The 144,179-nt window shown below is 42.2% G+C and overlaps 5 protein-coding genes across 5 annotated transcripts; 3 read left to right on the forward strand and 2 right to left on the reverse strand.

Moving 5' to 3' along the window:
- Window positions 1–27,722: 27,722 nt before the first annotated feature.
- Window positions 27,723–45,370, reverse strand: LOC120054721 (AP-1 complex subunit mu-1). Its single transcript, XM_039002274.1, has 12 exons — window positions 45,183–45,370; window positions 44,372–44,528; window positions 43,971–44,038; window positions 43,709–43,839; window positions 43,315–43,462; window positions 42,988–43,114; window positions 42,503–42,645; window positions 41,819–41,890; window positions 41,518–41,676; window positions 41,210–41,335; window positions 33,177–33,252; window positions 27,723–28,521 (listed from the first exon to the last, which is right to left on the reverse strand). The coding sequence occupies exons 1-12, from the start codon at window positions 45,222–45,224 to the stop codon at window positions 28,499–28,501; spliced, it is 1,272 nt and encodes a 423-aa protein (XP_038858202.1). The 5' UTR covers window positions 45,225–45,370; the 3' UTR covers window positions 27,723–28,498.
- Window positions 45,371–46,058: 688 nt separating this feature from the next.
- Window positions 46,059–49,664, reverse strand: LOC120054723 (protein FAM32A-like). The gene is made up of 4 exons (XM_039002276.1): window positions 49,546–49,664; window positions 46,658–46,802; window positions 46,464–46,517; window positions 46,059–46,338 (listed from the first exon to the last, which is right to left on the reverse strand). The coding sequence occupies exons 1-4, from the start codon at window positions 49,620–49,622 to the stop codon at window positions 46,270–46,272; spliced, it is 345 nt and encodes a 114-aa protein (XP_038858204.1). The 5' UTR covers window positions 49,623–49,664; the 3' UTR covers window positions 46,059–46,269.
- Window positions 49,665–49,688: 24 nt separating this feature from the next.
- LOC120054722 (39S ribosomal protein L54, mitochondrial-like) lies at window positions 49,689–65,266 on the forward strand. The gene is made up of 3 exons (XM_039002275.1): window positions 49,689–49,961; window positions 63,334–63,490; window positions 63,730–65,266. The coding sequence occupies exons 1-3, from the start codon at window positions 49,829–49,831 to the stop codon at window positions 63,797–63,799; spliced, it is 360 nt and encodes a 119-aa protein (XP_038858203.1). The 5' UTR covers window positions 49,689–49,828; the 3' UTR covers window positions 63,800–65,266.
- Window positions 65,267–68,534: 3,268 nt separating this feature from the next.
- Window positions 68,535–77,519, forward strand: LOC120054440 (mucosa-associated lymphoid tissue lymphoma translocation protein 1 homolog). Its single transcript, XM_039001859.1, has 17 exons — window positions 68,535–68,851; window positions 69,979–70,126; window positions 70,387–70,553; window positions 70,691–70,821; window positions 71,346–71,496; window positions 71,679–71,866; window positions 72,055–72,151; window positions 72,359–72,403; window positions 72,520–72,561; window positions 72,731–72,934; window positions 73,052–73,229; window positions 73,340–73,414; window positions 73,503–73,630; window positions 73,759–73,908; window positions 74,117–74,274; window positions 75,772–75,906; window positions 76,155–77,519. The coding sequence occupies exons 2-17, from the start codon at window positions 69,990–69,992 to the stop codon at window positions 76,611–76,613; spliced, it is 2,445 nt and encodes an 814-aa protein (XP_038857787.1). The 5' UTR covers window positions 68,535–68,851; window positions 69,979–69,989; the 3' UTR covers window positions 76,614–77,519.
- Window positions 77,520–78,837: 1,318 nt separating this feature from the next.
- LOC120054725 (scaffold attachment factor B2-like) lies at window positions 78,838–93,506 on the forward strand. The gene is made up of 18 exons (XM_039002277.1): window positions 78,838–79,123; window positions 79,737–79,827; window positions 79,978–80,042; window positions 80,138–80,365; window positions 80,612–80,657; window positions 81,443–81,848; window positions 82,201–82,247; window positions 82,390–82,499; window positions 82,655–82,804; window positions 87,252–87,337; window positions 87,440–87,572; window positions 87,681–87,823; window positions 87,984–88,304; window positions 88,522–88,659; window positions 90,764–90,806; window positions 92,401–92,483; window positions 92,586–92,678; window positions 92,825–93,506. The coding sequence occupies exons 1-18, from the start codon at window positions 78,959–78,961 to the stop codon at window positions 92,931–92,933; spliced, it is 2,457 nt and encodes an 818-aa protein (XP_038858205.1). The 5' UTR covers window positions 78,838–78,958; the 3' UTR covers window positions 92,934–93,506.
- Window positions 93,507–144,179: the final 50,673 nt, after the last annotated feature.

A 144,179-nucleotide genomic window follows, 5' to 3' on the forward strand; every position in this document is an offset into this window, starting at 1 on the left:
AGAAAAAGTAGCCAGCCAGTCCTCTGGTACATTCTAATTCCTTGGTTCCATCCGAAATGCACAGCGAAATTAGTGAGTTTAGCTCCCAGATTGGTCAAATTAGTTGTGGTATTGTGTGGAAAGACATGACTTTACAATTTAAACTACTGAAAATGTATGAATTCAGTGTATTGTTAGTTCTTTATGATATCGCCTAGGCCTATATGATCAGGACTACTTTCTAAGTGGAGAACATTAGGTTTAACATTAAACCTGCCTTTTCTTGAGATTAAAGTTTTATTTAGTTTTACTGCAAGATATGAAATGCCACAATGATGTTTGTTCTTCAAATTATGTATGTATTGTATGAAATGTATGTATTGTATCAAATTATGTATGAAAAATGTATTAAAGGTTAAATAAGTAAAAATGTAAGGGTTATATCAGTTTTAAGTATTATTACAAATGAACGGCTCACTCACCGATGTGATTCGGTAGGCTACACTGACTAGTCTCTCACTTTAGCGCCACTGTTTGTGAAGTCCCGACATGGGCTTCATATCATAGGAAAATACAAACGAGATCGTTGGTTTACTTGTCACAGTGTTATAGCATGGACATATAACTACGTTGAATGATTTTTGAATGGCAAAGGGGTATATAATAGACCTACTTTTCAGTCAGTTCGACACCTTTTATAAACTAGTCAATACTTGCTGTTCAGTTGTCAATCAAATCACAGTAAATAGTCTATGCGCCACGACTCCTTGGCTGGCTATAGGAAACATACGGAAGAAAATAATGAATGTGCCCGAAAACAATAATTAGACTCATCGTTACCACTTACATGTACATCAAATACATTTTATTTGTCACATGCGCCGAATATGTCACGTTGGTATGAAGGATCGGGAGACAGGCGCAGGAATGCGTTTTTTTTATTTTTATTAAGACCAAATTACGGCGTGCCGTGTAAAGGCACGGGGACGAAGACCAAACAGACACGTAACAAAACACAGGGTAGAAACCTAAAACAAAATAGCGAGGAGTACCTCAAATAAATAACACACGCGCACAATGATTAACACATGGGACGAGACCCGTAATCGTCTGCGCAATCCACAATGGCACGAAAGCCAAAACACACAGCACAGGTACTCACACACACCAACAGACATTGTAACAATAATGGACCGCCCAATGGAAACCAAAGGGCACACTTATACAAGTACTAATCAGTGGGAATAGGGGACAGGTGTGCGTAATGAAAGTTCCGGAGGGATCCGTGACAGTACCCCCACCTCGACTTGCTGCACTAGCAGTGCAACAACACTGGCCTCGAGGACGATCACAGGAACGCAGTGGGGGTTGATCAGGACCTGATGCAGCTGCCGAAGTTGTGGCGGCATCGGACGGACCAGTAGCAGTGGCGTCGGACGGAGCGGTTGTGGTGGCGTCGGACAGGCCAGTTGTAGTGACTTTGGACGACCCAGTTGCAGCATTGTCAGACGGGCCATTCCCGCTGTCTCCCTTAATGATCCATTATTCTGTTATGAAGAGATTCAGGAGACTTACTTACAAGCCCTTAACCAAAAATGCAGTTGTAAGAAAATAGAGTTCAGAAAATATTTACTAAATAAACTGAAGTAAAAAAATAAAAAAATAACACAATCAAATAATATAAGAATAATGAGGCTATATACAGTGGGTACCGGTACATGTAGGTAGGGGTAAAGTGACTATGCATAGATAATAAACAGCGAGTAGCAGCAGTGTCGGACGGTCGGATGCCGAGCAGTTGCCATACAAGGTGAAGATGCAACCGGTCAGGATGCTCTCGATGGCGCAGCTGTAGAACTTTTTGAGGATCTGGGGATCCCATGCCAAGTCTTTTAAGTCTCCTGAGTGGAAAAAGGTGTTGCCGTGCCCTCTTCACAACTTTCTTGGTGTGTTTGGACCATGATAGTTTGTTGGTGACGTGGACAACAAGGAACATGAAACTCTCGATCCGCTCCTCTACAGCCCCGTCGTCATGGAATGTGCAAATGAACTTACGGAGATGATCATGGTCTCTTCCTCCTCAGTGTAAAGAAATTTGACTGCAACCAACCACAGCGCACACAAATCATACAGGTACAGGGAGGCGGGACAGACAGCTGACTGTCAAACCAGCAGTATTTCCCTATCATTGCTCACTTTTTGACTGATAGGCGCCTGTCTTATCAATAGATCGCTACAGGATGCATATTGTTCATTCTAGCGGGAGAGGGCTCGATTGACTTTTCTGACTAGCGAATTTAAACTTTTAAATGAAAAGTTCATTTTTTAAGTGGAAAAAGTAGCTGGCTGAAAAAGAGTATGTTACTGGCTATTTAGCCAACGCCGGCGCTTAGGGAAACCACTGCATTCATACTCACTCAGTCAATTAGATTTTGGGGGCATTGAGTTGGGGCATGGATATGTACTGTACTGTATACAATTTTTTTGCAAAAACATTGAAATGTAACAGATCTCATGAGACTGGGTTTTGTCCTTAGGTGTAGAGGACTTATAAATTATAACAGTGGGATAGGGTTAGGTTAACAGTGGGATAGGGTTAACTTAAAGAAGCATTGGGGCCTTCCCTCTCGTCTTGTCTCCAGGCTTAAAAATCCTTCTTTAACCTGTGTCCTCTTTCATCTACAATGATTGAAGTGGATTTAACAAGTGACATCAATAAGGGATCATAGCTTTCACCTGGATTCACCTGGTCAGTTTATGTCATGGAAAGAGCAGGTGTTCCTAATGTTTTGTACACCCAGTGTATTCCCACAAGGTGCAAATGTTTTTCTTTTATTGATCAGGTCACACTAGACCAGAGTGACAGTGGTGTTCTACACACTGACAATGCTATGTTAAGAGCGCTACAGGCTTTTCTTTAGTCTGCATATCTGTTCTTAATGTTTTGTATACTCAGTGTATATGGAACTAGTGTTGCTGTTCCCACATTCAACTCAATTGTCTGCCTCCTTTGTGTCACTCCTGCTCTGCGTCCAGTTGTCTCTCCGGACTGAACCCAGATCAGAGCATAACTCGGTGTTCATGCCAAACACTTCACCTGGCACAAGTCCCAGCGCAGAGCTGAATAACGACCTGGGAGCTAGTGCTCTGCGGTGCAAGTGAGAGCTGGTTAAGCAAGGAAGGATTTCTGTCTCACAGCCCAGAGGTGCCCTCAGCTTGTTGGCAGGAACACGAAAATGACTGTCAAGCCATTCAAACCTAGTGAGAACAGAATGTCTCAGAATGCAGGTCGACCTGCTGCCAAGGGTACATTATAAACCCTACAGTACCTACTGTACTTGTGAAAAAATACATCTGCGGTCCAAAATCATGTCTCTCTCTCTCACTCGCTCACTCTGTTAGATCTGTACTTTAAGTACTCTGATTTTGGAATGTTGTTAAGCAACAATGAAATTTATGTATATAGTCTCACGCCATGTTTTGTCAGTTCTTCAGACAGTGTCAAAGAGGGATGTCAAACGACGATTTTGTTTCATAAAACAAAGTTTCACAAACAATAATTGATAAATGAAGGCTACTTGGCCATTAAAAAGTAAATGCTGTCAGGAGCATTTTCAGCCACCTGGTCTAAACAATAGTGCTCCTTCATTCCCCTGCAGGTGGAAGTCATAGATTAACCAATCCACCTTTTGTGAGCCACGTTGTAATGTTGACCCAAGGAAACACCGTACTTCTGGATTATGTATTACTGACTGGTTGTCAAAGCAAAACTTGACTGTGGGATCAAGTGTTTATAGTCAGAACAGGAACTGAATTGAGCATTCTACAATCAATCCTAAATACAAGTATTTCTACCCTTCTATTCTTTGTCCCCTTGCTTCCTCAGTGAAGTAGGCTAGTTGTAAGATGTTTGTTTGTCTCCCCTCATACAAGCATAAACACACCTCCTGCAAGGGACCTTACTAACAGTTATTGATTTAGCGTTTACCGCCACTCTTTGCATAGTGACTCACGTTAAGTCAGTGATTAATTAAACAAGGGTTACAAACCAACACCGTGTCACTTCGCAGCTCAGCATTCAACTCAAATAGGAGATCAAATGTCCCGAGGCCATTTAAACCAAATCCATCCCTAATCCTGGATGTTATCTATTGTTTGATTACCTGTTAAATTCTCATCTAGCACCAAAGGGGTTGTCAAGGATACAGGGGCCCCCTGCAGTGGTGGAAAAAGTACTCAAATATACTTAAGTATCAAAAGTAAAAGTATAAATCATTTCAAATTCCTTATTATAAGCAAACCAGATGGCATGATTTCTTGTTTTTTTATTTTTCAGATAGTCAGGGGCACACTCCAACATCTTTACCAACCAGATCAGAGGAGGACCAGGGATAATCTATTGATAAGTGTGTGAATTTGACCATTTCACTGTCCTGCTAAGCATTCAAAATGTAACAAGTTCTTTTGGGCGTCACAGAAAATGTGGAGTAAAAAGTACATTTGTTTCTTTAGGAATGTAGTGGAGTAAAAGTTGTCAAAAATATGAATAGTAAAGTAAAGTACAGATACCCCAAAAAACTACTTAAGTAGTACTTTACACCACTGCCCCCCTGTTCACCCTGTGTATAATGTGTTTGTGATAGCGAGATCAACCACGAGGGGTATGGCAGTCTACGTGGTATCACACTGATGCCCCAATTGTGTTTATTTGTGCGTGTGTGTATGTGTCACTGCCTGTGCGTGTGTGTGTCAGAGAGAGAGACAGCGAGTGAGAGAGAGAGAGACTTCTACAGTATCAAAAAATGTGTCATAGGAGAAAGTTCAGTACATGGCTACTGAAACAGCCTCCCTCTGTCTGTGCCCTTACAGTGAACGTTCTTGGTCTTTCGTCATGGTCATTTCCCATTTAAGAGCTCTGGCAGCTCAGTGAAAGTCATGGACCTTATTCATATCCGTTTATAATAATTCTCTATATAGAAGCACTTAGAAATGTTTTTTCCAAGTAGAGCAAATCGGAGTGCATTTAGTCATTCTATATCATTCCATTTCCCATCTGTCAGATAGCCCAGTTGCTGGAAGGTGCACTGTTTCGCCCATAGAACTAGTCCAAACTTACAACAGTGTTATTTGTATTTGTATTTATTAGGAATCTCCGTTAGTTCCTGCCAAGGCAGCAGCTACTCTTCCTGGGGTCCAAACACACCAAAGCACCCACATTACATATAAAACAACAGATAAAACAGTGAACTATGTTTGTACTGAATGAACTAAAGATAAAACAGTACATCATATAACATCTCTACACCACCACATATCCACAACACAAAATGTTCAATACCACCATACAACAATATCACAATGTGTGCGTATGCATGTGTCTGTACCTTTGTGTGTGTCTCTTCACAGTCCCCGTTGTTCCATAAGCTGTATTTTTACCTGCTTTTTAAATCTGATTCTACTTCTTGCATCAGTTGCCTGATGTGGAGTAGAGTTCCATGTAGTCATGGCTCTATGTTGTACTGTGCGCCTCCCATAGTCTGTTCTGGACTTGGGGACTGTGAAGAGACCTCTGGTGGCAAGTCTTGTGGGGTATGCATGGGTGTCCATGCACATTCAGCTTGTCAACACCTCTTACAAAAACAAGTAATGATGAAGTCAATCTCTCTTCCACTTTGAGCCATGAGAGATTGACATGCATGTCATTAATGTTAGCTCTACGTGTACTTTTAAGTGATGTTATAGTGATGGGCCGTCCTCTACCTCTGACTACACTGAGGTCACAAGGCCATGACCCCACCAGGATGACCCCACCAGGAAGTAAGTGTGAGAGAGTGACTGCCGAGAATCACTTTTGGTCATAAGGCCTGACCACTGACTTTTTAGCCTGACTGTGTGTCATGGTCAAGCTCAGCCAAAGGGAGAGGAGGTGACCTGTAGTTCAATGGTCACGTAAGAGGGATTTTTATTTATGATGATGTTTTGCATCATCGCTCATTTAAGCTAACTTCCTTCCATATGTGAACAGCCCACTTGTATTACTCATTACATAGAGTAGTCCACAGAGCACATGGCCTGGCCACAGATTCCACAACGCATGAAGCACACCCATATGGATCATTATTTTACATCAGCAATTAAATAAGAATGTATGGTGTCCAACAAAAGGTGGGTCAACATAAAGATCTTTATAATGAACTGTAATAGGTGTGTGTGGGATCTGTGTAGCATCACTGACACACCTATACACAGAGGTAGTGTATGAGAGTGGGAGGGCCAAGCCTTCATGGGTACGTGGCCTGTGGCCCGTCATGCTTTCCTCTGTCGCAATGTGTGACAAAAGCTCATATAGGAGGAGGAGTGTTCATGTTGTGAAATGGAACGACAACTCTGTTTTTATGACTTGTAATTATTCTGAACTGTTCCACCTTTCATTGTATAGACACATAGATTACATTGCACATTAGTATGACTAAGACAAAAAAAATGATGAGATGCAATTGCCATGAACATACACTGAGCAAAAATAAAAATGCAACATGTAAAGTGTTGGTCCAATGTTTCATGAGCTGAAATAAAAGTTTGAAGAAATGTTCCATAAGTACAAAAAGCTTATTTCGCTCAAATTTTGTGCATAAATTTGTTCACATCCCTGTTGGTGAGCATTTCTCCTTTGCCAAGATAATCCATCCAACAGTATGATCATTACACAGGTGCACCTTGTGCTGGGGACAATAAAAGGCCACTCTAAAATGTGCAGTTTTGTCACACAACACAATTCCACAGACGTATCAAGTTTTGAGGGAGAGTGCAATGGGCATGCTGACTGCAGGAATGTTCACCAGAGCTGTTGCCGGAGAATTTAATGTTAATTTCTCTACCATAAGCCACCTCCAAAGTCATTTTAGAGAATTTGACAGTGCGTCCAACCAGCTTCACAACAGCAGACCACGTGAAACCACGCCAGCCAAGGACCTCCACATCCGGATTCTTCACATGCGGGATCGTCTGAGACCAGCCACCTGGACAGCTGATGAAACTGTGGGTTTGTACAACCAAAATTGTCTTAGGGATGCGCATCTGCGTGCTCGTTGTCCTCACCAGGGTCTTGACCTGAATGCTCACATTCAATGGCCACTGGCACGCTAGAGAAGTGTGCTCTTCACAGATTAATCCTGTGTCGACACCCGGTTTCAACTGTACCGGGCAGATGGCAGACAGCGGGTATAGCGTCTTGTGGGCGAGCGGTTTGCTGATGTCAATGTTGTGAACAGAGTGCCCCATGGTGGCGGAGGGGTTATGGTATGGAAAGGCATAAACTATGGACAACGAACACATTTGCATTTTATCGATGGCAATTTGAATGCACAGAGATACTGTGACAGGATCCTGATGCCCATTGTCGTGCCATTCATCCACCGCCATCAGCTCATGTTTCAGCATGATAATGTACGCCCCCATGTCGCAAGGATCTGTACACAATTCCTGGAAGCTGAAAATGTCCCAGTTGTTCCATGGCCTGCTTACTCACCAGACATGTCACCCATTGAGCATGCTTGGGATGCTCTGGATCGACGTGTACGTCAGCGTGTTCCAGTTCCCGCCAATATCCAGCAACTTCGCACAGCCATTGAAGAGGAGTGGGTACAACCTTCCACAGGCCACAATCAACATCCTGATCAACTCTATGTGAAGGAGATGTCGCACTGCATGAGGCAAATGGTGGTCATACCAGATATTGACTGGTGTTCTGATCCACACCCATACGTTTTTTTTTTAAAGCTATCTGTGACCAACAGATACATATCTGTATTCACAGTTATGTGAAATCCATAGATTAGGGCCTAATTTATTTATTTCAATGAACTGATTTACTTATATGAACTGTAACTCTGTAAAATCTTTGAAATTGTTGCATGTTGTATTTATATTTTTGTTCAGTGTATTTGTTCAGTGTATTGTATAGAACTGTTCTGTAATGAATAAAGCATGAATAGATTACTTTGCACATTTTCTTCTGGCTAAACATCAAAATACGACTTTGTGCTTTTTGTCAGTTTAGAGACACAAGCAGAAGAGCAGCGTCGGGATGTCACGATATTCAACATCTGGTGCCCCGCCTTATCTCATCTTCTTCTTGGTTTTCTTCATGAAGAACAATCTTTTTGTGTGTGCTATTTGTACATGTCATTATGTGGGATGTGTCGTCTATTTTTACTCCCCCTATTTGACCAGAAAAACTGATTTTTCCTCCTCTTGGTGCTTATGAACTTTTATCTCTTGCACAAGCCTACCCTCTTATTTGAAGGAAATAATCTGTAAATTGCCTACTGGTTTGTGCCTAATCATAACAACTCAAAGTAAATAGGTCACAATGAGTGAGTGCCCATCTTCTACCCCCCCCCCCGAGCCAAATGAGAAGCACACGTGTCTATGGGTTATTTTTACTTCCCTTAAAGCAGTTACGGCACTAAACCACTTCATGGCTGTTATGGAAAGTAGTCTTTGGTGGAGAGGGGACCAAATTATGGAGGCAGGCAGTGCACATGTCACACCGGTGGTTAGCCTGCAGCCTCAGAGGGAACTCTAGAGAAGCAGATGGAGAGAAGGGAGGACTGATTAGGAAGGACACACAGATGTTGATGGGTAGTGTAGTGTACATGTAGCGTGAGCACCAGAATTGAGTGATAGGGGGAAAACAATAAATACTTAACAGCATTGTGAGTAGCCAAAGGTACTTTTGGTCTTAGATTTGCATATACTGTATTTGAGTGTGTGTCAGCACAAAATCGCTGATCAAAGGTGTTAAAGCAAATGGCTGTGTTTAAGGCTGACACTTATGCTTAGTTGCCGTGTCTCAACGTTTTACCTCAAGTCTAGATAAAATTCCCCTCAGAGCCATAGCTGACATTAGCGATACCAGGTCAAACTGCATTAGACTTCTCTCTGGAAGAAAAGGTTAATTAAACAGGAAATTCAAGGTAACTATTGACTGAAGCCCCCTTTGAACGCTGTCAGGACAACTCCAGACTTGAGTGTGTCTGGGGGGAGACAATGAGAGGGCAAAGCCCCCTGTCAAAGGGGGACTCTGATCTCAAACACATGTCTTGCCTCTCTAACACACCTAAGCCTAACAAAAATCAACATGCTTTTTTAGGGGATTGCTGCTGGCTCGCATGATCCTTCCAAGCACTGATGTTATTTGTTTATTTGGATCCCCATGAAGCTTCCTGGGATCAACAAGAAACACAAAACATGACAAGTAACAAAACACTGATCCACTGATAGACAAGGACAGTCACAGAAGTGTAAAATACAATGATATACAAACAATACAACTACAAAATTATTTAAAAAAATACAACTATAAAACAACGTGTGCATGTTCTGTCAAAGTTAAACTCTGGTCTGTTTGCTGGGGTCAAAGGTAAATAGTTGAGTCACTACAAATGCGCTCTAGCTTCAGACACGATCAGTGGTTGTTGACATGTAATTGCTAATGCAGCAACTGTTTATGTTTGTGTTGAATTTCCATTTCATAGCTGAATTAGTCACATAAGCGTGATGCTTATTTAACAATAAATGATTCATTGTCATGGGCAACTGTCACATTGTGGTATTGGTTTTGTCTCCCAGTAGAAATGTATGATCATCATGTGCCTGCTTTTGATAAGAATTCCTTATGATTGCCACTAACAAACAATGACAGAGATAGTACAGTATGTCCTTTTACTGTCATTCTTTATTCTGAAGTACAACTTTGAGTTGTTAAATGCTTCAGTGCTCTTTGTCAAATACTGTACATACGGAACTTTAACTCACTTTTAGACACTGTGCGAAACGGTGAGAATGTTTGACATAATGACGCCTACAGTATATGGAGAGGCACATAGCTTGCATGTCAACCTCAAGCAGGAAGTCGTGCCATCAGAAGCTATAGCACCACTAGAACTTGGACGCCGCTCATTGTGGATCTCGGCCAAACCTACTGTGTGTGTGTGTGTGTGTGCGTGTGCGTGTGCGTGTGCGTGTGCGTGTGCGTGTGCGTGTGTGTGTGTGTGTGTGTGTGTGTGTGTGTGTGTGTGGGCGTTCGTGTGCGTGTGTGTGTGTATGCAGCACACCCTTGATCAGGCCCAAGTGAGAACTTCTAGAACTCTGTGTGGATGACTCATTCTTTATTATTCCCCATTACCATGGCAGCGTGCAAACCGGTGTGTGTACCTTTTGCATTGTGCAATCACCTGAGCGTCAGTGTACCTCCGAGATACATATTACTCAAGCGCCAGATTTTCCAAAATAGTGCGACCGCAGCACAAAACACAAACCGCCGATATGCCAAAGCATTGTCTGTCTGCCCGGGGCCATCACATTACAGACACAGCACTAGGGAAATCCGGAACTATACACTGTATCCATTTCAAAGGATCCAAGCCAACTTTGTATCTGCTTTACATTAGATAAAGTTCAGAGAGATACCTGAGTTGACTGTACTCTGTTGAGTCCAATGGAATGCTTAGAGAATACTACACATCTCCCCAAAGAGATGTGTAGTATCTATCAGTGTACATGTTTGCTCTCTCATGCACAAACATGACGAAATCATAAACCAGGGGGCCTAAAAATATTTTTTATACTCCAGATGCATATCTACACTACACGGTAATCAAAGAAACAATATGAGTGAAGCTATTTCACTCAGGTACATTTGAGCTCTCCCCCTCCTTTCTCAGTACTGCCCTCCCCAGTCTGTCAGGTAGCATGCCTGTGTGTGTGGGAGTCTGATCACAACCTGTGATTCTCTGTCAGTCAGTCAGATACAGCCAGTGTGGCGGCGATACCATAGACATTGGTGCCTTTAACTTCCCCCCTCCCCCTTCCGTTTACCCTTGGCCTACTACCCCCTCCATGTGGGGAAATACTGTCTGCTGACGTCACGCACTGAGCTCACTCATTCACACGCAAGGGCTTCCCTGCAAGAATGAGGGTTGCTAGGCGACGAGGCGCCAGACCGTAACAAACACAGAGCTTCGGTGGGGTGCAGCGTACCTGTCACTGTGGGGGCGCAGGTCGAATCCCACGTAATCCGATAGCGGTTTACCTAGCTGCTCCTAATTGGCTCATATCAAAGCCATGCACTTTGGAATGCCAACAGACTTTTATATGACTCAAGTGCACTCATCTTAGACCCATTATAATGTCATCTCTTTTATGATATGTGTGGTTGGTAGGTTGAAGTGAGTTTAAACAGCAAGGTAAATATCGCTGTATTCCTTGAAGAAGGTAAAGAAGTGTTTGAACAGAACAATTTAGCAAGTTCCATAATAGTAACTTCCGTCTTTGAATCCTGTGTGCACAATTGTGAAGGGATTTTTAAAAAGATTACAATCATACTGTAATCAAAAGCGTTGAGAAATCGTAGTGAAAGTTAAACAAATGTATTCAATTTGAGACTTTATACAAACTTGATTTTCTCTCAACTGGACACAATTCAGAGGAATGTCACTGATATAAGCCACCTGTTCTTGGAAATGGTTGGAAGTGTGTAGGAGGGATTCAGCCTGTGTGTGTGTGTGTGTGACTGTACGTGTGTTGTGCTTGTGGCCTCTGTCTGTTTTATGTCTCTCTGTTGTACTCTCAGGGGCTGATAGCGTATGTGTGTGTATTTCGGTGTCAGAAAACCAATACGATCATCATCTAACCGTTGCTTTATCTCCTGAGCCTGTCCACTAAGTAGATGTGTCTTTTCAGAAACAGTCATATTTTTCATTACACTAACAACAGGCGGTAGGGCATAAACCCCATTATCCAACAGGCGTTTGCATTGATTGGACTAAAGCTGCATTAATTTCCTCATTAGCACCTGAGCTAGGTAGCAGGGCTTAGTGCCAGTTTGCTCTGCAGTGATTGATTTGGTACTAAATGAAATTCCCTCCTGAGTCTATTGGACAGCTGAGGAGGGATTGATTGTTAATGGCTCAACAAGGAGAAAGGACCATTGTCAGGTTTCACAGGCCATTGACAGAAGAAGTATGATGGAATCGCATGAAAACACAGGTAAACATACCATTAGCCAAGGCCTAGTGGGCGTCTGGTTAGCCTGTGTGTGGGCATTAATGCTGTGTTGCAATCAAGAGCTCTTTCTTAAAAGTCTCTCTATCTCTCATAATACACTTTCTGTGGAAACGGGAAAAAAACGGAATTGTTTTCAAAGGGTATTAACTAGAAAGGGGCTGATATGGACATAAATTCCATATTGCGATAAATTGCCTGAATTGATGCGATAACGATAAATCCGGTGTGTGACAATAAATAATAATAATAATTTAATGATACATTGATACGCACAATTTGTATTAGTATTATTCTTTAAACTACTACTACTAGCTTGATGTTTGTAGACATCAATTGTCCCATTAACAATCACCCATATTGGCAAACTTATTTCATTTCAAACTTCTATTTTCATTTCACATTTCTCTAGTAAAGGCTACTTATCGCAATGAATGATGTTAGCAAAATGCCTGTGATGAGTGACCGGTATTGTCGGTGTCGATAATAATCGTCCCAGCTCTAGTATTAACTTAAGTCTTCAGAGGGCCAGGTGGATGTGCTGTTTTTAACCACATCACACGTTGTAACCAGCTGACGCAACAAGTCATGTGTAGTTTATGCAGTGTCTATAAAGTGTTGTTCAGTGCAAAATCAGGACAGGATGAGGTCACAACCTGTGATCGACCTCTCACTGAAACTGTAGAGCTCATTTTAGGAATGCTCCCTGTTTCAAGTGGTTGTCCTCAATTTTACCGCAAAACCTCAAACATTCAGTTTGTAATTGAGTGCATTTTGTGTATTCCAACAAAGAGCCGTGTACAGTTCAGGACTCATTCATATCAATCCATTAAGAATTGTAAATGACTCAACTAGCTAAATAGTTTTTTATGTGAATGTTTTGTTGTTACGTTGCTTTGTTACAGGAGATCCGAGAAAGGGAGAGAGAGGTGTGATGGAGTGAGTGGATGACAGCGCCGCCAGTCTCTCCTTCAGCAGTACTGCAGTTGTACTAAGCTAAAGATTCTATCCTAGTGTGACCAGAAAAGCCAGACACATGAACAGTGTCCAGTCAGACTTCAGTACCTTCATCTATCTGTCTAAACTGGCCTCAAATCTCTCTCCGACAGATTTTTTTATCTCCGACGATTTCATTATTCTGAATACAACGAATTCCACAAAAGCATCTGAAAATGTTTTTTAGGCTCAGGAACAGCTATTTCAAATTTCCCGTAAACATGTTTACGTTTATAGAGGGACGTTTTTCCTTTCTATGGCTAACAATAAAGTTAAATTGAAAGACGGACATCATACAATCGTATCACTGTCTAGATAGATCTCAATCTGCTGTCTCTTACCAAGCATAGTAATAATGTGATAATTCATGTGCTATGTATTTTGCATTCTCTAGTTCCTAGATCCAGAGGAGTGGTGTCAGTCTTCGCCGTTAGTACCCTTCCCTCTCATCTCTAGCCTCAGCATGGGTACCCACATCCTGATTTCACACATTTGATGTGTTCTATAGTTCCCCTTGTGTGTATAGATGAGCAACGCCCGAATATCACTCAAAATGATACTAACGGTGCAGTTTCAGTCCCCTGCTCCTTCCATATCTTATAACCATCAACGTCACTACAGCATTCTCAGATTAGTGTTCAGGCTGCACCGGTTGTCTGTTTGAACCATTGCTGTGACATGAGTAGTTCAGAAGTTATGTCAGTGGTTGCGTGCCAGGAAGTTATTCTGCATAGATAAGGACATAAAGGCATGATTGAAGCCAGAGGTGAGTGTAGCCAGAGGTCCAGTAAGTGAGTCACAGTGACTGGCTGTATTTGGTAAATTGGTGTGGCCACATCTCTCTTTCTCAATGGACCTGTCTGGCTTTCACAGTCTGATCTGGTACATTAAGCCAGATCCCAGCTACTATTAGGATCCCTGGCAGTTGCACAAGAGCAGCTAGAATGTAAACAGAACCATAGTAAATGGTCAACTATTAAGCTTTTTAAATGGACTATGGCTGATCCCAGTTCAGCTGCTGCACTCTGCTAACTGTGACCCAAGTCAAAGCCACCCACACAGAGCGGAGGCTCAACACCAAGGTTAGGGCCACAGGCTAAGAATACAAAGACGCTTACTCCCGGGGGGTTTTACCTTCAGATAAGACTGTTCAAAACTGTGATGTATTTTGAATGGGACCCAAAACAATCTGCGACATTTGTTTCTAAACCCGATAACCACCTGGAGCTATTTGGAGACATAATGACAAGGTCAAATCCATAAATACATTGAAGGGCATTTTAATAAATCATTATATGAGTCAAAGGGGATGGCTGGCATATTGAAGAAGAAAAAAAATGGCCAGGAAGACCAGGGCACACGTCCCAAAATGGCCACAAAGAGGTATAATGCAACATGGTGCGATTCATTTACGCTCGAGTGTTTTTTTTAAAGAGCCCAGCAAGTGAGAACTTGTGCCTGTGCATTCTCCTCCTTGCTCATATATAATTCCACATTTACATGGCACATACAGTGGAATGGAAACCGGATGGATGTCTGAATGTCTTTTATTGACCTTTGTATCGCTCCTTTTTTCATTATATTACAGTTTCTGTAAAGCTCTCTCCCCTAACGTATCAAGGCCTAGTCTTTCATTCCTAGTAAATGGAGCATTTGCCTTGCCTGTTGATCTGAGCATAAACACACTCTTCCATCCCTCCGTCTGAAAGACACGTTAATTGGATTAATGTCTTTCTCTCTCTCTCTCTTTCTCTCTCTCTTTCTCTCTCTGTCATTATTTCCGTGTGTACAGTATATCTCCCCCTTTCTCGCTCTCTTTCTGTTCTGTTGCAGCGTAATGTATTTGGATCTACATGGGTTCCAAGCAGTTTACTTACTATCACATCATTCAACAAAGTCTCATGAGGAGCCAACTGTACTGAGCACCCTGGTGAAGGCTTTAACGCAGCACCATGTGCATTACCGTTTAACGATAAAGAAACGCCGTCCATTGAACCTCTGTTTTCAAGTTTCCTTTGCAGATCCAGTTGGCCTACATACCACAGGTACCTGGCGTACTGGAGGGTGTTGGAGAGCTGCTGAGATGAGATGATAGCACAGCTGCCTGGCGATGTGTCCGTCTGAGCTACACAGGTGATCCGTCTTCCTTTCTCTCTGTCTGACTGACAGGTTAAAGGCTAGATTCAATCCGTATCGCCGAAGTATAGTGGAAGATCTGTGTTACAGTGCATTTCCACATACAACGATGGGGGCGATGAAACAACGGAGCCCCTTTCAATTTGAATGAAATGGGCGGAGGGACCGTTGGGCGATGAGCATATGGCAAGGGAGCAGACTAAAGTTGGGGAAAGCTGAACTTTATGCAAATACTCACCGGGATCGCAATGCTATTGAACGATCGGAGCTCACCATAGCTTCCAGACCCTACTGGATTGGCTGTTGATACCTAGCACTACCTAGTCTGCTTGCTAGCACTCACATGAGGGCAAAGCTAGCATGGCTATCCAAATGATTGTGGAAATCCCTCATATAGTTTGATTGAAATTTAAAGGCAAAGTTCCCGTGTTCATAGAGACTGCATTCATGGGAAACGCTGCATATGTTGGCTCAATTGGAAATTACCTTTATATTTTAACGCTGATCTTCCGCGATACTTCCGCAATATGGATGGAAAACAGTCTAAACATTTTGAAGGGTTGAGCATTATCTAGCCTGAAACATAGCCTGATACTTTGATAAAAGTCAAAGTAACTTTGTTCTGATACTTAAATGTGTGTTAACGAGTAGCATGTAAAAAGGAGTAGCAATTTCAGCTAATAAAAACATGTTTTACAATTTATGTGTTGTATGTCAAACATATTGTACAATGCAACCATATGGTACTCAATGAGTTGTATTTGTTGATTCAAAATAGTCATAAACCCATAACAAGAACCTATTGTTTGAAATTATACTGACAATGAGCACTAACCTACAGTACCAGTCAAAAGTTTGAACACACCTACTCATTCCAGGGTTTTTCTTTATTTGTACTATTTTCTACATTGTAGAAAAAAGGGAAGCTCAGCAACGAGCTGCCCAGTGACACGAGCCTACCAGACGAGCTAAATTACTTATTTGCTCTCTTCGAGGCAAGTAACACTGAAACAAACATGCATGAGAGCATCAGCTGTTCCGGACGACTGTGTGATCATGCTCTCCGTAGCCGATGTAAGACCTTTAAACAGATCAACATTCACAAGGCCGCAGGGCCTGACGGATTACCAGGATGTGTATTCCGAGCATGTGCTGATCAACTGGCAAGTGTCTTCACTGACATTTTCAACCTGTCCCTGACTGAGTCTGTAATACCAACATGTTTCAAGCAGACCACCATGTGCCCAAGAACACTAAGGTAACCTGCCTAAATGACTACCGACGCGTAGCACTCACATCTGTAGTCATTAAGCACTTTGAAAGGCTGGTCATGGCTCACATCAACACCATTATCCCAGAAACCCTAGACCCACTCCAATTTGCATACCGCCCCAACAGCTCCACAGATGATGCAATCTCTATTGCACTCCACACTGCCCTTTCCCACCTGGACAAAAGGAACACCTATGTGAGAATGTTGTTCATTGACTACAGCTCAGCGTTCAACACCATAGTGCCCTCAAAGCTCATCACTAAGCTAAGGACCCTGGGACTAAACACCTCCCTCTGCAACTGGATCCTGGACTTCCTGACGGGCCGCCCCCAGGTGGTAAGGGTAGGTAACAACATATCCGCCACGCTGATCCTCATCACCTCAGGGATGCGTGCTCAGTCCCCTCCTGTACTCCTTATTCATTCATGACTGCATCGCCAGGCACAACTCCAACACCATCATCAAGTTTGATGATGACACAACAGTGGTAGGCCTGATCACCAACAACGATGAGACAGCCTATAGGGAGGAGGTCAGAGACCTGGCTGTGTGGTGCCAGGACAACAACCTTTCCCTCAACGTGATCAAGACAAAGGAGATGATTGTGGACTACAGGAAAAGGAGGACTGAGCACGCCCCAACTCTCATTGACGGGGCTGTAGTGGAGCAGGTTGAGAGCTTCAAGTTCCTTGGTGTCCACATCACCAACAAACTATCATGGTCCAAACACACAAAGACAGTCGTGAAGAGGGCACAACAAAGCCTATTCCCCCTCAAGAGACTGAAAATATTTGTCATTCGTCCTCAGATCCTCAAAAGGTTCTACAGCTGCACCATCAAGAGCTTCCTGACTGGTTGCATCACTGCCTGGTATGGCAACTGCTCAGCCTCCGACCGCAAGGAACTACAGAGGGTAGTGCGTACGCCCCAGTACATCAAGCTTCCTGCAATCCAGGACATGTATACCAGGCGGTGTCAGAGGAAGACCCTAAAAATTGTCAAAGACTCCAGCCACCCTAGTCATAAACTGTTCTCTCTGCTACCACACGGCAAGCGGTACCGGAGCGCCATGTCAAGGTCCAAAAGGCTTCTTAACAGCTTCTACCCTCAAGCCATAAGACTCCTGAACAGCTAATCAAAGGGCTACCCAGAAAATGTGCATTGCCCCAACCCCCCTCTTTTACACTGCTGCTACTCTCTCTGTGTATTATCTATGCATAGTCATTTTAACTCTACCTACAGTTGAAGTCGGAAGTTTACATACACTTAAGTTGGAGTCATAAAAACTCGTTTTTCAACCACTTCACAAATGTATTGTTAACTTCTCTAGGGTAGGGGGCAGCATTCGGAATTTTGTATGAAAAGCATGCCCAAATTCAACTGCCAGCTACTCATCCCCAGAAGATAAGATTATTATATTATTAGATTTGGATAGAAAACACTCTGAAGTTTCTAAAACTGTTTGAATCATGTCTGTGAGTATAACAGAACTTATTTAGCAGGCGAAACCCAGAGGACAAACCATTCAGAATTTTATTTTTGACGTCACTCTCTTTTCAATGGAGTTTCATTGGGAATCCAGATTTCTAAGGGACCTTCTTGCAGTTCCTACCGCTTCCAATGGATGTCAACAGTCTTTAGAAATTGGTTGAGGTTATTCCTTTGGGTAATGAAGAAGTACGGCCATCTTGAACGAGGGTCACTCGAAGTGTCCTGTTTGTTAGAGGCGCGTGACCAGAAAGCTAGCTACAGTTTGTTTTAATCCTGTATTGAACACAGATCATCCCGTCTTCAATTCTATCGATTATTTACGTAAAAAAATACCTAAAGTTGTATTACAAAAGTAGTTTGAAATGTTTTGGCAAAGTTTACAGGTAACCTTTGAGATATTTTGTAGTCACGTTTCACAAGTTGGAACCGGTGTTTTTCTGGATCAAAAGCGCCAAATAAATGGACATTTTGGATATATATCGACGGAATTAATCGAACAAAAGGACCATTTGTGATGTTTATGGGACATATTGGAGTGCCAATAACAGAAGCTCGTCAAAGGTAAGGCATTAATTATATTTTTATTTCTGCGTTTTGTGTCGCGCCTGCAGGGTTGAAATATGCTTCTCTCTCTTTGTTTACTATGGTGTTATCCTCAGATAATAGCATTGTTTGCTTTCGCCGAAAAGCCTATTTGAATTCTGACATGTTGGCTGGATTCACAACCAGTGTAGCTTTAATTTGGTATCTTTCATGTGTGATTTAATGAAAGTTTGATTTTTATAGTAATTTATTTGAATTTGGCGCTCTGCATTTTCTCTGGCTTTTGGCCAAGTGAGACAGTAGCGTCCCGCCTAAACTCAGATTTTTGGATATAAATATGAACTTTACCGAACAAAACATACATGTATTGTGTAACATGAAGTCCAATGAGTGTCATCTGATGAAGATCATCAAAGGTTAGTGATTCATTTTATCTCTATTTCTGCTTTTTGTTACTCCTCTCTTTGGCTGGAAAAATGGCTGTCTTTTTCTGTGACTTGGCTCTGACCTAACATAATCGTTTGGTGTGCTTTCGTCGTAAAACCTTTTTGAAATCGGACACTGTGGCTGGATTTACAACAAGTGTATCTTTAAAATCGTGTAAAATACTTGTATGTTTGAGGAATTTAAATTATGGGATTTCTGTTGTTTTGAATTTGGGGCCCTGCAGTTTCACTGGCTGTTGACGCTAGCGTCCCACATACCCTAGAGAAGTTAACAAACTATAGTATTGGCAAGTCGGTTAGGACATCTACTTTGTGCATGATGACACAAGTAATTTTTCCAACAATTGTTTACATACAAATTATTTCACTTATAATTCACTGCATCACAATTCCAGTGGGTCAGAAGTTTACATACACTAAGTTGACTGTGCCTTTAAACAGCTTGGAAAATTCCAGAAAATGGTGTCATGGCTTTAGAAGCTTCTGATAGGCTAACTGACATCATTTGAGTCAATTGGAGGTGTACTTGTGGATGTATTTCAAGGCCCACCTTCAAATTCAGTGCCTATTTGCTTGACATCATGGGAAAATCTTAGGAAATGAGCCAAGACCTCAGAAAAACAATTGTAGACCTCCACAAGTCTGGTTCATCCTTGGGAGCAATTACCAAACGCCTGAAGGTACCACATTCATCTGTACAAACAATAGTACACAAGTATAAACACCATGGGACCACGCAGCCGTCATACCGCTCAGGAAAGAGACGTGTTCTGTCTCCTAGAGATGAACGTACTTTGGTGCGAAAAGTGCAAATCAATCCCAGAACAACAACAAAGGACCTTGTGAAGATTCTGGAGGAAACAGGTACAAAAGTATCTATATCCACAGTAAAACGAGTCCTATATCGACATAACCTGAAAGGCCGCTCAGCAAGGAAGAAGCCACTGCTCCAAAACCGCCATAAAATAGCCAGACTACGGTTTGCAACTGCACATGGGGGCAAAGATCGTACTTTTTGGAGAAATGTCCTCTGGTCTGATGAATCAAAAATAGAACTGTTTTGCTATAATGACCATTGTTATGTTTGGAGGAAAAAAGGGGAGGCTTGCAAGCCGAAGAACACCATCCCAACCGTGAAGCACGGGGGTGGCAGCATCATGTTGTAGGGGTGCTTTGCTGCCGGAGGGACTGGTGCACTTCACAAAATAGATGGAATCATGAGGAGGGACAATTATGTGGATATATTGAAGGAACATCTCAAGACATCAGTCAGGAAGTTAAAGCTTGGTCGCAAATGGGTCATCCAATGGACAATGACCCCAAGCATACTTCCAAAGTTGTGGCAAAATGGCTTAAGGGCAACAAAGTCAAGGTATTGGAATGGCCATCACAAAGCCCTGACCTCAATCCTATAGAACATTTGTGGGCAGAACTGAAAAAGATTCAGTTACACCAGCTCTGTCAGGAGGAATGGGCCAAAATTCACCCAACTTATTGTGGGAAGCATGTGGAAGGCTACCCGGAACGTTTGACCCAGGTTAAACAATTTAAAGGCAATGCTACCAAATTCTAATTGAGTGTATGTAAACTTCTGACCCACTGGGAATGTGATGAAAGAAATAAAAGCTGAAATAAATCATTCTATCTACTATTATTCTGACATTTCACATTCTTAAAATAAAGTGGTGATCCTAACTGACCTAAGACAGGGCATTTTTACTAGGACTAAATGTCAGGAATTGTGGAAAAACTGAGATGAAATGTATTTGGCTAAGGTGTATGTAAACTTCCGACTTCAACTGTACATGTACATATTACCTCAATCACCTCGACTTACTCTGTACCGGTACCCCCTGTATATAGCCTCACTATTGTTATTTTACTGCTGCTGTTTAATTATTTGTTACCTTTATTTTCTATTTTTTACTTATCTATATCTATATCTATACTTATCTATACTTTTCTTAAATACGCATTGTTGGTTAAGGGCTTGTAAGTAGGCATTTCACTGTAAGGTCTACACCTGTTGTATTCGGTGCATGTGATGAATTCATTTTGATTTGATTTGGATTTGATTTTAATAGTGAAGACATCAAAACTATGAAATAACACATATGGAATCATGTAGTAACCAAAAAAGTGTTAAACAAATCAAAATACATTTTATATTTGAGATTCTTAAAAGTAGCCACCTTTTGCCTTGATGACAGCTTTGCACACGCTTGGCATTCTCTCAACCAGCTTCATGAGGTAGTCACCTGGAATTCATTTAAATTAACAGGTGTGCCTTGTTAAAAGTTAATTTGTGGAATTTGTGGAATTTCTTTCCTTCTTAATGCGTTTGAGCCAATCAGTTGTGTTGTGACAAGGTAGGGGTGGTATACAGAAGATAGCCCTATTTGGTAAAATACTTATTATAATAAATCAACTACATTTATTAAGTGCAGCAAAGCGCATACAGTTTCAGTGTTATTATAGAAGAATGAGACAGAGTGACATTAACGTTGTCATAAAAATAATATAGGCACCCATTATAGTAGTGGCAAAGGAAAACTTTGAATAAAAACTATTCTTCGTCATCTAAATAGGCAACCGCATGATTCATAAAAATACTTATTATGGCAAGAGCAGCTCAAATAAGCAAAGAGAAACGACAGTCCATCATTAATTTAAGACATGAAGGTCAGTCAATGCGGAAAATTTCAAGAACTTTGAAAGTTTCTTCAAGTGCAGTTGCAAAAACCATCAAGCGCTATGATGAAAGTGGCTCTCATGAAGACCGCCACAGGTAAGGAAGACCCAGAGTTACCTTCGCTGCAGAGGTTCATTAGAGTTACCAGCCTTAGAAATTGCAGCCCAAATAAATGCTTCACAGTACAAGTTCAAGTAACAGGCACATCTCAACATCAACTGTTCAGAGGAGACTGCGTGAATCAGGCCTTTATGGTCCAATTGCTGCAAAGAAACCACTACTAAAGGACACCATTAAAAAAGACTTGCTTGGGCCAAGACAAACTGTCTGTGATTTATTTAGAATTCAAGGCAGACTTAACCAGCATGGCTACCACAGCATTCTGCAGCGATACACCATCCCATCTGGTTTGTGCTTAGTGGGACTATCATTTGTTTTTCAACAGGACAATGACCCAACACACCTCCAAGCTGTGTAAGGGCTATTTGACCAAGAAGGAGAGTGATGGAGTGCTGCATCAGATGACCTGGCCTCCACAATCACCTGACCTCAACCCAATTGAGATGGTTTGGAATGAGTTGGACCACAGAGTGAAGGAAAAGCAGCCAATAAGTACTCAGCATATGTGGGAACTCCTTCAAGACTGTTGGAAAAGCATTCCAGGTGAAGCAGGTTGAGAGAATGCCAATAGTGTGCAAAGCTGTCATCAAGGCAAAGGGTGGTTACTTTTGATTTGTTTTACACCTTTTTGGTTACTACATGATTCCATATGTGTTATTTCATAGTGTTGATGTCTTCACTCTTATTCTACAATGTAGAAAATACTAAAAATAAAGAAAAACCCTGGAATGAGTAGGTGGGTCCAAACTTTTGACTGGTACTCTATGTCTAATGCAGACACAGCTGAATGCAGGTCTAGGGTCTGGGAATACCAGCTCTGAAGGCGACTGTCCCATTGTCCCCATCCACATGTGTGTGAGAGCAAAAAAATGTGTGTTTTGGAGGAATGAATCTATCTGAGTCAGGCAGCCCCACGCTGCCCAGTGTGATCCCTTGTTCCCCACTTTGAATCACTTCCTCCTCCACATTCCAGGGCTTCTTTCCCAAACGCTGCACTCTGTGACTCAGGACGTGACCTCACACAGGCCCAGGCCGGACCTGCAGCATTCACACAGTCACAGACCTCCCCTCAACAGGTCTAAAATAAGCTTCAAGGGCAGACTGGCTGGCCCTGTCCAGGGAAGCCACCCGGCGGTCATCTTCCTCCTATTCAGCTCTCAACACATATGGACAGCTTCAGACACACTGTGTGTGTGTGTGTGTGTGTGTGTGTGTGTGTGTGTGTGTGTGTGTGTGTGTGTGTGTGTGTGTGTGTGTGTGTGTGTGTGTGTGTGTGTGTATGTGTGTACACTCACAGATAAAACAGCCTGTCACTTCCTGGTCCATGTGCACACCAGTCAGACCCCTTGTTTGCAGGCTATTCTTAGTTTCATCCTTGATACACAGCAATACATCGACTGGCAGCGTTTGGTTTATAGGCCATGTTGCTGTGTTTCGTTGTTACATCGTAATAGTGTAAAGGGGGAGAAGACACACAGACGTATGTTGTGTAAATAGCAGATAGATTTGTTTTAGAGAGAGAGCCTCACAGGTCTGCATGCATGCTATTCTCAACCAGTGGTCTGCAGGGAGATATTCCATTCTGGTCTGGACTGGAGCATGTGAGGCATGCACCCAACACAGCATCTGGACTGACTTACATCACACCTCTCAGAGGAAAAAAAGTTGAGTAACACAAATTGTCTGTGGTGGAAGATATCTAAGACCTGTTCAAATAGTTGTATGCTTTTTGAAAATGCATCCTTCCTTGGATAGGTGTAAGCAGGGGTGCCACTACATAGAACATAGAGTAGGTAGCTTTCACAGACAGTCATGTCAAGTGATTACTTCAGCAAAGGGTGGTGGAAGGATGCATTTTCAAAGTATTCAAATGTGGCCTAAACATGCTGCAGTAGTTGTGTGGCCTAAACATAATGCAGTAGTTTATTAATACAAAGGAAATAACCAAGCTCTTTTTGATAAACTACTTTATTGATGCTTGATTTTAAAGATATGGATAACAATACAGGCAAGTCAATATCTCTGCTAAAAGCAGTATCACTTGAAAGCTTTTCCTAATTATAACTGTTTGAAGGGTACCTTGTGTCATAGAATTCAAAAGTAAGCAATGGCTTGGTTGGATGATGAAGTTCTGACTTTTGTATGTCCAACAAAACTATTTTATTTGATTTCATTTTGAAAGATCATTTGGCTGTGAACTGAAAAAACATACAATTTTTAGATACATTTTCAGCATATATCTGTATCCAAATGCTCTGGCCTCATATAAACTTTGTTGTGATTAAAAAGGAACGGACAATAAACACAGACAAACCTCAAATCCAAACACACAACCACTAGGACTGTTGTCCTTTGATTTGAACATAAACAGTTTACAGCAAACAAGACCAAGATGACAAAACTTTGAGGGGGAAAGTGTATCCAAGTGGGATATTTTTGGCAAAATTCAAGGTTTACAGCTTTTGGCCTAGCTTCTGAGAACTTATTGAAACATCCATGCAGTCAACTGTTAACACTGATATTAACTCGTACGAGTCATCTAAAAGATCTGCTAGCACTATACACTCACTGGCCAGTTTATGTTTATTAGGTACACCCATCTAGTACCGGGTTGGACCCCCCTTTGCCTCCAGAACAGCCTGAATTCATTGGGGCATTCTACAAGGTGTCGGAAACCTTCCATAGGGATGTTGGTCCATGCTGATACGATGCTTTCACACTATTGTTGTTGCAGATTGGACGGTGGTACATGCATGCTGTGAACAGCCCATTCCATCCTTAAGATGCTCTATTGGGTTGAGATCTGGAGACTGCGCAGGCCAATCAAGTAAACTGAACTCGCTGTCATGTTCCAGGAAATGTTTTTCCACTCCTCAATTGTCCAGTGATGGTGATCTGGTGTTTTGCGGGTACTACTTCAATGAACCCTCCAGTTGAGGACTTGTGAGGCGTCTGTTTCTCAAACTAGACGCTCTAATGTACTTGTCCTCTTGCTCAGTTGTGCACTGGGGCCTCCCACTCCTCTTTCTATTTTGGTTAGAGCCAGTTTGCGCTGTTCTGTGAGAGGTGCTTCGGAGCACGCAGCACTCAGGGAGAAAGGAATTACCATTACTATATTCAGCCCAAGAGCCGCAAAAGCCATGGACTTTTTTATGGGCCATTACGTCCACACAAAGGGGATTCCGTCGGGAAATTCGAGACATTATCAAGTGCTTGTCAAATTGTGAATGAGAGACTGATGAAGTGTATACAGTTTGTGCAAAAAACAAAGCAGAGCACATTCCTTTCGTCATTTGAGTCGCACCATACAGCCTTACAATGTATTAAAAATCAAAACATTTAGCCCAATGTTTGTAGAACTAAAGTTACATTAATAACTCTAAATGTAGCATATAGGTGTACCTATTTCTTTGTTAACCGCTCAACCTGAAATAGCTGCGTTTGCGCACTGACTCAAATCGTTTGGAGAAAATATCCTATTTTATTCAGCATTGTACAATTGCATTCTTCATAATATAAAATAATTACACGGAATTCTAAGCAAATCTTGTCTGCTAAATTAACTAGTGTAGCCCACAGCCATATGGCATAGCCAGATGAGGACCTAACATAAGGACAACTCAGAGTATGCTATTCTGTTCTTCTGAAGTAAGACTACATTTTCTTCATATCATGTTTCTTAAGACCTGTCTAAAAGAAATCATGGATTTATTGTGAAAGAGTAGGCTATATTACATGGATTTAATATACTTTTAAAAATGTCGATGTTTCAAAATGTCTGCATCAGTGGCTTGTAGGCTATGTGTAGAAGCCAGGTGATGCTAAATGTGTTTATGTTAATTAACGGTCAATTACCGTGAGACCGGCAGTTATTTGCTTGACAATCACCGGCCGACGAAATGTTGTGACCGCCACAGTCCTAACCATACCATTTTCAAAGTCGCTTACGTCAGTCATTTTTCAATCGAACAGTTACTGAATGTTTCTCTGCCTGCTTTATATAACAAGCCACAGCCACATGACTGAGCGATACAATTTCATGAATAGGGTGAGTGTACATGTATAACCATTTAATAGCTAGCTTAAGTCGCCAAACCCACTGGCTCCAGGTCACCTACAGTTGAAGTCGGAAGTTTACATACACTTTAGCCAACTGCATTTAAACTCAGTTTTTCACAACTCCTGACATTTAATCCTATTAAAAATTCCCTGTCTTAGGTCAGTTAGGATCACCACTTTATTTTACGAATGTGAAATGTCAGAATAGTAGTAGAGAGAATGATTTATTTCAGATTGTATTTCTTTCATCACATTCCCAGTGGATCAGAGGTCTACATACACTCAATTAGTATTTGGTAGCATTGCCTTACAATTGCTTAACTTGGCTCAAACGTTTCGGGAAGCCTTCCACAAGCTTCCCACAATAAGTTGGGTGAATTTTGGCCCATTCCTCCTGACAGAGCTGGTGTAACTGAGTCAGGTTTGTAGGCCTCCTTGCTTGCACACGCTTTTTCAGTTCTGTCCACAAATGTTCTATAGGATTGAGGTCAGGGCTTTGTGATGGCCAATCCAATACCTTGACTTTGTTGTCCTTAAGCTATTTTGCCACAACTTTGGAAGTATGCTTGGGGATCATTGTCCATTTGGAAGACCCATTTGCAACCAAGCTTCCTGACTGATGCCTTGAGATTTTGCTTCAATATATCCACATTATTTTCCTACCTCATGATGGCATCTATTTTGTGAAGTGCACCAGTCCCTCCTGCAGCAAAGCACCCCCACAACATGATGCTGCCACCCCCGTGCTTCACGGTTGGGATGGTGTTCTTCGGCTTGCAAGCCTCCCCCTTTTTCCTCCAAACATAACAATGGGCATTATGGCCAAACAGTTCTATTTTTGATTCATCAGACCAGAGGATATTTCTTCAAAAAGTACGATCTTTGTCCCCATGTGCAGTTGCAAACCATAGTCTGGCTTTTTTATGGCGGTTTTGGAGCAGTGGCTTCTTCCTTGCTGAGCGGCCTTTCAGGTTACGTCGATATAGGACTTGTTTTACTGTGGATATAGGTACTTTTGTACCTGTTTCCTCCAGCATCTTCACAAGGTCCTTCTGGGATTGATTTGCACTTTTCGCACCAAAGTACGTTCATCTCTAAGAGACAGAACACGTCTCCTTCCTGAGCAATATGACGGCTGCGTGGTCCCATGGTGTTTATACTTGCGTACTATTGTTTGTGCAGATGAACGTGGTACCTTCAGGCGTTTGGAAATTGCTCCCAAGGATGAACCAGACTTGTGGAGGTCTACAATTTTTTTTCTGAGGTCTTCGCTGATTTCTTTTGATTTTTCCATGATGTCAAGCAAAGAGGCACTGAGTTTGAAAGTAGGCCTTGAAATACATCCACAGGTACACCTCCAATTGACTCAAATGATGTCAATTAGCCTATCAGAAGCTTCTAAAGCCATGACATCATTTTCTGGAATTTTCCAAGCTGTTTAAAAGGCACAATCATTACATCATCATCTGCACATCTATCACTCCAATGTTAATGCTAAATTGTAATTATTTCACCTCCATCACCTATTTATTGCCTTACCTCCCTACTCTTCTACATTTGCACACACTGTACATAGATTTTTCTATTGTGTTATTGACTGTACGTTTATGTGTAACTCTGTGTTGTTGTTAATATGTCGCACTGCTTTGCTTTATCTTGGCCGGGTTGTAAATGAGAACTTGTTCTCAACTTTAAAAAAAAAGTCACAACAGTCATGTTAATTCCACTGACTAATGTGAGGATAAGAAACCCAAAAACAAATTAAAGATCAAATTGTCAAATGAAAAAAACTGTTTTAAAATGAATAAACAGATAATTAGCAAATAATACATCCTTAATAAGCATTCAGGATTTTATTCTTAAGAGGGGTAATGGTGGCATAAAGGACCTGTAACTTTGGAGTGATGACAAACATAAGAACTAATGTGGCACATATTTTATTACAATTTGTCTATTTTAAGTGCTCACTTTGATCTGCATGAATGTACCAATGCACCCTATCTCATAACAGCCACACAGACTGATGCGACACAAACAATATATATTGAAGAGCTTTTTCAGCCTTGAGTCAGGCTATCACCAAGTAAATGGAACAGAGAAATTAAGAAAGCTGTTTGTCAATTCACATTAACTTCTTATAACACTGTACTGTTTTGTTGGTCACACAACTTAACACCTGAAATTGACCTATGAAATAAAATCTCAAGCATGTAATTTAGATGGAAAAAGGGTAAGTACCTTTTTTCTTTAAAGGAGTGTCAGTCCCACTCACTTATTTCAGTTTTTAGTGGACAGGATAGATAGAGGAAGGACAGAAGAGAAAATAGCAGTGGTACAGATTCAAAGCCATGCTGCAGCAGTATATGTGATCTGGAGACAGAAGCTTAGAACGCTAGACCACAGGGAAGTAAAGTATCAATAACTGTATTTATTATTTTCAACTGACCTACCTTTGAGTAACTCTAGAAATATTATACATTTCACTACTTTTGGAATACAACTGAAACCAAGTAAAAGCCTAGATTCAGAATTTTCAGAGGAGTATCATTTTTGTATTATGGCACTAAATTTGAACCAAACTTTAAGATGGAAATGAAAACAAAAATAAAGACAGTTGACAACAACGGTCCACGACATAGGACTATAGGTAAATATACATCCTGGAAATACGGGTCCTTCCTTCCTCTGCTGCAGCTTCTATTGGGTTCGGAGCTGGTAATCTGGAGAAAAAAGTAAAATAATTAAACAATTCGTGAACTCATTAGTAAACATCCATTTCCCTGGCAGTCATATACATGAATATTGACTGATCTAGAAACATCGGTTTGGCCATAAAAGCTAAGCGAATGCTTACAGAGAAGTCCTTTCCCTACCCTTCCATCTTGACCTCAAAACACACAATTCATTAACGTTTAAATATTACTCCAAGAGCCAAACTAAATAAAATGTGATTTGTCTTGTGGGAGTTGGCTCCACCCATTATAAAACTAACAGAAGAAAGACAATAAGTAGAGAAAACTCTTGTTTTCAGCAGAACCAGCTCAAGGATAAGTTTCCTTATTTTAGTTCCCTCAGACCAAAGACTGTGTGTTTGTACGGAGATGTTAAGTTCCTCTGGTGCTATGCTTGGCAGCATGACTCGTAAATAAACATCTTAAATACACATACATTTACAATGGGAAGCACACAGCTGTGTGGAGTCTGGTTTCTTCGCTCAAGCCAAGTTCTGACTGCTTATCTGTTCAGGAATCTGAGTTTTGAGTAGAGGTGAGCATGACATCCGCACTCCCTCTCACACACACACAACAGATTGTGTACTTGTTTATGTGTGTATGTACAGTATGTATGTGTGTGTGGACTGTGCGAATTCACTTTTGCGACGAGGGCATGCACGCAGCATGGGCCGGATTTAACAAGATCAGTACCGTCTGTTTGTGGAAACCTCTCCAAAATCACACTCTTTAGCCTAAAGAACACAGCCTCAATTTCTGTAATGATAACAATAATAAAAATTTAAAAAACAAAGTTTGTTATGGAAACAGTGTGGTGTGTGGAACGTTAGACATGGAGTGATGAAACCGCTTGCCCCATAAGCCCAGCGTATCTGGTTTTCATTTGCCTTAAATCATATCTGCTTTAAGAGCAATTAAGTGCAAAGCCTACGGTGGAGCAGTGTTTTTGTGGTTGCTATGGGGAACCAGAGGCACTTGGAACAATGGTGAACTGAGCCCAATAGTATTGTTACGTGACGTGGGTTTGAAACGCACTACTGACATTTGTAAATCCTTTAACGTGACGGTGGTTCGAGAAATGAAATGTCAAATTTGGTAGTTATGAAGTGTCTAACACAGACACCCAAATGTGCCTGCCACACACACACACACACATAACATGTTTACTTCTAGTAAAACGCAACGGTTCGCTTTCTAAATGTGGCTATTCATATTGTTCGTTTGACAATGTTTTCATGTGAATAAAACTAAAAGACTTTTGACCCCTTCAAAACAACTTTAACAGACCTAATAAACTTCTAAATACTACTTCTCTGCAATATGACATTTCTTATAAAATATGAGACTTAACGGAACTCTTGAATCCAGTCTACACATCAGTCTAAATTACCCCGACTCGCCTGGAGAACTATTTCTAATTGTAGCGTGCACATGCCATGGGCTAGACAATGGGTCTGGTGGCTTATTCCTCCCCCCAAGCCTCCTTGAAAATGACTGTCCTCTTAACCATCAAACACATGCCGGTTTCCTATATGGCTTTTGAGTGAGGAGAACATTAAAGGGGTAGAATAAGACAGCTTAAGTCTTCAGGACTACTTTGGCTGTGGTAATTGATAGGCTGTGTTTACAGACCTTTACTACACGCTCATGGGAGGTCTCTAATTTGGTCCCATGCGCCCCTCTCCCCAGAAATGCTCCCCCGTCTTGCGGAGACGGAGCCAACGCGTGGCCTTGCTGACTCAGGCTCCTGGCCATGGCACAGTCACACACAGGGACACGCAGATGAGGTGCCATTGGCTCGTCGTGGTCCACAATAAAGTGCTTGTCGGTGCAGGGGTAAAGCCACAGGTCCTTGGGGGTGGCATTACCCTGTCACACCACTCCTACACTTTCCACCAGTCTTCAACGACAGCCCAGTCTGTGACCTCACCGCCACCAATATGCCAATCAGGACCTACAGCCACATCAAGGCCCCTAGGGCGCTCTGCAAATAGGACAAAGCTTTTCATTCAGCCTGAAGAAACTGTCAGACTGCCAAAGGCATCAAGGCCTCTAGTTGGGTTAGGGCCAGTGCTTTATTTCTAGAGCTGTACGGTGTCGTGTATCGCTTCCCCATAAAATAATACTGGTCCTCTTTAAAAGTGATATGAAACGTGGAATTTGAAGTAATTTGTCTTTCATTGTTTGATAACAGTGAGATGTCACCTAGACATAGAATTATTATTATTGACCTTCCCCTTTGAACGTGTAAACGTTAATAGAAGAAGTTAATAAAACCACAAAGGGTACCACGCTTAATATTAAGGATGCCTAATTACATTTCAGCTCTTTTAATGTAATCAATCTCATGAAGATTGAATCGTCAGTTAAGGCTCGGGACATCTTTCCGCTAACGTTGCAGCTCTTTTGATCAACAAAATTACATAGGAGGGGAAAAAAAGACACAAAATGGTGGTGCGGTGGAAGTCTGCGGTGGGCCCTGGCAAGGAATCAGTCTGGAAACTGTTGACCAGTTTGGCCACCAGAACCCAGAGCTCACCAGGATGATGCAAGCAGGCAATTCAGGTGGCGTTGGCTATTCAGTTGGGGCCTTGGGGGTGAACGTGGAAGTAAAACTTGGCAGTGGCCAGAGCACATGAGGTAGCATACATGAGATATCTTCGTTTTCACACCTAGTTTGTAATTGCACCATTGTGATCCGTGTTGTTTAATTGCCCTGACAGCTTCCATAACATGTCAACTTAAATCTGTTTAATTACAGGGTTGATTTTTAAAATTAAAGTTAGGGGCATTAACTCAAATAAACAAAAAGGTGTAGTATTTGTTTAACCCTAAGCGGAACACACCACACATGAACATAACAAATACAGATGTATGGAAATGGGGATCTACACCTTCCCTTTTGGTGAGATACAACAGTGCAGTATGATGGCACCGTTCTTACATTTTTTATATCTGTGTCAACTAAAGAACTCAGTCTATATACAGTACATCTACTGTAAGTATTCAGCGATCCACCCACGTTAAGGTCTAACCTCCCCAGTATGATATCTATCACCCATACTCAAGACAAGTAATTCAACAGACCCACAGGTCCCTGTTTAATTAGATCCTATCAGAAACATTGTGAGAGGGGCGATGGAAAAAGTATGCTTTCAGTTTCAGCAGCCCTGAATTCCCCTACTCACATGTGCATTCCTAAATCATTCCTTGGCTAAATGCACTGGCAATAACCCCGAGACAAAAGGTAAGATAAACATTTAAGAGCAAGGGCGTGCACATGGAGTCCCTGTGGGCTGCCTACATTCGTCATCCGCTAACCCCAAACTGGATAGGTCACCATCGTTTGGCAAAAGCCTCTCCCCGGCCCGCCCTCCCCTCTAGCTACACTAGCAGGTTCTCTCAGTACTCTGGGACCTCAGAGCTCCCCCCCTCCTGTTTTTCCCCCCCTTTTTTCACTCTTTTTCAAAAGATAGTATCAATGTCAGAGTTGCAGCATCATTCATAACCGCTTCAGCATGTGTTGGCTTTCGCTCTCCTTGCAGACAATGGAGGTGGAACTCATCTATGTCAGAGGGGATTGAGACAAAATGGAGCCGTAGAATTCCCGGGACTCATATTGTCAAATATCATGATACTTTCTGGTGAGACTGGATCACTGGAGATATTGTTTCTTGTCGGTTGAATCTACTTTTATTGTAGTGAAAATATTGACATGAATTCCATCAGGATCAGCGATTCCGATTTGAGCTAAGCTAGACTTCTACTGTATCTTCAAGCCACACAGGCAGACAACAACAAAACCAGGACCTGTAGTCTGGCCTTGCACGGCGCAGACACCAAAGACTGCTCGGAACAAAAGATTCAACCCCCCGATTGACAAAGTATCAAAACAAACTGTCGGCGGAGACGAATGCCTTCCTCTGGTTGATATCGGAGGTAATGAATATGTTGGTTGGCTCTGCTCTGCGGGGGCCGGTGTATAAGTAAGACAGCCATTAGTTGGGGTGTAGTGCAGTACGACAGCTGGCCAGCGGCCGCCAAGAACAACGCTATTTCCTGGATGCTTCCTTCCTGCCAATTAGAGTCGGGAGGGGAGGGGCCCGTCTCAGACCACCTGCACAGATAACCTGATCAGGAAGAGAGGCCTGGAGAGAGACGGACTGTAGACTGTACTGTAGAGCCTTACAACATGGCACACAGTAGAGGGGAGATAATAGAACCACACAGCACTGCATGAAGTACGGGAAAATCCAGTGAAGGAAGTTACAGACCACTTGGTAGCAGTGTCCCCTAGACTTATTCCTAGGCAGGGCAAAACAGTCCCTGAAGCAACATTCAGTGCTGCAATTACTAAAACTATTGAAACCAGTAAAAGCCCAAACATTTATGTGAGGGGCAACAGAGCAACGTGGGGGGCCCACCCAGAAGCAGAAGAGCCAGAGTACAGGAGCAGAGACACGTGGCAGTTCAGACATGCATAGCTCAACACATAGGATTGATGGCAGATGACAGTGCGTTTCATATGCAGATGTTTGGTGGCTGGGATAACGAGAGATCATTATTACAGTATGGTGGGTTGAGGATCAGTCTTCATTGGGAGGTTTGGTGAGAAGGGTGTGAATGTCTAGTTTTAGCCTTACCTCCGTTCTGTGTGATGTATCGAACCCATGGCAGAGCCTGGTAGCCACTCTTTTCAATGATCTTCAGGTAGCGCACCTAAAAACAAGAGTGAGCAAACATCACGAAACCTGTCCATCGTCACACCTAGCACAAACAGTGACTAAAGGGAGGAAGCAGTCAAATTCTATAGAATACATACACTGAATGGACAAAACATTATGAACACCTGCTCTTTCCATGACAGACTGACCAGGTGAACGTTATAATCCCTTATTGATGTCACTTGTTAAATCCACTTAAAATCGGTGTGATTGAAGGGAAGGAGACAGGTTAAAGAAGGATGTTTACGTCTTGAGACATGGATTGTGTGTGTGTGTGTGTGCCATTCAGAGGGTGAATGGGCAAAACAAAATATCTAAGTGTCTTTGAACGGAGTATGGTAGTAGGTGCCAGTCGCACCGGTTTGTGTCAAGAACTGCAACGCTGCTGGGTTTTTCACTCTCAACAGTTTCCTGTGTGTATCAAGGATGGTCCACCACCCAAAGGACATCCTGCCAACTTGACACAACTGTGGGAAGCATTGGAATCAACATGGGCCAGCATCCCTGTGGAACACTTTCAACGCCTTGTAGAGTCCATACCCTGACGTAGCCTGCGGCTATGGAACCCTGACCTGTTCACCGGACGTGCTAAAAAAGCCAACTGACATTTACTCCCGAGGTGCTGACTTGCTGCACCCTCGATAACTACTGTGATTATTATTATTTGACCATGCTGGTCATTTATGAACATTTGAACATCTTGGCCATGTTCTGTTATAATCTCCACCCGGCACAGCCAGAAGAGGACTGGCCACCCCTCATAGCCTGGTTCCTCTCTAGGTTTCTTCCTAGGTTTTGGCCTTTCTAGGGAGTTTTTCCTAGCCACCGTGCTTCTACACCTGCATTGCTTGCTGTTTGGGGTTTTAGGCTGGGTTTCTGTACAGCACTTTGAGATATCAGCTGATGTACGAAGGGCTATATAAATAAATTTGATTTGATTTTGATTTGATACAAATTGAGGCTGTTCTGAAGGTAAAAGGGGGTGCAACTCAATATTAGGTAGGTGTTCCTAATGTTTTGTACACTCAGTGCATTTCATGTCATTCTGAGCCGGTTTGGAAAACCAGTCAAGTAAAGTACATTGAATATAACAAAATAGGGTTTAACTATACATGATACTGTGTTGTTTTTACAAGGAAGATTATTTTTATATTCACTTAAAATACTAACTTTAACAATGCCAAGTTCCACCCATAAGGTCATTCATGCCCTGCAAACAAAGCCAATGTCTGTAGATGATGGGAACTTCTCTCACATTCAAGAGAGAAACGAGCTGGTAGTTAAGAAACTTGTAGATATTAATACAAAATTAGGGAACTGGCACTTCCCAATCCTATGTGAAATGTCATAAATTCTTCACTTGCCCTTCTTGTGAAACTACAACCTATTGAACAAGACCCAGCAAGGGCACACATATCGCATGATATTACATAACTGAATTTACCAAATTGAGCCATGTCACACGAGAAAACTTTGATAGTAAGCAGAACGCATGACAGGGAGTTAACTACTATTGTCATTCAAATCTCATTATTTACACTGAGGCCTATAAAACAAATAGCATAAATTAACATGCTTATCTCTGTGGTGAGCTTATCAGTGGATTGAGCTTCATATTACCCCATCGTAAAACAGTTCCCTATTGTTTCATGGCTGGGCTTTCGTTGAAACGAGGAGAACCTTAAGGCATTCAAAGATCCTAACAGAACAAGAGAGTGGGGGATTAAGCCTTAAATCTTCTCCAGGATAAAACACTTGCAATAACCGCCCAGAGAATTACACTGACAGACAGATTTGACAATGTGTAAATGGCCACAGCACACCGCACCGCAGCCCAGCTCTCTTCACATAAATACTGAGCTTTTTATCAACACCATATGGGAAAGATGATAGTTTTTGCTTTAGGGAGTGAAACACTTTACAACAAGGGTACCATAAATCATAACTGGGCCGTAATGAAGAAACCCATGCTACAACAGGACACCGGCCCTAACAGGCTCCTCAACAAACACCTCTGGGTGTGGGCCGTCTGTCTGGGGGTCCTGATGAAGATGCAACAGGCATGCAGTCGGCCACCCAAAACGCATCCTTCATCTTCCTCTCAGAAAAGGTGTGAACACTGCCGGTACCAGAACACAACCAGCCTCCAAGACACACAAGGTGGTTCTTCTCATAACAGGAAACAAACAGCTTTACAGAGAGGGTGCTGTTGCGTTCCTCGACAAAAAAAGGCTACAATCCCGCATTCTGGTGCAAAGGAAACCTAGTTGGATACAAACACATCATTTACTCCACAGAGGTAAATCGGTCTGCTGACCTGACATTATCCATATCAGACTAGCGCTGTATTTGGACTGTGAGCTGGACAAATCGCCTCCCATTTAGGTGCACAACGCCTATTTCAAGTGTGATTTAAAATCTAAAAGGGTGTTCGAGGCAGATCATACGGCCAATACACAATGCAGAAAGAATATGTCTATATGCATATAGGAGGAGGACTGTCTGAACGGTCTCAGAGCTGTGTGTGTGTGTCTGCAGTCTAGACATTGTGAGAACAGGAGGATCTCAGTGCTGGCAGGTCAAGGCTAACATCAGTTAGGTCTAGTGACTGTCATTGGCAGAACAGGGGTGCTATCAGGTCAATGCAAGTCAACAAGGACCATCAGAATGGCCTGGTGGTTATGTAGCAACCCTCAACTATGCGATCACCTCATATATATCACTAAAGATTATAAATTATGTTTTTGTCCAACACATCCATTACATCTGGCCTACATTTATACATCCATACTTTTATCAGCCAGAATTATGCTAACCTCCTAAGTCTCCTATCTTGCCTAAAAGTGATATGCTAACTGAGCCAATTCAATATTTCATCGTTTCTATGGTTTTGCCAACAAGACCAAGTCACAGTGAGAAATAGCCTTGATCAAAAGAGATGCAGGAATAGTAGCCACGGGGTGAAACAAGGACAGGGGATTTTTCTCGTCCCAAAGTCTCCAACATTAGTTGACCCGTCTACAACTCTACACTGCCGGTGGTGAAATTGGTAGCTTCTTATTCCTACACTACCAGTTAGTCACAGACCGTAACAAGGTTGGCCGACGTGATGCTGTAATGAATGCAGCTAAATCGAGGTGTAGCCTACTACTCTGTGTCTAAGTAGTCTGGTGCCTTACAAATTTAGATGTTTGTTGTTCTAAACTACTGTAAGGCCAAAGCAGGCACAAACATTCGCACACATTCGTTCCAAAGTTTGGGGCACAGTCGGACCAAGCTAAGAATGCCATATTTTAAGGACACTCTCTTGAAATAGAGCAGATTTATCTTGGGGATGAATGTGTCCTCAGTGTTGAGGATTTCTCTGAGATGTTAGAGAAAGTGAATACCAGACAGTAGCTGTGTAGAACAAGCGGTTTCTCCAGGCAGTCTGGTCGACAATTGACCTTTTCAACAGCCATTTGATTTGATCAGCCTGAGGTAAGAGCTTCATTGAACGTTCAAGCGGAACTAGGCAATGAATCCGTCAACCATGGTCCAACAAACAACTTGTTTTTGAAGTTCTCTTTTGAAATAACTAGGCCCACGGGACAGTTCTACTAACTACTGATAGACGTCTGATCATTTCTGTTTATAACAGGAAGAACAGTTTATTTACATTAAATGAAGATCAAATGATCATGTGCTTACAAAAATGACAGCAGAGGCACATCCACCTAATCGCATGTGAAATTGATACCACACTGGAATTTCTGTGATGATGCCTGTGCCAAATACAGTTATCATCTTCATACACAGTACCAGTTTTATTTTATTTTATTCAGTACATGATACAGACTATGATATATTTACTCTAAATAATGTAGTACATGAGTATTTTGCAGTTGGCCAAGCGTTCTGTTCTGGTGGTTGACTAGGCCTATATGGAGTACATCTCTCTGAGGGGCTGGTGGGCCACGCCACTGTGTCTGAGGGGAGGGGGAACCTGGCTGTAATTATCCCCTGGAGGGGGACAGATGAGCCCTGATGTGGCTTCCCCCCCTACCATCAGCAGGCTATAAAGAAACCCAGTAGCCTATGCCTCTGGAGCAGCCCAAACCGCTCTGGTGGTAAACTTCCCTTTTCTACCTCAGATGGGATATGGCTGGGGGGCTTAATGCACATCTGCCTGTAGGCCTGGCTGGTTGGCGGTGGGGTAAAACACCACTTTGATATACCACGCTGTCTAATCAAGGAGTTGATGATGTGGTTCCTTTTTTCCCCCCTTGGTGCTGTGTGTCATGTGCGAGAGACCGGGTAGCGTGGAGAGCGTGAGTGTGCAAACACATGGTCACACATGCAGCCAGGCATATGCAGAGGCACGCACCCACAGACACACTGAGCAGTAAGTGGCGTACTCCCTGTAATAAGCCCAGGCTGCATTAATGTTCCCTCAATGCTAGCAGAGATCCTTGGTGGCGTGCGGTGGGCTCCGTTGGAGTGGCCACAGGGGCTCTGCACAGTTCAAGAGGCCCTGGAACACCAGCGTAGCGACCTTGGGGTCAGCCAGGGCCACAAAATAGCTCCCCATCAAAACCCCTAAATAGTAGCTTCTAGTAGCTAAAAGTAGCATCTCTGATGAAGGCTCCATTGATCTCTGGTTGAGTGAGTTATTTTGAGGGGCTTCGGTTTACAAGCAACCCTTTCCTCAAGGTGCCACCACTAGGGTTAAATAAGTGTGGCTGTTACGAGTGCATCTTGTAGTGATGATGAAACCTTTCGAGAGAACATTCTCTGGTAGAACACTACAACAGGAAGACACTGAATGTCTCTGTCGCGCCATTGGATTATGAAATCCCTCATTTTCCATTATTGCCAAAACATCCTCATTTCCAGAGAATTTCAAGCAAAGTGTAATTTAATCCTCTGCCTTTCAATTCTGTGTGGGACGCCACTGCAAAATATTGATATGGGAATGACACCAAAAACGGAGAAAAGCTCTAATTTAGCAGAGCATGGTTGGCTCTAACATTTGGGTATAGAAATATATTGGGCAGATTGTCTAATTTATTAAAACAGTTTGATAGTGAATTTGCATAGAGGGTAAATTGAGATAGAGACCAGGTAACATATCCTGTGGCTCTACTGGCAAGACAAGAGGCCTTGTGAACACGTCATACACTCGTACAAAAAGAAAAGGAAACCAGCCCAACGCACACATAAACCTGCTATGGAAGGTGAGGTAACCACTAGACACCAATGCGGCTTTCCAGCAATGTGACCTGATGTCACCACTGTGAGCTAGCATTGCACATTTACAATACGACACAATGGAGGTGTAGATAACAGGCTTGAGTTTCTCCTGCTTTATTGACTCTTAACTCAACTTTAATAACCAATTCCCTGCACCCCCAGAGTGCCTAATTTGTGTTTAGCACAAATGCATGGCAGGTTAGCGGAGATGTCCCTAGGCAAACTTGAAAATCTAAGCTAGATTGTTACTAATGCTGAAAATGTTCTGCTGGTACAGGTCAAAAACACAGCGCTGCAGCACAATGGTATTGGGATTAAGATTGTTCAGAAGATAATTCATATTCATCCCGAGAATCCTGGGAAAAACTGCAAAAATCTGAAATGTTTGTTTATTCGTTTTGTAGCTATTCTTTCTGGAGTCCACAAAGTGGCCATTTAAAGCGTTTAAAACCAAGACATGGTGAAAACGCCTGGGTTCTCCCAAAATGAGAGGGACGTTGCGACATCTTGTCAGCGCCACTATGTAAAGATTTCAGAGCAAATGAAACTGATATTTAGTAATGATTGAGTAACTATCTTTGATCGCCAATGACATTGCAAAACAGGCCATTATCATGTTCCTCAATTCAGTGCATTTCAGCAGTGGGTCATCTCAACGAAGAGTGCACTCAGGACGCACCGAGAGTATAGAGTTGTCGAATCATACAAACAAAAGTCAAATGAACAAAGTTGCTAAGCTTGCTAGATAAAATCCAACGAATGACAGAATCTCTCCTACATTTGGCAAAATGGAGTTGATGATTATACAGATAGCAGATCAGCTCATGAATAACGAGGAGATGAAGAGTGGAAATGTTTTAAAAAGATTCTTAACAGGGACAAACTCTGTTTAAAAAAATAACATCCATATATACTCTTACACCGTTTGTTGATCACACATTCTCTACCGAAGCTCTCAGATGGGCAAGTAGGAGAAAAGTGGGGGAAATGTTAGAGCTGTATTTTGACATGCATAGGCACAAGATGTGCTTCGATAATACAACCTATGGATCACAGAATAAAGTTAAGATTTTTCACCCGAGACAGAAGTAAGGATTTGGGATTTCAGTGGGATTGAAGAATAGCCGAGGCTCTATGACAGGAGAAGATTTCCCCTCGGGCCTCTGAATTTTTACAAGACTGACAGATGTAGTGTATTGTGCATAGGGGCCTATCAAATGTGTGCTGTCTGAAGTCACAACGACAGCTCAAAGAGGCACACATTTTTTCCTAGGCTGTACTGTAGGGGTTTCCTGTAGGGTTTATTAACAGCATTCGGGTCGCGTGTGCAGTCCGGCAGTGTCAATTATGCGTGTGCTTTGAATTTATGGTGACTTTGTGTGAAGTAAATATCCTAGACTCAAGGCTTCCATGCAACAACCTGTTTGGATAATGTGCCATTTTATTTTTTGCTAATCTGCTGCTACACATGTCATGTATTTTGTGGAATTGCATCAATGCCACTTTAAGGAAAAATGTAATTTCCCGGGTCTTGTCATTTAATTTTTTGGGGGGGTAATGTGAAGAGTGTTCCCGGGACAGTCCCAGGATCCCGTTTACCCATGTTAATCCCTACAATGGTGTAATGTGTTGACTTCATAGCTTTGTATTCCTGTATGGAGACGCAAACGGTTTGTTTTAGTGCTGATGTGAGGGTGTGCGTCTCCATAATAAGTTGGCCATGCTCGTTTTTCACCAGGAAACAAAGACCCGAGGCGAGCAAACCCCACACTGAGCCAACCAAAAGGCTTTCCTTTGATTCTCTGGGCTCTGATGTAATTTCCCTGGTGTCAGATCTGGAAGCAGAGGGCTGACAGGGAGAGCTTGACACTCATCCAGAACACTGCCCGACTTAAATAAGGACCTGCACACTGGTACTCTGCCCCTAATTGTTCTCATCTTAACCAGCCCATCCACTACCTATTGACCATTCGGTCTGAGTATTATGGGTAGAAACAACATTTCAATAAAACAGAGCAAAACAAAGTTAGTCTTAAAAGCAGTGAGTTTTTGGTGCTCCCAAGTGGTGCAACGGTCTAAGGCACTGCATCTCAGTGCTAGAGGCGTCACTACAGACCCTGGTCCGATCCCGGGCTGTATCACAACCGGCCGTGATCGGGAGTCCCATAGGGCGGCGCACAATTGGCCCAGCGTCGTCCGGGTTAGCCGTCATTGTAAAATAAGAATGTGTTCCTAACTGACTTGCCTAGTTAAAGGAAATAAAAAGTGTGTGGAGCAGTTCATTTTTCGGCAGTTGTCTGATGCTGGCTATACAGTACCTGTGCAGAACTATTTGAATGTGTGTACATCCTTCTGAGAGTAGCTTGTCAACGACACCTTAACTCTGTAGTGTCGAAATGTTACAGAGAGACCCGCCAGACCAACGCTACAGTGATGTTGTTCTCCCTGTGTTGACTGACAGTCTATTGTACGGTCTGTATTAAAAACGACAGCAGTTCTACCTACAACAGAACCATGCACACTCAACACCAGTCAACACCAGTCTTTGAAGCAGCAAACCAAGCACGATCTCAAGCACACCTCAGGTTCTCAGCGCGAGCAGCCAGACCTCATCCGCGTTACAACAGCGCCATCCTGTGTTAGAATGATTCCCAGTCTCCCAGTAACAGCAACAAGAGACCCCTGGAGGATAGAAGAGGTACTGCAGTGAGGATGCTCACCTGGATGCCAGAGGTAGTGAAGTAGGGGATCTCAAACTTCACACTGATGGGGGGCTTCCCCTCCTTGTCCTCTGCTTCCACACTTGGCAGACCGAAGTGGGCTCTCATCAGATACTCCTTACCCCCCTGGGACAAGACAAAACAGATCAAGAGTTAGGATAATGTGGATTTGTTTTACATAAATGTATCCAGGTCAGTTAAGTGACACATGATATCTTTGGGGTTATGATGTTCAGACACTCAAAAGAACCGCACTTTGAGAACTATAGTCTACGCTAGCATGCAGTCCAGTGTGTTGTTGTGCTCACCGGGAATGACTTGATGGACCAGACAACCTCACTGTTCTCTGGGATCCACTTGACACTGCCCACCGTGGTCTTGAACTTGGGCGAGTCTGCGTCTGTGGGAACTGGAATGTGGATCTCCACGTTGTTGGCTGTGGAGCGCCTCTTGAACTGACTCTTGGCCTTAGACACAAAAAGAGAGGCTAATACATGGCATTCCTGAAGATCATGCTATTTGCATTTATGATAGCTTTGTGGTCAACTATTGATTTGATACCAGAGCATACTGTTAGCTGCTGGGTAACGTTGCAGGGCTGGTGTTTACCTTGATCATGTACTCGATCCTGCTGTGGGAGTGTTTCTCTATCACAGACTCTATCCAGATCAGGGGCTTCACCTGGGGACAATACATTTCATAGGCTTAAAAAACAACTCATCAATACAACGAAAAGGGTAATTTCTGCATTGACACGTCTTTCTTGTACATGCAAAATGGCATGTCATTATCTCATATGCATAAATAAAATAGCAATTCCTTAAAGCTGAAATCTGCATAAGGTGAAAGAGGGTCACTGTCTGCCACAGCGCATTTGTTATCGGTTTTGTTTAGTTGATGAAACGGAGAGTAAAAAAATTGCAATAAATACTCTGCTATTCTATTGCTCGTGCAATGATGTGCAATGATGTGCAATGCCCGAGGGAAAAAAACAGTGTTAGTTGTTTGAAGTATCTTCTTTATTGCTTTAATATTGCAAAACGGACGTGGCAGTTTCACCAAGTACGGATTCCAGCTTTAACTTGTACACTTCTAATTGCATGCCCATCCCATAAAGGGGGTGGTTACCTGGACAGAGATTAAACCTAGTCTTGGACTAAGAAGCCCTTTCGATGGAGAAGCTTCATGAACAATGTTTATTTTTTTGTCAAAGACTTCATATCTTTGTAAAACAGATCCATAATGACAAGCCCATCTAATGAAACTGGCCTCTCTCTCTCATACAGTACCCACGTGTGTGTTGAGGCGGTAGGACATGAGCTCAAACTCTCCATCGGGGGGAATGAAGGAGATGGTACGGTCATTCTCAAAGCGGGACAGACGCACACACTGGTGGAACTTCGTGTCCTCCAGCTCCACTGATTTACTCTTCCCTCCTGTGGTGAGCACAGCAACAGAGAGAGTCAGGGCATGAGAGGATTGTACCTGGTACAAGTACAGTCTTCTGAGAAAAATACAAGCTCTGTTAAGAATTTAAATAGATTAGAGGTAAGAGCTGAATCCTAACTTGAAATATGTGCGCACAGCACACAACTCCAACTTCCTTGCAAATCATACAATGATGTCGATGGGAAATTCTAAGCAAAAGGCTAAGTCACGCATTAGTGTCTAAAATTTGGGATGAGAATACAGACAGAAACAGCTTTGAAATCTGACATGCATTTGTATTTTAACTGAACTGTAACCAATCCAGTGACACACAGTGCAGAGGAACTCACGGCCAGTGTTCTCAAACAGAACTTTATCATTGAGGCCCAGACGCAGCTCAGGCATCCCTGACAAGAACACACGCATCTTGATGGAGCCCACGATCTCACTGCGCAGCACGTTACCGTTCGCACTGACCTGCAGAGGAGAGAAAGGGGGAAAAGTGTCAAACTGTTTACAACAATTGCAGAAATGCGTCTACGTTCAAAATGGTTGATAGTACTTCAATAAAACACTGAATAATTTTGTCATTGAGAAATAATAAACATTGTAAGCCAAGAATGTATTAGAGGGAGGCGAGTGTTAGACTTAGAACTAGACGTGACAAGGCGCCGCACCAGAAGATTAACAGACTCGATGACATCCAGGAAGACTTCATTCTTCCTGTACTTGATGCCCTCTGACCTCCAGGACACAGCGTTGGTGACGGTGGCAGGAGGGCGCGGGCCCCCTGTGTCCAGCTTGTGCCCCTCTTGGGTGATGTACCTACAAATAAACAGAGACAGACCTGGTGAGAGGACAGGACAACAATGACAGGAACTGTCTGTCTGCAGCCATACTGGGTGTTTAGGTGAAATGGAAGATAAACTGTATACACAGTACTGTAGGTCACTACTACATTATTAAATCATGTTTAACTTGGAGGAATTTTAAACTGTTTAATGGAAGCTAAACATAGGTTTGTACAGAGAGAGTTTTGTAGACAGAATAAGGGCTAGGTAGGATACTCACTCTTGAAGGATCTTGCTGTCAGTAGTCTGAGGATAGCCAAAGTCCATCAGCTCATCCATCAACTCATAGATGATGACAAAGTTATCTCTGATACTCTCCTCTTCCAACTCTTTAAAATACTCGGAGAAAACCTGCAGAGACAATAGGCTGAGTCTAGATACAACAATTTTTTTTTACCAGTTAACCACCAGTAATACCTATGGGTTATTGGAAAATAAGACTACTGCACACCACACACCATTATAGAGACTAATTAACTCACCTGGATAATTTTGTAGAGGAAAGAGAAGACCAAGGAGACACAGGCATTTTTCTTAGACGTTGCTACAACTGATGGAACATTTGTTAAGGTGAAAAGTTGATGTGGGGCTTTCAACATAAGTCGACTTGTATCTACCTTAAAAAAAGAGGCCGGTTTGAGAATGAACTACAAGTGGAATTTGCAAGAAGTGAACCTATCCATTGTTTGAACTCTCAGCGAGAGAAGTAGTACTTTGACCTGAGCAGTCAAACCAACCATCACTCTCCCTTTTACCCAGAGCAAAATATGGAAGCGTTTCCCATTTCTATTGAGAAACATATATTGGAAAGGCAAAGGAATACTGAGGCAGTAGTCACTCTAATCCCCTTTGTGAGAGGTTGAGTAAGTGGCAGTAAGGATACGGTACAGATTGTTGTGTTTGATCCACATGAAGCGGACCCCTCCATGGGCCAGGATAGGGGATAAGTTGCCCTCCTCCTCTCTGTCCATGAGGATGGGCATAAAGTGCTCAATCTCTGACATGTCCACATCTCCTCTGTAGTTACGACAGACCAGAACCTGGAGCAGTGAAACAAAATATACAGGAACTTACTTCTCTAGCTATCGCTCCGTCCTACATGGTATGTGCCTCCTGATGACATCATGAACTGGCATCAGTGGCATCATGTTTTCATATCTTCAAGTGTCTTTGATATGGAACACAAAAATCTACTTGGGTCTAACGAGACTATGCATTTGAGGCTTCACATAAAGTGTGTTTTCATTCTCAAACAGGCCTTAGGATGGGGGCAAATGTTGGTGATCATGATGACATCCATGGATGGTATGGGCTCTTGTCAGGCTTGTGATACAGTATACTGTTCACAAGGCCACCACAACCATTATCATTATCATGCAGAATTTGGCCACAATACATTACGTGATTCATTGAACCCAATCTGATCCCAATACCAGTCTAGCTGGGTGGGGTAGATGCTAGCTAAGTAACTAGCTACAATGCATATTATTAATGTCCCGTTTCAACATCAAAAGCTAGCCATCTCAAATTCACTATTGTATATTTTTCTTAGAATGTAAAGTAGCTAGCTACATATTGTAAATTGGCCATCAAATTATGTGATGCATTAGTAAACATTTTAACGTAAACCATGTTAGATTAAGCTAGCTAACGTTAGCTCTTTAGCTGGCTGAGCTAATCTCAGTTCCTCTTACCTTGCCCTTAAGATCTAACACATACACCGCACTTGCTGACATTTTGCTTTTAGCTCGTCGTAACTTACGAGTTGGTACCGGTGAAAAATATTTATAATATCTAAAACATGCGGCGGTACGATAGCATCCACCTAGGAGTGCTAGGTGTTGCCGGCTAACATCAGAGAGGAAGAAGCGAAGCGAGAGGGTTTACTCCGCCCAAATTTTGTTCACGAAAACAAGACCGCGAAAGTGAGGAACTTTTGAATATGAGTGTCGAATTTGGTCATCAAAATAATATAATTGCTCATTTGCTACGTGAGGCTTATTTGATCAAATATAAGTTTCGAGTTCGATTGTTACGAATAAACTAACGCACGTGGTATTTCAACAACAACAACAAAACGACTTTATATCAGAGTTCTGCCTGTTGTTGACACACGTATCTGACCTTATTAGCTAGAATGGTCAAACCTTTTCGCCCCCTCCCGCCTGCCTTCAACCTTTGAAGACATGTATTTCCATTGTTGGAGCGATTACTCGACTATCTTGTCAATATAATAGAAAACCTTTGCTAATATTTACTATTATATTGCTCTACTTCCGGGAAGCTGTCTGTCTATTCCCAACACAAATATTGCCTTCATACATAATTTGCTACATATTTTTTTAGATGACAAGTTATGCTAATTGTAATTAATATATTGAGTGACTACACTGTACGCATGTGGTGTTATAAGAGACCACAGCTCAGCCCTCTACTTTACAATAGAAGGCTCTGCAATTGGGCCTGGAAAATGCCACCTGTCGTTGACCGTTTCAGTCTTGACAGCAATAAACTACACACAACCAATACTAATGTAAAAAATGTAAGGTGAATAAATTTGTGAAATTCCAGACAAGGAAAAGTAACTCAGTTTAATTCAATACACATCACAGCATGTCTAATCTAGTATAATTCTATGTATGGAACCCAAATATAGTCACACAAATTACCACATTATAAAATGACTAATATACAACAGAAATGACACAGCATGGGTAACAATGGGCAATTTTTTTTTCTTCTAAAGCATATTCTAAAATAAAAATGGTCCAGGATTCCTCTTCATTTGGTCCAGCTGACTTTAGGAATATCGTAATGTTCTGTCAGGGAGTCCAGGTGACGGTTGAAATCCTGCAATACAACAAAAATACCTTTGTTTATTGTAAATGCCAGGAGTTTGTAGAACTCAAATGTCCAAGTGTATTTTCTGAATTACAGTAAATTCATGCAGATGTTTTCAAATAATAAGGTCTTACCTCAACTCTCCGCTTGTGAGTTTTTTCTGCTTTGTTCAAAATTCTCTCCATTTGCTGAAAGAAACATAAAAAAATTGTGTGTGAATATTGGTATTTTAAACAGGAAGTAGGTATTTTTATCCCATGACTAACATTGTCTCTATTTCAGTGCTAGAACATCAGTAGGACAATACATTTAGGACAATAATTATTACCCTCTTCTCTTGCATCTTGTCAAAAGCCATTTGAGCTGGTGTTCTTTTGTCAATGTATCCACTCTTGGTTTCCTCCTCTTCATTTTTATTTGTATTAATTTGCTGCTCCAAACGATGCTTCTTCTCCTTGTTCTTCTTCTTCTTTCTAAAAGAGTAAAATAATGCCAACAGATGAAGGGTTGTTAGTGAGGAGTTAGCTAGCCTGCTACATAGCTAGCCTAAACCAGCTAGAGCTTTGAGGTAAATACTAGATTAGGCTTATATGTTTGTTTACTTTTATTTAACTAGCCAAGTCAGTTAAGAACAAATTCTTATTTACAATGACGGCCTACCAAAAGGCCTCCTGCGGGGACTGGGGTTGGGATTAAAAATCTATAAATATAGGGCAAAACACATCACAACACTACATAAAGAGAGACCTAAGACAACAACATAGCAAGGCAGCAACACGTGACAACACAGCATGGTAGCAACACAACATGGTAGCAGCACAAAACATGGTACAAACATTATTGGGCACAGACAACAGCCCAAAGGGCAAGAAGGTAGAGACCACAATACATCAAGCAAAGCAGCCACAACTGTCAGTAAGAGTGTCCACGATTGAGTCTTTGAATGAAGAGATTGAGATAAAACTGTCCAGTTTGAGTGTTTGTTGCAGCTCATTCCAGTCGCTAGCTGCAGCAAACTGAAAAGAGGAGCGACCCAGGGATGTGTGTGCTTTGGGGACATTTAACAGAATGTGACTGGCAGAACGGGTGTTGTATGTCGAGGATGAGGGCTGCAGTAGATATCTCAGATAGGGCGGAGTGAGTCCTAAGAGGGTTTTATAAATAAGCATCAACCAGTGGGTCTTGCAACGGGAATACAGAGATGACCAGTTTACAGAGGAGTATAGAGTGCAGTGATGTGTCCTATAAGGAGCATTGGTGGCAAATCTGATGGCCGAAAGGTAAAGAACATCTAGCCGCTCGAAAGCACCCTTACCTGCCGACCTATAAATTATGTCTCCGTAATCTAGCATGGTCATCTGAATCAGGGTTAGTTTGGTAGCTGGGGTGAAAGAGGAGCGATTACGATAGAGGAAACCAAGTCTAGATTTAATTTTAGCCTGCAGCTTTGATATGTGTTGAGAGAAGGACAGTGTACCATCAAGCCATACTCCCAAGTACTTGTATGAGGTGACTACCTCAAGCTCTAACCCCTCAGAGGTAGTAATCACACCTGTGGGGAGAGGGGCATTCTTCTTACCAAACCACATGACCTTTGTTTTTGAGGTGTTCAGAACAAGGTTAAGGGTAGAGAAAGCTTGTTGGACACTAAGAAAGCTTTGTTGTAGAACATTTAACACAAAATCCAGGGAGGGGCCAGCTGAGTATAAAACTGTATCATCTGCATATAAATGGCCTTGGGGTACTCCCTTTGTGACAGGCAGTGGCTGAGACAGCACATTTTCTGACTTGGAAAAACACTGCACTCTTTGAGAGAGGTAGTTGGCAAACCAGCCCAAAGACCCCTCAGAGACACCAATACTCCTTAGCCGGCCCACAAGAATGGAATGGTCTACCGTATCAAAAGCTATGGCCAAGTCAATAACAATATCAGCACAACATTGCTTAGAATCAAGGGCAATGGTGACATAATTTAGAACCTTTAAGGTTGCAGTGACACATACATAACCTGAGCGGAAACCAGATTGCATACCAGAGAGAATACTAGACATCAAGAAAGCCAGTCAGTTGATTATTGACAAGTTTTTCCAACACTTTTGATAAACACGGCAAAATAGAAACAGGCCTATAACAGTTAGGATCAGCTTGATCTCCCCCTTTAAATAAAGGACGAACCTTGGCTGCCTTCCAAACAATGGGAACCTCCCCAGAAAGGAGAGACAGATTAAAAAGGTTGGAGATAGGCTTGGCAATGATAGGGGCAGCAACCTTAAAGAAAGGGTCTAAACCATCTGACCCATGACAAATCAGGACAGACCGTTTCACTGAGCAGCCATTACGAACACAGGCTGTAAAACAGTGATCACTAAGGTCATTACAGAAAACACCAGACTGATACCTATCAGGATAATTTGTGAGGATAACATCAAGCCTTTTCTGGGTGTTTGGAGTCATACCTTGTGGGATTGGTAATAATCTGGCAAAGATTTAGGGAGCCCCATTGCTTTAGGACTTTGTCAGGTGGTTTAAGCATGTCCCAGTTCAGGTCACCTAGCAGGACAAATTCAGACTTAGTGTAAGGGGCCAGGAGTGAGCTTGAGGCAGGTTGGGTAAAGAACGGTGCTGATGGACTGATGGCCGGTGCACTTAAAAGCTACATACATTTGAGAAGGCTAACACTATGTAACTATTTACAGTGAACAAAATACGATTTAGTTGTTGTTAAAAGCTACATACATTTGAGAAGGCTAACACTATGTAACTATTTACAGTTTACAAAATATGATTTAGCTGTTGTTACCATGTTTGATAGTTAGCTAGATGGTTAGCTTAGCTGGCAAACTCTTGCAAATTGTAAAGTCTACAAAACGCAGTCCACTCTGTGATATATTCTAGTTTTGGAAACAGAAAACTGTATGGAGATGTTTTATTGATGAGAAAATGTACAGTAATGTCGGCCAAAATTCATCTCACTCCTACTTCCGGCCACTGGGCTTCCTCTCATCACCATATTTGGCAGTGAGTGGAAACGCCAACCGGATGCTTCACATTTATAAATCTGGTGAAATATCTGGCTCATTGTTCTAGCTGTATTAGCTGGTTTATAGGGACAGAGAGGTAACTACTTTGCTCCTTTACTCAATTTTAAACATAGTAAGGTGTGGACAATTTTAAGAACACATTGACTTATAAGTAATAATAACATGAAATACATACTTTTTACCTGCGGAAACGACGCCTATTCCTTTCAATTTCAGGGAACCTTTTTGTACGGTGGCGTATTGATCCGCCATATTTGTTGTTGACGTAGATTTCGTTCTTCCTCTCTCGCTGTTACGCAGATGAGTTTCATGAATGGTAGTCTGTTGCCACCTAGTGCAGAGTACCGTGCGTTCATCCCAGTAGGTGGCAGTAACGTGACCAGAAATGGGGATTATGAACGTCAAACACATGCGCAGTGGCCTGTTGTGTTAGCTAATCCCCAACGCTTCACGAAAGGATGGCAGGGTACGGTTTATTCTGCTCTACAATGACAATGACAATGAAATGCCTTGTGACCAATACACCCGTGTGGTTTTGTATGAGTAACCTGTTGTATAAAACTCCGACATGTGGATACGCAAAGAAAGTTGGTAAGTAACGTTAAATGGTTTCTATAAAATGTATAATCTAATCTAGCTAACGTTAGTTCCATTAGAAAATATGTGAGTAATGAACAATACACAGGTACAGATAAATAACAGGCACGGTGAGCAAAAGTTATTTATATGATTACAGTATGAGTAGTTAACATAGATGGTTTAGCTGACAACGTCACGGAAACGATGTGCACGCTTCAATGGGGCAGAAGCCGGTGTGATGTTGTGATTCTGGATGGCCAGGTAGTTCAATAGGGTCCAGCTCCAACGTCATCTCCCAGGGTCTCCATGCTCCCACCTACTGATATGTCATCTCTCATGAAAAGTGGGCGTTTCGAAAGGAACCATGTAAGGAGAAGTGGGGGTTTCTTGGAAAATGTATTCGATAATACCCATGTCTTTGTTTTCACTGATTTCATGGCAATGCTAATATGGCAGAAATGTGCTAGCTAGTGTAACAACAAGTGTGCTTGTGCTACAACAAGTGTAACAACGTATTTGAGACAGCAAGCGCTTATTGTGCAAATGTAATTATTTTTTAAAACAAACCTTGGAGAAGAAACATAGTTTACATGTTGTCAAAGCCTACTTGGACACTGTGTACATTTCCCGTGATAAATAGCCAGATATTTGACCTGGTTCATGTACATTGAACAACACAGAAGCTTTTCAGCATGTTTCTGTACCAATTTAGGGAAACCCTGCTATAGAGTACCACATAATGAGTCATAATACCCATAAAACCTAGCAGTCAAACAAGAAAATGGTTCCAATCATTTTTCCACCATTCATTTTTCCCATAAGGATATTAGAAACACTTCAAATAAGGGCTGCGTAGGCTTACCCTGGCATGAGGTTTTGATAACCATGTAAAGCTCTCTAGGACAAGATGATTTATCAATATATTTGCCTGTATTTACCCCCTAAACATGAAATGCTATTTAGCTGGTAATATGGCTATCATAAAGAACTTCAAATGCCATGATGATCTGGATGAGACTGCCAAATCGAGGCGAAGGTAGTTAATCCAGAGATTCCTATCTAAATTTAGTCATGAAGAAATTGGCTAACTTTCTTGAAATTTACAATTCTTTAAACTGTCTTGTGCAAGTTTTACATTTACATAATACCTGTTAGCAAAGGTGTTAGCTAGAGATGACGTGCAGGAGCTTGCAGGGATTTGTAGTCTTGCATGATGTCTACTTTGATGCTAATTAGCATTTTAGAATCAGAGAGTAAATAAAGCTGAATATATTGATAAAAGTCACCTTGTCCAAGAGAGATTTACATGGTTAGCAAAACGTCACACCAGGGTAAGCCTACATTCTTGCAGTTGACATATGACGCCTCCTGGTGGCCATGTTGGAAGACCACCGCATTCATTCTAATGACAATAGCTGAGTGGCTACCCCAAACTGTATGATAATAGTGCCTAAAACTACAGTGAACAAAAATATAAACGCAGTGTTGGTTTCATGAGCTGAAATGATCCCAGAAATGTTCCATGCGCACAAAAATCTTATTTCTCTAAAATGTTGTGCAGAAATTTGTTTACATCCCTGTCAGTGAGCATTTCTCCTTTGCCCAGATAATCCATCCACCTGTCAGGTGCTGCATATCAAGAAGCTGATTAAACAGCATGATCATTACACATGATCATTGCATCTTGTGCTGGGGACATTAAAAGGCCACTCTATAATGTGCAGTTTTGTCATACAGCACAATGCCACAGATGTCTCAAGTTTTGAGGGAGCGTGCAATTGGCAAGCTGTCTGCAGAAATGTCCACCAGAGCTGTTGCCAGAGAATTTAATGTTAATTTCTCTACCATAAGCTGCCTCCAACGTCGTTTTAGAGAATTTGGCAATACGTCCAAACGGCCTCACAACCGCAGACCATGTGTAACCACGCCAGCCCAGGACCTCCACATTCGGTTTCTTCACGTGGCCAGGTCTGAGACGAGCCACCGTCAGAATTTCTGCATAACTTGTCAGAAACCGTCTCAGGGAAGCTCATCTGCGTGCTTGTCGTCCTCACCAGGGTCTTAACCTGACTGCAGTTTGGCGTCGTAAGCGACTTAAGTGGGCAAATGCTCACCTTCGATGGCCACTGGCACGCTGGAGTGTGCTCTTCATGGATGAATCCCGGTTTCAACTGTACCGGGGAGATGGAAAAAAATTAAATAGAATTTTATTGGTCACATACACATGGTTAGCAGATGTTAATGCGAGTGTAGCGAACTGCTTGTGCTTTTAGTTCCGACTGCACTAATATCTAACAAGTAATCTAACAGATTCACAACAACTATCTTATACACACAATGTAAAGGGATGAATAGGAAATGTACATATAAATATATGGATGAGCAATGGCGTGCTGCATAGGCAAGATGCAATAGATGGTATAGAATACAGTATATACATATGAGATGAGTAATGTAGGATATGTAAACATTATTAAAGTGGTGTTATTTAAAGTGACTAGTGATACCTTTTATTAAAGTGGCCAGTGATTTGAGTCTGTATGTTGGCAGCAGCCTCTCTATGTTAGTGATGGCTGTTTTTCAGTCTCTCGGTCCCAGCTTTGATGCACCTGTACTGACCTCGCCTTCTAGATGATAGAGGGGTGAACAGGCAGTGGCTCGGGTGGTTGTTGTACTTGATGATCTTTTTGGCCTTCCTGTGACATCGGGTGCCGTAGGTGTCCTGGAGGGCAGGTAGTTTGCCCCCGGTGATGCGTTGTGCAGACCGCACTACCCTCTGGAGAGCCTTGCGGTGATACAGCCAGACAGGATGCTCTCGATTGTGCATCTGTAAAAGTTTTTGTGTTTTAGATGACAAGCCAAATTTCTTCAGCCTTCTGAGGTTGAAGAGGCGCTGTTGCGCCTTCTTCACCACGCTGTCTGTGTGGGTGGACCATTTCAGTTTGTCCGTGATGTGTACACCGAGGAACTTAACTTTCCACCTTCTCCACTACTGTCCTGCCAATGTGGATGTTTTGTTGACGTTGAGTGAGAGGTTATTTTCCTGACACCAAACTCCGAGGGCCCTCACCTCCCTGTAGGCCGTCTCGTCATTGTTGGTAATCAGGCCTACCACTGTAGTGTCGTCTGCCAACTTGATAATTGAGTTGGAAGCGTGCATGGCCATGCAGTCATGGGTGAACAGGGAGTACAGGAGAGGGCTGAGAATTCACCCTTGTGGGGTTTTGAGGATCAGCGGGGTGGAGATGTTGTTTCCTACCTTCACCACCTGGGGGCGGCCCGTCAGGAAGTCCAGGACCCAGTTGCACAGGGCGGTGTCGAGACCCAGGGTCTCGAGCTTACTGACGAGTTGTAGTCAATGAACTGTAGTCAATCGTCAGTGGACCTATTGGGGCGGTAAGCAAATTGGAGTGGGTCTAGGGTATCAGGTAGGGTGAAGGGGATCTGATCCTTGACTAGTCTCTCAAAGCACTTCATGAGGACAGAAGTGAGTGCAATGGGGCGATAGTCATTTAGTTCAGTTACTTTAGCGTTCTTGGGAACAGGAACAACGGTGGCCATCTTGAAGCATGTGGTGACAACAGACTGGGATAGGGATTGGTTGAATATGTCTGTAAACACACCAGCCAGCTGGTCTGCGCATGCTCTGAGGACGCGGCTAGGGATGCCATCTGGGCCGGCAGCCTTGCGAGGGTTAACACGTTTAAATGTTTTGCTCATGTTGGCCACGGAGAAGGAGAGCTCACATGCTTTGAGCTGTGTCAGTGGCACTGTATTGTCCTCAAAGCGAGCAAAGAAGTTGTTTAATTTGTCTGGGAGCAAGACGTTGATGTCCGCGACGGGGCTGGTTTTCTTTTTGTAATCCGTGATTGACTGTAGACCCTGCCACATACGTCTTGTGTTTGAGCCGTTGAATTGCGACTCTACTTTGTCTCTATACTGACGCTTGTTTGATTGCCTTGCGAAGGGAATAGCTGCACTGTTTGTATTCGGTCATGTTTTTGGTTGCCTTGCCATGATTAAAAGTGGTGGTTCGCGCTTTCAGTTTTGCGCGAATGCTGCCATTAATTCACGGTTTCTGGTTAGGGAAGGTTTTAATAGTCACAGCGGGTATAACATCGCAGATGAACTTGCTAATAAACTCGCTCACCGAGTCAGCGTATACATCAATGTTGTTGTCTGAGGCTATCCAGAACATATCCCAGTCCACGTTATCGAAGCGTGGAATCCGATTGGTCAGACCAGCGCTGTATTGACCTGAGCATGGGCGTTTCCTTTTTTGTTTCTGTCTATAGGCTGGGTGTACACAAAATGGATTAATGGTCAGCGTTGCCGAAGTCAGGGCGTGGGAGGGCTTTGTATGCATCGCGGAAGTTCGAGTAGCAATGATCCAGAATTATGCCAGCTCGTGTTGGGCATTCAATATGCTGATAGAATTTAGGGAGTAATGATATTAGGTTAGCATTGTTAAAATCTACTTGGGGGGGTTATACATGGCTGTGACTATAATCGAAGAGAATTCTCTTGGAAGATAATGCGGTCTGCATTTGATTGTAAGTAATTCTAGGTCAGGTGAACAAAAGGACTTGAGTTCCTGTATGTTGTTGTGATTACACCATGAGTCGTTAATCATAAGGCATACACCCCCACCCTTCTTCTTACCAGAGAGATGTTTGTGTCTGTCGGCCCGATGCGTGAAGAAACCGGGTGGCTGTACCGACTCTGCCAACATATCCTGAGTGAGCCATGTATCCCAGAAACAGAGAATCTTACAATCTCTGTCTTTCTGGAAGGCAACTCATGCCCTAATTTCGTCCACCTTGTTATCTAGAGATTGGACATTGGCGATTAATATGCTAGGAAGCGGTGGATGGTGTGCTCGCCTTCTGAGTCTGACCAGTAGGCCGCTCCGTCTGCCTCTCCTGCGGCGACCGCTTTTGGGTCAGCCTCTGGGATAAGCAATTTGAATGCACATAGATACTGTGACGTGATCCTGAGGCCCATTGTCGTGCCATTCATCCTCCGCCATCACCTTTCAGCATGATAATACACGGCCCCATGTCGCAAGGATCTGTATACAATTCCTGGAAGCTGAAAACTTCCCAGTTCTTCCATGGCCTGCATACTCACTAGACATGTCACCCATTGAGCATTTTTGGGATGCTCTGGATTGGCGTGTACGATGGCGTGTTCCAGTTCCCGCAAATATCCACCAACTTCGCACAGCTATTCAATATGAGTGGGACAACATTCCACACGCCACAATCAACAGACTGATCAACTCTATGCAAAGGAGATGTCGCATTGTGGCGGTCACTCCAGATACTGATTTTCTGATACACACCTCTGCTTTTTTTAAGGTATCTGTGACCAACATACGCATATCTGTATTCCCAGACATGTGAAATCCATAGATTAGGACTTAATGAATTTACAGTTGAAGTTGGAAGTTAGCCAAATACATTTGAACTAAGTTTTTCACAATTCCTTACATTTATTCCTAGTAAAAATTCCCTGTTTTAGGTCAGTTAGGATCACCTCTTTATTGTAAGAATGTGAAATGTCAGAATAATAGTAGAGTGATTTATTTCAGCTTTTATTTCTTTCATCACATTCCCAGTGTGTCAGAAGTTCACATACACTCAATTAGTATTTGGTAGCATTGCCTTTAAATTGTTTAACTTGGGTCAAACGTTTCGGGTAGCCTTCCACAAGCTTCCTACAAGTTGGGTGAATTTTGACCCAATCCTCCTGACAGAGCTGGTGTAACTGAGTCAGGTTTGTAGGACTCCTTGCTCGCACACGCTTTTTCAGTTCTGTCCACAAATGTTCTATGGGATTGAGGTCAGGGCTTTGTGATGGCCACTCCAATACCTTGACTTTGTTGTCCTTAAGCCATTTTGCTACAACTTTGGAAGTATGCTTGGGGTCATTGTCCATTGGATGACCCATTTGCGACCAAGCTTTAACTTCCTGACTGATGTCTTGAGATGTTGCTTCAATATATCCACATAATTTTTCCATCCTCATGATGGCATCTATTTTATGAAGTGCACCAGTCCCTCCTGCAGCAAAGCACCCCCACAACATGATGCTGCCACCCCCGTGCTTCACAGTTGGGATGGTGTTCTCCGGCTTGCAAGCCTCCCCCTTTTTCCTCCAAACATAACAATGGTCATTATGGCCAAACAGTTCTATTTTTGTTTCATCAGACCAGAGGACATTTCTCCAAAAAGTACGATCTTTGTCCCCATGTGCAGTTGCAAACCGTAGTCTGGCTTTTTTATGGCGGTTTTGGAGCAGTGGCTTCTTCCTTGCTGAGCGGCCTTTCAGGTTATGTCGATATAGGACTCGTTTTACTGTGGATATAGATACTTTTGTATCTGTTTACTCCAGCATCTTCACAAGGTCTTTTTTTGTTGTTCTGGGATTGATTTGCACTTTTCGCACCAAAGTACGTTCATCTCTGAGACAGAGCACGTCTCCTTCCTGAGCGGTATGACGGCTGCATGGTCCCATGGTGTTTATACTTGTGTACTATTGTTTGTACAGATGAACGGGGTACTTTCAGGCGTTTGGAAATTGCTCCCAAGGATGAACCAGACTTGTGGAGGTCTACAATTCTTTTTCTGAGGTCTTGGCTGATTTCTTTTGATTTTCCCATGATGTCAAGCAAAGAGGCACTGAGTTTGAAGGTAGGCCTTGAAATACATCCACAGGTACCAGGTACACCTCCAATTGACTCAAATTATGTCAAGAAGCTTCTAAAGCCATGACATCATTTTCTGGAATTATCCAAGCTGTTCAAAGGCACAGTACACTTAGTGTATGTAATCTTCTGGCCCACTGGAATTGTGATACAGTGAATTATAAGTGAAATAATTTATCTGTAAACAATGTAGATGTAGCACAAAATAGATGTCCTAACCGATTTGCCAAAACTATAGTTTGTTAACAAGAAATTTGTGGAGTGGTTGAAAAACAAGTTTTAATGACTCCAACCTAAGTTTATGTAAACTTCTGACTTCATCTGTATTTAAATTGACGCATTTCCTTATAGGAACTGTAACTCAGTAAAGTCTTCAAAATTGTTACATGTTGCGTTTATATTTTTGTTCAGTGTAGTTAATTCATCACCATGTCATTTTCTGAACGGTATATGGCTACTCTAACAAGGCAGGAAAGACAACAGAAAAATATATGTTTACAGATTTCCTGCAGTCATGAAACACCTTTGGTGACACCAAGGAGATAAGACTCATAAACTGTAAGAAAAGGGAAGAAACAGTTTTTTGCCCGTCAAGATCTGAACCCAGACAGCTGTCAGTACAGGTTCTGCTACGGTTATTTCATCAATGGTAAGTCTACTCGTTTTTTTTGTTTAGCTGTTATGCTAACCAGGTGTTAACAACAACACTAAGTTAGCCAAAATTAGCTAGCTAGATAGCTTGTAGTCTAGCTAAAAGCATGTGTCGAGTGAGTTTCAAGTTTTGGGGAAGCAATTTTTTCACCATATGCACCTTGATAACAAAGGATTGCATGCATTTATTATCGCATTTGCAGAGTAATGTAAGCCTACTATTCCTAATGTGATGAGTAGATTGGCTATATCAGAGTATTTTTTTCCCTTTGTCTGGGAGAAATGTGGCCTTTGATAAATATTTCCTACATTTCTGCTACACTTTATATAACTGGAGACATTAGCCACATCTTTTTTAATACGATGGTAGGCTAGGCCTACTCTGCTGACACCGACAACAGATCATTCCTTGTCTTGAATGTAATCATGTAATCTATGCCTATGAAAAGTAGTCATGGCTAGAAGGGATGGAGCTTTTGTCAAATTGACGTCAAAAGTAAAACAATCATTTTAGCTAACCCTTTTCCTTACCTTAACCTAATTATCCTAACCTGCTACTTGAATACTTCTAATCTGTAACAAATAGTCAAATTATGTTAATTTGACAAAAGATGGATACATTCTACCCATGTAGAATGTACAATATGAGGTCCATATAGCCCCCCCCCCCAAAAAAAAACAATGATCATTTGAGAACTTTATTCATAAGAGGGAAAATGTATGGACATTACAGCATAGGAAAAATGTCTCAATGGATTAGGACAACCTGCTGTGTTGACTGGTTGTTCCAGCCCAACAATATATTTAATCTTTATGACACTAAAACAACTGAATGAATTAAACACAACCAGACAATTAAGAGCCCTGGTGGTATAGGTGACCTGAAGAAGTGATATTCTAACATCAGGTGTCCTTTATTTGTTTATGTACTGTATGTCGACTGGATTCCCCCTGTGAAGATGAGCAGTGCTGCAGCAACATCAGTTTCTTCTATAACTTCGTCCTTTTCCAGATATGAAAGGAGACATCCCTCAGTTATACATTTATTTTGGAACAACATGTAAAATGCTTATTTATATACTTATTTATGAAATTATAAACATACTGTACTTTAATAATAGGCTATATTGTTGTTTGGGTGAAATTAAAAGTGTTTTGTCATTTCTGCTTTGCCTTGCTTTATTGAATAAAAAGTATTTCTTATAGCCTAACTAGTAAATATATATATATATTTAAACACATTTAGCATAAACAATGTAATTGTTGTGGTAGTCTTAGGAAAACCATTTTCATTATACCAGTGGCACTTCCAAAGTGCCACTCGGATCTTCTGGGAGAAAAGTGTCTGGCATTGAACATGGTGGTGGATGTTTTAAGCTAAAGATCCCATCTCCTGCTTCTAGACATTTCACCACCTAGATTACAAGGGTTGGATTTGCACAAAACTATTTCATGTCAGCACAATGCATGTAAAACATCTTTTATAATGATTAGCCTCATACATTGTCTACTGGTATCGTTTTAAAAATTGAGAACATGTACTGTAGCTCAACAATATGTAAACAATGTGTGAGTTAGGCTAATGCCATCATACTGTAGGCCAGTGTTTCCCAACTCGGGTCCTCGAGTACCCCCAATGGTACACAGTTTTATTGTAGCCCCGGACAAGCACCCTGATTCAACTTGTCAACTAATCATAAGGCCCTCTGTGTTGAATCAGGTATGTTTGTCTGGGGCTGCAACAAAACTGTATGCTGTTGGAAGTACTCAAGGACTGGAGTTGGGAACCACTGCTGTAGGCCTATGGCTGCATTGGTGTTGCATGCCGTTATCAGCTGCAAAATGGGTTCACATGGCTGATATCCTGAAAATAGTGACAGTCAAATAAATCTAATTGGAGAGCTTACAACTATGTAATGTTCATTTGAGAATACAACACAGACAAGATAGATTCCCTTACCCTCTTTACTGACGGATTGTGAGCTGTGATCAATCAACATTAACAATAGTTTATCTTGAATAATAGTTTGAAGTTAACAAGTTTGAACACTTCAAAGAATCAACACTTTCATATAATTTCAAAGTGTACTAGTAAGCTAACTCATATGTAAAGGTTAGACATCTTAGTAACAAGTAGGCTATTATTACTAAAGCATAATTTAATCGGGCGGCAGGTAGCCTTGTGGTTAGAGCGTTGGGCCAGTAACTGAAAGGTTGCTAGATCGAATCCCCGGGCTGACAAGGTAAAAATCTGTTGTTCTGCCGCTGAACAAGGCACTGTTCCTAGGTCGTCATTGTAAATAAGAATTTATTCGTAACTACTTGTTCAGGTTAAAAAATTAATAGGATTTTTTTAAATTCTGGTGAAAAGAATGCATTAAATACCAGGGTTGGCAAACCTCGCTCCACTGATCCCTGGTCTACTGGGTGAGCTGACTTCTGTTCCAGCCCAGCAATAGTACACGTACAGTGCCTTTGGAAAGTATTCAGACCCCTTGACTTTTTCCACATTCCACATATTCTAAAATGGATTAAATTAAATTTTTTCCTCCTCAACCCCATAATGACAAAGCGAAAAAAGGTTTTTTGAAATGTTTTGCAAATGTGTGTGTGTGTGTGTATATATAATAAAATAATATATATGAAATTACATTTGTAGTGATGAGTTGTAGCGTTTTTTATTTTATTTTATTTTTTAAAATAAATTTTATCCCCTTCTCCCCAATTTTCGTGGTCGCTAGTAATTACTATCTTGTCTCATCGCTACAACTCCCGTACGGGCTCGGGAGAGACGAAGGTCGAAAGCCGCGCATCCTCCGAAGCACAACCCAACCAAGCCGCACTATGAGACTCCAAATTATTATTATTATTATTTATTTTTTTAAATTTTATCCCCTTTTTCTCCCCAATTTTCGTGGTCGCTAGTAATTACTATCTTGTCTCATCGCTACAACTCCCGTACGGGCTCGGGAGAGACGAAGGTCGAAAGCCACGCGTCCTCCGAAGCACAACCCAACCAAGCCGCACTGCTTCTTAACACAGCACGCCTCCAACCCGGAAGCCAGCCGCACCAATGTGTCGGAGGAAACACCGTGCACCTGGCCCCCTTGGTTAGCGCGCACTGCGCCCGGCCCGCCACAGGAGTCGCTGGAGCGCGATGAGACAAGGATATCCCTACCGGCCAAACCCTCCCTAACCCGGACGACGCTAGGCCAATTGTGCGTCGCCCCATGGACCTCCCGGTCGCGGCCGGCTGCGACAGAGCCTGGGCGCGAACCCAGAGACTCTGGTGGCGCAGCTAGCACTGCGATGCAGTGCCCTAGACCACTGCGCCACCCGGGAGGCCCTTGAGACTCCAAATTGAGCTCAGATGCATCCTGTTTCCGTTGATCATCCTTGAGATGTTTCTACAACTTGATTGGAGTCCACATGTGCTAAATTCAATTGATTGGACATGATTTGGAAAGGCACACATAGAAGGCCAAACTGAGCTCTTGGGGGAGAAGGGCCTTGGTAAGGAAACTCTTTGGCCTGAATGCCAAGCGTCACGTCTGGAGGAAAACTGGCACCATCCCTGCGGTGAAGCATGGTGGTGGCAGCATCTTGCTGTGGGGATGTTTTTCAGTGGCAGGGACTAGTCAGGATTGAGGGAAGATGAACGGAGCAAGGTAGAGAGATCCTTGATGAAAACCTGCTCCAGAGCGCTCAGGACCTCAGACTGGGGCAAGGTTCACCTTCCAACAGGACAACGACCCTAAGCACACAGCCAAGACAACGCAGGAGTGGCTTCGGGACAAGCCAGAGCCCAGACTTGAACCCGATCGAACATCTCTGGAGAGACCTGAAAATAACTGTGCAGCGACGCTTCCCATCCAACCTGACAGAGCTTGAGAGGATCTGCAGAGAAGAATGGGAGAAACTCCCCAAATACAGGTGTGCCTAGCTTGTAGCGTCATACCCAAGAAGACTTGAGACTGTAATCGCTGCCAAAGGTGTTCAACAAAGTACTGAGTAAAGGGTCTGAATACTTATGTAAATGTGATATTTCAGTTTTATTTGTAATACATTTGCTAACATTTCTAAAAAACTGTTTTTGCTTTGTCTTTATGGGGTATTGTGTGTAGGTCGATGGTGGGGGGGAAACCATTTTAATACATTTTAAAATAAGAGTATTCAGGTACAGTTGGATCTGTGAAGACCTCTAGTGTGAGGTAGCTATCTACTTGCTAGTAGGAGTCTATATGCCGCTTTATGGTCAGGATGCCCACAGTGATGCACAGTTCCGATCATAACTTCCTGTGCAATCAAAATAGCTCTTTCACCCACACCCACTGAATAATTGCCTGTATCCTCTGTATGCCTTTGCTTGTCCATATTATCTCTGTAAATGGTGAAGTTTATCTCAAGGCACTGCATCTTTAGATTACATCTGAATGTTGCCTTGCCACATAACATTCAGGACAATATCAAGTTTCAAGTTGTATTAGTCGTATGTACAGGATACGCATGGTATACATCGTCCAACGAAATGCTTAGTTGAAGGTTTCTCCTCGACAATGCAACAAAAATAAATTAAGAAAATGGAATATAAAGTAAATGAAAGTAGAATAGAATAATACATTTTATAATACAGGAAGGCACAATTTATAGTCCAATATTTACACGTGTATTGGGGAAGGGGAGATGGAGGCAAGTGTATAAATTGAGCAGTATAATAAGAGTCTGGTAGCAGCAGGTGTGTGTGTGCATGTGTGCTAAGGTCCGGAGAATCAGAGCAGGTGGTCAAGTCCAGTTCAAGTGTTCAGCAGTCTGGTTTGTAGATAGAAACTGTTGTTATCAGACCTCATTCTCCGATACCGTCTGCACGACGGTAAGGGAGATAACAGCTCATGGCTGGGGAGTGTGGGGTCCTGATGATGCTGCGTGCCTTTCTCAGGCACCGTTTCAAGTAGATATCCTGGATGGGTGGGAGCACGGTCCCAGTGATCTACTTGGCCGTCTTCACCACCCACTGGAGGGCCTTGCAATTGTGGACGGAGCTATTCCCGTAACAGACCGTGATGCAACCAGCCAGAACGCTCTCGATGGTGCAGCGGTAGTATTTGGAGAGGACCCGGGGCGGAATGCCAAATTTCTTCGGGCTTATTAGGAAGTAGAGACGCTGTTGTGCCCTCTTGACAAGCATGATGGTGTTGTTGGTCCATGTCAAGTCGCAGAGGATCTTAAAACGTGTGACTCTACTGCAGTCCCGATGATGTGTATCGGGGCATGTTCCCTCCTCTGCTTTCTGAAATCAACAATCAACTATTTTGTTTTGCTCACATTGAGGAAGAGGTATTTGTCATGACACCACAATGCCAGTTCACTTACCTCCTCCCTATAGGCTGACTTATTGTTGTTGGTTATCAGGGCTACATCCATGGTGTCGTCAGCAAACTTGATGATGGAGTTGGTGTCGTGCAAAGCCACACAGTCGTGAGTAAACAGGGACTACAGCAGAGGAAAGAGGACACCCCTGGGGGGCCCCTGTGTTAAGAGTCAGTGTGGAGGAGGTGTTGTTGTCAATCCTCACAGCCTTTGGTCTGCCTGTCAGGGTGTCCATGTTCCAGTTGGAGAGGGTGGGGTTGAGCTTGGAGAGAACAATAGTGTTGAATGTTGAACTGTATTCAATGAACAGCATTCTCACATACTGTAGGTGTTCCACTTGTCCAGATGTGTTACGGCCATGTAAATAGCGATGGAAATGGTATCTTCCGTGGATCAGTTGGGTCTTTAGCCAATGTTAAATCTATTGCATTAATTAATTTACCTGATTTTTAAGACTTTATATCTATAAATATGGGATCAATTAGATGTATTTAACATAACACTGGGCAAAAATGCAGAAGAGCACAAATCTTGAGTCCAATCTTGTTCATGTTCTCTAACTCATTGTTTCCATGTTTTGTAGAACAGTGATAGCGATGCTGAAGTGTTGAATGAGTCATAACAGGTTTTTATCCCAACTTGTTTTCTCTCTGCCAGCTGCCAAAGGGAAAGGCAAGGGCATCGTGAAAGATGTGCTGAAGGGGCCAGAGGTGTGTAAGGACCCTGTGAAGCTCACCTCTCATGCTGTCGGAGTCAACATTTTTAAGCAAGGAGACAACCCTGCACTTAAACCACACAAGGAATACCCAGAGTGGTAAGTGCTCAAATGTGGTACTACCTTGACAAAGAGAGCTGGAGATCAGTTATGTTTTTGTGGGATATTTTGAGCTATAGCTTTCACTTGAAAAATATAAATATATCCTGTTAATGCTCTACTTCATGTCCATGAATATCAGCTTTTGTTATAAACATGTAGCGTTGTGTGTTTTTATTAATGAATAATTACAAAAGCTTTATAAACAATTTAAGTGACACCAAGCTTCTGCCTCCCAGGCTGTTCCAGTTACAGCTGGGTCCCCTTAAGGATATCCATGAGCTGAAGCCAGATAGCCGTGAATACTGAAAGGTCCTGAGGAAGGAGCACGTGGCGCTTTAACAGGTTACACATAGGGAAGAAGCTGTAGGACCTGGGGCAGCGATCAGCTGCTCTACAGAACGGTGTTCTCTGGACACCAGACACTATAGCACAGCTGTAACTTGACTGAGTCAATACTCTCAGCCTGTATGTCATCTTTCTGCTGAAAAGGAATAACCCATCACCTCGAGAACTTGGACTTTGTACTGTAAAATAAGGCAAATAGAAAGACCTGGATTTTGAATCCATCTCAACTTTTGCATTTTGATTTCTAATCTCAAATGTTACCATGTGTAGGCTTCTTTGAAAAGGATGACGCATACAGACATGTTATTTTAGAATTATGTGAGGGAATGAGTTTTGATTCACACCTTGCAGATAGCATCTGTAATACTCTGTGAACATACAAAATGATTTATCTTTTGTCTCTCCCTGCTGTCTCAGTATGTGTAGCCCATCTATGATGCTGTCTGTTCAAGAAGTGTATGACATTGTTGGAGGTATACAAAGCGTGTGAAAAGTTAGGATTTGGCTTGACACCAATCACATCAGAAGCAAAACGTCATTGACAGAAACAAACTTGAATTGTTGTGTCGTTGTCCTCCGGTGGCTAGCTAGCTAAAATCGTCCCTTTTCATGGATAGAGACAGGGATTTGGAGTTTTGGTTTTACTTTATTCTCCGTGCTGGCCAATTATTATAAGGGAGATTCTGATCCAACCATAAATTCAAACATTGTGCCCCTGGCCTGAGAGGATGGAAGTTCAACATGTAGCTAGATGTAGTTCGCTAATTTTAATTAACTGGCCTGGTGTATCGTTGCCCATGAAATGAAGTTAGGCTAGCGAGCAAGCATTTAAGTCAGGTAGCCTAGGGCAACAACAACTATAAAAGTGTAGGATGGCATTTGCATTTCCCTACAAGTAGGGTGAGTCAACATGTTTTTTCTACTTACACACACACAGAACTCAGTCCCATGGACAGCCACATCATATTTAGCTTAAGTTGATTGGACTAAATAGTTGTTGGTATCTTTTAGTAGTCAGATGAAATGTAGCACATGGGGATGTGTGAAACTTACTCCTCAGCCTGAAGTGTCCACACTTGCGCCAGCTAATAGCTAGCTTTTCGCGTAGCACCGACTGGTAAGACGTTACAGGAGGGCGGTCACGTGTGCTAGCACCGCAGAGGTCCCAAGTTCGCGTTCAGAAAAATGAAGGCCTTGTTTATTCTCGTCACTTGTCAGTGAGAGAACACCTAAATACCTTTTGAGATCTGCTTATTTCGTGCAAGATTTTGTGTATCAATGGTGAATAGAATGACTGTTTTGATTATTCTGTAAGTGATTATTCTACACAGTGGCGTGTTCATGGATGCCAAGGGAAGCCAGGCTTCCCCAAATATTTGACCAATACCAAAATATTAATAAAATTATATTTCGTCTCTGTTTTCATAATTTGAGTGTCTGAATCTCACTGGAGAAATGATCGGAGTGAGGGAAACAGCGCCCCGCTGTCTCAGTATGTGTAGCCCATTTATCTGTTGCTATCTGGACCTAAAAAGTATAACATGTTGCCCCCGTAGCATTTGATTGAATGATACCAGCAAGCATTTGGACAAAACTTCAGTGTCGGTTTCTGGTCTGCTTGTGTTGATGTCCTGCAGTAGCTAGCTTGCTAAATCCTCCCATTCCTAAACCATGGATGGAGATGGGGATTTGGACTTGTTGTTTTGACTTAATTCTCTGTACAGGCCAATGATTGTGATGGCGATTCTGATCTAACTATAAATGTATATGTTGTGCCACTGGCCTGAGATGATTGAAGTTGAATATGTAGCCTAGCAGGCTCCCATTAACTAGCTAGCAAGAAAGGAGGTTTGCATTGGCATTCAACTAGTCTACAAGTATGGTGAGTTCCCAAAAAATGTTTTGCTTAAGCACGCACACCCACACACACAGACTGAAATCTGTACCATGGACAGCCACATGACATTTAGCAACATTGATTGGACTAAATTTTTTGGGGTATATTTTAAGTTAGTTTTCAGTGTATTAAACTAAGCATGTATAGCCTTGTTCATTTTATGATGTTTAATTTGAAATTGTACTGGAATAGCAGAGGCAGTGCTCCTGTTGTTTTTATGCTGACTTGTGGTAACTGGTTTTAAATCAGTAGTTATTAAGTAAACTGTTGAAAACATGAACTTGCTTGACCATGCTGCAGGTGAAATAACTGTTACATGCAATATTTGCTTTGTGGACTTCACCACTCTGGTTTTGTGATTAAACAAAGGTGTGGTTGAATTTATTCTGCCAGTGTGGCTTCCCAGGTAGCACAAAACGTCTGGCCCACATCTGGCCTGATTCCGGCATGCCAGATCTAAAACTGCTGGCCCGGGTCTGGCAGCCGGATCCTGCCCGAGTCTGAAATGAATGTCGGTACAGACTAGGCCTGAGTCATTCGGGCCAGATCTGGCAGCCTGAACTGAGCCAAAGCTGCCATGTTAGGGCCAGAATCGTCCCAGGAATGGCCCAAATATACTTGATTTTACCCCCCCACACACACACCACTGCAAAAAAATATATGAATATTAAAATATGTGGAGAGGTGTGCAAAAATAATGTGACATTAAGGAGACGTTTTTATCCAAAGCGACAGTATGTTGGCATGCATTCATTTTCCGTTCGTGGACCCAGGAATCGAACCCACAATCATGACGTTTCGGGCGCCATGGTTTTTTCCATTGACAGCTATGGTCTTTGTTTATTTTGGCTAAAGACTAACTTTGTAAGTTTAATAGGCTATTGGAATAATTCAACATGCATGGTTGTAGGCTGCATCACTCCTTCAGCCTAGGTAGCAGATTATCAAATGGAAGATATAGGCCTATGTTTTGGGAAAATACAATTATTCTATGTCTTAGGATACAACACAGTGCAATGAGAAATGTATTATTGTTAGTACACAATTATTGTCTAGGCTGTAAACTGCAGTGATGTAGGCTAATATGAATAACCGCTCAAACGTCCTTTTGTGTTTCATGCGGAAATAAAGCCCTGATTATACAACCATTTGGAACAGTTTTGGCTTTATTCTCGACAGTTTACAAGGTCCAGAAAATTTCATTAGGCCACTCATATGGTGTATTTTGTCAGGATGTATCAACGTTTACAGATAGGCTATAGCCTATTTTTCTATGATAGGCCTATGACACTGAGATGTGCTGTCTGTCGTAGACAGTGGTGTAAAGTACTTAAGTAAAAGTACTTTAAAAGTATTAATTAATTAGTTTTTTGGGGTATCTGTACTTTACTATTTATATTTTTGACTACTTTTACTTCACTACATTGCTCATGAAAATAATGTACTTTTTACTCCGTACATTTTCCCTGACACCCAAAAGTACTCGTTACATTTTGAATGCATAGCAGGACAGGACAATGGTCCATTTGCACACTTATCAAGAGAACATCCCTACTGCCTCTTATCTGGTGGCCTCACTAAACACACGTTTCATTTGTAAATTATATCTGAGTGTTGGAGTGTGCCCCTGGCTATCAGTAAATGTAAATAACAAGAAAATGTTGCTGTCTGGTTCGTTTAATATAAGGAATTTGAAATGATTTAATGCTTAAGTATATTTTAGCAATTACATTTACTTTTGATACTTAAGTATATTTAAAACCAAATACTTTTAGACTTACTCAAGTAGTATTTTACTTGGTGACTTTCACTTTTACTTGAGTCATCATCGGTTCCTCTTTTTGTGTTGTCCGTTGTATGTTTCCTTTTACTCAACTATGACAATTTGCAACTTTTTCCACCACTGGTCGTGGATCATGTATCCCAAGTCATCCTATAATTAACATTGCCACCAGCATATGCCTAAAAATCGCTAATGCCATTATATTAAACCAGGATTGGCCGAATGACTGAAATTAATAGAATTGTGAGTGGGGTTCGGGAAAAAATCTGTAGTAAAATCTAATTAATTTATAGTAGAGATTATCTAGGGTCATTCTCCATCTAATAGTATAATAGGCCGAATTTTTGCTTGCAAATTCGAGCTGAAATTATTACATTAATTTGTTTTTTTTGTATTATTCCATCACCTGCCGAATAGAAAATCTCATATGGCTCTCCTGAAAAAAGTAATTGCGTTGTTTGCTCAGCATATCTATCACAGATTGTGATATGGCATTTTTTTCGTGGCTTGCCGTCGCTTGTGATTTTACACATGCACCGCTGCTGCTAGAGACCTTCTGAAAACAATGGCCTTGTTTATTCTCGTCACCTTTTGAGATCTACTTGTTTCGTGCAAGATATTGTGTGTAAATGGTGAATATAACTTTTTTTTTGTGGATTTAAACTTGTTCCGCCACTGTGTGACTGTTGTCTATTTGTTGTCACGGCCTTATTGTATTTCACGGTGGCGTATGAATGAATGGGTTGTAGAGCAAACAACGCAATTATCATAACAGGTTGTAATAGCTTTTTTTATTGGCTTGGCTTTCTCAGTGATTTTACCCATGAACCGCTAGTGTTTCTGCAACGTGATGGAGTTGTCTCTTTTGCTGATAGTTCCAAACTTCTCTCAGATACATATTTCCACTGACGCTGAGTTTTGGTGTGATTCTATTGGCGTAGGGAAGGTGAAAGTAAACTTGAGGGGAACATGGTTGCTTTCATGCAAATACAAGGGACAACACAAAAAGAGGAACCGATGTAAAATGAGAAACAAGACATTGTTCAACCAATTGTGAGAGTTGATTCACACCGAGACGAGATTGGCAAAACGGACTACTGTAGTTCCGAAATATATGATTATTGATAGAGATTTCTGAACTAGATGAGAGCGGTCGGTTTGTCTCTTCTTCCACTGAAAACTATTGAACGACTTCTGGTCTCATCGAAAACATCGTCGGAATCGGTAAAGAGGCAGGCGTTTGTAAGTTTTGAGATAAAGATACAGTAGTCTCATTTACGTGGACGAAGAAATTCATCTCAGGGTATTCCGGAAGCAGCTGAATAGAACGCAGGTAAATGGGTGCGCTTTCAGTCACTCATTTAAGTGAGCGATACATTCGGATAATAGGCTATAGCAGTTGACCGATATTTAGGCCTATTCGTTATGTTGTAATGTGCTTGTTTAATTGTTATAGCTTTTAACTAGGCTACGTACAGTCCAATCATACAAATATTTTTTCACAGGATTTGTATACCGCCAGTCACTGTAAACATCACCAAGTGAAAGTTGTAACCATAGCATTAAGAATTAGAATACTAGAATGGACATGAACGTTATGATCATATAAAGGTCAGCCATTTTGGTCAAGTTGGTCAACCATGGTTTGCCAGTGCTGTGATTAGATATTGTGTAAAATAATGTATTTGAACAATTTATCTGCACTGTATGTTTGTTAGCTAGCTATAGCAAGCCGGTTTTAGAGGAATGGTTCCATTAATGGGTCAAATGAACTGCTAATATTCCAACATTCCATTCAAACAATGCAATCAATCCAAAGCCTAACGGACTAAACTCCACTTCCGCTATCCATGGCCATACACCTGCCAAAATTAATTGATGACAGGACTTAGACAAGTTGTAAATGCAACAAGTACTCATATTGTATCATATAATAGCACTCACAGCTTTACAAGAAAACTGAGACATTTCAGATCTGTTTACATATATTTTAGAGGCTATTTATAAAGAAAATAGGTATAAACCCTGTATAAACTGTATGTATAATTAAATGACTATTTTATGTTGACAATAATTATATTACACAATTTCTAAAATATTACATGCATTTTATTTTCATGTATAAGTAAAATCAGGATTATGCCTCTACTGTCATTCATTCCAATTAGACTGTTTGGGATTCTTCCCTGACCAATATGGCTGCCATTTTCATCCCATTCTGGAACTTTGAGGATCTATGAAATCCCTTCTAGTAATTTAACAGGATATCTATGGTTGGAACAATGTGTCTTCTGTAGTGTGTTCTGTCATCACAGCCACTCAAGGCGTGACTGGCACGCTTGACTCTGGATGACCACTGTTACAAGTTTATTCCAAAATGTTTTGAGAACTGTGAAAAGTAAGGTCAATAACCATTAGCTGTTTCTTTTCTTCCCTACAAAAAAACAATATTGTTTGAAGACAGACTAGAGATGGGTGACTGGAATCTCAGCATTGGGACTTTGAGTGAAGGAGCTCAGAGCAGGTTAGCTGACATGCTGGATAATGCCAAATGTGGATGGAGACAACTTGCCAAAGTTGTCACTGAGGAACCTCGATTCCGCTGCAGGTGAGACTTTGAAATGAAACACTCAATGTTAATAGCATTGTCTCATAATCATTAGAGCTATGATGTTGATAACTGAGTCCGTACCCCATATTCTTTACAGAATAATTTGTCATCTATACCGAATGATAACACTCAATCTGTAACTTTTTTTAATGGCGATGTTGTGAAGCTGTGGAGTCTTAATGATGGTATAAAGCCATACAGAGAGAATGTCGATGTTTAGCCTGACCTGTTAGTGGTTTGTCACCATTTATTGACAGTGAGAATGAGATGACCAGCTGTTCGCTCCAGGTGCTCAGCCCGACAGGCAGCCCCAGCCGCTACCTCCTAGAGAGGCTGTCTGAGCGCTCCTGCACCCTGGGCTTCCTGCTGCACTGCCTGAAGAAGATGGAGCACCATGAAGCTGCGCAGTACCTCACTGCTAACGGTCAGTCTTAACCTCTGCCTGTCTGTCTCTCTCTCTGAAATATATGATATCTGCTCTATTTTAGCAACACTACAGGTGTCCTCTGTCACCTTACTTGGTACCTCAGTCACTGTGCGTGTGTATATGTGTGTGTGTAGTGATGGAGCGGTTTCAGATCACAGTGCAGCCCCAGGCCCAGCATGCTACAGAGGGAGGCAGGGTTGTGCTGGTCTGTAAGGCTATTGGTCCTGCTGCTATGGGCTACCAGTGGTTCAAAGGCAAAGAAGAGGTCAGTCCATTGCATATTACAGTGATTATACACTGAGTATACAAAACATTAAGAACACCTTCTCTTTCCCTGACAGATTGACCAGATGAACACAGGTGAAAGCTATGATCCCTTATTTATGTCCCTTGTTAAATACACTTCAATCAGTGTAGGTGAAGGGAAGGAGACAGGTTAAAGGAGGATTTTTAAGCCTTGAGACAATTGAGACATGGATTGTGTAGGTGTGCCATTCAGACGGTGAATGGGCAATACAAAATATTTAAGTGCCTTTGAACGAGGTATGGTAGTAGGTGCCAGGCGCACCCGTTTGTGTCAAGAACTGCAACGCTGCTAAGTTATTCACGCTCAACCGTTTCCAGTCTGTATCAAGAATGGTCCGCCACCCAAAGGACATCCAGCCAACTTGTTTAAGGGGTGGGGGGTGCAACTCAATATTGGGAAAGTGTTCCTAATGTTTGGTATACTCACTGTGTGCCCACATACAGTGTAAAGTGTATGAGTGAGATAATATATTCTCTCTTTAGGTGCTGGGTGGAAGTGGTCCAGAGCTGCTCCTTTGCCCTTTAACCCCAACCCACCAGGGACACTACATCTGCCGGGTCAACCATGGAGAGAACTTCGTCTTCTCCCAGTGGGCACATGTCCGCATTGTCAGGTCAGCTGGCTCCAGCACAGGTAACTCAATTCAACTATATTTTCAAATATAGTTCAATCAGTAGAACTAATGTAGTCAATGCAACGATGGTATTAGAAGATTGTCTTGGCATTTAGGCTCTGCCTTTCCTGAATTCATCACATTGACTTCACCTTGCATTTTTTTTGTGTCATAACCATTAGGCCCCTTGGTTGTGTTTCAGGTGTCAGTAGCAGCTTCTTCCCTCCCTCAGTGAGTGGAGTGCGTATTGTCCGTCAGCCCCGGCCCCAGGTAGTAGCTGAGGGGGACTCCTTGTGTCTGGACTGCTTTGCTGAGGCCAACCCTCCTCCTCAGTACCAGTGGTACCACAATAAACAACTAATGCCAACAGGCAAGATAAGCACCCTGAGGGTCAGTGCCATTTTGGGTCCCCTGAATATATGATTACTTATTTTTTATTTTTTTACTCTATGTTTAAAAAGCCTGTATCATAATTATAGGTCCAATTATGTCAGACATCTTGGGACTTGTATGTGTCTGTTCATTTGCTGTATATGATTGTCATGTTTGGAGTTGTTATGTGTTGTGGTTGTCTGCAGATACTGTGTGTGACCACAGCAGATCGAGGAATGTACAGCTGCAGGGTGTTCAACCTGTACCATGAGGTGTGGAGCGACCAGGTTCATGTCAAAATAGGTGAGAGTGGTGCATCTGCAATGATTGTATTGTCTGTTATTTCTGTTCTGTGGTCAGAATTGTACGACGTATTTTGTATGTTTCCTTTTTAGTGTTGGCTTAGTTGTGAGGATTCGTGCAGAAGTGGTTCCATGAATATGTTTTGATTGTCCCAGAAAGCACATGACACAGTGCTTTGACTGACTTCCTTGTTTGTGTTTTTTGTAGACCCTGGTTCCTCCATTGATGCCTCCTGGGGAGAAATAGACCCTGGTACAGACATGATAGTATTTTAACCAACTTCACTTTTTTTCTACTCCGTGTCGCACCAATGTTTTTGGGTGGTAATGTGATTAATTCATAACAATGTCATAAACAATGTTTTACAGCTGCCACACCTAGCCCTGCCAGGCAGATAAGTAAATTATATGGTAAGTGCAGTAAACAACATGGCCATCTAAAAGAAGATGCAGTGTCGAAAAAAAGCTTTATAAACATAAATGACTGTATATGATTGTCCATTTGAATAACATTAATAACAGAATGTTTGTGATATGTACCCTTTTTCCTCATACCTTAATTTCCTCTTGTTTTTCAAAGCCACGGACAAAGTGGCTCTTCTGATGGGCAACATGAACTACCTGCACCACAGGCCTCTGCGAGCGCCCATGGCTGACGTGCACGAGATGACCAACCTGCTGCGTCAGCTGGACTTCAAGGTGGTTTCTCTGCTGGACCTCAACTGGCAGGAGATGCACAGCGCTGTAACTGAGTTCCTACTGCTGCTCGACCGCGGCGTCTATGGTCAGTTTAGTTACTATAAGAAATCATAGCAGTTAAATAGTAATATTATTTGCATTGTCCAGCTGTGTCTAATAGTGCCGATCCCTTTCCCGTTCCTCCTCTCCCGTCATGTTCCAGGGCTTCTGTACTTTGCGGGTCATGGTTATGAGAACTATGGGAACAGTTTCATGGTGCCCATTGATGCCCCGGCTTCTTATACCTCAGAGAACTGCCTGTGGGTGCAGGATGTGCTACAGCGGATGCAGGAGCGAGAGACGAGCCTCAATGTATTTCTATTGGACATGTGTCGCAAAAGGTACAGTTCTCAGCATCAACTATGTGATTGGGCTCTATGATAATGTAATAATGATTTTGCTGTTATGTTGTAAATTAATTAATATCTGTACTAAACTTGTACTGTTTTAGAAACTTGAACGACGGCGTCCCTCCACAGCCAGGGCAACTGAAAGTGACCGCAAACATAGTGTTTGGTTATGCCACGTGAGTTGCTTCTCTGCCAACTTAAAGTACCTCTTTCACTCATACACGTATCACAGAATGTGTTATATTAATCTCTGATTATGTCTAGGTGTGTGGATGCAGAGGCCTTTGAGGTGAATAAAGACGACCTCTCCAATGGAATCTTCATCAATTTCCTCAAACAGAGAGTCATGGACGACGAGAAGGTCACTGTCATGCTGGACAGGGTGGCCGAAGGTATGACTAATGAAGTTTTAAAAAACTAAAACATATTTTGAAGTATTGTGACACTTGATATTGTGAATATCAATCTTTACAAATGACTGTTATTGTAGTTTCTCTGTTTTGTTCATGTATCTGTACAGACATGGGTCGGTGTGAGATCACACGAGGGCGGCAGGCTCTAGAGTTACGCAGTAATCTTTCTGAGCGACGTGCACTCACTGACCGCATCCAGAGCTCTGGCTGCCCAGAGACTACCTCGGCACGCAACCTGCAGTGGGCCATAGCACATGGTGAGACCTTTGGCTTATTCACCATGCATTTTTCAATCAAGGTACATTAGTGGAGTGACCGACTGGGTTTTGAACCAGGTCATATGTGTTACATTATCCGTCAGAGCTAAATCCAATGCATTAGCTCTGGGAGCTGATATGCGTTTTCTGGTAGACGTAAGTAAGCACTGCATGACGGCTTCAATAAGCATTAGCTGTCTCTTTCCAGTTCTTCCAAAGAGCCGTAACCTGCAGTTTGACTGTGGCGTGACGGTGCAGCTGGGCTTCGCAGCAGAATTCTCCAACGTCATGATCATCTACACCCGAATATTGGAGAAACCCAAGGAAATTGCGTCCTGCTCGGCCCATCTCACAGACTTCACTGAGGTTAGCTTCTCCATTGTCACAATGTCTAGACTTCAACTGCAGCACAGTCAGGGTTGGTGACTCTTTATTAAACATTTCACAGTAATAAACTCATCAAAAAAAGAAACGTCCCTTTTCAGGACCCTGTCTTTCAAAGAGAATTTGTAAAAATCCAAATAACTTCACAGATCTTCATTGTAAAGGGTTTAAACACTGTTTCCCATGCTTGTTCAATGAACCATAAACAATAATCTGCGTGAACGTGCCTTAGGCATGCTGCAAGGAGGCATGAGGACTGCAGATATGGCCAGGGCAATAAATTGCAATGTCCATACTGTGAGATGCCTAAGACAGAGCTACAGGGAGACAGGACGGACAGCTGATTGTCCTCGCAGTGGCAGACCATGTGTAACAACACTTGCACAGGATCGGTACATCCGAACATCACACCTGCGGGACAGGTACAGGATGGCAACAACTGCCCGAGTTACACCAGGAACGTACAATCCCTCCATCAGTGCTCAGACTGTTCGCAATAGGCTGAGAGAGGCTGGACTGAGGGCTTGTAGGCCTGTTGTAAGGCAGGTCCTCACCAGACATCACCGGCAACAACGTCTCCTATGGGCTCAAACCCACCGTCGCTGGACCAGGCAGGTCTGACAAAAAGTGCTCTTCACTGACGAGTCGCGGTTTTGTCTCACCAGGGGTGATGGTCGGATTTGTGTTTATCGTCGAAGGAATGAGCATTACACCAAGACCTGTACTGTGGAGCGGGACCGATTTGGAGGTGGAGAGTCCGTCATGGTCTGGGGCGGTGTGTCACAGCATCATCGGACTGAGCTTGTTGTCATTGCAGGCAATCTCAACACTGCGTTACAGGGAAGACATCCTCCTCCCTCATGTTGTACCCTTTCTGCAGGCTCATCCTGACATGACCCTCCAGCATGACAATGCCACCAGCCATACTGCTCATTCTGCGTGTCATTTCCTGCAAGACAGGAATGTCAGTGTTCTGCCATGGCCAGGGAAGAGCCCGGATTTCAATATCATTGAGAACGTCTGGGACCTGTTGGATCGGAGAGTGAGGGTTAGGGCCATTCCCCCCAGAAATGTCCGGGAACTTGCAGGTGCCTTGGTGGAAGAGTGGGGAAACATCTCACAGCAAGCAGCAAGAACTGGCAAATCTGGTGCAGTCCATGAGGAGGAGATGCACTGCAGTACTTAATGCAGCTAGGTGGCCACACCAGATGCTGACTGTTACTTTTGATTTTGACCCCCCCTTTGTTCAGGGACACATTATTCCATTTATGCTAGTCACATGTCTGTGGAACTTGTTCAGTTTATGTCTCAGTTGTTGAATCTTATGTTCATACAAATATTGACACATGTTAAGTTTGCTGAAAATATACGCAGTTGACAGTGAGAGGACCTTTCTTTTTTTGCTGAGTTGATGTTTCTGTCATGTGGACATGCAATCATACTTGTTCCTGTTTCCAATTGTGTTCTGTATGATGGCAGGGTTTGGATATGGATCTGAAGATGAGTAATCAGGAGAACCTCCTAGATGCAGGGAGTTTACTGCCAATGGAGATTCTCCTGCCTGCAGAGCTTCCAGGCCTCTATACCCGCCTGAAGGGACTGCAGAGACTTAAGGTCAGGGTTCATTTTACACATTGACTCTCATGGATGCTCCAAAACAGTGGGACCAGTGTTGGTATTCGAACTCTAAATCAGATATCATTGTTACCAGTTTTGTTTGGGGATACGGGAGTGCCCAGAAACGCTGTAAGAACCTTGCTCAAGGTGATTGTGAATCCCTTCTCTGTGTAGGCCGTTGAGTTATGTGAATATCACCATTTTCTGAGCTTTGACGCATCTGCCTTTGTTTGTTCTCATTACAGAAGGAGTTGACATTCACTGTGTGCCTTCAGTATAAGTATACAAACTTGGATGAGGAGGTCCATGAGAGGCAAACTGTCACTGTGGGCAAACCACTGGTATCCAAACTCAATCTCCACGAACCTCGGCTTCCCCGCTCCTACTCGGCCTCCTCCTCATTCGACCTTCACTCCTTCAGCCATTCCTCCTCCTTCCCAGAGGGCTCTGGGCCAAGCTTCCCTACCTCAGAGACTTCCTCCATTGGCTCAGCCTCCACCACCTGGTCATATTACTCACAGCCAGGAGTGTCTGCCACCCCATCTTCCCCCGGGACGTTAAATCTACCTGTGGAGGATGACAGTCCAGAGTTGTTTGATTCTGACGCCCCTCAGCCTCTCACCACAAGCAAAAGCCTGCCTCATGGTCAAGTAGAGGACCTCACATATCGGTTCAGTAACATGCACAACTTCCATTCATGTTAGTCATGTCAATTTGCAGTGTTGTAAGCCGTGCAACCCATTGTGTTTTGTCTACAGACGTACACATTAACTTATAGTGCAACTTACTTTACAACAAATTGATCCCATGACCTGCATTGTTTATATGTTAAAGAATATGTAGAGAATAACTGATGTAATCAAAATTTTTTAGCTCATGTAATGGTTGTTTGTCTTAATGTTATGAAAATATAGTGCCTGAAAGCATAACCATTTGGGCATGCTGTTAATACATTTCTTTCACATCTTTCACATGGTGGATTTAACTTTTTTTTAAACAGACATAAATTTCTTATAAAAATGTGTTTGAACATTTTGATTCTGGCCCCTCAAATATTGTACGCAAAAGACAACTCATTTGCAGTGTAAGGGATGTCAAATGTTTGGACATGTAAAAAGTGTCTGCAGACGGAAGGTGCCGAGATGTGGAACGTGTGGGGGGGAAATCCGTTTGATAGAGACTGTATAGCAGAAGAGAATTGCAAAGGAATAAAGTGTTGTAACTGTGGTGATGAGGCAATATCCTTGGAATGCCCAAATATGGTGGTGGAGGTGGCCAAAATCAGGGCAGTTCAGTCCGTCTTTTATGCGGAAGGTGCTATAAAGGGTAGAAATAGCAAAAGGTCCGACACAGCAACAAGCAGCGATGCCTGCGTGTCACCTGCAGGATCCAGACATTCTTCAAGTAAAGAAAGTGGACGTTGTGTCATTTATAGCAATGGTGATAAATGGAACTACAGAAGTAAAAATAAGTCAAGAAAGATCGACATTGATCCTGCAGCTGAACTCTTTCAAGGATTAAAGGATTTTACATCTGAGGAGTGGCAGTGCCTTCGGAAAGTATTCAGACCCCTTGACTTTTTCCACATTTTCTTACGTTACAACCTTATTCTAAAATGGATAAAATAGTTTTTTCCCTCCATCAATCTACACACAATACCCCATAATGTCAAAGCAAAAAATGGTTATGAAATGTTTGCTGAATCGATAAAAAATAAAAAACATATCACATTTACATAGGTATTCAGACTGTTTACTCAGTACTTTGTTGAAGCACCTTTGGCAGCGATTACAGCCTCGAGTCTTCTTGGGTATGACGCTACAAGCTTGGCACACCTGTATTTGGGGAGTTTCTCCCATTCTTTTCTGCAGATCCTCTCAAGCTCTGTCAGGTTGTATGGGGAACGTTGCTACACAGCTACTTTCATGTCTCTCCAGAGATGTTCGATCGGGTTCAAGTCCGGGCTCTGGCTGGTCCACTCAAGGACATTCAGAGACTTGTCCCGACGGAACTCCTGCGTTATTTTGGCAGTATGTCCAGCCAGCCTCACAACCGCAGACCACGTGTTTGACGTCGTGTGTGCATTTTATCGATGGCAATTTGAATGCACAGAGATACTGTGATGAGATCCTGAGGCCCATTGTTGTGCAATTCATCCACCCCCACCACCTCATGTTTCAGCATGATAATGCATGGCCCCATGTCGCAAGGATCTGTGCACAATCACTGGAAGCTGAAAATGTCCCATTTCTTCCATGGCCTGCATACTCACCAAACATGTCACACATTGAGCATGTTAGGAATGCTCTGGGTAGACATGTATGACAGCGTGTTCCAGTTCCCGCCAATATCCGGCAACTTCGCACAGCCATTGAAGAGGAGTGGGACAACATTCCACAGGCCACAATCAACAGCCTGATCAACTCTATGTGAAGGAGACGTGTTGTGCTGCATAAGGCAAATAAATGGTGGTCACACTGGTTTTATGATTCACACCACTACTTTTTTTAAAGGTATCTATTCCCAGTCATGTGAAATCAATAGATTAGGCTTAATTTATTTATTTCCACTGACTGATTTCCTTATGTGAACTGTAACTCAGTAAAATCTTAGATATTGTTTCGTTCATATTTTTGTTCAGTGTGTTCAGGGAAAATTAACACGAATCCACACAAACTACTCAATATATAAAAAATATTTAAAAAATGTATGTGTAGTTTGTGTGGAGTCATGTATATTTTCGCTTCCCCGTATGGAATTTACTTTTCTCTTGTATATTTTTTGCACCCCCGTTCAGTTGGTGGCAACAATACACCACCAACTTCTGCGTGTAGCGCGACATAAAACTCAAAGAAGCAGAACAAGTGCACGTTTAGGCGTTCACAATTATAAGAACACTGCCCCTTTTCACAAACTGTTTTCAGATGACATATGCGCAGTGGAGTTCCATGTACATAGTGCGCCATTTTGTGACAGTAGGCCGCTTGTTTCGTGCAAGAGATTAGTTAACCTGTGCTTGCAAACAAAATAACGTTTTCTCAGTGTAATCATGGCTGAAAACTATTCGACGGGAGAAGCAGGGGGCGTTGAGATTCCTGAGGGAGAAATTCGTAAATTGTCGGAGCTGAGAGTCATCGACTTGAAAGCAGAATTAAAAAGACGAAATCTGGACGCCACTGGCATCAAGAGTACGCTGACAGAGAGGCTGAAAAAGGTAACGTTAGCCATGCTAACTAGTAGCTAGTTAGATGTGCTTATGCATCATGATAATTCACAAATGAACTGGAACCAGTGTCACGTCATTAGTTAGTTGCATGATATATATAACCACTAGAATTTGCTAGCTAACTAAGTTTTATATATGTCAAATAAATGAAGCTAACGTCAGCTAGCCATGGCCTTGCGTAGCCGAACGGCAAGGCCTTTGTGAGCGGGCGTGTTAGCCACATGGTGCCCTTTCCCAAACCTCTCCTCGGGCACCCCCGCTCCGTATTCCAGAACTAACTAGTTTAGCATACACGATTCAACAAATTAAAGCCTTAGTGATTAGTTGACCATTTGAATCCGATGTGTTAGTACTAAAATACATAGAATAGGTTTAATGCTTGTAGGCACTGGAGGAAAGGTTAGGGAAACACTACTCCAAGGCCTGCAAGCTGGCTTGTCAGATGTTTATGTAAGTGATAATGTTCACCAACTAGCACTGTGTTGTAGCTGACCACATATCCGTGTGTTTGATAATAGTCGAGTTGGCTAAACTGAAACCAGATATAACGTAGTTAGCTAGCCAGGTAACTATAGTATTTCCTTATGTAATTTCTCCACAGGCGATTGAAGAAGAGGGTGGAAACCCAGATGAGATGGTGGTTGTTCTCGATGCAACTCCTAAGGCGGCACTGGCTAAACGAACCTCCAAAGGTATGTTTAGGGAGTGAGAGCAATGTCGTAATTAAGCAATAATGTCTTGGAGTAAATTGATATTAGGGACTTAAATATTCGTTTTTAACACCACTTTTCTCCCCAATTTTGTTATCTTTAATTGCGATCCAATTACGATCTTGTCTGCAGGGAAAAGACAGGAGAATGATGAATCAGAGGACTGCACCATTGAGGAAGATTCGGGTGATGGCCAGGTGAGCATCTACCATCGTTTTTATCTAATGCAATCACTATGCACTCCCTGGATAACAATCTATTAATAAATTCACCTTCCATAATTCCATTCAAGGATGACAACATGCAGGACATGGACATCCTGGATATGAATGTGCTTGATGAGGCTGAGAATGACAACAGTATGCCGGCAGAGGAGGAGTATGACACAGATGAAGTCCTGAACTCTCCGTCGGATGAAGTCAACCCCGAGATCCTGGCTGACGAAGAGGCCACAAACGAAGATGAACACAATGGAATCTCTGGCTCTCTTGAGCTGATGAGTGAAGCCAAACCTGAAGAGGTGAGACAAACTCGCTGCTGTTGTGGCACAGTCATATCTAATGAAAACAAAATTCTCCCACTTTTTTTTCTATGGAGGCACAGCCTGAATTAGCAGACGTTTAAGAGAAGAAAGAGTTAAAGTTTAAATAAAATGCAAACACATTTCATTATCATTTGTGTTTAGTTGGAAGGAAAATAGACTGTAAAATCCCATTTGTGCTAGGAGCCATGTTACACAAGATACATTTTCCTTTTATTCCTTTAGGTTCAAGAGAAGGATCTGAAGCCCAAAGACTCAAAGGAAGAAATAGGTACTGTTGAAAAGGGGTTGGAAGTTGATATGAATGCACACTATCTTTTTGCAGTGTTAAATCCGGTATGCAAGTCGTTTTAGATTAACATTCTTGCCTGTGGTTGGTCAGGAAGAGACTGGAAATCCAAAGAAAATTGCTGACTGTGTGTTGATGCTTGTTAACTGGAATTGCTAAACACTGATATATGAATCTGTCTGTTTTGGGCACCCTCCTATTATTAAAACAGAACTGGTTAACAATCTGAAGCACAAAGTCAGTAATTAAAGGTTTAGTTGTTGCAGTTAGCACGCAGTGTTTTTAGCTTGCCACGCAAAGACCAAGAAGAGAAGACTGAGGCCCATCATTTGAAACCAACCATTCAAAAGCCTTTTTAGGACTTGACTAATATTCTCACTGGAGATGAGACTAATGGACTTGTTATACAAACCAAAAGAATTCTGAATTCGCTGTCACTTACCAGATTATGGACACTCATGAAGTCAGCAATTGCATGAAGATGGACCTTCATGGAGCCTCTGCTGATCTTTTGGCTTTCTTCAGATCAAATCTTTTTCTGCCTAGGGATCAGGTGAACTGAAATGGTCGACTTGAATGAGGAGTTAGGCTGCTTGGTCAGTCTCTTTGGTTTTTCCAGTCTCTTGTTACGTGTGTATCTGTGTATACGTAGTTCAATGACAGCGGAGGGCCACGTCCTTTTCCAGCCTTGCCAGTTCCACGTTAACCATTGCTGTGTTTCAGAAGTAATTAAACTCTGTGCCATTCTATTCCTGTTAAATCCGTAGAAACTGATAAAGTAGCCGGGTCTTGTTTATCTGAGCCGCTAAATGAAGAGCGCCAGGAGCCACCGACAGAAGATCAAGCCACCATCGGGGACAAGGTCAATGTTGCCGAGGAAGACAATTTGGAGCCTGAACTGTCGACTAGCGACATGGACGTTGCTAAGCTAACTGCGAGTGAAATGAAAGACACTGGCGACACACAAAATGTCCCCGACGAGGCAGATGACGCTGAAAGCGAGAGCGCTCAGGCTGTTAGCGTAAGCGAGCAGGGCGCGGGTGAAACCGAAAGCGCTGTTGATTCGGAAATGGTCTCTAAGGCTGAGGGTGAGGAGAAGACTGAAGAGAATGCTGCAGAATCAACGACAGTGAAAGAGTCCTCTTCTGTTGAGGGTGATGATCAGAAAAAGAGGTTTGTTGTTTTCTGTCTACTAGAACAATGGCTATCTCTGTTGCATTGGGTCCTTTTTGTAGCAAGTTTTGGTGCTCTTCTGGATGTAAAATGGTCTGCATTTGTGTCAAGTTATCATTTTGTCATTTCCCACCCCTACCTCACCTCTTTACCTTCATAAAGTAATGTATTGGGAGTTTCTTTGGCCATGTAAGGCTGCCTTGTAACATTGACACCCACCCAAATCACTGTAGTGTTGTATATGCTGGGGTAATTACTATGTGCACAGGGTAAGTATGATTAATCTGGATGAGCCCCCTCCCCCAGGTCTTCTCACTTCCAGATATTAATTGTGTGTTCTCTTTGTCTTTAGTTCTGATGAGGATAAAGGTAGCAAGCCTGACTCAAAAGATGAAAAGGGTAAGTGTAAACATTGTTCATTCTGTAATTGTGATGTGCCCATTGTAGGAAATTGCAAAAGACTTGCTCACACCTGAATGAGGTGCTGAATCAGCTCTGATGAATGTCTGTACATTTGGCTCATGTTTGTCTGTTCTGAAAGGCCCTGCAGGTAGTGCTCCAGCTAGTAGTGGCAGAAACCTGTGGGTTAGCGGCCTCTCCTCCAACACCAGAGCAACTGATCTAAAGACTCTGTTCAGCAAGCACGGAAAGGTCAGTATCCTGAGGGGGGAAAATAAGTACTTTTTTGGTATATATGTTCATGCAAGAATGTAATTGAACAAGATGTAGGTGTGAAATGGTACTGTACTTTTGGACCTTCCCTGCCCATGAATTAAATGTTCTATCCTTCTCCGTCTCAACATCAGGTTGTTGGCGCTAAAGTGGTGACTAACGCCCGGAGCCCTGGGGCTCGCTGCTATGGTTTTGTCACCATGTGTTCCACAGAGGAGGCCACCAAGTGTATCAGCCACCTGAACAGGACCGAGCTCCATGGTAGAATGATCTCTGTGGAGAGGGTGAGGGTCATTATCTACCATTTTCTATATTAGTGGCCTCTGCTCTAAACTTGTAGTTTTGTCAAATGTTGGGATGCCTTCATTCAGAGAAGTGAGGATTGACCATGCCAACCTGCATGCATTTTGCGTGCCATGTACGCCATTTGAGGTCAAAATAAGCTGGATCGAAAAACTCCCCTTAAATAGGCTTTTATTTGGCATATTGTGGTTTTTCACTTAATAGGGATAGGCGTCCCGCTAGCGGGACACCTGGGAACAACATCCGGTGACATCGGAGGGTGCAATTCAAATAAATAATCATAATATTAAACATGCATGAACATACTTGTATTTTATATAATTTTAAAGCTTTAAATTCTTGTTAATCTAACTGCGTTGTCCGATTTACAATAGGCTTTACAGCGAAAGCATTGAATAAAGACTGACATCTAGTGGAAGCCATAGGAATTGCAATCTGGGAGCCAGAATTACATAGGACCCATAGCTTTCCATTGTAAAAGCCTGGGACCTAAAAAAAACCATTCTGGTTGGTATTTCTTCGGATTTTCGCCTGCCATATCAGTTCTGTTATAGTCTCAGACATTATTTTAACAGTTTTAGAAACTTCAAAGTGTTTTCTATCCAATGCTACCAATTATATGCATATCCTGGCTTCTGGGCCTGAGTAACAGGCAGTTTACTTTGGGCACGTCAGTCAGGTGGAAATTCAGGAAACTAGACCCTATTCCTAACAAGTTTTAACTGTCTAAAGTTGGAGCTGAGCAAATCAGACGATTTGGGCAAGGATAAAATGATCTCTAGCTCTCCGCTCTGGCATGCCCTGTAGTCTTAATACTAAACTCAGCAAAAAAAGAAATGTCCCTTTTTCAGGACCCTGTCTTTCAAAGATAATTTGTAAAAATCCTTCACAGCTCTTCATTGTAAAGGGTTTAAACACTGTTTCCCATGCTTGTTCAATGAACCATAAACAATTAATGAACATGCACCTGTAGAACGGTCGTTAAGACACTAACCGCTTACAGACGGTAGGCAATTAAGGTCAGTTCTGGAAACTTAGGACACTAAAGAGGCCTTTCTACTGACTCTGATAAACACCAAAATGAAGATGCCCAAGGTCCCTGCTCATCTGCATGAACGTGCCTTAGGCATGCTGCAAGGAGGCATGAGGACTGCAGATATGGCCAGGGCAATAAATTGCAATGTCCGTACTGTGAGATGCCTAAGACGGCGCTACAGGGAGACAGGACGGACAGCTGATTATCCTCGCAGTGGCAGACCATGTGTAACACCTGCACAGGATCGGTACATCCGAACATCACACCTGCTGGACAGGTACAGGATGGCAACAACTGCCCGAGTTACACCAGGAATGCACAATCCCTCCATCAGTGCTCAGACTGTACGCAGTAGACTGAGAGAGGCTGGACTGAGGGCTTATAGGCCTGTAAGGCAGGTCCTCACCAGACATCACTGGCAACAACGTCGCCTATGGGCACAAATCCACCGTCGCTGGACCAGACAGGACTGGCAAAAAGTGCTCTTCAATGACGAGTCACAGTTTTGTCTCACCCGGGGTGACGGTCGGATTCTCGTTTATCGTTGAAGGAATAAGCGTTACACCGAGTGATTTGGAGGCGGAGGGTCCGTCATGGTCTGGGGCGTTGTCACACCATCAGACTGCACTTGCAGGCAATCTCAACGCTGTGCGTTACAGCGAAGACATCCTCCCTCATGTGGTACCCTTCCTTTAGGCTCATCCTGACATAACTCTCCAGCATGACAATGCCACTAGCCATACTGCTCATTCTATGTGTGATTTCCTACAAAACAGGAATGTCAGTGTTCTGCCATGGCCAGCGAAGAGCCTGGATTTCAATCCCGTTGAGCACTTCTGGGACCTGTTGGATCAGAGGGGCGCTAGGGCCATTCCCCTGAAACCAGCTCATATAGGCCTAGTTTCATATTCCAAATAGCCTACATCAATCTAGACTACTACATTGCATCCAGTAATTGAATTATTCTGAATTTTCTCCACAAATTAAATTTAAGATGATGCAAGTTTACATTTTCACTAGACTATACACATACAATGATTTGAATAAATAATACCTCAATTTCATTGACCACCTCAATTTCATTTAGTATCAAACACAAGACTTCTGTGTTGGCTACAATGTTTATCATTTAAAACCCTATTCAGACGGGACTAGCATTATTAGAGAACGTTGGTTATGTATTTATAACCCCAGAATGTCCGTTACGCCAGAGGACGATTCAGACAGGATTCTTTTTTCCCAAAATGCTCCCTATAATTATTTTTCTCAATAAATTGACAGTTATGACGGAAGCCTGGAAGTTCTTTTTTTCTAGGCTTGTCCAGGCGACAACAGGCTACACTGATAACCCAAGTTTCTTTAACCTCTCTGGGATAGGTGGGACATTAGCATCCCACCTGGCCAAAATCCAGTGAAAATGCAGAGCGCCAAATTCAAATAAATTACTATAAAAATTAAACTTTCATGAAATCACACATGCAATACACCAAATTAAAGCTACACTTGTGAATCCAGCCAATGTGTCAGATTTCAAAAAGGCTTTACGGCGAAAGCAAACGATGCTATTATCTGAGGATAGCGCCCCAGCAAACAAACGCAGACAATCATATTTCAACCCTCCAGGCGCGACACAAAACGCAGAAATAAAGATATAATTCATGCCTTACTTTTGACGAGCTTCTTCTGTTGGCACTCAATATGTCCCATAAACATCAAAAATGGTCCTTTTGTTCGATTAATTTTGTCTATATATAACCAAAATGTCCATTTATTTGGCGCGTTTGATGCAGAAAAACACCGGTTCCAACTCGCGCAACATGACTACAAAATTTCTCATAAGCTTTGTCCAAACATTTCAAAGTACTTTCCTAATACAACTATGTATTTTTTAACGGGACATACTGTGTTCAAAATCGGAGGAAAACAAAGTGGAGAGTGCTTTTCAGGTCACGCGCTTCTAACAAAGATTACACTTCCCTCTACCCTCATTCTGAACAGTGCTACTTCATTTCTCAAAGGAAAAACCTCAAATTTCTAAAGACTGTTGACATTAGTGGAAGCGATAGGAAATGCAAGAAAGTCGCTTAGAAATCTGGATTCCCAATGAAAAACCATTGAAAAGAGTGACTCCCCCCCAAAAAATTCTGATTGGTTTATCCTATGGGTTTCGCCTGCCAAATAAGTTATGTTATACTCGCAGACATGATTCAAACAGTTTTAGAAAACACTCAGAAGTTTCTATCAAAATCTATTAATAATATGCATATCTTCGCTTCTGGGCCTGAGTAGCAGGCAGTTTACTTTGGACACGCTTTTCATCCGGACGTCAAATACCGCCCCCTATCCCAAAGAAGTTAAACCATCTTTGCTATAGTGTCGTTATAATATTTGAATTGTGAAAGTATGATCATTAGACGTCATTAGACGTCCTAAATGCCCCCCAGCCTAAACAACGCTGTTGTGGAAATTCCTACACAGGGACACTCAAAGTCAATCTTAAATGAATCATTGTTTATTGTCAGTGCACTGGAGAGGTTCTATCAAACTTGATGCACCATAGTGAATGTCTGTCAGGAGCTCTAACGGGACAGTCCCATTTAGTTCTCTTTTATATATGATAGGCAAGCCATATTTGCATGATTTTAGCTTATTCATAATTAATTCATTTAATGTTTGCTTCATTCATGTGACCGACCAATACTTCACGAGCTTCTGGGTTTACTGCCAAATTGCAGACACTGAACGAATCCTCACTATCAATCAGTCACTAGCATGAACACATAAATTGGTTTATAGACTAGCACCAACATAACATTTTCCATCACAGCTCACATTTGATCAAATCAGTTAATGATTTCTTGCTCAAACCGTGAGCAACGCCTATCAAACTCGAACATTTCTCTCAAAACACAGGGATGCCGATTCGCAAAGGGCTTTTATTATCAGAGGAGGTTATTATAGTTGGAAATGTTACTCTCCTGCCATGGGAAAAAAATAAATAATTTAGGACGTGACTGAAATTTTACTTTTTGTGCTTGTGCACATAATTACATTACCCGACCTCCCCTAGTAAAACTAATCCCATCTGAATAGGGCTTAAAGTATACATTTAAATGTATTTAATTGTAAAAATGTGTACATTAAAACATTTTCTAGTTAGCTACTGAAAAGCATCCAATTACCAAGTAAGTCTAGCATACCATTCCTGCTTAGGCAGTCTCTGCCAACATCATTATTAGGCAAAAAAAAGTGCATTTGATGTTGGGAAGTGTGGGATTTGCACGCGTACCAATTTTGGAGCTGGAGATTCTGCTGCCACCCTGAAGTGGTACTCGTAAAAAATCTTCATGGTTGGCAAGTCTGACATTTTTATAATCCAACCTCTGTTCCAGGCTAAGAACGAGCCTGCTGGGAAGAAGCCTGCTGACAAGAGCGATGCTAAGTCTGACACCGACAGGAGACACTCCTCAGACTCCAAGTAAGCTCTGAGAACATGTCAATGTCATTACACATTAAGCTATGTACTTATTGTATGTCATCAGATACTAGATTCATGTTTTTAACCATTTTCTCTATCCAGGTCCGATGCCAACAAAGATGAAATGGCTGAAGGTGAAGTCGGAAAAGATGGCAAACGTAATGAGAGGACAGTGGTGATGGACAAGTCCAAGGGAGAGCCTGTCATCAGCGTGAAAGCCAAAAGCAAAGACCGGGTAAGCTACCCAAACGCTGACATCTATGCTCCATCTATTGAACTTTCACCTCAAACTTTTGTGGTAAAAATGGTTACGCTACATGAGCTTTTGTCTTGTTCAAAACAGAGCACCAAGAGTCGCGACCGCAAGTCCCCAAGCAAAGAGAAGGACATCCTGTCGTTTGACCAGATCAAGGAGCAGCGTGAGCGGGAGAGACGGAGGCAGCGGGAGAGGGAGGTTAGGGAGGTGGACAGACGCAGGCACTCTGGGTGAGGAGTTGCAATAGCTGCACGACATTTCACCTCAAAGCTAAGAATGAAGCCAGCTTGTACACTGTTAGCTTGTTACAGCAGTTAGAAAGCTTTGAAATGAGACTGGTCATTCAAAGTGATTCCACTAAATATCTCCTATGCTTTCTGTTTGGTCCAGGGAGCGCGGCAGTGGCCCAGACCGTAGCAGCGTGGACAACCGCACAGAGCGTGAGCGTATCCGCCTGTTCCGGGAGAAGGAGGAGCGCGAGCGCCTCCTGCGGAAAAGAAACTGGCTGGAGGTGGAGAAGGAGCGGCTGAACTTTGACCGCATGGAGCGCGAGTTCCTGGAGCGTGAGCGTCAGCGTGTGGAGTACGAGCGCCGGCGTGAGCAGGAGAGGATCCAGCGGGAGAGGGATGAGCTCCGCAGGCAGCAGGAGCAGCTGCGCTTCGAGCAGGACCGCCGCCCCCTCAAGAGGCCCTATGCCGACTTGGACAACAGGTACACACTTCATCCACGTCTGCCACCCTTTCACCCCTCTCCACAGCATCAGTACCCCTGTGAGTTACCAGGTCTCTTATCATAGAATAGATGGCTGGATATGGCCACATAACAACCTCAGCCTTACTATAGATCTTCAGTGTGCAAGACTGTCATCTAAAGACATGCATGGTTTGAGAATATTTTATTGCGACTGACAAAGACCTGCTGCTTGTAGGAAAGACGACTGGCAGGAGAAGAGGCTGGCTATGGATGACCGCTATGGAGGGCGCTCAGACTTCGGTCGCCAGGAGCGCTACCAAGACATTGACCACAGGGACCGCGGTCGCTACCAGGACGATGCCGTCATTGACAGGTACAGAGTAGACTACAGTTATTTGCAGTGAGCTGACACCAGCTGTCATGACTGTTTATGACATCTGTTATGTAGGTCTTATGATGGGAGGGCTTCAAATATTTTATTCCTGTTTCTGCATCACTTGAATTGATGCTTATATTTATACTTAACCTCTACTTCCTCAGAAACCCGGGTCCGGGAGCACCCCCCACCACCCCCACCAGTAAAAAAGCTGACTAGCATAGCTAGCATAGCGTCACAAGTAAATAGTAGCATCTAAATATCATTAAATCACAAGTCCAAGACACCAGATGAAAGATACACATCTTGGTAATCAAGCCATCATTTCTGATTTTTAAAATGTTTTACAGGGAAGACACAATATGTAAATCTATTAGCTAACCACGTTAGCAAAAGACACTTTTTTTTTTATTCCACCAGTTTTTGACTCCATCAGTAGCTATCACAAATTCGACCAAATAAAGATATAAATAGCCACTAACCAAGAAACAACCTCATCAGACGACAGTCTGATAACATATTTATTGTATAGCATAGGTTTTGTTAGAAAAATGTGCATATTTCAGGTATAAATCATAGTTTACCATTGCAGCCACCATCACAACTCGACTAGAATAACTACAGAGAGCAACGTGTATTACCTAATTACTCATCATAAAACATTTCTTAAAAATACACAGTGTACAGCAATTGAAAGACACAGATCTTGTGAATCCAGACAATATTTCAGATTTTCTAAGTGTTTTACAGCGAAAACACAATATAGCGTTATATTAGCTTAGCACAGTAGCAAACCAAACAACAGCATTGATTCCAGCCAAACATAGCGATAACGTATTCACCACCAAAAATATTAATTTTCACTAACCTTCTCAGAATTCTTCAGATGACAGTCCTGTAACATCATATTACACAATGCATATAGAGTTTGTTCGAAAATGTGCATATTTAGCGGCACATATCGTGCTTATACAATGAGAAAAGTTGCCAAGCTGCCCAGAAAAATGTCGGTCGCCATCTTGGAGAGTCACCTAGTCTAATCAATAAATAATCATAAACTTGACTAAAAAATACAGGGTGGACAGCAATTGAAAGACAAATTAGTTCTTAATGCAATCGCTGAATTACATTTTTAAAATTAACCTTACTGCGCAATACTGGGTGCAATACAGGGTGCGATAGCGCAACGCTACACGGAAAATAATGGCGTCTTATACATTTTACTTTTTCAACAGAACAACGAATTATCAGCATAAATAGTACTTACTATTAGCTGAACTCCCATCAGAATCTTGGGAAAGGTGTCCGTTGGCCAAAAGAATCGTTGCTGGGTTGGAGAATGTTTCCTTCGACGTTGCAATTAGCAGTACACAATGGCATTCGAGAGAGAGATACCCAACTTCCTACAACGCCAGAAAATGAAATGCCCGAAAATCGCAATATACTGACATAAACTGATATAAATCGGTTTAAAATAACAAGATTATGATGTCTTTAAAGCCTATATCGAATAAAAACAGAGCCGGATATATCTAGTTTCTAAAACCAGAGCTTCTAAAAAGACATTCCAAGACCCTCTCTGCGTCAGCGCGAAGGTCCAAAAGGGTGGACACCTCGGTTCCAATCAATTTATCAACTTTCTGAACTACGTAGAGACTCCATTTCAACTCTCCCTATTCGCTAACAACCAGGGGAAGGCGTATGCAGTGCATCTCAACCAATAGAAGACAGTCAGGGTTATCTACAGGTCTGGGAACAGCAAGCAGATTTCACCATTTTCAAATCCTCATAGGAGAATTGCTCTAAGTCGAGTTCTGTTTCACTTACAAACATAATTCAAACGGTTTTAGAAACTAGAGTGTTTTCTATCCAATAGTAATAATAATATGCATATTGTACGAGCAAGAATTGAGTACGAGGCAGTTTAATTTGGCTACGAATTTGTGCTATGTCGAAATGGCACCCCCCTAGTGGCAAGAATTAAGTAAAAAGCCGTTTTAATGGCCAACTGAATGGTGGTGAATTTGTAGTTGTATGCCACACACTTCGGTCAATAATCAATGTTTGTGTTTAGTAATGTTTAATGTAATCTTTCCTGTAGGAGGGACACTTCACGGGCTGTAGTTGCAGACAGGGATAGCACGGTAAGAGACATGGCCTCATGCAATCTACACACAATGCCCCATAATGACAAAGCGAAAACAGGTTTTTAGATTTGTTTTGCAAATTTAATATTTAAAAAATGTGTATGTGTATCGCGCTCGCTCTCTGCTATGAGACTTGAAATTAAGCTCAGGTGTGCATCCTGTTTCCATTGATCATCCTTGATGTTTCTACAATTTGATTGGAGTCCACCTGTGGTAAATTAAATTGATTGAATGTGATTTGGAATGGCACACACCTGTCTATACAAGGTCCCACATTTGACAGTGCATGTCAGAGCAAAAACCAAGTCGTGAGGTCGAAGGAATTGTCCGTAGCGCTCCGGGACAGGATTGTGTCGAAGCACAGATCTGGGGAAGGGTACCAAATAATTTCTGCAGTACTCAAGGTCCCCAAGAACACAGTGGCCTCCATCTTCCATTTAAAAATGTTTGGAACCGCCAAGACTCTTCCTAGAGCTGGCCGCCCGGCCAAACCTAGCAATCGGGGGAGAAGGTCCTTGATCAGGGAGGTGACCAAGAACCCGATGGTCACTGACAGTGCTCTAGAGTTCCTCTATGGAGATGGGAGAATCTTCTGGCAGGACAACCATCTCTGCAGCACTCCACCATCAGGCCTTTACGCTAGAGTGGCCAGACAGAAGCCACTCCTCAGTAAACTCCGCTTGGAGTTTGCCAAAAGGCACCTAAAGACTCTGACCATGAGGAACAAGATTCTCTGGTCTGATGAAACCAAGATTGAACTCTTTTGCCTGTATGCCAAGCATCACTTCTGGAGGAAACCTGGCACCATCCCTACGGTTAAGCATGGTGGTGGCAGCATCATACTGTGGGGATGTTTTTCAACGGCAGGGACTGGGAAACTAGTCAGGATCGAGGGAAAGATGAACGGAGCAAAGTACAGATCTTAGTTGAAAACCTATTCCAGAGCGCTCAGGACGTTTCACTTTCCAACGACAATGACCCTAAGCACACAGCCAAGACAACACCGGAGTGGCTTTGGGACCAGTCTCTGAATATCCTTGAGTGGCCCAGCCAGAGCCTGTACTTGAACTCTATCAACCATCTCTTGAGAGACATGAAAGTAGCTGTGTAGCAACGTTCCCCATACAACCTGACAACACTTGATAGGATCTGCAGAGCAGAATGGGAGAAACTCCGCAAATACAGTTGTGCCAAGATTGTGGTGTCATACCCAAGAAGACTCGAGGCTGTAATTGCTGCCAAAGGTGCTTCAACAAAGTACTGAATAAAGGGTCTGAATACTTAGGTAAATGTGATATTTCTGTTTTATTTTTTTATAATCAATTAGCAAAAATGTCTAAACTGGTTTTTGCTTTGTCATTATGGGGTATTGTGTGACGATTGTCTCCCCTCAATTTAATACATTTTAGAATAAGGCTGTAATGTAACAAAATGTGGATGAAGTCGAGGTCTGAATACTTTCCCAAAGGCACTGTATGCTATTAGGCACCAAATATGAGTTGTTGATCATGTCGTACTACTGTTTTACAGCATTTGGTGCCGTTTAAAATAAATGTGTTGCGATTGTTTTTAATTGTGCTTCCCTCACCAGCACTTCTCGGACCGTACCGAGAGGCACGGGAGGGACACCTGGACCGCAGCAGGAAGTTATGACAAGCGTACTATTAATCCAAGGTTAGTTTGATTTTAGATGGTTTTGTCAATTTTAATTTACCACTCACCAGATGGATGCCACGGTGTGCTTTGAGCTGCTCATCACTGTCTGATTTCTTTCAGGGAGGGCCGTGACTGGGACAGAACCTGGCAAACCGGTCGAGACGGGGGCATCCCAGGCCAAAGTCACATGGGGGCACGGGGAGGAATGGCAAGGTAAGCTCAAATATATGTATGTGTATGGCAATATTGACTATGTTTTTGAGACATCCGCCAATGTAGGATTTGGAAATGTGGGACCAGTAAGTGCGAAATCCTTTAGCAATTCTGGTCCTTATGGTGTCTTGTTTTCTGACCCCCAGTCGTGGAGGAGGCTACATGACAACAGGGACCTCCCAGTCTCTCTCTGGAGCTCTGAATCGTCAGAATCAGATGATGCAGGGTGGCGGGGCCTTCGGTCGCCGCTACTGAGGTCTGAACACCCTTGTTCTCAGTCACATGTTTAGATGTATTGTGAAACTGTCTGCAGCATGTATATTGCTCACAAAAGCTTTGTGAATTCAATGTTGCTTTTATAGACCCTTTGACTTTTCTTCCTCCTTTTAAAATTTAAGATTGCAATTGAATTTAACTGAACATCTGAGTTTTAAATGTCTGATCAGATCATTCATAGTTTTTTCACTCAATTACCTTTTTTTTTTTCAAATAGAAAATTGATAAATTCCGTTCAATTTGAGTGTTTTCTATGTGGTTGAATCTTGGTAAGAAATGCTCAGGAATGCGTCTGCTTAAACTTGGTTGCGGAAAAGTACGAACACAATGGTTATGATTGCATTTCAGGCTTAATTTCAATTACTGTCAAATGTGGCATTGTCTTAGTGGTAATGTACAAAAATCTTTTAAGAATTTGTATGGATAATAGGAAACGATTAACCGCGTTTGATTCAACTGCAGTTGTACAATACCACCACTGGATGGCACCAGATGGCTATTTTTCTGTGAGATGAAAATGCTGCCTAATAAAGTTTTCTTTTTGCAGGCCAAGGGCAAACATTTTTTATTTACTTTCTCATTATCGTTTTTAAGAGCTATGTTTTGCAATCAACTATTAACACAGGTTTGGTTTGTGGTAGATATAACTCTCCACAAATCAAATAGAATTAGTCCTAAGAGCTCGGGGCTCTTCATGCAACCAGAAAAATTATAAGTACATTAATCATCTTGCCCTAGTGAAATGTTATGTGGGTATTTTCACCTACATACTTGTAGGCTACATGTTTTGGAGTGTTACACTTCACTTTTTTTTGGACCATCTTTATTCATAATGAGCTTAAGAATGTGTTAAAATAACTTGATTAGTTTGGCATGATTGCTGTCTATCTACTACATAGGGCCTGGGCCACACTGATGTAAACAGTTGTTTAATATTTACATTGTGTTTAATCCACTTGATTTTCTCCTAACCTACCAGCAGTTTTCCCCTCTAGCAGCCTACCATAATTTTTGGTGTCTAACTTGCCCAGCTCAGAGATTAGATGAATCTTTGGTCCAGTCATAGAATTAGTATACTACAATAGACATGAACCTTAAGGTCAGCCATCTTGGTCAGGGATTTGGACAGACAAGTTGTAAATGCAACAAGTACTGATATTGTATCATAGCGTTCAGTTTTCCAAGATAAACATTTAGACATTTACTGGCCGTTTACCTATTTTAGAGGCTATTCATATAGAAATTGTATTTATATTGACAGTATTTTGGGTAGACAATTATTACACTATCACACGCCTAACTTTTATTTTCCTGCATAAGTAAAATCAGGATTTTAGGATTTTTCCCTGACCAATATGGGTGCCATTTTCACCACATTCTGGAATGTTGGCGGTTAAAATTAGCTAGATAACCAACAACTGTAATGACGTATTTGAGAGACGAGTGCTCATTGTGAAAATGTATTTGTTTTCAATAAATGTTGGAGACAATATAGTTTACATGTCAACAAATCTAAGCCAACTCTGTCTGTTTTGCCCGCGATGGTTTTGTTGCTAAACCACCAACCCATCAATGGGTCCAGTACTATCTTCGTGCCCAATTCGCGCCACACACGTCACGGGCGTTGACAGACAAATCCGACTTTACTCAGTTAGTTCATTTAAGGAAATCAGTCAATTGAAATAAATTCATTAGGCCCTAATCTATGGATTTCACATGACTGGGCAGGGGCTCAGCCATGGTGGGCCTTGGCGAACATAGGCCTACCCACTTGGCAGCTAGGCCCACCAATTGGGCTGACGTGGTTATACGTTGTCTGCGGTTTGTTTGCCGGTTGGACGTACTGACAAATTCTCTAAATCGACATTGGGAGGCAGTTTATGGTAGAGAATTTAACATTAAATTCTCTGGCAACGGCTCTGGTGGATATTCCTGCAGTCAGCATGCCAATTACACTCTACCTCAACTGCACATTTTATAGTGGTCTTTGTCCCCAGCACAAGGTGCACCAGTGTCATGATCATGCTGTTTAATCAGCTTCTTGATATGCCATACCTGTCAGGTGGATGGTTTATCTTGGCAAAGGAGAAATGCTCACTTACAGGGATGTTAACACATTTGTGCGCACAATTTGAGAGAAAAGCTTTTTGTGCATTTTAAACATTTCTGGGATTTTTCTTTTTCAGCTCATGAAAAATGGGACCACCACTTTACATGTTCCTTTTATATTTTTGTTCAGTGTACTTTTGCTTGTTATCAAGCAAAGATACTGCTCATTCCATCTGTGTTACAAGTTAATAATGGCTCTCCAGAGTGGAGAACAAGTTATCCGGATAGCTATGGGTCAAATAAACCTAAACATGTTTTGTAAGTAAAATCACTAATTCATATTTGGTAGCCTATATTATTGTAGCCATTTTCAGTGCTCTTTCTGCGTGTCATATTACACCAAGTGGCCCAAACCTCTGACATGGTAGTCCTTGCAGAACTAAGAGAAAGACTGCAACATTTCTTCAAAGGTGTCCCTGCGCTTCACACACATCCATCCTGCCAGCCCAGTTAACGATCAGCCAAAACACGACTCCAACGCCATTAAGTTTGCTGACGACACAACAGTGGTAGGCCTGATCACCGAAAATGATGAGACAGCCTATAGGGAGGAGGTCAGAGAACGGGCAGTGTGGTGCCAGGACAACAACCTCTCCCTCAATGTGAGCAAGACAAAGGAGCTACAGGAAAATGCAGGCCAAACAGGCCCCCATTAACATCGACAGGGCTCTAGTGGAGCGGGTCGAGAGTTTCAAGTTCCTTGGTGTCCACATCACCAACGAACTATCATGCTCCAAACACACCAAGACAGTTGTGAAGAGGGCCCAACAAAACATTTTCTCTCTCAGGAGAATGAAAAGATTTGGCATAGGTCCCCAGATCCTCAAAAAGTTCTACAGCTGCACCATCGAGAGCATCCTGACCGGTTGCATCAGCGCCTGGTATGGCAACTGCTCGGCATCTGACCGTATGGTACTACAGAGGGTAGTGCGTACGGCCCAGTACATCACTGGGGCCAAGCTTCCTGCCACCCAGGACCTATATAATATGCAGTGTCAGAGGAAAGACCATAAAATTGTCAGAGACTCCAGTCACCCAAGTCATAGACTGTTCTTTCTGCTACCGCACGGAAAGCGGTGCCAAGTCCAGGACCAAAAGGCTCCTTAACAGCTTCTACCCCCTAGCCATAAGACTGCTGAACAATTAATCAAATGGCCACCGGACTATTTACATTGACACCTCGCTCCTCCATTTGTTTTGTACACTGCTGCTACTCGCTGTTTATTATCTATGCATAGTCACTTCACCCCTACCTACATGTACAAATTACCTCAACTACCAGTACCCCCGCACACTGACTCGGTACCGGTACACCTTGTATATAGCCACGTTAACGTTATTGTTATTTTATTGTGTTACTTTTTATAATTTTTTTACTTTCGTTTATTTGGTAAATATTTTCTGAACTGTTTTTGAACTGCACTGTTGGTTAAAGGATCGGGCCCTTTTTAAAATGTTCGCCTAAAATGACATACCCAAATCTAACTACCTGTATCTCAGGCCCTGAAGCAAGTACCATTTGAAAGGAAACACTTTGAAATGTGAAAGGAATGTAGGAGAATATAACACATTAGATCTGGTAAAAGATAATACAAAGGAAAAACCGTCATATTTGAAATACAAGAGAAAGGCCATAATGTATTATTGCAGCCCAGGTGCAATTTAGACATTGGCCACTAGATGGCAGCAGTGTGCGCGCAAAGTTTTAGACTGATCCAATGAACCATTGCATTTCTGTTCAACGTTTGTATCAAGATTGCCCAAATATGCCTAATTTGTTGCCCTTTTATGTTAAACTGTGTACTCCCCTCAAACAATAGCATGGTATTATTTCACTGTAATAGCTACAGTAAATTGGACAGTGCAGTTAGATTAACAAGAATTTAAGCTTTCTGCCAATATCAGATATGTCTATGTCCTGGGAAATGTTCTTGTTACTTACAGCCTCATGCTAATTGCATTAGCCTACGTTAGCTCAACCGTCCCGCAGGGGACCCACCAATCCTGAAGAAGTTTTAAGGGCTTGTAAGTAAGCATTTCACGGTAAGGTCTACACGTGTTTTCGGCTCATGTGACAAATAAAGTTTGATTCAATTTACTAAGGTTGTTACCGTTGCTCGCTGGTGGTGTCTACCAGAATCAAATAATCTTGATGCAACACATTGATCCCAAATTGTGTTGTGTTAAATTAATGATCATTCATTAGAAAAATAAAAGCAGTAGGTGACATCAAATACCTATCATCTGAGTCTTGAAAGTATTTTTTCATGTACTTAGTGACAATACCATGCCAGCACCTACATTTTTTATTTATTTCAAGTACCGAGGATGGCCTTATCCTGTCTGCTGAGTGGAAAGGTAGTCAATGGCTGCAGGAGTTGGCCTAAGAAGCTTATCAGAGGACAATGAGAGATTGGTGAAGGCATGTAAAAAGGGCATGTCAGTCAGGAAGGCAGTTGTGATATTTCAAGTACCGAGGATGACCTTAGCAGTGGCGGTTATGAAAGATGATTGTTAAGCAAATAATTGCTGGACTCACAGTAATTGACCGTTAATTAACATAAAAACGTTTATCTCCTGGCTTACACGCATAGCCTGCAAGCCACTGATGCAGACTTTTGGAACATCTACATTTTAAAAAGTCTAATAAATCCATTTAATATAGCCTACACCGTCACAAATACATTATTTATTTTAGACAGGTCTAAAGAAACATGATATGTAGGAAATGTAGTCTATTTCAGAAGAACAGAATAGCATACTCTGAGTTGTCCTTATGTTAGGCCCTGATATGGCTATGCCAAATGGCTTTAGGCTACACTAGTTCATTTAGCAGATAAGATCTGTTTAGATTTCTGTGGCATTATTTTGTATTCATTTATACATAGCTGAATAAAATAGAAAGGATATTTTCTCCAAACGATTTCCAAGGAAGTGCGCCCACGCGGCTATTCTGTGTTGAGCGGTTAACAAAGATACAGATCCTCCCTATATGCTTAATTTAGAGTTATTTATGCAACTTTAGTTGTCATACAAATGTTGGACTATGTGTTTAGATGTTTTATATATTCTAAGGCTGCATGATGCAACTAATGATGATCTGAAAAAAGTTCCATGAAAGGCATGAGCTCTGACTTGTTTCATGTGCATGCTGCACACACTTCATCAGTCTCTCATTCCCAATTTCCCGGTGGCATCCCCATTATGTGGCTCTAATACCCCTAAAAATCCATGCCTTTTGCAGCCAAAGTGGACGTTGTGCCTTTGGGCTGAATATAATAAATATAATTCCATTCTCCCGGTTGCCGTGCTCCGAAGCACCTCTCACTCACATGGCTATCAGATATCTCAATTCTTATTCGCCAATGCCCATCGTGATCGGGTCCTTCTCGCAGCTAAGAAGTAGGCTACAAGTGAAGACGGACACATCCCTCTTATCGAATTCTGAGGTGCATATTGAAGATGTTAGAAGAACTGTCCACATTTTGCCTATTTTTAGTCAGCCAACAAGATGAGTAGGCCTAACAAACAGCAAAAACACTAGCCTATGTTAATCTACTGTCCCCCATAGTACAAAAGTTGTCCTATTCTATTTGTCAGCTTGTCCTGTGCAATAAATAAATATTCTTAACATAAGCTGGGACAGTTGTGGGATGCGATAGATCCCAAATTAATACAACCACTCGCATCAAAAAAACTTTAAAAGCAATGAGGCTGGTGCAACAGATCAGAACATTCAGCTTAAAATGCTGATATACTATAACATTTAAGTCATTTAGCAGACGCTCTTATCCTGAGCGACTTACAAATTGGTGCATTCACCTTATGATATCCAGTGGAACAACCACTTTACAATAGTGCATCTAAATCTTTTAGGGGGGGGGGGGGGGGGGTTAGAAGGATTACTTTATCCTATCCTAGGTATTCCTTAAAGAGGTGGGGTTTCAGGTGTCTCCGGAAGGTGGTGATTGACTCCGCTGACCTGGCGTCGTGAGGGAGTTTGTTCCACCATTGGGGTGCCAGAGCAGCGAACCGTTTTGACTGGGCTGAGCGGGAACTGTACTTCCTCAGAGGTAGGGAGGCGAGCAGGCCAGAGGTGGATGAACGCAGTGCCCTTGTTTGGGGCTATTTCTTCACATTATGAATGTTCCAAAATGCAATCAATTAGCGGGAAAACACTGTTCTGACCGCAAATGCGATTATACATGTCATGAAAATGATCTTCCCCAAACTTGAAACTCACATGCCGCCTATGTATGCCAGTTAGGCTCTACATCGATTGTAAAGCGGATTAATGAACTTAACTACAGTGGCCAAATAACTTCTTAAAATTGTGACACAAACCTTATTAAAACATATCGGCCTATGGGCTAGGCTACATGAGGTGTGTGACTATGATTTGAAAAAATCAACAACAAAAAAAGGCATGCGCTGTTTCTTGCCTTGCTGGGCATCATTCACAAGTGATAATACATCATTCACAAGTGATAGGCTAATATTGTCAACCATGAGACTATTCTTAATTGTATGTCGTCTATTATAGTAAATAATATGTGTGAAATTAGTTTTGATTTAGAATGGACTATTATCATGCACCTGTCTTGGAACAGGTGTCACGCCTGCTCTCCCTCTCATTACACACACCTGTCACTATCGTTACGTGCATCAGATCTCATTGGACTCAATGCACTTTCTGATGAAGCCGGTGACTGAGGTGGTATACTCCTCGATGCCATTGGATGAATCCCGGAACATATTCCAGTCTGTGCGAAAACAGTCCTGTAGCGTAGCATCGGCGCCATCTGAACACTTCTGTACTGAGCGAGTCACTGCTACTTCCTGCTTTAGTTTTTGCTCATAAGCAGGAATCTGGAGGATATAATTATGGTCAGATTTTCCAAATGGAGGACGAGGGAGAGCTTTGTATGCGTCTCTGTTTGTGGAGTAAAGGTGGTCTAGAGTTTTTTTTCTCCTCTGGTTGCACATGTGACATGCAGGTAGAAATGAGGTAAAATGGATTTAAGTTTACCTGCATTAACGTCCCCGGCCACTAGGAGCGCCGCTTCTGGATGAGCATTTTCTTGTTTGCTTATGGCCTTATACAGCTCATTGAGTGCTGTCTTATTGCCAGCATCGGTTTGTGGTGGTAAATAGACGGCTACGAATAATATACAGTTGAAGTCGGAAGTTTACATACTCTTAGGTTGGAGTCATTAAAACTTGTTTTTCAACCACCACAAATTTCTTGTTAGCAAACTATAGTTTTGGCAAGTCGGTTAGGACATCTACTTTGTGCATGACACGTCATTTTTCCAACAATTGTTTACAGACAGATTATTTCACTTATCATTCACTGTATCACAATTCCAGTGGGTCAGAAGTAGAGGTCGACCGATTAATCGGAATGGCCGATTAATCGGGGCCGATTTCAAGTTTTCATAACAATCGGAAGTCTGTATTTTTGGGCGCCGATTTGCCTATTTAAAAAAAAAAAATCTTTATTTAACTAGGCAAGTCAGTTAAGAACACATTCTTATTTTCAATGACGGCCTAGGAACGTCCTCGTTTAGGGGCAGAACGACAGATTTTTAACCTTGTCAGCTCGGGGGATCCAATCTTGCATTGATTACATTGCACTCCAGGAGGAGCCTGCCTGTTAGCGAATGCAGTAAGCAAAGGTAAGTTGCTAGCTAGCATTAAACTTATCGTATAAAAAACAATCAATCAATGACTGTCATTGCTCCAATGTGTACTTAACCATAAACATCAATGCCTTTCTTAAAATCAATACACAAGTATATATTTTTAAACCTGCATATTTAGCTAAAAGAAATCCAGGTTAGCAGGCAATATTAACCAGGTGAAATTGTGTCATTTCTCTTGCGTTCATTGCACGCAGAGTCAGGGTAAATGCAACAGTTTGGGCCGCCTGGCTCTTTGCGAACTAATTTTCCAGAACTTTACGTAATTATGACAACATTGAAGGTTGTGCAATGTAACAGGAATATTTAGACTCATGGATGCCACCCGTTAGATAAAATACGGAACGGAATAAACGTTTTGTTTTCGAGGTGATAGTTTCCGGATTAGTCAAAGGTATATGGTTTAGAGAGAAATAGTCGACGCGTTATAATTCCTGTAATAACTTGCGGCTGAATTTGAAAGGGGTTCCTTTGTTATTTTACCGTTCATGTCTTCCATAGAGAATGTCTTGATCTACTTCAAATAAGGTCTGTGTTTCGTGCAGGCTTAAACCGCCTTGACGTTTTGATACCCGTGTAAATCTCACTAGGATAAGGTAACGTTTGTCAACATTTTCATAAATCCACTCTACAAATGTTTTTATCTTCGCTTATATTTAGCCAATATTGATCAGAGTTACCTTGTCCTATGGATATCTACACAGTTATAAAATTGGCACGGTGATGTAAGCCTACACGAAACACAGACCTTATTTTAAGTGAATCTAAAAATATCCTATGGAATAAATGAAGGAACCGCTTTTCAGATTTTGCTAGGTGTCATGGGAGTTATGACTCGCACTTTGGTTGTCAAATCTTACCATGCCCATTATTAAAATAGGATTTCCTGCATATAGAAATTAAAGTTTTTGTTTTCAACATTCATCACAGGTAACTTAAACTATTTTTATTCAAACAGTTGAGAGTATTTGTCTCCTAAGCAGACTCTTCAGTATCATTGTCACTTCAGAGCTGTGTGTGTATTTATGTATTATATTAAGTTAAAATAAAAGTGTTCATTGTTCATTCAGTATTGTTGCAATTGTCATTATTACAAAAATGTGTGCGTGTGTATGATATATATTTATTTATTTAAAAATTTAAAAAATCGGCCGATTAATCGGTATCGGCTTTTTTTGTCCTCCAATAATCGGTATCGGCATTGAAAAATCATAATCGGTCGACCTCTAGTCAGAAGTTTACATACACTGAGTTGACTGTGCCTTTAAACAGCTTGTAAATTCCAGAAAATGATGTCATGGCTTTAGAAGCTTCTGATAGGCTAATTGGCATCATTTGAGACAATTGGAGGTGTACCTGTGGATGTATTTCAAGGGCTACCTTCAAACTAAGCAAGTATAAACACCATGGGACCACACAGCCGTCATACCACTCAGGAAGGACACGCGTTCTGTCTCCTAGAGATGAACGTACTTTGGTGCGAAAAGTGCAAATCAATCCCAGAACAGCAAAGGACCTTGTGAAGATGCTGGAGGAAACGGATACAAAAGTATCTAGATCCATAGTAAAACGAGTCCTATATCGACATAACCTGAAAGGCCGCTCAGCAAGGAAGGAGCCACTGCTACAAAACCGCTATAAAAAGCCAGACTACGGTTTGCAACTGCACATGGGGACAAATATCGTACTTTTTGGAGAAATGTCCTCTGGTCTGATGACACAAAAATATAACTGTTTGGCCATAATGACCATCGTTATGTTTGCAGGAAAAAGGGGGAGGCTTGCAAGCCGAAGAACACCATCCCAACCGTGAAGCACGGGGGTGGCAGCATCATGTTGTGGGGGTGCTTTTCTGCAGGAGGGACTGGTGTACTTCACAAAATAGATGGCATCATGAGGAGGGAAAATTATGTGGATATATTGAAGCAACATCTCAAGACATCAGTCAGGAAGTTAAAGCTTGGTTGCAAATGGGTCTTCCAAATGGACAATGACCCAAAGCATACTTCCAAAGTTGTGGCAAAATGGCTTAAGGACAACAAAATCAAGGTATTGGAGTGGCCATCACAAAGCCCTGAATTTGTGGGTAGAACTGAAAAAGCGTGTGCGAGCAAGGAGGTCTACAAACCTGACTCAGTTACACCAGCTCTGTCAGGAGGAATGGGCCAAAATTCACCCTATTTATTGTGGGAAGCTTGTGTAAGGCTACGCGAAACGTTTGACCCAATTTAAACAATTTAAAGGCAATGCTACCAAATACTAATTGAGTGTATGTAAACTTCTGACCCACTGGGAATGTGATGAAAGAAATAAAAGCTGAAATAAATCATTCTCTCTATTATTCTGACATTTCACATTAAAATAAAGTGGTGATCCTAACTGACCTAAGACAGGGCATTTTTACTAGGATTAAATGTCAGGAATTGTGAAAAACAGAGTTCACATATATTTGGCTAAGGTGTATGTAAACTTCCGACTTCAACTGTAGATGTGAACTCTCATGGTAAATAGTATGGTCTACAGCTTATCATGAGGTATTCTTCTTTAATATTAGGCATCGCACACCAGCAGTTATTGACAATTAGACACACACACCCACCCCTCGTCAGACGTAGTTGCTCTGTCCTGCTGAAAAACAGAGAAGCCAGCCAGTTCTATATAATCCGTGTCGTCGTTCAGCCAAGTCTCTGTGAAAGTTTTTAATGTCCCGTTGGTAGGATATTCTTAATCTTAAATCGTCCAGTTTGATTTCCAATGATTGCACGTTTGCCAATAATACAGAGGGTAGTGGTGGTTTACTCAATCGCCAGCAAATTTTCACAAGGCACCCAGAACTCTGCCCCCTGTAGTCCCATCTTTTATTCATGTGAATGACGGGGATGAGTGCCTGGTCTCCGGGAAGCAGTATATCCTTCGCGTTGGAATCATTAAAGAAAAAATCTTTGTCCGGGTCAAGGTGAGTAATCGCTGTTCTGATGTCCAGAAGATCTTTTCGGCCATAAGAGACGGTAGTAGCAACATGTACAAAATGAGTTACAAAATATGCAAAAAAACTAACTAAATAGCTGGTTAGGAGCCAGGAAAACGGCAGCCATACCCTCCAACGCCTACATGTTTTCAGATGTGAGCAAGACCTTTAAACAGGTCAACATTCACAATGCTTTTGGGCCTGACGGATTACCAGGACGTGTACTGAGAGCATTTACGTACCAACTAGCAAATGTCTTCACTGAAATGTTCAACCTCTCCCTGACCGAGTCTGTAATACCTATATGTTTAAAGCAGACCACCATAGTCCCTGTGCCCAAGATCGCCAAGGTAACCTGCCTGAATGACTACCTCCCCGTAGTACTCTGAAAGTGCTTTGAAAGGCTGGTCATGGCTCACATCACTCCCCTCCTGTTCTCCCTGTTCAAGCACGACTCCAAAACCATTATTACGTTTGCTGACGACACAACGGTGGTAGGCCTGATCACAGACAACGATGAGGCAGTCTATAGGGAGGAGGTCAGAGACCTGGCAGTGTGGTGCCAGGACAACAACCTCTCCCTCAACGTGAGCAAGACAAAGGAGCTGATGTGGACTACAGGAAAAGGAGCGCCGAACGTGCACCCATTCACTTCGACGGGGCTGTAGTGGAGGGGATCGAGAGTTTCAAGTTCCTTGATGTCCACATCACCAACAAACTGTCATGGTCCAAACACACCAAGACAGTGGTGAAAAGGGCACGACAACGTCTTTTCCCCCTCAGGAGACTGAAAAGATTTGGCATTGGTCCCCAGATCCTCAAAACGCTCTACAGCTGCACCATCGAGAGCATCCTGACCGGTTGCATCACCGCCTGGTATGGCAACTGCTCGGCATCTGACCGTAAGTCGCTACAGAGGGTAGTGCGTACGGCCCAGTACATCACTGAGGCCAAGTTTCCAGCCATCCAGGACCTCTATACTAGGCGGTGTCAGAGGAAGGACCCCAAAAATTGTTAAAGACTCCATCCACTCAAGTCATATACTGTTCTCGCTACCACCGCACGGCAAGCGATACCGGAGCGCCATGTCTAGGTCCAAAAGGCTCCTTAACAGCTTCTACCCCAAGCCATAAGACTGCTGAAGAAATGAATCAAATGGCTACCCGGACTATTTGCTGAGGCTGAGTTAGCTACCAAAGCCAGGGAGGCGGGCACTTCACCGGCCGATGGAGAATCAAAGAAATCCCAAATAGATATATTCCAGATGTCCGTCAGCTAGCCTGCCAATGTGTAAAAAGTTACAAAACTCCCGTAGCCTACTTCACAGAGAACATGCCTAAAAGTTGATAAAACAAAAAGGAGAACAGACGAGGTACTACAATATTAGAGCAAGCAGGTATGATTTTCTCTTTCACTTTGTGCCCAGGTGAAGAAAGCACCTGAGCCGGCCGTGCTAATGGTTTCCCACTAGATAACACAGCCACAAACTTAAATACCTCATACCTTAGTACATTGATCTGGTACCCTGTATATAGCTCCATTCTTGTGTATTTTATTTTTTATTTTTAAACTCTGCATTGTTGGGAAGGGCTCGTAAGCAAGCATTTCATGGTAAAATCCACACCAGTTGTATTCGGTCCATGTGACATAAAATTTGATTTGATTGGTGGATTGTAGCTCACCACCACCAACACTTGGTCTGGAATGTAATTATATACATGCTAGCATGGCTAACCTTAGCCAGCTTGAGCTACACTAGATGACCATAAGTATGAGTTCACCAGTGGCGGTCGGTGCCGTTTAAGATGAGGGAGGATGATCTTTAAAAAAAAAAAAAAAACGTTTTAAACATGGCCTTATTTCTATTACAGCATATTGGATGACTGTCATTCAGATTACATTCACTCAGCTCAGTGTAACATAGATAGGTTTAGGCTACTACATGATACTCAAATTTTCCCTGTACACATCATGAGGTTGCTACAACCTAGCCTATGAATTAAAGTTTACAACGTAGGTGTACAGGTCAAGAGAATATTGAGTAATCAAGGTGACAGACACATTCAATACCGCCTTGCACACTCTTGCCTGCATCTAGCTGATATAGGGTGTAATCATTACTCCAACAGTTGCAAATGAGAGTTTCTATTGGATAAATTCAGGTATGTTTACCCCTGTTTCTTTCAATTTGCTTCCGTTTAAGAAACGTTTTTCAACAGAATCGGAGCAATGAATACACCCCTGATCACACGCAAACACAGTTCACGTTCATACCAGACACATACAAACAGCTCGTTGTATATATAATTCCTTCTCATTTATCTATGCACTCTCCTCCTCTCACCTTTTCCCTTCACTTGTGGACTTCAGTACAGAACACATCAGCTGTCTGTGACCAGGCGAATAAACCTTTCCAAGCCAAACCTTCATATCATTACTGCTAACTGCTACACACAGCTTACTTCATTGTCACGTCATAGTCAACATAGGCATAGCTACTAGAACTAAGCCGTTAGTAAACCCGCTACAATCATGCAGAACAGTGTAATCAGACGCAATCAGTTTAGCAGTTGCACCAGCAGGCCCCAGTGGCAATAAATTAATAAAGCCAAAAGCTTCCCTTGACTTGGAAGAGTTCCACTGTTGGATAGCCATAGTCAGCTAGCTAACATAGCATCCCTCTCTGTTGGAGCCGGGTGTTTGAGTCGGCTAAACTAGCTAGCTGAATTTGACAATAGCTAAGCAAGTGAAAGTGAAAAAAGATATACTACGAAATATAGCTAGCGCTCTCTTTCTCCCTCTCTCTCTTGCTTCTCCTTAATTTTGGAAGAAATTAATTTATTCAAAACTTTCAAATTATTGTCTTTCTCTTTTGAGTAACATTTTATGCACTGCAGTGCTAGCTAGCTGTAGCTTATGCTTTCAGTACTAAATTCATCCTCTGATCCATTGATTGGGTGGACAACATGTCAGTTCATGCTGCAAGAGCTCTTCGTAGTATATAATTTGGAGAATGTCCTCCGGAAGTTGTGATAATTACTGTGCAAGTCTATGGAAGGGGGTGACCACCATCAACCTTCTAAGTTTTGTATTGAAGTCAATGTGCCCAGAGGAGAACAGAAGCTAGCTGTCCTCCGGCTACACCATGGTGCTACCCTACAGAGTGCTGCTGAGGCTACTGTAGACCTTCATTGCAAAACGTTCATTGCAAAAAGTGCGTTTTAATTTATTATTTGGTGATGTGAATATATTTAGTATAGTTTTATCTAAAAAGGATACACTTTTTAATGTTTCACTATTTTTATGAAATTCAATGAGGATGATGGTCCTCAACTTCCTCCTCTTGGGAGCCTCCACTGGTGGACACCTGCTCATCGAACATCTCATTCCAAAATCATGGGCATTAATATGGAGTTGGTCCCACCTTTGCTGCTATAACAGCCTCCACTCTTCTGTGAAGGCTTTCCACTAGATGTTGGAACATTGCTGCGGGGATTTGCTTCCATTCAGCCACAAGAGCATTAGTGAGATCGGGCACTGATGTTGGACGATTAGGCCTGGCTCGCAGTCGGTGTTCCAATTCATCCCAAAGGGGTTTGATGGGGTTGAGGTCAGGACTCTGTGCAAGCCAGTCAAGTTTTTCCACACTGATCTTGACAAAACATTTCTGTATGGACCTCGCTTTGTGAACAGGGGCATTGTCATGCTGAAACCAGAAAGGCCTTCCCAAACTGTTGCCACAAAGTTGAAAGAACACAATCATCTAGAATGTCTTTGTACGCTGTAGCGTTAAGAGTTCTCTTCACTGGAACTAAGGGGCCTGAACTATGAAAAACAGCCCCAGAACATTATTCCTCCTCCACTAAACTTTTCTCCTGGCATCCGCCAAACCCAGATTAATCTGTTGGACTGCCAGATGGTGAAGCGTGATTAATCACTCCAGAGAACGCGCTTCCTCCAGAGTCCAATACACCACTCCAGCCGATGCTTGGTATGGTGCATGGTGATCTTAGGCTTGTGTGCGGCTGCTTTGCCATGGAAACCCATTTCATGAAGCTCCCGACGAACAGTTCTTGTGCTGACGTTGCTTCCAAAGGCAGTTTGGAACTCGGTAGTGAGTGTTGCAACTGAGGACAGACGATTTGTACGCATTGTGCGTTTCAGCACTCAACGTTCCCATTCTGTGAGCTTGTGTCGCGTATCACTTCGTGGCTGAGCCGTTCTTGGTCCTAGACGTTTCCAATTCACAATAACAGCCCTTACAGTTCGGCGAAGCTCTAGCAGGGCAGAAATTTGACGAACTGATTTGTTGGAAAGGTGGGATCCTATGACAATGCCACGTTAAAAGTGACTGAGCTCTTCAGTAAGGCCATTCTACTGCCAATGTTTGTTTATGGAGATTGCATGGCGGCGTGCTCGATTTTATCAGCAACGGGTGTGGCTGAAAAAGCCAAATCCATTCATTTGAAGGGGTGTCCACATACTTTTGTATATATAGAGCATTTTCTGAGCTAACATTCAACTCGGTAGCACAGATTAGATCATCCATGTGACATTGAGAAATAGTGCATTGTGTGTAGTTTAAAAGATATCCAGAAATAAGTTAATAAATATGTAATAGGTAACCAGATAGTGACTACAACTAAGTTACCAAGTCTTTGACCACACTGTCTTGTTATATTGGTGAGTAAAAACACATGCTTCGTACCCTATAATATAGATAGTAATATGAGCGCCTCAAGATGTGAAGACCCTAGTAGATAATTGAGGTGGGTGGAAGCAAAGGGGATTGTAACTGTGACCCACCTTGAAGCCAAAGCCAGGCCAGAGTGTAGCTCTTAATTCACCTGTCTTGACAAAGAGGATTTATGTGGCGGGGTCCAGCTATGAAAGAGATGGGAGACCACGTGGCACCTAGGGTGGAGACAGGGGGAGGTTAATGGGAGGGAAAGGTTGAGGGGGGGATCTGGGAGTAGACTGCTGTCAATATAAGGTCAAGTCAAATGTGAGTGTGTGTGTCTCTGCCTGACTGCCTGTCAGTCAGTTCGTTGCTACTCAAAGCATAGGCTACCTCGGTCAGTATTGCATAGCGATGGAGGACTATTCCTGGCCTCGGCGATGGGATGCCCGCAGGACCAACAGAGATCATCGCGGCGCGGCCAGCATTTTTCATGTTGCGGGTGGGAGCAGGCGGTCAGACAAACGACTTTGGGATGAAATTATTTTTGTTGTCTCGCAGATAATTTGGAAACGGTCGTCTTTGTTGCATTATTCACACACACTCAGAATTCGCTGCTTCAACTTCAGTATCCTACCCAGGGGCGCAACATTGGTTTTAGAAGTGTGGGGGGGGACATAACCTGGCGTGGGGTCTGGGTCTCCTCCAGAAATCTTTTGGGCATCTAAAGCTCATTTCCTCCATTTCTACACAGTCCAAATGACCCATTGGCCCTTCTAGCCCTCTCTATTTAGAACAAATAAAATAAGATAAAATGCACAAGGTCGTCAAGCTAGGCAAGATATCATTATTAAATATGTTTAAATGATTGATAAGACTGAACGAGATCAAAAGTAATTCAGTAATCATTGTGTTGCACCTTTAACCAACAGAGCTCTTTTTACATGCACACAATATAGTTGGGTCGCCCCGTTCTGTCCCTAGGGGTCCACTACTCTGAAGCGCGCCAATCCAACACACTCCACTCAGCTTTAAGATCTCAGTGAAATATTCATGATTGGTTTTGGGTGTGTTAGGCCAAGGCCAAAGTGACAACCCACAAGACAGCAGAGTCCCAGGACTCGGACTGAGCAGCCCAGCAACTAGGGATTGCCTAAATAGGTATTTCCCCTGACGTGGGTATGTTTTCAATACAGACTCATTTTGTTGTACTGTATTCCATTTAAGGCATCCAGACCTTATGAAAGTTGCAAAGTATACCGTTAATCTTGTAATAAATCAAATCTAGTGATACATAATTTTACATTTCTGCCGTCCATTGTGACAATGTGGAAGGATCATCAACCTTACAATTAATGTCAATGCATTTCTTAGCCGATATAAATGCTTGGTTACACAGTTTCTTCTTATAATAGTCTCCACTATCAACATTTCCAAGCAAACAAAAACAGGGAGAAGGGATAATATGTAGACATGCTGAGGTAAAAGAACATACTCTTTGCCAGAATTCAGCCAGCCTTCACAACACCATAACATATGCAAATATGTCCTCTTTTGTGTTTTACACTTCCAGCAGAGGAAATACATTTCTGAGTGCATGATATTCAGTTTCACTCGCATATAGTACGATCTATGGATGGTCTTAAAACTGCAGTAGTTTATGTCTGAGATTAAATTAACATGACTTGGCATTCAAACATATCTGTATACATTCATCATCATCAGTAGCTTCTAGTTTTCCTCACATTTTAGTTTCACATGTTTTGTGTCATCGGGAAAAGCCTCCATCAACCCTTGATACAGTTTGGAAATCAACTTTGGAGGTTTGTCAGACTGCCTGCAAATAGTTTCAATCTCTGAAGCATCTTGCTTGTCTAGTGTTTGCACAGAGAGAATAAAGTGTTTTATCTGCAAAAATTCACCTCAGCTCCATCATAGACTGGTTTTCCCTGGCTACCTGACCCTGCTGAGACCCCTTTCACAATCTGATCCTCCTAAAATGAGGCAAAGAATTACCTTGGTGTACATGTATACTTTATATTATCCAAGAATAGAATCAATGGTTCAATAAATTGACCATTATTCCCAGATCCCAGACTGTACCTTTCAGCTTAAACCGCTGTCCTGTACTGTAGGTCTACCCATCACCTCAACATGGAACTTTGTATCATTCACTGATATTGTTATAATATACTGCAAAATTCACCTGAGCTCCATAGACTGGTATTCCCTGGCTGTCTGACCCTGCCTTGATACCTGTCACCATCTGAACCTAATGAGCAGTGTTGTGTACTGACTATGCACCATGACAATTTTGCCTGTAGAGCTGTTTATTAGTGTGAGTGTGAAAAGCAGCTAGGGAATTAGCTAGGGAAACTGACATATTAATAACGTTACATTGCTATACTGACTCTAATAAAAACTCACATGAGACTGGCTGCATCACTTTATATTTTTTTTACTAGGAACAATGGGTTACAAGCCTTGTTCAAGGGCAGAACGACAGATTATTACCTTGTCAGCTCGGGGATTCGATCTTGCAACCTTTCGGTTACTAGTCCAACACTCTAACGCTTCAAACACACCGACTGTCATTGCGTTTTGATACGCCAGAAGTACATTAATTTACAATGGAACGCTGCGTTTGCCTTGCAGCATTGCGTTATAGTTTTTTAACTTTCGCCCATGCGCACAGTTTAGTTACGTAGAGCTTGGCGCCTTTTATGCTTTGACGTATTGTTTTTTTATAGCTAGCTACGGAGTCAGTTTCATTAGCAGTTGACATGATGCAAGCAGTTTTCAACAATTAGCTAATTTGCATACCCTTGTAAGAAATGCCTCCAGTCTGAGTGATAAGGGAACCATATAAAAATGGATGCGTGATGAAAACTTCCCTTTTCCTCGACAGACCAGGTCAAGCAGGAATATTAAGGTATTGTTGTTATTATATTGCCTTAGCTAGGTGTGAGCTCTTGAAAACTAACGTTAGGTTTATTTTTTAATGTAGCTACAACCATATTAACGTTACTGCTTGGGGTGTTCAATTGCTTATGCTATGCTGTTACTGGTATGTATACACTAGCTGTATATCTGCTAGCTGGATACAGTAAATCAAATCAAATGTATTTATATAGCCCTTCGTACATCAGCTGATATCTCAAAGTGCTGTACAGAAACCCAGCCTAAAACCCCAAACAGCAAGAAATGCAGGTGTAGAAGCACGGTGGCTAGGAAAAACTCCCTAGAAAGGCCAAAACCTAGGAAGAAACCTAGAGAGGAACCAGGCTATGAGGGGTGGCCAGTCCTCTTCTGGCTGTGCCGGGTGGAGATTATAACAGAACATGGCCAAGATGTTCAAATGTTCATAAATGACCAGCATGGTCAAATAATAATAATCACAGTAGTTGTCCAGGGTGCAGCACCTCAGGAGTAAATGTCAGTTGGCTTTTCATAGCCGATCATTAAGAGTATCTCTACCACTCCTGCGGTCTCTAGAGAGTTGAAAACAGCAGGTCTGGGACAGGTAGCACGTCCGGTGAACAGGTCAGGGTTCCAAAGCCGCAGGCAGAACAGTTGAAACTGGAGCAGCAGCACGGCCAGGTGGACTGGGGACAGCAAGGAGTCATCATGTCAGGTCGTCCTGAGGCATGGTCCTAGGGCTCAGGTCCTCCGAGAGAGAGAGAGAAAGAGAGAATTAGAGAGAGCATACTTAAATTCACACAGGACACCGGATAAGACAGGACAAGTAATCCAGATATAACAAACTGACCCTAGCCCCCCGACACATAAACTAATGCAGCATAAATACTGGAGGCTGAGACAGGAGGGGCCAGGAGACACTGTGGCCCCAACCGATGATACCCCAGGACAGGGCCAAACAGGAAGGATATAACCCCACCCACTTTGCCAAGGCACAGCCCCCACACCACTAGAGGGAAAACTTCAACCACCAACTTACCATCCTGAGACAAGGCCGAGTATAGCCCACAAAGATCTCCGCCACGTCACAACCCAGACAGGAAGATCACGTCAGTGACTCAACCCACTCAAGTGACACACCCCTCCTAGGGACGGCATGAAAGAGCACCAGTAAGCCAGTGACTCAGCCCCTGTAATAGGGTTAGAGGCAGAGAACTTGCTAGCGAGATGGTACGTTGTCAGTGTTTGTATTCAGTATCTAGTTTATAGCAAGCTACTTACAAACATCAATTAACATGGCTCTGATTATTTAGAACTTAATGAGGATTTAGTCGTGTGTCAGGTACACACAGACCCCCCCACACCCACACACACAGCTATTAAGTTTCTTAGCCTTACCCTTGTGAAGTCAGTGTCATGTAAGTTATTCTAGTTAATATTTTCATTAGATAATGTTCTGTGTTGGTTTTCTCTGTTAATTTTTTAGACCCTCTAACACACCCCAATCAACCTGGCTCCTATGATTTAGACAATGATGATGCCCCAGAGATGGTAAGTGTCAGGTGCACAAACACACACACACATGGTTTTTTTTCTATCCTTGTGGGGACTTGAGACCTAAACTTGACCTAAAAGAAACATGTTCCCTAGCCCTAAACGTAACCCTAAATTTTATCCTAGCCCTAACCTTAACCATACCCTCATCTTAACCATAACCTTAACCTCAATAACTTAAATGTTAAGGCTACAATTCACCTGGCCCTAATGCCTAACCCTAAACTTAACCCGCAATGCCTAAACCTAATAGTAACCCCAATTCCAACACTATGCCCAATTGTAAGTTTTTCCCTAAAATAAACCCCTGAGCCAAAAATTGCAATTCCCCTCATGGGGACTGCCAAATGTCCCAACAAGGTCCAATTTGTCAGGTTTTTGTGGGGAAATCAGGTACCCACATGTACACATAAATGTGGTACACACACACACATACACACAGACATTCAGTTTCTTAGCCTCGCCCTTGTGAAGTCAAGGTTATGTATTCTATCAAGTATTTTAGTTAGATAATGTTCTGTGGGGCATCAGTAACCATCAGTACCCTGAGGAATCAGTAACAAAGGGGCAACACCTTATGACATGAATGCTCTTTGTTCTGCATCATCACCTGACTGGAACTGCCCTGATAGACCTACTTGCCTTGCTGAATTTGCTTGTCCCCAACTTGGTTCCATCATCTAAATATCTCTTCAAAAAGTTTTTGGGTAATCCAGTCCTGACAGCTGTCTCTCATTTATTTTGTGATGAATGCCAAAATTACTTAGGAAAGCAACCCGAAGACACAAATTGCTCACATCGTGGAACGTCCTTCATCAGAGAAACAAAACATTTATTTTTGTCAATACCTTTGAGGGAACTTCGGCGAGATACACTGGAGAACCATGGAATGGTTATTTTGAGGAAACAGTGAAGGATGAAGAATATGAAATCGAGGATGTCATGGATGGAAAGATGTACCAGACATTACCAAAAGAGAAGAGGCTATCTGCTGATTAACATTAACCTGGAACTGTGAAGGAGTACCCATTTTTAACTCCTCAAATTACTCAGTTTGGCCCCTTCAATTTATCATAAATGAACTGCCTTACATACATCGGAAAGAAAATGTGATGGTTGCAGGACTTTGGTTTGGCCCAGAAAAACCCAGAATGGATACCTTTTTAAAACATTTTATTGATGAATGTTGCAATTTAGCCCAAAACAGAGGACAAATGTCTTCTCCTTGATTTGTTCCTTAGATACAATTGCCAGGCCAGTCCTTCGTTACTGTAAGCAATTCAATGGTGAATATGGTTGTGACTGTTGCTTGCACCCTGGTAAAGTTGTCCCCAAAGGCAGAGGATATGTGAGATCCTGTCCTTACAGTCAACAACTGCAAATTGAAAGATCACACAATCAATTTAAGGATAATGCATTTCATACTGCTCGCACTGACATTCCGCAAAATGGTGTAAAGGGGTTGTCAACTGTTTTTGCTTCCATTGTTCAACATTGTGTTTGGTTTTGTGTCTGATACATGCATTCTGTTCTCCTCGGCATAACTCGACAACTTCTGTCTCTTTATTTGGACACGTTACAGAATTAGACGTTCTACTGCTAAATCTCAAGCCACCAAAGGAAATCACAAGAATACCGTGATCACTGAATACGAGACAATTTTAGAACGCATCGGAGTGTCGTGCATTTCTTCTGTTTTATTCAATCACTAGTTCTATCTCATCTATCTCATCAAAAAAAGTGTGTGAAAGTCGAGACAAAAAAAAGCTTTTTCTTTGGAAGATATCAAGTGTAAATGTATTTATGGATGGCTGGCTTGTCCCTATGCCAAACACTTATGAGAGAGATTAGTTATGGCTGTTTTTTAGAGAGCTGGTTGATGTTATTGAGCTGATTGATAATGAGAGCTGATTCTCATTTGCAATGGTGACCTGGCCAAGAAAAGCATCAACATACTTTAATTCAGGTCCGTCCAGTGTGAGGATATGTTAAGGACGTGCAGCTTCCAGTTAAAACACATGCATTTAGTTTCACTGGAATTGAGCAATAGTTGTAGATCACAGAATGTGTGTTGTATGTCATTGAATCTGTGTGATTCTAATAGTATCACTCATTTATAACTTATCAGGGACATACATCAGTGATGCAAGGGCCATCGCTTATATATTGTATTGTACATGTGGTTCAGTGGAATTGTACATGTTCAGTGGAATAGATGTTTTTTTAAATAAAAATATATTAACATCAATATTACTGGTCAGTTTTTAGTAAGATGCAACATGTTTTTAATGGATTTAATGTATCGAAAGTATCCATCCCAAAAAATCACACTACTTTAAAAGTAACCTGGCTATACCCATGTTGGCATATAAAATAAATATTTGTTGGCTTTCTTTTTTTGCTTGCAGGAAATGTTTTTTCTTCGATAAGTTTCATCACCTCAATTAGAATACTATTACAAACCCGACAGAAATAGCCTATAGGAATGCTTCCAATAACTTCAGGGGAATACTATAGAAAATAATACAGGAACGCTATTTAAATTCATAAGAATAGTATAGAGATACTGCATATTATTTATACTATTGAAATCTTATTGGATATTTTGACGTTATTATAGGTCAAAAATACTATGGAGACTCCTATAATCATTCTATAGTATTTTCATAGCAAAATAATATCATAGCATACTTTAAGCTAACTATAGGGTATTATAAAAAAACGTACAATTTCTTATTAGAATCTTATAGGAATGCAATAGTGCTTTTTCGTAAGGTTCTGTCGAGGGAGGAGCTGTATTTTACATATTGTGTATATGTATTTCTTCTGAACACATTTCCATTCGTTGGCACTGTCAATTCTTGCGAATTTTTTCAAAATACTTACTTTTATGTTCGCTAGCTGGACAGGCAAACGCCAATGAGTACTAAACTGTAAACCAATCAAAACTTGTGTACTATATATCCATGATACTATCTCTGTTGATCACATCTGCCAGTCACTTTATCTGTATCTAAGGTAATAGACAGCTGGTGACATCTCTCGAGATATTGTCATCCGACAAACTGCTATCAGCAGTGGTGTGTATTCATGGATGCCAAGGGAAGCCAGGCTTCCCCAAAAAGTTGACCAAGGAAAAAAGAAACAAAAAAATGAAAATAATTTATCTTTCATCTCTCTCTGTTTCATAATTTTCCTTCAATTCGCAATAGGCTGAATGTATCTCACCAGAGGAGGCATTCAAGTGAGTGAAACAGCACCCCTCTGTTTCTGTATGTGTAGGCCATCTCTCTGATGTTGTCTGGTCCAAAAGAGTACGACATTGTTGCCACAAGCCAGCGAGCATTTGGTATTTTGGGGTATTTTATTAGGATCCCTATTAGCTATTGCGAAAGCAGCTGCTACTCATCCTGGGGTCCACACAAAACATGAAACATGACATAACACTGACCATTAATAGACAAGAACAGCTCAAGGACAGAACTACATAAATTTTAAAAAGGCACACATAGCCTACATATCAGTAAATACACACAAACTATCTAGGTCAAATAAGGGAGAGGCGGTGTGCCGTGAGGTGTTGCTTTATCTGTTTTTTGAAAACAGGTTTGCTGTTCATTTGAGCAATATGAGCTGGAACAGAGTTCCATGCAATAATGGCTCTATATAACACTGCACACATTCTTGAATTTGTTCTGGAATTGAGGACTGTGAAAAGACCCCTGGTGGCATGTCTGGTGGGGTGTGTGTGTCAGAGCTGTGTGTAGGCCAGCAGCATACCACCCTGCATATCACTACTGGCTTGCTTCTGAAGCTAAGCAGGGTTGGTCCTGGTCAGTCCCTGGATGGGAGACAAGATGCTGCTGGAAGTGGTGTTGGGGGGCCAGTAGGAGGTACTCTTTCCTCTGGTCTAAAAAAAAACTATCCCAATGCCCTAGGGCAGTGATTGGGGGTAGTGATTGGGGACACTGCCCTCTGTAGGGTGCTGTCTTTCGGATGGGACGTTAAATGGGAGTCCGTTTAATATAAAAATATAAAAGCAACAAGTTACAGTTTGTGTAAGGACATTGGTCAATTAAAATAAATTCATTAGGCCCTAATCTATGGATTTCACATGACTGGGAAGGGTTGCAGCCATGGGTGGGCTTTAGAGGGCACAGGCCCACATACTGGGTAGCTAGGCCCAGCCAATCAGAATACATTTTCCCCCACAAAAGCCTTCAGTACAAACAGAAATACTCCTCAGACGATCCCGCCGGTAATGAAGCCGGATGTGTCCTGGGCTGGCGTGGTTAAACATGGTGTCTGTGGTTGTGAGGCCAAATTTTCTAAAATGATGTTGGAGGAGGCTTATGGTAGAGAAATTAACAAAAAATGATCTGGCAACAGCTCTGGTGGACATTCCTGCAGTCAGCATGCCAATTGCACGCTCCATCAAAACTTGTGGCATTGTGTTGTGTGACAAAACTGCACATTTTAGAGTGGCCTTATTGTTTGCAGCACAAGGTGCACCTGTGTAATGACCATGCTGTTTAATCAGCTACTTGATATGCCACACCTGTCAGGTGGATCTTGGCAAAAGAAAAATGCTCACTAGCAGGGATGTGAACAAATTTGTGCACATTTGAGAGAAATAAGGAACATTTCGGGGATCTTTTCTTTCAGCTCATGAAACATGGGACAAACCCTTTACATGTTGCGTTTATATTTTTGTTCAGTATAATTTCAACCGTCTCTTTACCACACGTTTTCAGTCTGATCATTTTGATTTCTTCTGCCTGCTACTATGATAAATCACATAGCTAGGACGTTTGCTATCAAGCTACAATATGCACAATATCTAAGGATAGGAAAACATTTTTTAATGCTAAAGCGCAATCTGACTGAGTGACAGTACATTTGGCTGCATGCTGCAAATTGAGGACACAGACACGTACAGTGCATTTGGAAAGTATTCAGACCCCTTTACTTTTTCCACATTTTGTTATGTTACAGCCTTATTCTGAAATGTATTACATCGTTTTTCCCACTCATCACGCTACACACAATAGCCCATAATGACAAAGCAAAAACAGTTTTGACATTTTTGTAAATTAATAAAAAAATGTAAAACTGAAATATTACAGTTACATAAGTTTTCAGAATCTTTACTCAGTCCTTTGTTGAAGCACCCTTGGCAGTGATTACAGCCTCGAGTCTTCTTGGGTATGATGCTACAAGCTTGGCACACCTGTATTTAGGAAGTTTCTCCCATTCTTCTTTGCAGATACTCTCAAGCTCTGTCAAGTTGGATGGGAAGTGTCGCTGCACAGCTATTTTCAGGTCTCTCCAGAGATGTTCGATTAGGTTCAAGTCCTGGCTCTGGCTGGGCCACTCAAGGACATTCAAAGACTTGTCCCGAAGCCACTCCTGCGTTGTCTTGGCTGTCTGCTTAGGGTCGTTGTCCTGTTGGAAGGTGAACCTTTGTCCCAGTCTGAGGTCATGAGCGCTCTGGAGCAGGTTTTCATCTTTCCCTCGATCCTGACTAGTCCCGCAGTCCCTGCCGTTGAAAAACATCCCCACAGCATGATGCTGCCACCACCATGCTTCACCGTAGGGATGGTGCCAGGTTCCCTCCAGAAGTGACGCTTGGCATTCAAGCCAAAGAGTTCAATCTTGGTTTCATCAGACCAGAGAATCTTGTTTATCATGGTCAGAGAGTCCTTTAGGTGCCTTTTGGCAAACTCCAAGTGGGATGTCATGTGCCTTTTACTGAGGAGTGGCTTCCGTTTGGCCACTCTAGCATAAAGGCCTGATTGGTGGAGTGCTGCATAGATGGTTGTTCTTCTGGAAGGTTATCCCATCTCCACAGAGGACCTCTGGAGCTCTGTCAGAGTGACTATCGGGTTCTTGGTCACCTCCTTGACCAAGGCTCTTCATCCCCAATTGCTCAGTTTGGCCAGGCGGCCAGCTCTAGGAAGAGTCTGGGTGGTTCCAAACTTCTTCCATTTAAGAATGATGGAGGCCACTGTTCTTGGGGACCTTCAATGTTGCAGACATTCTTTGGTACCCTTCCCTAGATCTGTGCCTCGACACAATCCTGTCTCGGAGCTCTACGGACAATTCCTTCCACCTCATGGCTTGGTTTTTGCTCTTACATGCACTGTCAACTGTGGAACCTTATATAGACAGGTGTGTGCCTTTCCAAATCATGTCCAATCAATTGAATTTACCACAAGTGGTCTCCAATCAAGTTGTAGAAACATCTCAAGGATGATCAATGGAAACAGGATGCACCTGAGCTCAATTTCGAATCTCATAGCAAAGTAATTAGCGATTTAAAAAAAAATATATACAATTTTTTATATATATGTATATATACAGTGGGGAGAACAAGTATTTGATACACTGCCGATTTTGCAGGTTTTCCTACTTACAAAGCATGTAGAGGTCTGTAATTTTATCATAGGTACAAAAATCCAGAAAATCACATTGTATGATTTTTAAGTAATTAATTTGCATTTTATTGCATGACATAAGTATTTGATACATTAGAAAAGCAGAACTTAATATTTGGTACAGAAACCTTTGTTTGCAATTACAGAGATCATACGTTTCCTGTAGTTCTTGACCAGGTTTGCACACACTGCAGCAGGGATTTTGGCCCACTCCTCCATACAGACCTTCTCCAGATCCTTCAGGTTTCGGGGCTGTCGCTGGGCAATACGGACTTTCAGCTCCCTCAAAAGATTTTCTATTGGGTTCAGGTCTGGAGACTGGCTAGGCCACTCCAGGACCTTGAGATGCTTCTTACGGAGCCACTCCTTAGTTGCCCTGGCTGTGTGTTTCGGGTCGTTGACATGCTGGAAGACCCAGCCACGACCCATCTTCAATGCTCTTACTGAGGGAAGGAGGTTGTTGGCCAAGATCTCACGATACATGGCCCCATCCATCCTCCCCTCAATACGGTGCAGTCGTCCTGTCCCCTTTGCAGAAAAGCATCCCCAAAGAGTGATGTTTCCACCTCCATGCTTCACGGTTGGGATGGTGTTCTTGGGGTTGTACTCATCCTTCTTCTTCCTCCAAACACGGCGAGTGGAGTTTAGACCAAAAAGCTCTATTTTTGTCTCATCAGACCACATGACCTTCTCCCATTCCTCCTCTGGATCATCCAGATGGTCATTGGCAAACTTCAGATGGGCCTGGACATGTGCTGGCTTGAGCAGGGGGACATTGCGTGCGTTGCAGGATTTTAATCCATGACGGCGTAGTGTGTTACTAATGGTTTTCTTTGAGACTGTGGTCCCAGCTCTCTTCAGGTCATTGACCAGGTCCTGCCGTGTAGTTCTGGGCTGATCCCTCACCTTCCTCATGATCATTGATGCCCCACGAGGTGAGATCTTGCATGGAGCCCCAGACCGAGGGTGATTGACTGTCATCTTGAACTTCTTCCATTTTCTAATAATTGCGCCAACAGTTGTTGCCTTCTCACCAAGCTGCTTGCCTATTGTCCTGTAGCCCATCCCAGCCTTGTGCAGGTCTACAATTTTACCCCTGATGTCCTTACACAGCTCTCTGGTCTTGGCCATTGTGGAGAGGTTGGAGTCTGTTTGATTGAGTGTGTGGACAGGTGTCTTTTATACAGGTAACGAGTTCAAACAGGTTCAGTTAATACAGGTAGTGAGTGGAGAACAGGAGGGCTTCTTAAAGAAAAACGAACAGGTCTGTGAGAGCCGGAATTCTTACTGGTTGGTAGGTGATCAAATACTTATGTCATGCAATAAAATGCAAATGAATTACTTAAAAATCATACAATGTGATTTTCTGGATTTTTGTTAGATTCCGTCTCTCACAGTTGAAGTGTACCTATGATAAAAATTACAGACCTCTACATGCTTTGTAAGTAGGAAAACCTGCAAAATCGGCAGTGTATCAAATACTTGTTCTCCCCACTGTATACATATATATATATATACACACACACACATTTGAAAAAATGTCTAAAAACCTGTTTTCGCTTTGTCGTTATGGGGTATTGTGTGTAGATTGATGATAATATATATACATATTTTTTATATTCAATTTTAGAATAAGGCTGTAACGTAGGCTATGCATCCCTCCTATGTGCTGCTTCTAATTTGCATCTTTGTTGCAGTGTGAACATGCAGAGAGGTATTTAGCCAACATCTACTTAGGCATATTACAACACTTACGTTTTTTCCCATCACGAGTATCATCCTATCCGACTATCAACTATCAATTTACGGATATGATTACAAATACAAGTATGGCCATGTCGGGACACCCCTAGTTAAGAAGTTATCTTTCTTGTAATAAGGAGATAATGGATTATTTTGTTTTAATTAGTTATGTAGTTATTTTGTAATAATGAGTGACAGAAATATGCAAAGTGCAATGTCTGGCTTTTTTTTTTTTTTATGTGCAAAAAATGACAAGTGAAATTAATGCCATTGCCTCATCTCTGGTCTGAGTTAAGAAAAACTGCAGACTGGGGTGACTGCCCGTCTCTAATGAAATGTGCCCAACTAGAATCCTCAAGGGTGAAATGTTGCACAGAATGAACCAGTCAATGTTGAAGAAATAAGGTGAAAAGCTGATAGTGTGACAGACAACCTTCGACCTGTACAAGTACTGTACAAATTGTGTTGCATTGACCCCTACATTTATTCCTTACCAAATGGCACATAATTGTTCATATTTCTGACTGGTGAACAATACAGAGAATCCATACGCAAACAGATACTTTACATTGACAACATTTTTCTGACTTATCTATGATCTTAAAAAAATTCAACAACATATCAACAACAAAATATCTGACAGGTTTAAAAAAAAAAAAAGTGGAAGGAACTCTTCCCAATTCTCACTTCCTTGAGCCCAATATGCTTATTCGTCCTCCTCTGGAGTTGTCTCTTCAGTTCCTCTCTCTATCCATTGTTCTCCGTCTTCGTGGGGTTTCTTTAGGACAGTGGCTATTTTATTTAGGAGGAAGAACGTAAACAGCACAGAATCGCATTAGTGGAAACCAAGACTGTTCTCAGGGCAGGCCTGGATATAGCAGGGAACATTTTAGCTCACCCTAACCCTTTTCCTAGCCTTAACCTAATTATCCGAACCTGCCATGTTCAGTGTCAGCCCCGGACAACTAGATTAATGTACGTGGGTAATTTCATGCCAGGATGGCCTAAATATATTTATGAGGTTTTGGATCTTCCTGAAATTAATTCCATAGAAAGGTCCTTTGGGGGTTAGAATGTTTGGCATACATTTGAAGTCTATATGATTATTGAGAAATGATGTATTAAAGTTGTGAAATTTGTGTCATTTTGGCCTTACTCAGGCCTTCTTTAAGACACTTAAATGATGTGTCTGTAAATGCTACTAGGCCAGATTTTTTTGTCATCTAAAATGTTACCATTGTTTTGAAATATGAGTAGTGTTTAGATTAAGCGTTCAATTCATTTACATTAATTTATGGATCATTTAAAATATTACATAATTATCTCAAAAGTATTTTTAGACATATTGTTTGTAACGCTATATTCTTCAAACATGTCAAATTTCCGGAGCTCTCACTTCAAAAGTAGCTGTAACGGCTCTCGTTGGTGGTAGAAAGAGTAGACCAAGGCGCAGCGTGGAAAGTGTTCATGATTTTAATTCCAAAAAACACTCAAACAAAATAGAAAACGAAAACGCACAACCTAATGGTGGGGAAAAGGGCTGCCTAAGTATGATCCCCAATCAGAGACAACGATAGACAGCTGCCTCTGATTGGGAACCACACTCGGCCAAAAACAAAGAAACAGAAAACATCGAATTTCCCACCCGAGTCACACCCTGACCTAACCAAACATAGAGAATAATAAGGATCTCTAAGGTCAGGGTGTGACAGTAGCAGAGAGCCCACTGGAAATGTGATTTATTTGTAGAATATCTTTACAAGATGTCTAATAATTAAGAACATCAAAAAGGGTACTTGAGATATTTATGTTAATATTTTTCTTTGTCCATAAATTCGTGTAAAAAGGTGTATTCTTAACCTAAACACACGGTAAGTTTTCTGGCTTTTTTGCATCTACAGACATATCATTGGAGAAGGCCTGGGTATGGCCAAAATGTCAAACATTTCACAACTTTAATAATTATTTTTGATACAAATTTTGAAGATATGCCAGACATCCTTGACCAAAATGACCTGTTTGGGCTGTCCTTGCACCATGGAATTGCCCATATATGGCCACTGCCAAGACAAATGGCATGACCTATGCAAGTGTGAAGATATCCTTCAGAATGTGATTTGCACAATGATTGTATATATGAAGGATTTGCCTGTCAGGTTACTATCATTCATCCAACCTTGCTGATGAGAGGTAACTATGGTTCACGTGGTGGCACATGTTGTCCAAATGGGTCAGGGAATGGCAGCCACCTGTATTGAGGAAGTGAGCGATTTGATTAATACTGTAGACTCATCATTTTAACAAAAGTGGAAGGAAATAAAACAACTCCACCCTGACTACTTTAGGTCAAGTGGAAGGAATTTCAGTGCATAGGCCTACTGTATGTAATTTTTCTCAGACATGTTTTTCCTCCAACATTCTCATGTTTTCTTCTTGGATGTTAATCTTATTTTCTTTTATGGTAATATGACATTTCTATTAGGAAGTGTGAGTGATATTGATTATAATATTATTATCATTAGACAAAGCTTCACCCAGCTGCAGATACCCTGGATCCCATACATGCGAGTTAACACAAGGACGTGTTTTGGCTTTCCCCTCTACAAAAAACACCTGCCATTCAATTATTCATTATTTAACAAAACACAAAGATTAAAGTAGTTCAGAAATGTCATTTGTTCTTTGTTTTATATCCGCAGAGAACTATCACAGGCTGTTTCTGATATAAAGTAGCTGATCACGGACAGTTTCTAATCCGAAGTGATAGGCACTGACAAACACCCCACCCAGAAGTCCTTGCCTAGCCTCTTGTTTTGGGGTGCTTGTAGCATGCATGTCCTTGTGTCTGTTGAAGTTTCGGTCTCTTGGCTGCAGTGCTGGAACTGATGGCCCTTTCACAAATACCATGCTTACCTCACAGTACGACATTTCAGGTAAGACCCAAATGCAGACTGTGTTGAAGTAACAATGTTTATTACAGCAACAGGGGGAGGCAAAAGACTGGTTATGGCAGGCAGGGGTCGATAATCCAGAGTAGGGGCAAAGGTACAGGACGGCAGTCAGGGTCAAGGGCAGGCAGAGTGGTTATGCAGGCGGGCTCAGAGTTAGGACAGGCAAGGGTCAAAACCAGGACGGCTAGGGAAAGCGAGACTGGGAAAAAGCAGGAGCTGAGAGAAACCACTGGTTGACTTGAATGAACAAGACAAATTGGCCACAGAGAACACAGGTATAAGTACCCAGGGGATAATGGGGAAGATGGGTGACACCTGGAGGGGGGGTGGAGACAAGCACAGGGACAGGTGAAACAGATCAGGGTGTGACGCAGAGAGTGAGGTGTGTACCTTGTGCACTAGAGAGACTTTCATTCCCTAAAACTTGCAGCAGGGGGCGATGCAATACCACATTTGAATTACCCCCACGTTTACCCCGAAGGTTGAATCGAGAATTGACTGCATCTGAAGATGTCATGAAGGATAGGACTTTTTCAAACAGGTAATCCTCTGTTAGTGGTGGGAATGTGGGTCTTTTGACACACACATTATGTCTATCAGGCTTTCTCCCCACTATAACTTCACTATTTGTATAGATCATATCTGCTGGCTGGGAGTAATAACAAGATATACCTTCACCTTTCACAGTCTTTGAAGCATCCTGAAATAGTTCACTATGGCTGGGGTAGCAGTCTGCTGTGCATGGGACATTGGTAGCCAGTCTAGAGTCTAACGTTCCATGATATCATGGTTGCGGCCTGAATGGACTTCAATGGACAGAAATTGGTCAAAATGCTGACCATTGGTTACACTTGAGCTCTCCTGCCGTATGGACTTTCATACATGGAACCCTGACTAACATACATTATTAAGACACTGATGAATGGACGTTTGCCTATTGTGGACATTGTGTGCTTTAAAGGCATGAAATGGAAGAGCATCTCTGTCCTTTATGAAGTGGGTCATGTACTTACCTATATAGAAAATAATAATGAAAATCAACTAAGAATCTTATATGGCAGAAGATCATTTGTACAAAATGTGTCTGTTAAGATTTTTTAATGTTTTGCCTTATATGTCAGTTTTGTATTTCTGTGTGTGTTAACTTATATGTATTTTGTGACTAACACAATTGAATACATGATTGTTGTGATTTTCCTACATAGATATGGTATTACATATATGAGACAAAATACACTACATGGCCAATAGTATGTGAACACCTGCTCATCGAACATCTCATTCCAAATTCATGGGCATTAATATGGAGTTGGTCCCCCCTTTGCTGCTATAACAGCCTCCACTCTACTGGGAAGGCTTTACACTAGATTTTGGGACATTTCTGCAGGGACTTGCATCCATTTAGCCACTAGGCCTGGCTCACAGTCGGCATTCCAGTTCATCCCAAAGGTGTTCGATGGACTTAGGGTCAGGGCACTGTGCAGGCCAGTCAAGTTCTTCCACACCGATCTCGACAAACCATTTCTTTATGTACCTCGTTTTGTGTACGTCATGCTGAAACAGGAAAGGGCCTTCCCCAAACTGTTGCCACAAAGTTGGAAGCATAGAATCGTCTAGAATGTCATTGTATGCTGTAGCATTAAGATTTCCCTTCACTGGAACTAAGGAGCTTGAACCATGAAAAACAGCCCCAGACCATTATTCCTCCTCCACCAAACTTAACAATTGGCACCATGCATTGGGACAGGTAGCCTTCTCCTGCCAGATGGTGAAGCATAATTCATCACTCCAGAGAACGCGTTTCCACTGCTCAAGAGTCCAATGGCGGCGAGCTTTACACCACTCCATCTGTCACTTGGCATTGCGCATGGGGATCTTAGGCTTGTGTGCGGCTGCTCGGCCATGGAAACCCATTTCAGCTCCTGACGAACAGTTATTCTGCTGACGTTGCTTCCAGAGGAAGTTTGGAACTTGGCAGTGAGTGTTGTAACCGAGACAATTTTTACGCGCTACGCGTTTCAGCACTCAGCGGCCCCGTTCTGTGAGCTTGTGTGGCCTTCCACTCTGTGGCTGAGCAGTTGTTGCTCCTAGACGTTTCCACTTCACAATAACAGCACTTACAGTTGACCGGGGCAGCTCTGGCAGGGCCGAAATTTTACGAACTGACTTGTTAGAGAGGTGGCATCCTATGACAGTGCCACGTTGAAAGTCACTGAGCTCTTCAGTAAGGCCATTCTGCTGCCAATGTTTGTCTATGGAGATTGCATTGCTATGTGCTCGATTTATACACCTGTCATCAATGGGTGTGGCTGAAACAGCCAAATCTAATAATTACAAAGTGTGTCCAGATACTTTTGTGTATATAGTGTATGAAAAGTGCATGTTCTGACAATGTAACCTCTACAAAATAAATGTTTTCCTATTAGGTTTCATATTGTTTTTATAAGTCAACATATACAAACCCATGACAATTACTATTAGAAACATATAGCATATATACAGTACCAGTCAGGGTTTTTTGTTTAACACTTTTTTGGTTACTACATGATTCCATTTGTGTTATTTCATAGTTTTGATGTCTTCACTATTATTCTACAGTGTAAAAAATAGTAAAAATAAAGAATAACCCTTGAATGAGTAGCTGTGTCTAAACTTTTGACTGGTACTGTATACAGTGCATTTGGGAAGTATTCAGACCCCTTGACTTTTACCACATTTTGTTACGTTATAGCCTTATTCTAAACTGGATTTATAAAAACATACTCATCAATCTACACACAATACCCCACAATGACAAAGCAAAAACAGTTTTTGCAAATTTCATTTAAAAAAAAATCTGAAATACCTTATTTACATATGTATTCAGACCCTTTGCTATGAGACTCGAAATTGAGCTCAGGTGCATCCTGTTTCCATTTATCATCCTTGAGATATTTCTACAACTTGATTGGAGACCACCTGTGGTAAATTCAATTGATTGGACATGATTTGGAAAGGCACACCTATCTATATAAGGTCCAGTGCATGTCAGAGCAAAAACCAAGCCATGAGGTCGAAAGAATTGTCCGTAGTGCTCCGAGACAAAATTGTGTCAAAGCACAGACCTTTGGCAGGGTTCTGCATTATTGAAGGTCCCCAAGAACACAGTGGCCTCCATCATTCATGAATGGAAGACGTTTGGAACCACCCAGACTCTTCCTAGAGCTGGCTGCCTGGCCAAATTTAGCAATCGGGGGGAGAAGGGCCTTGGTCAGGGAGGTGACCAAGAACCCGATGGTCACTCTGACAGAGCTTCAGAGTTCATCTGTGGAGATGGGAGTACCTTCCAGAAGGACGACCATCTCTGCAGCACTCCACCAGTCAGGCCTTTATGGTAGAGTGGCCAAACGGAAGCCAAAAGGCACATGACAGCCCGCTTGGAGTTTGCCAAAAGGCACCTAAAGGACTCAGACCATGAGAAACAAGATTCTCATGTCTGATGAAACCAAGAAACCGAGAACTCTGGTCTGAATGCCAAGTATCACTTCTGGAGGAAACCTGGCACAATCCCTATGGTGAAGCATGGTGATGGCAACATCATGCTGTGAGGATGTTTTTCAACGGCAGGGACTGGGAAACTTGTCAGGATCAAATCAATTGTTGTTTGTCACATGCGCCGAAATGCTTACTTACAAGCCCTGAACCAACAATGCAGTTTTAAGAAAATACCCCCCAAAAATAAGAGATAAGAATAACAAATGCTTAAATAGCAGCAGGAAAATAACAATAATGGGTTATATACAAGGGGTACCGGTATGAAAATAGTCTGGGTAGCCATTTGATTAGCTGTTCAGGAGTCTTATGGCTTGGGGGTAGAAGCTATTTAGGCGCTTCTTGGACCTAAACTTGGCGCTCCGGTACCACTTGCCGTGCAGTAGCAGAGAGAACAGTCTATGAATAGGGTGGCTGGAGTCTTTGACAATTTTTAAGGCCTTCCTCTGACACCGCCTGTTATAGAGGTCCTGGATGGCAGGAAGCTTGGCCCCAGTGATGTACTGGGCCGTTCGCACTACCCTCTGTGGTGCCTTGCGGTCGGAGGCCGAGCAGTTGCCATACCAGGCAGTGATGCAACCAGTCAGGATGCTCTCGATGGTGCAGCTGTAGAACCTTTTGAGGATCTGAGGACCCATGCCAAATCTTTTCAGTTTCCTGAGGGGGAATAGGTTTGGTCGTGCCCACATAACATTATTGGCATGTTTTTGAATGAGTTATTGATTTCTTTCTTACGAGATGGTCAGCCATGCATGACGTGGTCATATGAGGGGTTAGTGTTGGTGATGTTTGATGTGAAGAAGAGCCTTCAGACCATTCCATTTAGTTTCTTTTCAGGACTTGTAAGAGACACAAAAAGAATCAGAGGAGCAGAGACAAGCAGCTGTCTTCACATTGGCTGAGGTGAGTGTTACCCCGTATATAGCTAGTTCTGGATGCCCCAATCAAGTGGTTGTGTTTGTTATGGTCTCTTATGTGGCCCCTTGGTAGATTGGCATTATACAACACTGTAGGTTGTCCAAAACAGTGAAATATGTTGGTATTACCACAGGATCAACTAGTAGTCTCTCTCTCTCTCTCTCTCTCTTTCATGAGAGCACCTAACAGAGTAAAGCCTTCATATGATAACATTATTGGCATGTTTTTTAATGAGTTGTTGGTACTGATTAGATTGTCAGTGATGCAGAAATGACAAACCAAACACGGGTTCAAATAGCAGCCACTTTCACATGGGCCCAGGTGAGTGATGTTGGTAAAGCTAATTAAATAATGTTGTATGACATTAAATAATCAAAGTGATCTTACTTATTTAACTTAAGACGTAGAAAAAGTCATGACAAAATGCACACTACTGTAAACACACTTCGCCTCCCTCTCTCTCTCCATTCAAATGTTTGTTTCTATCATGTGTGTTGTGGCTTTCTTTCTCCTTTGTGCAAAGTACAGTAGACCAGGGCAAGATTATAATGCAGTAATGGAAAACTAAAATCAAACTGAACCTACATAATTAAACTTCTAATATTGTTTCCTACCACTTGTAGGACAACGTCCCTCAAGAAACAGAGGATACTGGGATGCCCACTCATATGGACTTACAGAAGACCAAAGTCGCCTCTTGATTCTCTCCTTTGCTTTGAGACACGACGCTACTGGTGTGTTGGTGGAAGACCTGCTGACACTTCTACGGTTACATTCTGCTGGGACAAGTGCAGTTCCAGCAAGCAAGTATATTTTTGAGAAACCACTAGCTGGTATTGTAGATCAACTTGAACGTCATCATTACTACAGAGTATGTACAGAGTACCTTGGCAATTCACAAACTAAAGTAGAAACACTCACATGTGTGTCCTGTTCCTCATCTGTAACAGTGAAAGACAGTTTAGAGGAAGGACATTTCTTTATCAATGTCCCATTGAAGGATCAACTGAAAGATCTTCTTGACAATCAGAGTATGCATGATCTAAAGTATGTTTACATGCTGATGACAGTAGTAGATATGTAATACGTGACATAGGGGATGGCACTTTACATCAGACCTTGAAGGCAAACTGTGATGAGGATTTCTTGTCCCTTACATTTAATTGTGATTGTGTACCAGTCGTTCAGTCCTCCAAATTCAGTATTTCGCCAGTACTGTGTTGTGTCAATGAGATACACCCAGAAAGTAAAGATAAGCATGTGCGACTTGTGGTTTGGATCCAGAAAGCCAGATAGGACCTTTTGTAGAGGAATGTGCCACTCTTTTACAGACTTGCTTTGAGTGGCAGCATCCCAGTGAACAGTCATGGAGACACGTCAAGGTGCACACATTATGTTGTGTTTGTGATGCATTAGCAAGACCATTACTACAGAACTTCAAACTATTTCATGGAGATTATGGTTGTGGACTATGCCTTCACCCAAGGGAATTGGAATGTTTAGATGAGAAACCGAACAACAGAGATTACAAAACCACTGTGAAGATAGGAGAAATAGCTATGACATAAGGGCAGACTATTGTGCATAAAGGACTCATTTGCCATTTTGTGTTTACCAAAGTTTGATTTGGAATGGTCCCTGACTACATGCACTGTGTGTTACTTGGAGTGTGCAGACAGATCGGCACTTTTTGAATTGATTCCAAGAGCTAAGCACAGCCATGGTACATTTGTACACAAACCCAAAGAATTGACATACACCTTCTGTCTATAAAACTCCCAACGAGTTCCAAGATCAGTAACTGTAAAAACAGCCAGCTCATCTCCTATTCAAGACCCCAAATTATTTTAGTTTTCTTATTGGAATAAGGTCATGCATCATTATTTTATTAGCCAGTCAGCAGCCTTTATTCACAGGACTTAGGGTAGGACCCCACCAGGCAGGGCCATATTCAGTCAGTAGTTTTCCATCCTGATGACCAACAATTTTTTTCCCTCCTGCTCATTCTACCTCCTGAGGATTTTTTTTTCTTCTGATGTTTGATTGTGTGTGCAGCTAAATGTAAGTGCCTAAATCTTTATGTCTTGTTGTTTGGAGCTAAATAGTGTCTGTTATAAATATGTACCATATGCATACTCCTGCTATCATTAATGTTAGCATTAGTATTGCCATCCAAATGCATTACTATTTAGCATGCTTATTTGCGATTAGCATTTGTTAGCGTTTCTCTGTGGTGCTAGGCTGTTTCATGCTTATTGTGTTTTATAATATGTAGATATTTATACATTATTTGTGCATCTAGCATTTGTTTGGGTCCACATTGACTGTTTAGTTTGTTGACATGTAAATAGGCATATTTTCCCAAATTGTGCTATATACAGAACCACAATTAGTATCAGAGATAGTGGTGTTGTATGTGTGTGCGGATTTTCATTAAAAAACTTGAACTGGAAACAATGCTTCCTCATGTTCTGAACGGACACATTGGTGGTTGCTACCGGCCTTAAAACCCAGCACCTAAGTTTTTTATCCTTATTTATTTTTGGTCCTTCAAATTCCTATAAAAAAACATACACCGAGTGTACAAAACATTAAGGACACCTGCTCTTTCCATGACATGGACTGACCAGATGAATGCAGGTGAAAGCTATGATCCCTTATTGATGTCACTTGTGAAATCCACTTCAATCTGTGTAAATTAAGGGGAGGAGACAGGTTAAAGAAGGATGTTTAAGCCTTGAGACAATTGAGACATGGATTGTGTATTTGTGCCATTCAGAGGGCAACGCCAAAAATGTAAGTGCATTTGAACGGGGTATGGTAGTAGGTGCCAGGCGCACCGGTTTGTGTCAAGAACTGCAAAACTGCTGGGTTTTTCACACTCAACAGTTTCCCGTGTGTATCAAGAATGGTCCACCACCCAAAGGACATCCAGCAAACTTGACACAACTGTGGGAAACATTGGAGTCAACATTGGCCAGCATCCCTGTGGAAAGCTTTCGACACATTGTAGAGTCCATGCCCTGACGAATTGAGGCTCTTCTGACTGCAAAATGGGGGGGGTGCAACTCAATATTAGGAAGGTGTTCCTAATGTTTGGTATACTCAGCTTATATTTTCATGGTCCTTAGGATCCGCAGTAACTGCCACAGCCCAAGGATGCCAGTCACCAGAGAAGATCCTCCACAAGTTGTGGTTTGTCCCAGCCGACAGACTCACCCCCCACATTGTCTAATCGACAAGGCACACACAACAACACACAAACAACACACCACTCCAACGAGTGAGACCAAGAGGAGGCTGTGGGAGGAATTATTTCCTCACAAAACCAGACAAGCACCAGCTACCTTTCTGCGCAAGATGAGAGAAGTTCCCTCTGTTCTTCCAGAACACTCGCAATGTGCCTGCAGCTAATTGGAGAGGAATGTGAGAAGTTGAGACATGAGATAATAGAGCTATCGGACGAGCTAACTTCATCTGCTTCAATGAGTATCCAGCAGTTCAAGTCAGCACCCGGGCTGACCCGCATCTTCATCGGTTGCCATCTCACTGGCCCCCCACAGCAGGTGTATCTCGACTAGAGATCATTAAGATCAACGCCAGCTTGAGCGGTCACAGCTGGTAACAACCAAAGAGGACACACTTTGGTCACAAACGTGATAAGATAGATCAGCTCATTGAAGAACTCAGGATCAGAGAGCTCCCCAACCCAGACCAGTCATCATCATCATCACCTACTCCATTAAACCCTCTCCATCGTGAGCCATTGTACTATCGAGACAGGTCGTCTTCTCATTGCAGTACTCGTAGCCCTACAGTGCCACTTAGAGGGCCGACTTCACGTGATCGCTATCAGCCTTGATTGTTACCGTCAGCCCTCACCTGATCGCTGCTGCCGCCGGCACTCACCTGTCCGCTACCACACAATTTCTCCGTTCAGCCGGGAGTGCACCTACTGTGAACCAACTCCTACCATCCCTAACTTTGTCAATGAAGATCCACAGGACTTTGCAAGGCTGAAGGTTGCCCTCAACAATGTGCTTCCTGTAGATGCAACAGAGCGCTTCAAGTATCAGGTACTGGTGGACCACCTGAATTTGGAAGAGGCTTTGCTCATTGCAGACTCCTACAGCAACAGCAGGAACCCATACTGTACATCTAGAGTGGTGAAATCAAGGCATTTGCTCTGAGGCTGAGTGCCTTGGTTGGCATGCTGGAACAGCTAGGGAGCAATGGATGAACATAACTGAGGTGTGGCTCAATACTTCTCCCGCCTCTTAGCTAAGCTGCCACACGACCTAAGAGCCAGCTTCAAGAGATGTTTGAACCCGATCAAGACACCCATTCCAACCCTTCTGGCATGCAGTTCAGCAGCGACCAAGGCAGGGACCACCCTGGCTCACGCCAAGATCAGCGTAAAGACAAGTCTTCCCCCAAGACCACCACCATCTTCCACGGAGGTGAGCAGAGAAAGGTCATGGGAGAGGCCAAGGAAATATTGCCCATTCTGCAATACCATAAAGCACTAAATGAAAGTGCTCGAACTCCCAGCTCCTTTCCAAAGAACAGATCGAATCCTGGATCAAGATAAATCACAGATGTTGGAAGTTGTTGGAAGCATCAAGTGTACTCTCAAGGCTAAGTGCAAGATGTGTGAGAAGAAACATCTTCAAATTCTCCATGATGTCAACGCTAGCACTACCGCTACCAAAAACGCTAGCACGAGTGCTACAAAGACAGGGTACAAAGGTACGCCACTCCCCTCTTGTGGAAGAAGAACATTTCTCCCTTAGAAGCTCCGAAGGAGGCAGTACTGGCTCATCTGCGAGGGACAGAGAAGCATCTGTCAAAAGATCCAGAGAATGCAGCAGTGTACAACACAGAGGTTGACAACTTGGTGGAGTCCGGCCACGTCAAGAAGGTACCCCCACCAGCAGTCAAAAAGTGCCAAGGTTGGTACATTCCCATCAGTGGGAAGAACAGAGTCGTATTCAACTGTTCTTTCAACTACAGAGGCAAGAGCTTGAATGAGAGGAGTCTTTCAGCGCATCCGGTAACACTGATGTGGCTGTCAGAAGCAACATCAAAGGTATGTTCCATCAAGTCCGCCTGCTACCCGAAGACCAGCCTCCTCTCCGGTTTCTGTGGCGAGACCTGTACTACGATGATCATCCTGATGTCTACGAGTGGCAGTGGCTTCCCTTTGGGAGGACATGTAGTCCCTACTGCGCCACATTCACCCTTCAGAAGTATGTGTTCAACCACAGCGAGCCCGTAGAAGATGTGCACTTCTCTCTAGAACATTATTTCTATGTAAAAAACTGTCTACCAAGCCTCCCCTCTGCGGGTAGCCAAGAATCTGGTGGACAAGCTGAAGCACCTCCTTGCTGAGGGCGGATTCGACCTACGCCAGTGGGCCAGCAACCTTCCAGGTGTCATCAGACACCTACCTCAAGAATCCAGGTCAGACAGCAGTGAGCTCTAGTTCACCCAGGATGGCGTGGAACCCCAAGAGCTTACCCTTGGACTATGATGGTAATGTCTGTCTGACACTCTTGGCTACAAGCAAGGTCAAATAAAGAAAGCTGAGCCCACCATACACAACATATATCAGATCCTTGCCAGTAGAATCCACTCGGCTTCATCGTCCCATACACCACAAGGGCCAAGGTCATGGTCCAGAGGCTTTGAGACAAGAAAAGAGGGTGGGATGACCCAGACCTACCTGAAGATCTTCTCCAAGCGTTGCTTACTTGGGAGAACAAACTTCCACAGCTGCCTCAGGTCACACTGCCATGGTGTTACGTCAGCACCGACATGGACCTCCCAACCAGCACAAGAAGTGTCCATGTCTTCAGTGATGCCTCAGAGTGTGCGTAAGGTGCCGTCTTATACCTCCGCATTGAAGACACCAATTAACGGATCCAAGTGGCATTCCTTGCAGCAAGATCAAGAGTGGCTCTGAAACGACAACAGTCGATGCCAAGACTCGAGCTCTGCGCTTCACTCACCGGTGCCCAGCTGGCCGTGGTCCTCAGAAGAGGACTCACCCTGGAGATCCATGACTTCATATACTGGTGGGATTCTACAACCGTCTTAACTTGGCTCCAGTCAGACTCCTGCAGGTACAAAGTATTTGTTGGAACAAGAGTCACAGACATACAGGAGCTCACGGATCCCCAATCCTGTTGTTACGTGGACACGGAGAGCAATCCAGCTGACGATATCACACGTGGGAAGACACTGTCTCAGCCAGTCCCTCCGGGCAGCCGTCTGGTGACTGTGGCCCCTGAGTACGACAACGACACTGGACTGATCCATGTTAGAAGTCGCCTTCGGAGATGTGATCAGCTGGGCCCTGTCATCCTTCATCCAGTGGTCCTGGACACAGCTTATCCAGTCACAAGGCCACTGATAAAAAAAATTGACGAGCAGCTGTGGCATCCGGGCCAAGAGAGGGTGTTTGCGGTTGTATGTAAAGGGTTCTGGATTCTGAGGGGGAAGGGCAGGTATCCGTCGTTTCCAGCTTGCTTGCGCCAAATGCAGGAAGTGGCGAAGCCAGCCTACAAGCCCACATTCTTTTCTACAGGTGTGGACTGCTTTGGACCGTATGTTATCAAGAATCAAAAAGAAATTAAAAGAGATGGTGCATCATCTTTAAGTGCATGACCACCCAGGTTGTACATGTGGATCTACTGATGAACATGGATACCGATTTGTTCCTGACGGCATTGAGACGAATCATCGCTTGCAGAGGAAAGCCTTTTAAGATCTTGTCCGATTGAGGAACACATTTATCGAGAGCTATAGCAGTGGTGTTGTGTGTGTCTGTGTGCGCGTGTGTGTGTGTGGATCTTCATTAATACCCTTGAACTGGAAATACTGCTTCCTCGTGTTCTGGACAGAAACTCTGTGGTGGTTGCTACCGATCTAAAAACCCAGCACCTACATTTTTTATCCTTATTTTTATTGGTCCTTTGCCAAAGCGTAGTACACTGGGGTCCTTTGTGAGCCCACCCAGCCTTTATGTTTGAGGATACGGATACCTCCTGAAACAAGTGAAATGCAGTAATGTGCAAACAAGGGGTGTTTTCCGTGCTTTTCCTCGTAGACTGACACCTCCCTAACCAATGCAACAGCAGAAGTTAAATAGTTTGTTAATAAAATGAGAACTGTATAGCATCATGTCAAGACGTTTGCAAAGTTCACTGAGGTGACTGCCCTTGGGTCACCAAACGTAAGAGTTATATTGGATAGTGATCGAGCTGCCCCTAAACATGATGAGAGAGGTTCCCGTAAACTCTGTGGCGAGGTGATACAAGAGAGTTGCTGTGATGGAGAAATAGTTCATGGTCAGACCTATAGCAAGACATAACACAAAAACAACTCAGTAGTTATTTTGAAGGATGGGAGTATTTTTAGAATCTCCCACTTTCTTAACATGGGTGATCAGTGTTTGTATACCATAGGAAAGTATGGCCATTGCATGGTGCAGAAGTTGGCCAGAGGATCTCTGATCAGAACACTGACCTACATGTCAACCATCTACTTCCCATCAGACTTTCACAAAGCCATACACACTAATCAGGTAGTCAGACCATGCATGCATATTCAGTGTCCACAGTCCAGCTCCATTGCATATTACTGTAATTGAAAGGAATGTGAACCAAATGTGAAGAATGCCATGTTTGTATCATCACAATCAAATTCTATGTATAAATACAAAGGTTGGTTTGCTTGTAGTTTTGTAGACTTTTCATTGGGGCACAGAAAAACAATCTACAGTAGAAATAAATAAAGGTGACTACAATGGAGGAAAACAACTGATAATACTATATAGGCCTCAATCCACACCAAAACAATGTTCTATATTGGAAGTTCACTTTGTTGGAGATGATGACCTAGGAGTAACCCAAAGTTACGTATAAGTAACCCAACTTATTTCTCTACATGTCCGCAATATTGTAAAAATCATAACAATCAGACAGTCCCCATTCTCCAAATCTTTCCATATATTGTACATGGTATGACACTGATGGGATAGTTTAGAATATTGTGCAGTAGTATATACTGATTGCCGGACACGGTGAACACAATTGTAGACATTTCTCTTCTGATGAAGACAATGTGTTAATATTCTGTGAGCAAAACACAGTGAATTTTGTATTTACTCATGATATTTGTATTCAATGTTTTGCAAAAGGTAGTCTATGCATGTCATGGAGTGGACCTTCCTCGCACCCAAAGATGAAATTTGAACTTTCTACAGAACACAATAAATGAAATGATTCATGAAATTAGCCTCTGTACTTGTTATGATCCAAGTGCTTTGAAATGTGTATTTCCCATGTATGTGAGACCTTACATGTCTCTCAATGATTTATATACAACACATGCAACATTTCTGTTTGGCTAAAGCTTGCCCATCCATATAAGTCAGATATTACAAGGATCTACTGTGGGTCTTGTATGTGTATTTGATGCCATATGTATTACTTACAAGTTTCAGGTAGAACATATACAAATCTTGTAATATTCTTATATATCGTTCCATATGGATAAATTAATATTTGGGTATGTCTAAAGATTAATGTGGTTCGATAATTCCCATAAACCCAGGGACAACAAAAGAATACGGCTAGGGCATAGTCTTCCCTAATTACTCGCAATCCTTTGGCTGAGTCTGAATACCGCTCACTTGTAGGGTCAGCTTGGATGTCACATGTAATGTTGGTTTAACTTAGTGTCACTGGCAACCAAAAAGGCTAGTAAAAGTTGGTTTGAAGTAGTGCTGAACAATTCATCAAATTCACATCTAATCGCAATATTGACATGTGCAATATCCATATCACAAGAGATCATATCGCAGGAGATCATATCGCAGGAGATCATATCACAAGAGATCATATCGCAGGAGATCATATCGCAGGAGATCATATCACAAGAGATCATATCGCAGGAGATCATATCACAAGAGATCATATCGCAGGAGATCATATCACAAGAGATCATATCGCAGGAGATCATATCGCAGGAGATCATATCACAAGAGATCATATCGCAGGAGATCATATCGCAGGAGATCATATCACAAGAGATCCTATCGCAGGAGATCATATCGCAGGAGATCATATCACAAGAGATCATATCGCATGCAATATTTTTGAAATGCCACTCAGGCGCGTGTAACTTCCGTTTTTAGAATTGACCCTGTTTGTCGTCTCTCTCCCTCTCTCCTCTTGCGCCTGCTTCCTACACACAAATCCCTGCCCTGTCACAGTTACTCCTCGCTGTCAGATTCGCTATACTGTTAGGGCAGATGTGTTCAACAGATTGCTCCAATCAAGAATGATGATTCTTTGCTTCTTAATATAAATAATTATATTTCTATGATTCCATCCGTTAACCCAAATGTTTTAATCTATATCGCATGTAAAATCACAATCACAATATTTGGTATTAAAAAAACGCCGGTACGGTGCAGCCCTAGTTTGAACAATTTATTCCCATGTTTAAAACATATTGCCCCTGTGGGACGAGAGCTAAAGGCTGTGTGTGCAAGGAGCAGAAAGAAAAGACTCAGAACCGGACTAGATGGGTACATTTACAACTTTAGAGATCTCATTAAATATTGAGATCACATCCTATTGCATGGGGAGCGATAGTGTTTCAACCCACCCCAATGTCCTAAAGTAACCTTGTGTGGAGTGGGGTTCCATGTGGGCTGGATTTTGTGTGTGATGTCATATTTCAGATCAGGCTGTCCAACCTTGGCCAATCAGTTTAAGGCAGGAGGTTTGGGGGAGGCAGTCATAGAGTAGAAGAGCAGCTGGCGAGATCAGTTACAGCCCTGAAGAGCAAAATATTAACCTAAATGAGAGTGGCTGAAGCTCAGACCACCTCTACTTATGACAGCTGTGTTTCTCTGGAGGTAAACCAGATCAGACAAGAAGTTGAATTAGGTTTTACGTCTCCATTTCAGTCTAAGACACATTACATTGTCTGGCCTATATTGTGATCTGTCATGATTAGTTCCTCTCAGTGTCCCTGGAGGCGAAAGAAACACACACCTGTTCAGGCGAGGTGCTGGCTAGCGGAGTAGAACACTTGAAAAAGAAAAGGAGAGCCGCACACTCTAGGAGCTCAGGCACAATAATTTAATAACCAACGTTTCGACAGACAAGCTGTCTTCATCAGGGTATAATGACAAACACTGCAGGTCACTTGTTTATATAGTGTCAAAGGACACACACAGGTGTCTGTAATCATGAACGTGTGTCTTGATATCATTGGTTAATTTACAGATAAATAGAACATACAAAAAACATGAATGGATAACATACGATCATAGATACAATTTGGCTACATAGGCCAACAAACATTTACAATGAATAGCAAAATCACAAGAATGGCTTCAGATCAAAGTCTATGTTGAGACCGAGGTCACCCCCTCTCCGATATAACGTAGGTACGAAATCGAATGGTTCACTTCCTAAAAGTGGGCCACAACTGGGTACGTTGAGTTTTTGCACCTAATGGTGCTACGATGCTCAGAGATTCATCCTTTAATTCTCGCTTTGTTTTACCCACATAATTTTTACCACAAGGACAAGTTATAAGATAAATAACTGCCTTAGTGGAGCATGTGATAACACCTTTGATTGGAATCTGTTTCCCTGTTTGGGTATGTCCCTGGCATTAAAACAGTTACAGTTCATCAGTTGTTCTTCATCTACTACAAATTACAAATTAATTGTTCGAAGGCACATTGACAGTTTTTTCACCTTGTCGACTCTAACCCCTAGGCAGTGGCATGTATTCATGGATGGCTTCCCCCCAAAATTTACCAATAAAAAAAACAAACATTTCTTAAATGTCCTTAAATTCGCAAGAGGCTAAATGTAATCTCACTGGAGAAAGCATCCGAGCGAGCAAAACAGCGCCCCTCTGTCTCAGTATGTGTAGTCCATCTATCTGATGCTGTCTGGTCAAAAAGAATATGACGTTATTGCCGCCCGTAGCATTGAGTGCAAGGGAAGCTAGAGAGCATTTGGCCTCCCTTGATAGCCAAACAGCGCTGAGTTAAACTAAGTGAGGTCAGTTGTGAATGGTCCTGTGCCATTCACAATACATGCAATATGTTTTGTGGACTTCACCGGACAAATGTTGCGCTCCGGTTTTGAACTGAAACAAAGCTGTGGTTGAATTTATTCTGCCACTGTGTCTTCTTATTGTCTCTGCCTTAGGCCTATATTTCACAGTGTCAAGGAATATGAACTAACAGGTTATAGAGCGAACAACGCAATTATCACAACACAGGTTGTAGTATGGCTTTTTTTCCTGGCTTGGCTTCCCTGGTGATTTTACCCACGCAACGCTACTGCCACAAGGCTACCTGCCACCTTATATAGTAACCTGGCTTTGACACTGGCTTTATATAGGAACCTGGCTTTGACATGGGCTTTATATAGGAACCTGGCTTTGACATGGGCTTTATATAGGAACCTGGCTTTGACACTGGCTTTATATAGGAACCTGGCTTTATATAAGAACCTGGCTTTGACACTGGATTTGACACTCAATGCGGAGACTGAGAGTGCACCATAGTTCAGTCAAGTCAATGGGTTGCCTTGTTCCGTTAGGGATGGGAATGTCTCTATTGCAGTTTCCCAAACTTAAAACGTCCACATTTGTTCCTTGAATGAGTATATTTGCAAGTAAAAGGAGGTCGTTGAAAACACTACAGTACAGGTTTTTACTTCCCTTTTATTAGTCTGATGAGAATATTTTGATTTGTGTTCTACATTGCTCCCCAAAATATATAAATGGTCTATTATAAAACGTTCTCCAAGTAGATTGGATGTTGGGTGTATCCTCTTTTCCTTTTGGGGGGAAGTATTAATGAAGTCATGTCACAAAGAGCATGACACTATGATCAGACACTTCATATCTCTGTCTCACACACTGTGTCCAATAGGAGTTTCCAGCATATCATGATCTAATACAACTAAATAAAGATAACTTCTCACCCTAATTCATGTTAGTGTGACCATGTCAACCACAATTTACTTCCACAATTTACTTCATGACCTCTGTCATTACCACTATGAAACTCTAACACCATTGTAATGAAACTGCTGTTTCCTATTTCACATTAATCTTCGCTCATTTTATTTCAAAGGACTCCCTAACTTAAACATAAACCCCAGCATAACAACAAGTCTGAATACGCCTTGGGCTGTGTGTGTTCCTTTCCAATGGTACACTACATGACCAAAAGTATGTGGACGCATGCTGATTTTGGAACATCTCATTCCAGAATCATGGGCATTAATATGGAGTTTGTCCCCCCTTTGCTGCTATATCAACCTCTACTTGTCTGGGAAGGCTTTCCACTATATGTTGGAACATTGCTACGGGGACTTGCTTCCATTCAGCCACAAGAGCATTAGTTAGGTCGGGCACTGATGTTGGGTGATTAGGCCTGGCTCGCAGTCTGCGTTCCAATTCCTCCCAAAGCTGTTGGATGGGGTTGAGGTCAGGGCTCTGTGCAGGCCAGTCAAGATCTTCCACACCGATCTCGGCAAACCATTTGTGTATGGACCTCACTTCGTGCACGGGGGCATTGTCATGCTGAAACAGGAGAGTGCCTTCCCCAAGCTAGTCATCTTGATTACTTTCTTATGTCATTCTCTCTGGCACCAAAAGTAAAACAAGTGTTGATAGGGGACAGAATGCGGTCGAACCATCACATAATTGGCATATCCAGTTGAAGTCGGAAGTTTACATACACCTTAGCCAAATACATTTAAACTCCGTTTTTCACAATTCCTGACATTTAATCTTAGTAAAAATTCCCTGTCTTAGGTCAGTTAGGATCACCACTTTATTTTAAGAATGTGAAATGTCAGAATAATAGTAGAGAGAATGATTTATTTCAGCTTTGATTTATTTCATCACATTCCCAGTGGGTCAGAAGTTTACATACACTCAATTAGTATTTGGTAGCATTGTCTTAAAATGGTTTAACTTGGGTCAAACGTTTCAGGTAGCCTTCCACAACCTTCCCACGATAAGTTGGGTGAATTTTGTCCCATTCCTCCTGACAGTGCTGGTGTAATTGAGTCAGGTTTGTAGGCCTCCTTCAGGTGTTTGGAAATTGCTGATTTTATTTTGATTTTCCCATGATGTCAAGCAAAGAGACACTGAGTTTGAAGGTAGGCCTTGAAATACATCCACAGGTACACCTCCAATTGACTCAAATGATATCAATTAGCCTATCAGAAGCTTCTAAAGCTATTACATCATTTTCTAGAATTTTCCAAACTGTTTAAAGGCACAGTCAAACTTCTGAACCACTGGAATAGTGATACAGTGAATGATAAGTGAAATAATCTGTCTGTAAACAATTGTTGGAAAAATTACTTGTGCCATTCACAAAGTAGATGTTCTAACCAACTTGCCAAAACTATAGTTTGTTAACAAGAAATTTGTGGAGTGGTTGAAAAACAAGTTTTAATGACTCCAACCTAGGTGTATGTAAACTTCTGACTTCAACTGTGTATGTATATGGGTATGTATATGGGTATGTGTATGTATGTACTGTATATAGATATATATTTATTTACCCCAAAAATATATGGGGGGGTTGGAAATGATGCAGACAATTACATTGATGGAAGCAACTATCTATCCGCAATATTAAACCTGATCCACCCCCTAAAAAATTAAATAAAAAGGGCCTTCCCCAAACTGTTGCCACAAAGTTGGAAGCACAGAATCGTCTAGAATATCATTGTATGCTGTAGCGTTAAGATTTCCCTTCACTGGAACTAAGGGACCTAACCCAAACCATGAAAAACAGCCCCAGACCATTATTCCTCCTGCAACAAACTTTACAGTTGGCACAATGCATTCGGGCAGGTAACGTTCTCCTGGCATCCACCAAACCCAGATTTGTCCTTCGGACTGCCAGATAGTGAAGAGTGATTCATCACTCCATTTAGATTTCAGGTAGAATTTCCCTGTACATTTACAGCATTATACTGGCATCACAGATGCCAGCTTAATACTGTAGTGATGCTGTAATATGTAATATGCTGTAATATGTTTTACAGTGCTATTTTCCTTACTGTAAAGACATTTTACAGCATCCTTGCTGTAATTTTTTACAGTAAGGAAAACAGTATTGTAACGCAACATTACAGTATTAAGCTGGCAACTCTGGTGCCAGGATAATACTGTAAATCTACAGTGAAATTCTACCTGATATCTAAATGTAAGAAAAACAATACATTTGTACATAGAATATGTTTATTCAAATTGGTAACAACATTAAAAACGAATTAACAACATAATTGAAAATAGAAGTAACAAGAAGTTAACATATATGTAACCAAATAAGAGAATCATTACAACACTAATGTAAAAACTATATTGTGTGCCTGTGTGTGTGGGTTGTGGGGGAGAGAGATAAAGAGATAGAGGTGAGACAAGAATTAAAATTGGGAGTGGGTACAATCCTAGATCTTCAGATTCAGAGCTCTGAGCTCCAACATGCAGGACTAAGTGAAATAAAACAATAAAAAGAATAATAAAAAAATCAATAACAATATATACATACTGGATGTCCTGGCATGAGCAGCTATCTAGTCACATTCCACAGTGAGACAGACATTATGAATACACCCAAATACTGCCTTCTGATGTTGCTTATCTACTCTGGCGGACCCAATGCGGGTAGAATTACTTTTATTTAGTCCTGTGTGATACTTGACACCGTTGTTAGCTTAGTGTTGAGGTTTGACTCGTCACGCGATGCAGGGGGATCTTGCACCGTTGTTCCCATTCATTGGCCTCCCATTAGCTTGGAACTGTCAGTTAAGACAGGAGATCTGCCTAAGCTTGTCCTCTGTGGAATCCTTTGACCAACAAACACATAGGCCTTCCCCACTGGGCACAGACCTCAATTCAACATCTATTCCACATTAGTTCAACTTAATTTCATTGAAATGACACGGATACAACAGTGATTAAACCAGTGTGTGCCCAGTGGGACATTGATGCGAAGGCCTTCATGCGATGTTGAAGCTGTGTTTTGCTTGATTTTGCTCTCTGAAAACAGATCCAGTACAGCGGATCTCTTCCATCTATATTCTGAAGAATTTGAAGGTATGACATTTCAGGGACTCGTGGCATCATAATCCAACATACTGTAGCCTGCCTCCCCTCAAAAATACAATCTGCCTGCCTTTCTCTATCTCTCTCCCCACTCCATCTCTCACTAACTCCCACCTGTCTGTCTCTTACCAGATGAGAGGGGTTCCTCCTGCCACGGCTCTGTCATCCAGGGCCAGTTTGAGGGTTCCATCCTTACAGCCAATGGGGCGTATCATGTAGAGCCCATCCACAGATACACCAGCCAGCCCTCACAACACCACTCAATCATCTACCATGAGGACGACATAGGTAAGAGGATTGTTGAACATCTAATGAGTGTTCTTCTTAAATGTATATCAATTGCTATATTGCTTCCTCAAAATGATATGGTCTATTACAAACGATTCTCAAAATATATCTGCCATTGTGTCACATGGGTATGTATACACCCTTCCTCATTTTTGGAATGAGGAAATTTATATAAAGCTATAATCAGACCATGACCTCATCTACCAAAGGTCAAGCTGACATATTGTATGACATCATGGTCAGATGA

This window comes from Salvelinus namaycush, chromosome 10 (assembly GCF_016432855.1).
Source record: "Salvelinus namaycush isolate Seneca chromosome 10, SaNama_1.0, whole genome shotgun sequence".
In the NCBI taxonomy this organism is placed as follows: Eukaryota; Metazoa; Chordata; class Actinopteri; order Salmoniformes; family Salmonidae; genus Salvelinus; species Salvelinus namaycush.

What these genes read in the sequence shown, in the direction of transcription:
- LOC120054440 (XM_039001859.1), top strand. Translation starts at nt 69,990, where the DNA reads ATGGGTGACTGGAATCTCAGCATTGGGACTTTGAGTGAAGGAGCTCAG. An exon ending in GAACCTCGATTCCGCTGCAG is followed by an intron (nt 70,127 to 70,386) that starts GTGAGACTTTGA and finishes ATTTATTGACAG; the next exon opens with TGAGAATGAGATGACCAGCT. An exon ending in CCAGGTTCATGTCAAAATAG is followed by an intron (nt 72,152 to 72,358) that starts GTGAGAGTGGTG and finishes TGTTTTTTGTAG; the next exon opens with ACCCTGGTTCCTCCATTGAT.
- LOC120054725 (XM_039002277.1), top strand. Translation starts at nt 78,959, where the DNA reads ATGGCTGAAAACTATTCGACGGGAGAAGCAGGGGGCGTTGAGATTCCT. An exon ending in TATGCCGACTTGGACAACAG is followed by an intron (nt 88,305 to 88,521) that starts GTACACACTTCA and finishes TGCTGCTTGTAG; the next exon opens with GAAAGACGACTGGCAGGAGA. An exon ending in TTGCAGACAGGGATAGCACG is followed by an intron (nt 90,807 to 92,400) that starts GTAAGAGACATG and finishes TTCCCTCACCAG; the next exon opens with CACTTCTCGGACCGTACCGA.
- LOC120054722 (XM_039002275.1), top strand. Translation starts at nt 49,829, where the DNA reads ATGGCAGGGTACGGTTTATTCTGCTCTACAATGACAATGACAATGAAA. An exon ending in TGGATACGCAAAGAAAGTTG is followed by an intron (nt 49,962 to 63,333) that starts GTAAGTAACGTT and finishes TCTCTCTGCCAG; the next exon opens with CTGCCAAAGGGAAAGGCAAG. An exon ending in CACAAGGAATACCCAGAGTG is followed by an intron (nt 63,491 to 63,729) that starts GTAAGTGCTCAA and finishes TCTGCCTCCCAG; the next exon opens with GCTGTTCCAGTTACAGCTGG.
- LOC120054723 (XM_039002276.1), bottom strand. Translation starts at nt 49,622, where the DNA reads ATGGCGGATCAATACGCCACCGTACAAAAAGGTTCCCTGAAATTGAAA. An exon ending in ACAAGATGCAAGAGAAGAGG is followed by an intron (nt 46,518 to 46,657) that starts GTAATAATTATT and finishes TGTTTCTTTCAG; the next exon opens with CAAATGGAGAGAATTTTGAA. An exon ending in CTCACAAGCGGAGAGTTGAG is followed by an intron (nt 46,339 to 46,463) that starts GTAAGACCTTAT and finishes GTTGTATTGCAG; the next exon opens with GATTTCAACCGTCACCTGGA.
- LOC120054721 (XM_039002274.1), bottom strand. Translation starts at nt 45,224, where the DNA reads ATGTCAGCAAGTGCGGTGTATGTGTTAGATCTTAAGGGCAAG. An exon ending in GGATCGAGTACATGATCAAG is followed by an intron (nt 41,677 to 41,818) that starts GTAAACACCAGC and finishes TTTGTGTCTAAG; the next exon opens with GCCAAGAGTCAGTTCAAGAG. An exon ending in ATACATCACACAGAACGGAG is followed by an intron (nt 28,522 to 33,176) that starts GTAAGGCTAAAA and finishes TTTTTTCTCCAG; the next exon opens with ATTACCAGCTCCGAACCCAA.